Source organism: Astyanax mexicanus, chromosome 13, assembly GCF_023375975.1.
Source record: "Astyanax mexicanus isolate ESR-SI-001 chromosome 13, AstMex3_surface, whole genome shotgun sequence".
In the NCBI taxonomy this organism is placed as follows: domain Eukaryota; kingdom Metazoa; phylum Chordata; class Actinopteri; order Characiformes; family Acestrorhamphidae; genus Astyanax; species Astyanax mexicanus.
Window position 1 is genome coordinate 46,464,761 of NC_064420.1, and position 144,179 is coordinate 46,608,939.

The window sequence follows — 144,179 nt, forward strand, 5'->3', positions numbered from 1 at the left end:
AACCACTTCAGAAGGTGGTCGAAGACAAACTTTGGTCTGAGATGCATTTCTCTCCATCAAGACACTAAACTAGAGAATCTACACCCAATGCAACCCGCAATACGAATTTGTGTATTCTGTCTCACACAATCAGATTTCATTAATTCATGTGGCTAAAATCATTTTAGTAGAAATGAACCAATCGGTCATTTGCTGATAATGACTGCAGAATGAGGCCTGGATGCCTTAATGTTAATGTTTATCAAAAAACTTAGTAGTTTGGGAGGGGCACTGGGTGATGTATGGGTTTAGAGGCAGGGCAGGAGGTAAAACTGATTGGCTGAGCTGCAGCAGCAGCAGTGTTCCTCTGATAGCAGTAGTGAGACGCAAATGGTTGAACATCAGCACAGGGGAGGTATTATTGACTGACTGATCTGCATATTGTGCTGTGTCTGTGTATCAAAATGGTAAGCTGTAAAACACATCTATCTGTCACTCCTTCAAGATGCATACAAGCACTTAAAATGTACTTTCATTAAAAAACATGAAAATTAATCAAAAACAAGTGTTGCCCACAGGGAGAAAAACTAACAACCATGACTTTTTCCTGGAACTCAAGGGACTGATACACCCACCGCTCATCAAATTCTCTGTTTAAATGAAGTAAAAAATGAAAACTCCTCTCAGGACAACCAGAATAGCAGTAATCGATTCTGCACAGTGAGAAAATACGATTTTTCTGTCCCCATTACCAAATTAGATTTGATTTTAGTCAGAACTTGAGATGTATTTGACTACCAAGTATAAATGCATATGGTTAAAATCTCACCAGGATAGCTCAGCAGATTCTAGTGACATGAAGTGACCAGGTGTAAACAGGCTCTTAAGAGAGGCACACCGATAGACAATGTGAATCAACCACATATCGAAATCTGCCTTTTTCCAAACCTTCTAATGTGAAAGTGCCCATCTACTGGATTTTAAACAAACAACATTTACAGGTTTTTATAAATGTGTGCCACATAACACTCACAGCCAAATCCACACACTGGCTTTGAAACAAAAATCCCAACACCAGATGTGATTTAACTGTTCATGCCCTTCTGACGTAAATCTATTGTTCAAAAACCCATTTTTTCCTCTTTACCTTTTCTACACATTTTATCACCACTCTTATCTCCCGTAACACAATGTGACAAAAGCCTGAAGATGCCCTTTAATACAGCAGCATCGAAAACATGCTTCATTCTGTACATTACACCCATCCATCCATCCATACCCCATCATGTGACCGAGCACAACAGCAGACCAATCAATCAATCAACCACTGAATTTGTACACTTGTAGTGTTTCAGTTTTAGGCTACAAAATAGTATTTTACATAATATTGTCTCTCAAGATTAATAATAATAATAATAATAATATTGCAAAAACCTTGTATTTTGGATGTTCTGATATAATATAATATAAACCCGGCTTATTACTATACTTTTTTAATATCCTTTTTTTTTTTTACATTCTGTCCAAATTTGGAATGGAATGGACCAATAGAAATGATCCAAAATGACTTGAAATCAAACTTCCTTGCCATTGAATATACAAGGTAAAAGATATACCATAATGAGTGGGCCGGAATAATAAAAGGAAGACTTATATCATTGCATGTTTTTAAGGATGCATTGAATATCTGGCAACCAAAATTATATTAAATTTGTCCGAAAATGGGCCCAAAAAAAAAAAAAAAAAAAACTTTAGTTAAAAGAAAGTGAAAAGACTACAAACTTTACTGTGCTGTGCTTTGTTGGTTTTGTCTGCTTGGATGTTAAATATGTTGCTTGTTCAAAATATATAAACTATTGTTCTGTTAAGGCTATTTAATTTTTGCAATGTTGAAAAAAGCAACACAAAAATATATATACTATACATTTTGCTTGCTTTCGGCCAAAAATGTTCATTTTGGTACTTGCCTACTTGTTATAGTGATTCACAATAATGTTATAATTGTATCAGCAGGAAATTCCTTTAAAACAATTAAAAGTGTTGGACAGATGTTAAGATTTGGATGATGTTTAAACATCTATCTGACAATATACTGTATTTAATAAAATAACTCCTGAACAGCAGAATGTTTAGGTTATGCTGAACTCTGCACTAACAGTGTCTGCTTAGCCTATTCCTCATCATATACTGCAATAGTAAATGTCTACAAAATAAAGTTTACATTTTACCAGTTTAAATAATCCAGGTGCATTACATCCCAGTCTCTTAGGTTTTAAATACTGCCATTATTGTGTTGTTGGCAGATATGTACACACACACACAAAGTATCAGATCAGATAAGAATCAGTCCACAAATACCATTTCGGGACAGTCTATAGAGAAAGTTAAAGAGAAAAATGCAAGAGATTTGAGACAGGCAAGTTTCCTTCGCTCATTCTCCTTGCCTGGTGAACTAGTGGTGAAATATAATTAGCAAAATACAATATATATAGAAACTGTCTGCTCTGGAAACATATTTGGGCTTTAAAAAGATATTTTATGTCTTTTGCAATAATAACACTGTGCTGTTTCTCATACATGTGCATCTCAAATAAATTAAATATCGTTATGAAGTTACTTTATATTTACTTTATAAATGTGAAACTCATATATTATATAGATGAACTACACATAGAGTGATCCATTTCTTTTATTGTTGATAATTATGGTTCTCAGCCAATAAAAACCCAAAAATCAGTGTCTCGGAAAATTAGAAAGTCCTGCTGGAAAATGAAATCTGCATCTCTACAAATGTTTCAGCAGGGGGAAGCATGAAGTGCTGTAAGATTTTCTGGGAAAACTCCTGGTTGAAATTTACTGATGGTCAATGATGGTTTTCATTTTCCAGCAGGACTTAGCATCAATTATAAAAGAAATAAACGCTTAAAATAGATCACACTGTGTGTAATGCATCTATGTAATACACGAGTTTCACATTTTGAACTTAATTACTAAAATAAAGTAACTTTTTAATGAGATACTAATTTCTGAGATGCACACATAAACATGTATATAGGTAAAAACAGTGTTGTTTCTGCAACAAAAAGTGTAAAATATGCTGTACGCTACAGAAAGTGTTTCTTATAGCTGTTTCCTTAAACCCTGCCTTTAGATTTGTACTTGGAAAGGTACAGAATTATTTTTTAACTGCATAAAACAACTCTACTTCCTTGTGCTCTAATCTACAACTAATCTAATACTTTATTACATGTCATTCTTTCATTTTTCTGTACTTTCCTTTGTTCTATTTTGCTCGTTTCTGAGTGTTTTTTTTTTTTTTAACAAACCACTCAGTGCTGCATTTTACTGTAGGAAAAGTGATGAATAAATCATCACTATTAGACAAGGCTTTGATTAAAAGGATACTCCAGGATCAGGACTGAGAACCAAAGACCCGAATCTGGGGACTCATTTAGGCTTTATATTTCTCTTAACAGTCATAACAGTCTTTGTTGGCAGATCGTGTGAGCAAAGTAGAAGGGAAATGTGTTTAAAAGGTTTAAACAAATGAAAAGCCAACTACAATAGTCAAACAACGCTCAAACATTTTAGAAAAGAAAAAGAAAAGCAACAATAACAAAATAACAAAAAGTGGAAGTGTAATTTTTTGATAATGCACCAAAAAAAACAAAAAAACACCTGGACTTGCTATAAAAAAGCCTTAACACAGGAGAAACCTTCTTTGGGGATGACTTGGCCTTTATGAAGACGACTCAGGAGATCTGGAGCCGCTGCCCTTCGCCTTGATCTGCAGCCAGGTCTCGCCCAGCGCCTGAGCAAAGTGATCATCCACTGATCCCGTGATGGACACGGAGTTAGAGGCCGGCTCTGGCTCCTTGTAGATGTCGCCTAGGCTGCGGCGGAAATGCTCTTCTATCACAGGGTCACAGACAGTGTTAGCTGGAGGCACACAGGCATTCGGGAATACTTCAATTATTGTCATGCTTCATAAAAATGTGACTTAAATCATCATCAAACACACAGATGCAGTTTCCTAGACAGGGATTAAGGCCAAATCCCATTCCTCTTTTATAGCCACATCCCTTGTTTTTGAGTGTAACTCCTCCCCTTGGAAGAGAGCTAGAAAGGGAAAGGGGTAAAATCCTTCCAGTAAGAATTGGGAAAACCCTCCAAGAACCTGATAAAGATATAGTGTTATAGCAGTGGAGCTCTAAAGTTCAGCAACCTTACTGCTGCTGGTTAAACTACTTAATTTAGGGCTTTATCATATGTCTTCAGAATGACGGCAGGTGGTGCGGCAATTAATTATGGTATTATTGTTCTTTCCTTAATTCCTCTGTGATGTGGAATGAAATTAGCTCGTATTTGCTTTTTTCTATTTTATTTTTCCATTCCACCTTAAATTCTGCAGCCTCTGCTGTCTGTTGCACCATTTAAGATGGAATGCGAAAGTGTATGCGATATTTTATATATGTTATAAAGTCAATGTCCATAAAACATTAAAACTATGCGTTAAATTATGGTAATATATTGGTTTCTTTGGGCCCTTGTGATTCAGAGCCCTTAGTTTGAAGTTCAATATAGCCTAGTCTCTGCTGCCTGTTGCACCATTTAAGGTGGAAAGGTAAAGTTAGCTAGTAAGCTAGCTACTGAAATTAACAATTTTAGCAATTTTTAGGGCTGGCCCGAATAGCGTTTTTTGAGCTCCGGATATTCAGCACTGATTCGAAGCGAATATTCGAATATTCGTTTTTAAAAAAAGAGGTTAAAAAAAAAAAAAAAAAAAAAAAAAAAAATCACGGCCCCCTTAATCCACTGAAAAATTTGCTCTGACCGACGAGACATATTCACCCCGAATTTTTGGTGTTTTTATCCCGAATTTTTGTGTTTTCACCCCATATTTTTTCTGTGTTTTTAGCCCAGATTTCTTTGTGTTTTCATCCCGGAATTTCTGCTGCCCCACACGCGGCTTATCCGCTGCGTAAGCAGGCTAGGAGCGCTGCTGCTGCACGGTTTCTCCGCTGCGCAAGCCAGCCCAGTAAATTGCTGTTTGTGTTTTCACACTTAGGCTATTTGCTTAAAAAACAAACAAAAAAAAAAAACGTTTGTTCAGGAAGTATTTTATATTCTTAAACATTGTTAATTATATTAGAGGACAGTCATTGTAAACTGTATTTTTGCACTTGGGCTATAAACTCAATATTAAATATTTCGTTTGTTTAGAAATTATTTTATATTTTTAAACCATGTTAAATTATATTAGAGTAGAGGAAAGTCATTGTTAATGACGTTATTGTACTTGGTCTATTTCGGTTTAAGGATTGTTGCAGGGCATAGCCGTATTACTGATTTTGTATTTTTGCACTTGGGCTATAAGCTCAATATTAAATATTTCGTTTGCTTAGAAATTATTTTATATTTTTAAACCATTTTAAATTATATTAGATAAGAGGAAATTCGTTCAGACATCATTTTTGTAGGCCAGGCTTTTGTAACCGATTTAGCCCCTACTGTTGCCACATTACCCCTTACGTTTTATTATATAAATCAGTTTCCAAGTGCCTGCATTTTTTTTATCATGTATAATGGTCTGCGCGAGACTGATTTTTTAAACCCACTCCTCCACGCTCCCGCGTTTCTGTCTCGTCGCTCCGCAAAAAATAGCTTATTTTAATCCCGCGCCCGCCCGCCACATATACATTTCTGCCGCTCCCGCCCCACGTTCCTAATATAAATTAAATAAACTACATTTAGTGCTTCAAATTTACTTATATATTTATTAAAACAGCAGCGCTGAATAGTGCTGAATAGTGCCATCGGTGTGTGCGTGTGTGTCGGTCCATCCTGCGCGTTGAGAGTTTTCTTTAGGTTTTTTTTTTTTTTTTTTTTTACAATTATTACAGTTTTCTTAACTATTTATTAATTTGCTCCCGCATCGTCTGGATTAAACTCCCGCTCCAGCCAATAACAGTTCAGTTCTGTCCGCGCGCAAGATATTCTGACGGGACCCGCGAGAACAGAAGGTGGTTAGAGTGAGGTGGAGCTCTGGAAAGGAAAAAAAAAAACGAATATCCGAATACCAAAATTAAAAACCGAATACCTACTCAACGAACGAATATCCGAATACCCGAATATTCGGGTCCAGCCCTAGCAATTTTCTATGCTTGTCATGAAGACAATGTATTCTATGGTAACTATGGTAATATAGTGGTATCGTAATTTTTAACAAGGAAAATACTCAAATCTATGGATTGTTTGATCGCTTGTGATTCACAGCCCATAGTTTGAAGAGTAATGTAGCCTTAAATGCTGCAGTTTCTGCTGTCTGTTGCACCATTTAAGGTGGAAAGGGAAAGTTAGCTTGTAGCTAGCTACTGAAATGAACAACTAGCCATTTTCTATGCTTTTTATGAAGACAATGTCCATAAAACATAGAAACTGCCCATTAAACTATGGTAATATAGTGGTATAGTAGTAGGAAAATATTGGTTTCTTTGGTCGCTTGTGATTCTTAGCCCTTAGTTTAAAGGGGAAACTAGCCTTAAATGCTGCAGTCTGTTGCATCATTTAAGGTGTAATGGGAAAGTTAGCTAGCTGGCTAACTACTAAGACAAACTCCTAGCGATATTTTAAGCATGTTATGAAGAAAATATCCATAAAACATTAAACATACACAATAAACTATGGTAATATATTGTCATCATAACTTTTAACAAGGAAAATACATAAATCTATGGGTTTCTTTAGTCGCTTGTGATTCTTAGCTCTTAATTTACAGGGCAATATAGCCATAAGCACTTCCCCTTCAAGCCTAACAAGAATCGGGAAACTCTACCTCAAAGATGAACACGCAAAACAGAGGGGTAGGGAAAAGTGGTAGGGCCAAGAAGATAAAATGGGATTAGGCCGAAGTCCAAACTACTGTAACGAAAATAAAGTGAATGGTTTTGCTTAATCCCTGTGCAGCAAAATGCTCAATAGGGTAGCATCCACCTTATTTTGCCATGTGTACTTGTTAGAATTTCCGGTAACAAAAATTAAACAAATACAGCCCAAATCATTCAATCATGGAAAATAAGGTGGATTAAATAAAGAGTAAAATGTAAAGACAGGGTGAAAGCCTACCGTTGGGCTTGCTCTTCATGTTGGTCACCCCAGAGTTGCAGGTGTTCGGAGACATGTGGCAGTTTGAGAGGTTGCAGGTGCGGTTGCTTGCAGGGGCACAGGTGATCACAGACGGACGATTCTGAGTCACATTTAAAAAAATGGTCAGTAATTCAGTCTCTGTTTTATATAAGTTTAATAAATGCTGATGTTCATCAGTAACTCATGGACACTCACCTGCTGGCGCTCTGCAGGACCCACAGGAGAGAGAAGAGCGGATCTTGCCGTGTCCATGCTGTTTTTGGTCAAAGCAAGCGGCTGCTCCATGGCAAAGACGGGAAAGGGAGGATACAGGTGGTTTAAATGGAGGCCGCTGATGGCGGAGGAAGCGTGCTCGAAAGGGTTGTGGCAATGATTCCAAGCCTCTTGCCTGCTGTCACCATTGGAAGGAGCTCCCCTGTACGTGAGAGTAAGTAAGAAAGAATACATTTTAAATGCAAACACACAGTTACTACAACTGTATATATTTTTTAAGTCTATTACTTTATTACATGTCATTCTTTCATTTTTAGGTATTTTCCTTTGTGCTATTTTTTTTAACAAAAGTACGCAGGGGTGCATTTTAATGTATGAAAAGTAGAGGTAGGCGATATGGCCCTAAAAGAATATCACAATATTTCATGGTATTTTTGTGATAACGATACTCTTGGCGATAGTCAACGATCCAGAATGTCATAATATTAATAATAATGCACTCCAAACATCTCTATATATTCTGGATTAAGGTAAAATAAATGATACTGGACAGATATAATCTGTCTCTAGTAGATATATACTCCTGAGACCCGAACATTTGCTTGGTGTGCATTTTTAATTTATCACATCTACGTGGGATCAGTAGGACTGAACAAGTTTAAAAACTAAACTTAGTCTTTGTACAGAAAGTCTACAGTAAGTAAATAAACTAGTTTCAAACGTAAAATTGGATGAGACATTTTAAATGTGTAAATTGTCTAGCATTGCACCAAAATGAGCATTTCTGGTCAAAACCAAAACATTTGGCCGAATACTGAACTACTTTTTTCAGGTTTTAATAAAAAAAACTACATTTAACAACTTTATTTGAACACTTAACCTTTTTAAACATCCAAGCAGACATACCAATAAACCTCAACAGGACTTAAAATGTATCATCATTGCATAAAATATTATTTTCTTTCCACATTTCTCCATTTATTTTCGTGCCCTTTTATGTCTGAATAACTTTGTTTTAAGTTAATTCTGAAAATGTTTTGTGGTATATCTGTTAAGTTGCAGCATGACACCTATGATATAATTTGTCTATTGTAACATTGCACGCCCTGCAATGTGACTATTGCACTTGCACACATTTCACTGGTGATGCTGAAACAATATTTTGTGCAGCTCTAGTCCTTATATTGTGTATGTTGGAAAGCCTATGTTCTTAAAATAAAGGGAATGCATGCTGAAATAAATTAGTGTATTGCTAAAACAGTCGCATTTTCTCCCAGGCTAAATACTGCAGCCTGGTTTGACATTAAACCTTTAAGACAACACCCAAATCAGCACCAGTTATGTAAGTGATTTTATCTCACTGCACTCATGTGCTGTAAAACCAGGTGCCCCAGCAAAAAGATCTCTCTAATGTCAGTGACCACTTACAGATGAGACGTAAGAAGGCGACTCATTTTTGTCATTTGTTCGTTATCGTAGTCATGGCTGCTTCCCACTTGTTCATCATCATACTTTCTTTTAACTGGACTAACAGGTGTCCCTGTCCTGCTGCTTCCCACTGAAGAGGACAGAGCGTGCATCCTGGAGTCCCCCGAGTCGTCTGCAAACACAACAAAACACAATGTGGTCATAATTCAGGTAGCATTATTCCTGTTAATGCAACATAATGTTAACCTTATGACAGTTAATGTATTGTCTTTCTAACTTGTATCACTAAGAATACAACTTCTGACAGATTAGGCAGCAATAGAAGCAGATAAATCCGTAATTGTAATAGTTTAAAATAAGTAAAAAGTCATCGGCAAGTCATCAAATTATCAATATCTATAATCCAATTTATAGGTATTATTACAACTAGTCAAAACTACACTATACATATCTTGAATTTACACATATATAGTCCAAATTGTAAATTGTGAAACTTTTACTAGTCCAAAAAAAAAAAAAACCTGGGTGACCCTAATTTACAATATAGGCATGCAATTTACAGAAATAACTGAAGACAGTAAGTATAAAAGGTATTAAACAAAAGTATAGCAGGAGAATTAAATTAAGACCACAAGCTTCATAGTAAAATAATGCACAAAAATAATACTAGCAAACAGTAAACTCAAAATGTAAAATTTTCATATAAAACTGTCAGTACATAAAAATAATAATTAAATATTGAAAGAAATAAAATTAAAAGAATGATTTACTGTTATTTTAAAACTGAGAGTACAATTTACATAAAGTAATAAATAAAGTGATTTTTTTTATTTTGGGAACAGGTTATGAAGCTTATTAGGAAGCTATTGAAGAATTTAATAAAATGAAGGTGCACTTGATTAAACTGAAAGCAGAATTTATTACATGAAGTGAAAAATGTATTACTTGTAAAACAGTATTAGTATAAAAACACGGCACTTCAGTAGCTACTTAACTAGAAAAAAGCCACATATTTTACAAAAGGCTTGCATTGGTTAATAACAGCTAGGTTATATGTGGAGCTGTATTACACTTCTAAAAGGAAGAATATATAACCTAGTTAAGGACCAGCTTAGAGTGACTGTTGTATGTATGTATGTATAGCTCTGGAAAAAATTAAGAGACCATTCAGTTTCTGAACCAGTTTTTCTTATTTCTATATTTATTGGTATATGTTTGAGTAAAATGAACATTGTTGTTTTATTCTAGAAACTATGGACAACAAAAATAGTCATTTAGAGCATTTATTTGCAGAAAATGAGGAATAGCTGAAATAACAAAAAAGATGCAGAACTTTTCAGACTTTAAATAGTGCAAAGAAAACAAGTTCATATTCATAAAGTTTTAAGAGTTCATAAATCAATATTTGGTGGAATAACCCTGGTTTTTACACAGTTTTCATGCAGCTTGGCATCATGTTCTCCTCCACCAGTCTTACACACTGCTTTTGGATAAATTTATGCATTCACTCCTGGTGCAAAAATTCAAGCTGTTCAGTTTGGTTTGATGGCTTCTGATCATCCATCTTCCTCTTGATTATATTCCAGAGGTTTTTAATTTGTTAAATTTAAAGGAACTCCTTATTTTTCAGAGGTCTCTTATTTTTTTCCAGAGCTGTTTGTGTGTGCAGACACTGGACATATAGGTAAAAAGCTAGCGCTAGCTTGTTTATAAAGTTACAAACATAGAATTAAACAATTTAACCATCTAGTAAACCTTACAGAAAGCTGGCTATACATAATAACAATCTTAGAATGCGATAAATTCAGCAAATTTGACTTTAAATCCGTGTATCGGTATATAAATATTCCCTCTCGCCTACAGCTAAACTAGCGCTAGGAGTTCCCACAAGTTAACGTAGGCGTTTAACGCAGTACACCAATAGCTGGCGTTAACGCTAAATAACAGCAAAAATGAGGAAATAACGTTATTAAAAGAGCTGAATTACCATCGTACGAGTCGTAGTGAAGTCTTCCGATGTTGTTGTTCATTTTATCCATAAGTTGGTGGCTCAGAAGGTCCATTCTCGGGAGAAGCATTTAGCTCCAGAGCTAGCCAAGCTAGCTAGCTAGCTTACCCAAGTAGTAGCTAGCTAGCTTAGCTTAGCAGCGACCAACAAGTGCTGTTTAAAGCTCGATGAGAACTCGTTCTTTTGATTATTAAGTCGAAAAGTAAGCAACTTATTGTCCTTTAGCAGGATATATAGATTAATAAAAGGCCGAGCTGTTGAACATTAAAAATATCAGCTAACTAGTTAGCTGGTTAAAGAAACACAAACGTAAGCTAACTGTTAAAACCGCAGATCGAAGTTTATAAGCTATGCTAAGCTAACAGCGCTAGCGTCCAAACTCCCCAAAATACCAAACATTCACCCCAAAAACCTCCAATTTCCACATCTGTCCGAAATTTCCAAGGCCGGGCTGCTTTATATTCAGTCTAAAGCGGAATCGGTCACTTTTTACAGCCTGTCTCCGTCTTATTTTAAACGTTATTTGGACGAAAGGGTCCAAATAAGGTGAAAAGGCTAACTACTTTAGCATGTTAGCCGCTAGCTCTGCTCCACAGCGCCGTGGGCTGGCCCAGAGCGGTGACGTTCACTGCACTAAAGCTACAGCGTTACTACTACTATAATAACAAACAGAAAACCATTATTTTGAAATAGTGAGTCGTTATTTTGAGAGAGTAAGTCGTTCCTTTGAGATAATTCATCATTTTTGAGAGAATAGGTCATTATTAGGAGATAGTCTCTCATTATTTTGAGATAGTAAGTCGTAATTTCTAAATAGTAAGTTTTTTTTTAAATAGTAAGTAATTATTTGGGAATTGTTAGTCATTATTTTGAAATGTCATTATTTTGACATAATAAGTCGTTATTTTGAGATAGTAAGTAATTTTGAGATACTATCTTATCATTTTGAGATAGTAAGTCATTATTTTGAGATAGGAAGTCATTATTTTGAGATAATAAGTAATTATTTTAGATATAAGTTGTTATTTTAAGATAGTAATCATTATTTTGAGATTGTAAATCATTATTTTGAGATTGTAAATCATTATTTTGAGATACTATCTTATTATTTTGCGATAGTAAGTCCTTATTTTGAGATATGTAATTATTTTGAGATAGTAAGTCATTACTTTGATTATATTGGTACAATGTATTACATTAAGTTTGTTAACCAAGAAAATAGATCGATAAAGGATCGAGTTAAATCTATTAATGTGGATTGTTTAATTGAGGGAAATATTGTTGAACTGAGGGGATGCTTTATGAAATCGGTAGAACAAGTTGCAGGAAACAATTTAGTACTGAACTTGAAACAATATTTTATTAAATTAAATGTGAAAAATAATGAAGAATTTTTAGTTTGAGTTAACATTTTCTTTAATAAAGCAAAGGATATACAGTATTGAAATGAGACAATTTATTAAGTCAAGGGAATTAGTTATTAAATCAAAAGAAAGATCATCATCATCATCATCATCATCATTTATTTATTCACATACACATGTTCAGAGCAACAAGACAAACTTCAACATTTATATCATGTGAAAAGGGACACCCTAGGAAGCTCAGGAGCTTTTGAATGGGGCCCAAGCACAGAGATACATGTAACCCCCCGACCCCCCCCCCCCCCCCCAATCCCCACACCCCCCACTACTCCCCACACTCCAAAAAAAAAAAAAAAAAAAAAAAAAAAACAACCCTCCTAATAAATTCCATGGTCTTTCACTTTCCAGTCATATAGTCTAATACAAATACAGAGAAATACAGTGTTAATTCATGATCATATTTGAGCATTTTCCAAAAGTACAGTCTAGTATAGTTCAATTTCAATATTTAGAAAAATTCAATATTAATTCATGTTTAAGCATATTTCAACAGTAGCCGTCTCCTTAATCTCCTTTTAAAAACATGTATAGTTTGAGACATTTGTAAATCTATATCAATATCATTCCACACCTGCGGACCTTTACAAACTACACTAAGACTAGTACATTTAAGTTTCCGTTTTTTCCCCATGATGTAGTGCTTTTTCCTAGTCTGGTAAGCATGTGAGGGGAGGTAGATTGGAATTAGATAACAGAGTCTATCATTTAGCTTGTTTACTACGGAATACATAACACAAGCATTATGAAAAATATTAAGCTCAGTAATTTTCAGAAGACCCAGTTGACAAAAAAGTGGATCAGACGGGGCATCAGAACTAGCCCATGAAATTATACGAATAATTTTCTTCTGCAAAATGTGTAGTTTTCTCAAGTGACAAGAAAATGTATTACTCCAAATAATATTACAATAATTCAAATGAGGTTCAAATAATGTCCGGTATAATGTTAAAAGTGCTTCACCGGGTAAAAACTGCCTCAATTTGAGAAATAATCCAACATATTTAGATAATTTCTTTGTTAATTCATCAATATGACTCCTGAAATTTAGGAACTCATCCATATGGATCCCCAGGAATCGAGTAGATGACACTCTCGTAATAGGACTACCATTTATTTCTATTTTAATGTGTTCCATGTTACTCTGATTTCTTTGGGAACGAAATATAATAAAATTTGTCTTTTTTATGTTTAAAGATAATTTATTACATTTAAACCATATATCAACTTTGTTTAATTCATCATTTAAAATGTTTACTAAATAATTTATATTTTTATGAGACAGAAATAAATTTGTATCATCTGCAAATAATATTTTGTGTAAAATACTTGAAGAAAATAAAAAGTCATTTATATATAGAATAAAAAGTAGTGGTCCTAATATAGACCCCTGGGGAACACCATATTCCATTATTTGGTATTCGGACTTGTGATTGTTTATAGCGACATACTGTTTCCTTCCATATAAGTAACTTTTAAACCAGCTAGCTGCTATACCTCTAATACCATAATATTGCAGTTTTTGTAGTAGAATTCCAAAATCAATGGTATCAAATGCCTTCGAAAGATCAAGGAAAACTCCAATTCCACACTCGCCTTGTTCAATTGCTTCATTAGCTTTTTCTAGGAGATCCAAAATCGCCATGGAAGTGGTACACTTTTTCCTAAAGCCATATTGTGATGGAGTCAGGATTTCATATTTTTCCAAGAAGTTACTTAGTCTACTATATACAACCCTCTCCAACACCTTGGACAACACAGGCAATATTGATATAGGTCGATAATTATGAAGATCGTTTTTATCCCCTGACTTATATATCGGTACAATTCTAGCAATTTTAGTCATTTCAGGTACAACTCCACAATTCAAAGAGAGATTAATAGAGTAGACAAGGGGTTCCATGATTTCGTTTATAATAAATTTAAGAATTTTGCTAGAGATGTTATCTACACCAACAGTGTGGGAAATTTTCAGTTCCATAACTATTTTATATACTTCATCATTATCTGTTGGCCTCATAAAAAATGAATTTATATAATTTCCATGAAGGTAGTTTTTAAAAGTAATATTCTGTGGTTGATTGATATTTGTAGATAATTGTTTTCCAACAGAGATAAAATGATCATTAAATTTATTTGCAAGGTCCCCATTTACTATAACGTTTTCCTCATTAATGGAGTTATCCTTAATATTTATATGAGGAAGCACCATATTTTTATGTTTCCGACCAAGTATTTGATTTAGCACCTGCCAGGATTTTTTTTGATCACCCCGATGGGCTTCAAGAAGTTCAGTGTAATACCTTCGCTTACTTGTACGTATCACTTGTGTGAGCTTATTTCTGTACTTTGAGTAGATTTCTTTATTTACGTTACTGGGATTTTTTATTAGCTGTTTGTACAATTTATTCTTTTTTTTAATAGATTTTAAAATACCCTTTGTAAGCCAAGATTTTTGTTCAGGGGCACCTTGTTTTATATATGTTTCTGGTATGGTAGAGTCAATAGAATCCGTAATTTCGTAAATTAAAGCATCATATGCTGCATTCGGATCTTTGCAGTTATATACTGATTCCCATGTTTTATATTGGAGGTTTGTACATAATTTTCGTAGAGATTTTTCATTTACAACTTTAACTCTTGTTTTAATTTTAGGAACATCTATTTTTTCTGAGAGATCAGTGTATAAAACAACAGGATAATGGTCAGTTATATCTGTAAGTATAACGCCTGAAATTATAGGAGCTTTATGCAAATTTGTAAAAATGTTATCAATAATTGTCTTACTAGTCTCAGTTACTCGTGTGAATTTATTTATTGTAGGGAAAAAAAAGGAGGAATATAAAATATTGATAAGATCCTTTGCCCTTATATCATCCTTGGCTAAATCTATATTAAAATCCCCAAGTAAAAAACATATTTTATTTGTTTTATTTATGTGATACAAGAGGTTTTCTAATTTAATTTTAAAAATTTCGAAATCATTTACATTAAAACAATTTATTTACATATTTTCTTTTCTTTTTTTTTTTACATAAGGGGAAGTTCATTCACTTACTATTTGTAGAATATTAGCTAGTTTGAGGGTCATATTACATAACCTATACCATAACCTATCATTTCATAAGGAGCTGTTGCATTATATGAAAAATACCCTTTAGTTAGCATAGGTGGTGCTGTAGTCTGTGAGATTTCATTAAAACCAGCTGGGTCTGTTGTTTTTTTGTATCTTATATTCACTGGTCTGCTGTCTTCTCTTGACACATTTTGCCTTCGGCTTGTGTTGGAGTGCTATGATATATGGCTGATACAGACCTTTTATTATCATTTAAATATGATTAAAACACATGATACGTAGAAATCTTTAGAAACCTCCTTTACTCTGAATGTGTGAATGTTTGGATGCCCCATAGATAGCCTACTGTATGTATAAAAATCACCAGATACATGGTGCAGGCTGGATTCTCTTACAATATAATACAGATTATTGATGCTCCTTGTTTAAACATCTCCAGATCCAGAGAAAATTGTGGAGAAGATAAATGAATGAACATGCTGCTACAACATGGTGCTTCAAGCTGAAAACACTACAAAATACACACAATACACCCCCTACTCTCTGCTCTGTGCCATTTTGTGTGTACTATCCAGAGACATAGATAAAAAAGAGATTGCTTGAGATATATATCGGCCGTACGCCGAGCTGATGTCCACAGCTGGAAGATGCATCTATATATGAACTTGCCTCCATTTTATTCCGCACACATGCACAGGAAACCCCCCTCCATGCTTTTATTTATTTATTTGATTTTTTTTTTCCCCCTTTTCCCCACAGCGGCAGAAAAAGAGACGTGACGATGGAGAGAAGCAGAGAGGAGGAGGGGGAGGAGGAGGAGGAGGAGGGGGAGGAGGAGGAGGGGTGGGTACCAGAGCATCTCCTGCAGGCATCCAGGATGGAGAGGCTGCGTCCGATTGGCTAGAAGAGTCCTAGCGACGTCAGCATCAGCAGGCTGGGAGGAGGGTAGGTATAGGGGGAGCTGAGAAAGAGAGAGAGAAAAAGAGAGAGAGAGAGGAAACACAGCGAGGAAACACAGCGAGGCTGGGAGGAAACCCATTCCACTCCAAATGAATCGTGATCAGCTCTGAGGACGCACCACAGCTGCATCTCGAGAGCCTCTGCATCAGTTCCTCAGCGCACCATCAACCCCATTGCTGCCTCCATCCCTCTATCACCACCAGCCTTCAGGTACCAGCCCTCTGCACCATGAACTACCTGCGCCGCCGTCTCTCCGACAGCACCTTCATCTCCAACCTCCCCAATGGCTACTTGTCGGACCTCCAGAAGCCGGACCCACCCCAGCCGCCTCCACCCGAAGCGGGTCAAACGAGCCCCCAGCCGCCCGCCGTCTCCCCCACCCCGGAGAGGAAACCCCAGCCTGCCGCTCAGCCCTCAGGGACGGGCTTCTTCACCTCCATCACCAACGTGGTGAAGCAGACGGCAGCCTCGGCCGGGCTGGTGGAGCAGACACCTGTGCCCGTGTCCAAGAGGTTCAAGATCCTGCTGGTGATCGACGAGCCGCAGCAGGAGTGGTATGTGTGTGCCGTGGTCAATCATCAATCAGAGATGTTGGCATTTGGATTAGGGCTGAATGATATGGATGGAGAAGATGCTGTGATTGATATCTGTAATGCATGATACTATATTAGAGTTAAATACCAGGTTGCATTATTTTAACTGAAGCAATCAGTATTTATTGGACAGCGTGATTTTTCTTGTTATAAATCAGTTACTACATGGAAAGCAATGCAAACTAGCATATTTATAAAGAAACTGAAGCTTCAAGAATTGAAGCTCGTACTCAACTCAGCATGTACGGGGTTAAAACTCCCACACATTGGTCAGAACGCTTGCAGAAAAAACTGTTTAGCCCACATTTGATGTTGGATGGATGTGGATATGTATGTGACATAATTCGTAATAGATATTATGCAATCAATGCTTGGGAAGCAATGCAAACTAGCATAGTAACTGGTAAATTATGGTAATGAGGAATGGAAGCACATGCGACACATCAAGAGCATTTATTGGGTTAAAAACTAATACTACTACTAATTATTGCTATTATGCATCTACTTCTTTAAAACAAAGAATGATGTAATTAATTGTTGCATTGTTTTAAAGCAGTAATTACATAGAAAGCAATGGAAACTACAAGCACAGGCTCAGGTGGCCATTTGAGGGGTTAAAACTCCAACAGATTGGTCAGAACACTTGCAGGAAACAGTTTGGCCTACATTTGATATTGGATGTTGATGTGGATGCTTTGATTCATTAACCCTTTGAATTCCAAAACATAATTCATAATAGCCATTATGCAATCAATGCTTGGGAAGCAATGCAAACTAGCATAGTAATTTGTAAATTATGGTAATGAGGAATGGAAGCTCATGCGACACATCAAGAGCATTTATTGGGTTAAAAACTATTACTACTACTAATTATTGCTATAATGCATCTACTTGGGCATTTAAAGGGTTGAATAAATCCACAGAATGATGCAATCAATTGTTGCATTGTTTTAAAGCAGTAATTACATAGAAAGCAATGGAAACTAGAAGCATAGGCTCAGGTGGGCATTTGAGGGGTTAAAACTCCCACAGATTGGTCAGAACGCTTGCAGGAAACTGTTTAGCCTACATTTGATAGTGGATGTGGATGTGGATGCTCTGATTCATTAACCCTTTAAATTCTGAGACATAATTCATAATAGCTATGATGCAATCAATGCATCAACTAGCAACTAGCATAGTAACTGGTGAGTTATAAGGAATGGAATGGACGAATGGAAGCACATGTGACATATCAAGAGCATTTATTGGTTTAAAAACATAGGAATATACAGAATATATAGAAGGGTATACAAGATGAAAGCCTACATTTGATCAAGCCTGTTAATGCCTTGATTTCCTTTAACATCTTAAATTTGGAGATATTATGTAATAGATAGTCAATCAATGCTTGGGAAGCCATGCAAACTAGCATAGTAACTGGTAAATTATGGTAATGAGGAATGGAAGCACATGCGAGACATTTGAGCATTTATTGGGTTAAAAACTTACAGAATGGTACATAGGAAGGAAGTCTATATTTGATCAAGCCTGTTAATGCCTTGATTTCCTTTAACCCCTTAAATTATTATTGTTGTTGCATTGCTATAAACCAGCTATTAACTGGAAGTAATTATAAACTGAAAGCACAGAATCATTTGGGCTAGTAAAGGGTTAAAACTTGTACAGATTGGTCAGAATGCTCGCAGAAAACAGTTTAGCCTACATTTTATGTTAGATGGATGTGGATGATCTGATTGATTAACCCTTTAAATTCCAAAACATAATTCATAATAGCTATTATGCAATCAATGCTTAGGAAAAAATGCAAACCAGCATAGTAACTGGTAAATTATGGTAATGAGGAATGGAAGCACATGTGACACATCAAGAGCATTTATTGGGTTAAAAACTTACAGAATGGTACACAGGAAAGAAGCCTACATTTGGTCAAGCCTGTTATCCATTAAATTATCATTGTTGTTGCTTTGCTATAAACCAGTAATTACATGGAAATCACTGGAAACTGAAAGCACAGAATAATTTGGGCTAGTAAAGGGTTAAAACTTCCATGAATTGGTCAGAATGGATGGATGTGGATGCTCTGATTCATTAACCCTTAAAATTTTATAATCGATTTGAAATAGCATAGTAACTGGTACATTATGGTAAACTGGAATGGATGCTTTAACCCATCTGAGCATTTATTGGGTTAAAAAACAGAATTGTCTACTGAAAGGAACTCCTTAAATATCTAGGGATATTACTATTTAATACAGAGTTATTATTGCTATAATCCATCTACTTGGTCATTTAAAGGGTTAAAAACCCACCAAGTGGTATGCAGGAAGGAAGCCATTTAATTATCAGGGTTTTTGCTGTTTGCTGTTGAGTAAGATTAAAGAATGAAAGCCTCGACCTGTACGTGGACACGTAAAGGTTTTTTAAAAAAACCCACGGTTTGGTCAGGATTAACCCCCCAGTCCCCTAGGGTATTGCATAATCACTATTCACTAATTGCGTGAAGTGCAGTGTAAACAATCTGGGTATCAGGGATTAAGAATGGAGGCCTAGATACACCTGAGCATGTAAAGGGTTAAAATGCTCACAGATTGGTCAGAATGCTAACAGATGGCCAGCTGACCATCTTGTGACCAAAACTACTTGATTTATATTTGGTCAAGCTTTGGATTGTCTTGATTCTTTAACCCCTTCCATTTCCAGAGGTGTAACATAATCACCGTTCAGTAATTACTTAGAGTGCATTACAAAGTAGGCAAGTTATTTGTATTTGTGGTATTTAAGGGGTTAAATCATGCACAAACTGGTTGGTTATTAACCCCTTCATTTCTTAGTCTTATTGCATTGTTATAATTGAGTAAATACACGGAAAGCAATGCAAACCAGCTGAGTTGTTGAGTTATAGGAATGAGCAATGGAAGCTTGGTCCCATTGTATTAATTACAGAGTAAAAATAAGCCTTGAATCATTAACCCAAGTACATAGTATTTAGGTATTTAGGAATGGAAAGCTGGATCCACCTTGGGTTAAAACAAAAAAAAAAAATAGCCAAGAATGTGATTGCTTTAATTCATTAGTAGGCTGTTTGTTATTGAGCATTTTCATCAAAAAGCTAAGCAATCCAACAAGTTTAGTTATTTTCTCTTAAATTCTATAAACAAAATATAAAAATAGGGTCCCACTTAGGTATTTGAAGAGTTAAAACATCCATAGATAACAAATGTATGTATAAAAAGCATAACCAGTGTTTAATTGAGCATGCGAGTGCCTTGAGTCATTAACCTCTGAAATCCTCAGGCACAGGCTTAACAAATCCAGAAGCTGCTTATTATGGCGTAATTGCCTGGAAAATGGTTTAAACTGTCTGAGTTATTCTTATGTTAAGAAAGTAAGACAGGAGCTTAGATTCCTCTGGGTATTTAAGGGGTTAAAACACCCACACATCTGGAAAGATTTGTGCACATTATATTGAATTATATGTCAGTAATGCTACCTAGAGCATTTTGATTGCCTGGTTTAGTGTACATTAGGTCAAGCGTGTGGTTGCTCTGAATCCTTAACCCCTTATATTTCCAGCATTAATAAGGAATAATAAGCATAGATTGTGCAAATAAGTGGTTAAAACTCCAACAGGGTTGCCACAGTGGACTTGTATGAGCTTAATATAACAGCTAGCAAGCAAACAAGCAAAATATTGTGATGCCATTAGTTTGGGGCATTTAACATTAAACCAGTTAACCTTTAATTCAAGTATAGCATGGCTGTTATGCGAAAAGCTTTCAAGTCACTTTGAACCATTTCTATTGGTTCATTTATCATAAAAATTAGATAAAATGTAAAGAACCACCATATTCACATACCGTATTTTTCACACTATAAGGCACACTAATTTATAAGGCGCATTATGCTACACTAGTAAGGAACAGGGGTGTCGCCATGTTTTCCTTCTAATTCAGCAGGTCTCTAGAAAGCTAAGTTAAGTAAACGAAACTGTAATTCTTAAAAAACATTTTCTTTTAAAGTCAAACAAGCGCTGAATGTTAATCTATGCAGATTTCTCTCTTTAAAATTGTTTATTTGGGTGAATAAAGCGCTTCTGTTTATTTACAGGAGCTTAGATTTCCAGATTTCCACTAAGGCTGGGTGCAGCAGCATTAGCATTAGCAGCTAACTGCTAGTGCTACTTCCTTGACAGCGCTACACTGAGAAACCCTGAGTGTTCCAGTAAGTCAGGGCATTATTAAGTAGTGGTTTGTCCTACGTAGCTTGTTTTAATAGTCTAAAATATACTCACCTCTGAATGTCGAAAGAGCTAGCGCTTAACACAGTTAGCAGCTAATGCTAATTCTGCTCCAGCAGTGCTAGCCGGGGTTAGCAGCAGGCTACAGATAGATATACTCACCTATGAAAGGAGAAGGAGCTAGGTTAGTGGCTAATGCTAATACTGCTGGAGAACTGAACTGAAACTCCTGTATAACTCTGTACTTCAATGTTATTAAGGTATTTAACACACACAACAACATAAATAGAGATAAATAGAGATTTCTGCATCAATGCAACATCAATATTCTACAGGTTTTAGATCTGTATGAAGCACACACTCAAAGTAGGCTAGATAAACCTGTCGTTGCTGCTCTGGCTTGTGGGTAAATGCACTAATGACTGCATTCCTGCAGTGATGTTTCTTGCAGGCGTTTTATAAAGCAGGAAACCTGCGTCCTGCATCGTGCATGATGCATCAGTCATCTGTGTGCTAATTAAATCTGTGCTTGCTCATATATGCAGAATGTCCAGGAGTGCTAATTATAAACCAAGCTGTTGCTCAGAAATGAGGTAAAACTAGACATCTCTGCAGTGAGAATGTGATTGGAATGGATTTTTCTGAGTTGTGTTGTATAGAAATCCTGTTACGTATATCAGCAGATGTGCATAGATTTTGTGTCTGACATTAAATAGACGTGCATGCACTGACCTTTAACGTGTGCTGCATAGCATGCTCAATACATCACAGGCAGCATGTAGGATTTTAACAGATAAACATGTTTTATTAATGTACCTTTTTTACATTCTTGCTAAATTGCATTTAATACACCTTTCACACGTAGGAATTGAAGCCACATGCCAAAAGTCATGGGACATCAGTATTTAAACTGATCACAAATTATGTGTTACCTTAGGGGACAGCTTGGGAATGCACTCACACCTGTGTAAGTTGTGAGGTATTATCTAATGAGTCAGGTTGAAGACTGGCCAACCAACATGCACATGGCTAGGTAACATACTGCTCTGGAAAAAAAGGAAGAGAGCACTTCAGTTTCTGAATCAGTTTGTCTGATTTTGCTATTTATAGGTTTATGTTTAAGTTAAAAGAACATTGTTTACTTTATTCTATAAACTACAGACAACATTTCTCCCAAATTCCAAATAAAAATATTCTCATTTAGAGCATTAATTTGCAGAAAATGAGAAATGGCTGAAAAAAACAAAAAAGATGCAGAGCTTTCAGACCTCAAATAATGCAAAGAAAACAAGTTTATATTCATAAAGTTATAAGAGTTCAGAAATCAATATTTAGTAGAATAACCCTGGTTTTTAATCACAGTTTTCATGCATCTTGGCATCATGTTCTCCTCCACCAGTCTTACACTCTGCTTTTGGATAACTTCATGCCTTTACTCCTAATGCAAAAACTCAAGCAGTTCAGTTTGGTGGTTTGATGGCTTGTGATCATCCATCTTCCTCTTGATTATATTTCAGAGGTTTTCAATTTGGTAAAACCAAAGAAACTCATCATCTTAAGTTGTTTCTTATTTTTTTCTAGAGGTGTATATTGAGGTGGCATCTAGGCATTCTGTACCTTCTGCCTGAGGTGAGGAGTTGGTATTCATGGTAAAGAACATGAGCTAGATCAGCCACTATTTTCTGAGCTACTCTGGGTTTGATAGCACACAGTCATGCTAGGATACAAGCTGGTGGGCAGGGAGGAAAGTCAAAGAAAAGATTTAACTATAGCCCTATAAATCACTATGTGCCATCAGGGTCCAGCACCTTGTAATTACACAGATGGGTTATGTGTACAGTGTGTGTGTGTGTGTGTGTGTGTGTGTGTGTGTGTGTGTGTGTGCACTTTTCCTGATTGCAGGGCTGTAGTCAGTTCCCCCAACTGAACTTAAGTCTAATCATAGCCTGGGCTAAGAGAAAACTGCCCATGAGTTCAGGTTTACAAGCCTGTAAAATGTTATAGGCTCAACCAGGCTAACTTGTTTCAGTGTGTCTCTAAGCTGGAAAAATGCAATGTTAATCCTGTTATTGTTACCAGCAGATGTGCATAGATTTTATGTCTGATATTGAATAGACCTGCATGCACTGACCTTTAAAGGCAGCATGTAGGATTTTAACAAATAATGCTGTTTTATTAATGTATCCATTCACATTCCAGCATAATTGCATTTAATACACTTAGGAATTTAGGAATTACACCCAATTTACAACTGTACGATGTCAATGGAAAAGTGCATCGTTTTTACTGTCAGTTTATTACTGTCACGTTTTTCTACACTATGTATGGATCACTTCAGTATTTAATCACAATGTGGGATAAAAAAGAAAAACATTGAATTAAAAGGTGTGTCCAAACTTTTGACCGGTACTGTATATAATAACATAATAGTGTCATGTTGTGTAATGTGGATATATGTGAATAAATGGGGATATTAATCTATTTAAACTGCAAACTTAAACAAGTATACAAAAAATTATCTTAAAGCTTAACAGTAAATAGCAGAACATATAGCATTATTGTATATTATTTTTTTAATATAATCATTTTATTATTATTAATATTTTTATTTGCATGAAGATTAATTACCATTTTATATTGTTGCAGTGAAATGTGATTTGTTGATAAAGTGTTGGCTTGTTGCTAAAATCATTTTTTTATTATATATTGTCCCATAAACAGTTGTAATAAATTATATAATTGTCTGTATGCGACCATTTTATGCCACTTATACATTGATAATACAGTAGCATAATAATGCATTTTGAAATTAAATTAAATTTTTAATTATTAAAAATAATCAGACACTGGAATTAAAAAATTAATATGCTTAAATGTCCTAAATAAATAAAACATACATTTAAAAAAAAAGTCACTATTTTTAAGTCAACCTACTGGCTCACTCAGTAACCATTCAATAACCTCTCCAATACTGCTGTCAGTAAAGATTATTCAGATTATGTCCATGTTGTGACGCCAGGTAGAGAGGAGTGACGCGAGCCGAGTTAAAAATACAGACAGGTTTATTAGCAGGAAGGCTAACAGGTTCTGCTAACAGAATAACCAAGTAAACAATGATCTCACCGATAACCAGAGACGTAGTCAGAAATACAGTCCGAGTTCGAAACCGAGAAACAGTCCAACCGTACAACAAATCCAATAAGGGCAAAACAAAAGACATAAACCGATAATCCGAAAACAGGGTCGTAACGAGAAGGCAAAAACAGTAATCAGGAAAACGCTTAGTACGCAACATAAGTCGGCAATACCTCGCGGTGTTTGTTTACAAACGGATGCCTTAAATACAGGATCTAGATAAGAATGAACCGGAAGTAATTTAGTACACAGGTGAATCAGAGCGTCGGAGCATAACGTGATTGGGTGAAGGTGAAGGGTTATTATTGATGTCATAATCAGGGGAATTCTGGGAAATAGAGTCCGGTAGTGTGGAAGGAGAACCAGGCTGCGTAACACATGTATTGTATGATGAGTCGATAATGCAGTTATTATGACAGGCCTAGTCAACAGTGTATCGATTAATACACATGAATTTAATACAATATGAAGCCTAATACTATTTTTGCCATTATTTACCCTATATACAGCTCTGGAAAAAATGAAACCACTTAAAAATAATGAGTTTCTTTTATTTTACCAAATTGAAAACCTCTGGAATATAATCAAGAGGAAGATGGATGATCACAAGCTGATCATCAAACCAAACTGAACTACTTGAATTTCTGCACCAGGAGTAAAGGCATAAAGTTATCCAAAAGCAGTGTGTAAGACTGGTGGAGGAGAACATGATGCCAAGATGCATAAAACTGTGGTTATAAACCAGGGTTATTCCACCAAATATTGATTTCTGAACTTTATTAAAACTTTATGAATATGAACTTGTTTTCTTTGCATTATTTGAGGTCTGAAAGCTCTGCATCTTTTTTGTTATTTCAGCCGTTTCTCATTTTCTGCAAATAAATGCTCTAAATGACAATATTATTATTTGGATTTTGGGAGAAATGTTGTCTGTAGTTTATAGAATAAAACAACAATGTTCATTTTACTCAAACATAAACCTATAAATAGCAAAATCAGAGAAACTGATTCAGAAACTGAAGTGGTCTCTTTTCCAGAGCTTTATGAAAAATCACTGTTTTTAAACAAAGTCAACATACGGGCTCATTCAGTAACCATTCAATAACCTCTCCAATACTGTTGTTAAGAAAGATTATTGAGATTATCTCCATGTATTGTATGATGAGTTAATAACGTAGTTGTTATAACAGGCCTAGTCAACAGTGTATTGATTTATACACATTAATTTAATACAGTATGAAGCCTAATCATATATTTTATATATAAGTAAAATGTCTAAGGACTACACATAAATACATACAACCAAAACATAGGTAGAAGAAGTCACTTAAATAACATACTAAAATAAGTATCCCAACATAAAACAGAAATAAAATAAATAAAGAGTGCTAAAATACAAATAAACTAAAATTCACAACAATAAATATAGGATAAATTGACCTCTCAATTACCACAGTAACTCACTAATCAAAAGCAAGTTTGTATAAGTGAGTCTTTAAACCTGATTTAAAAACTGAAACAGAGGTAGCTTGGCGAATAATGGGTGGCAGACTATTTTGTGCACGTATCTACCTTATATATGTGTGTTTTAAGGTGCAGAAACTTTAACCCTTGTGCGGTGTTCGGGTCTGTGGGACCCATTTTCATTTTTCATCAAATGATACAAAAAAAATATTTTTTCTAACTCAAACGCATTGGCTCATTTTTTGTGAAAAATGTATATCAAAACACATTTTCGATAAACACACACTGTACACCCCCCCTAAACATTTATATTACATACAGTATGTTTGGCCATAGGCTAATAAACATTGCTTCATTTGTAAATTTGAAACTAAACAAATTTTCTACTCATATCTTGAGTTTAATTCATTTTCTTTTACATTTTATTAAAAAACTAATAAAAAAAGAGTAGCACTTTTTGAAAGAAATGTAACATAAGAAAGGTAAAGGGCAAATATTAACCATGTAAGCTGTTTATATTGCTTGCAATTTAGGTGAAGCAAGCATGTGTAAAGCATTTTAATGTAAAATTGCTTAATTTTGCTGAATTAAATACAAGTAACAAAGTAAACGAGTAACAAAAATATGAACACCACACAATGGTTAAATAGGCACATTTTTACCCTTCACCCATGGTTGTCCTCAGTGCTGACACGCACACACACACACACACATACACACGGCCTGTTGTTATATGTTTATTCGTATGGATTTCCCATACTGTGCTTACTGGAGGAGTCCCTGGTGACTCAGCTCACGCCTGCTCTTGGATTCCCCAGAGACGTGCGGCTATGGGGTTGGGTTTCACGTGCGTCAGTAATGTGCTGCAGAGCGTTCTCACGTTTACACGCCAGTTCAGATCTGACGAGCTTTATATTCCCAGCCTCACTGAAACCCTTTACTCTCACAGCGTGAAATTGTCTACGCTGTGTGTTCACTGTAAATGATCTGATAGAGCAGTGTGTGTATTAAACGCTGCAGAGCTCCAGAACCTTCCACATAGGATGGATAGGATTCATCTACAGTCACGAGAATAAGAAAGGATACAATAAGAATACAATAAAATATATAATTAATATAAAAATCTTATAATAAGGATGCTGGATCTTCATTTGAATAGTTTTTAGAGATGGAGTTAATATAACTAGACATATATACATTTCAATTTAGAGGAATGTAATTTTCTTGCATGGAAAAAGTTAGAACCCAATTAATTTCTAATAGGAGTGCATCGCTTTAAATTAATTTTGATATTTGATATTTCTAAAAAAAAGCTCATTTTACTTTAGTATTATGGTATTTTAACATGTTTGCATTATAAATTACATTATTTTTATGTTTTCCCCATCAAAAAAAACAACAACAAAACCTTAGCCACTGAAATGATCAATTTTTAATGCAATAAATCGTATTTTTTTTTATCTGATAAGAATATTTTCCTTACTAAACATTGTAAGTATAAAAGGGTTTTGCTTATAATTATATTAATCAATCTAATTTGAATTTCCACGTCATTTTAAGTAATCTGACCTCAAAATAAGCACAAAAAGTCACCGTCCTGATAATCAAAATTTAAGCCGATAAATCAGTGATTTTTCTTGATTTATATCTTATTTATTTTTAGATTTTGAAATTATTTTAAGAAATATTGATAAAAGATAATTTACGTACCCCATTGGCAGATTTATTTTGTTGCTTAATATAAGCATATACGTCTCAATTTACATGCATTTTGTCTAGTTTTGGCCATTCATTTTTTATTTTATTTATTTTGTCTTCTTCTTCTTCTTCTTCTTCTTCTTGTTATTAGTATTATTATTATTATTATTATTATTATTATTATTATTATTATTATTATTATTATTATTATATACAAAATCAGATTCTTGGTAAGTTACTTTTTTTGTTTCTGCTGAATATTTTAGCATATATTTATACTATGAAATATTTTGCATTTATTTGTTGTAATAATATATTCTTTAAATATTACTAATATTACTAATATAACTAAAATATTTTTCAGTATTTTTTGCATCTTGCAATGATTACTGTCACAAAAATATCCTGAAATGTTGTCCTCAGCAAGAGATAGTCTGAGTTTCATAGGAAGAGTGCAAGGAAAAAAACAATGCTTTAAAAAATACACACACATCACTTTTAAAAAAAGTTTTTTTTGTTTTTGTTTAAATTCAAGGTTTGTTCATTCAGATCCTGGGTCATATGCTGCTTCGCCATCAGCAGCCGGAGTCCGAGAGAGCACACACAATTGGCCATGCTCTCTCTGGGTGGGTACAGAATGTGGGGTTTGAGAATAAAATAACCGCAAATTAGAAAAGGATTGTAGATACTTAGATTTGAGTAGAAGCAAGTTAAGCTGCATTAGTTAAATTTGCTAATTTATCAACATACAAGCTGGCTTTCCAACAGTAAAACTGATATAGTATATAATTTAAAGAAAGTCTCTACAGTGATTGGTGATCCAGTGTCATTGAATTTAATTGATATGTCCTTGAATCCAGTATATACTGTATTTGTATTAAAAAATGACAGGTTACACTGCTTTAGGCTGCTTTAGTTTAAAGTGGCTTCAGCTTTAAATGACTGAATTATTGAACGCCCCACCTGACTATATAAAAGCTCGCAGTGTTACAGTTTGTCATTCAGTGAAAGTCAGTGTGGTGTCAGTGATTCCCTGTCTCTGACCCTGCCCTGACCTCACTCTCTGCAATTCCTACCTCCACACCGCATTGATCCACTGCCTCTGGCACAAAGCCTGGACTGTAAAAGCATCAGAATATTGCAGATGGCTGGAAGAGTACCTGTGACCTAATAGAGTGCCCACTGTCCACCAGTCACTGCTTAGATTGATAAGGTGCTTTACAGAATCGTAATGTGATAATAGACTGGATTTCATGTTGGATTTGATGAAATAGGACGTGCCCTGGGTGTGAGTGTGTGGGATGTGTGTTGGTTGGGCTTTGTTTGATTTTATTTAAAAAATAGTGGCTTTTGCAATACTGATATAAATGTGTGGTTGATGCAATAATACTAATAATGTGTGTCCGTGATTCCTTGTCCCAAAAAAGCCTCAATAAGCATGTACAATGATCCTTTACAGATTTTTTTTTGTTTCAACTTTTTTCTCATACTTACAGTTTTTAGATCATCAATCAGACTTTAACATCGAAGATAACCTGAGTAAATATTAAAAGCACCAAAATTACCCCAAAAGGGCATGGACAACTCATCTGGGAAGTCACAGAAGAACTTAAAATAACAAAATGTTCTGTGGGCTTATGAGACACAAATTTAACTTTTTGGAAGGTGTTTGCCCCGTTTCATCTGGCATAAAATTAACACATAATTTCAGAAAAAAGAACATCACCCTGAACAGTGATTATTTCACTTACCCATCCATATATTCACTCACTTGTATACCCAATCTCTCAAACCCACCCACCCATCCACCCAAAAGAAAATTCACTCACCCGAAAATCTACCTGAAACCCCCCCAACCACCTGAAAACCCACAAACCCACCCGAAAATCCACCTGAAACCCACCCAACCACCTGAAAACCCACAAACCCGCAGACTCGAAAACCCACAAACCCACCCGAAAACCCACCTGAAAACCCCCCAACCACCTGAAAGCCCTTAATCCCACCTACTCGAAAACCCCAAAACCTACCTGAAAACCCCCCAACCACCTGAAAACCCACAAACCCACTTACTCGAAAACCCACCTGAAAACTCCCCCAACCACCTGAAAGCCCTTAATCCCACCTACTGGTAAACCCAAAAAACCCACCTGGAAATCCCTGTAAGCACCTAAAAACCCACAAACCCACCTGAAAACCCCCCACCCACCCGAAAACCTACAAACTCACCCGAAAACCTACAAACCCACCAACTCGAAAATCCACAAACCCACCGACTCAAAAAACGATAAACCAACCTGAAAACCAAACATCCACCAAACTGGAAACCTACCCACCCACTCGAAACCCCACCCACCCACTTAAAAACTTGCACCACCTAACGCTCTCACTCTCCAACCACTTGATAGATAGATAGATAGATAGATAGATAGATAGATAGATAGATAGATAGATAGATAGATAGATAGATAGATAGATAGATAGATAGATAGATAGATAGATACTTTATTTATCCCGAAGGAAATTTAGGCAACCAGCAGCAACAACACAATACAATAAGAAACAGATTCAAACATAAATTAAAACAGAAGAATAGAGAAAAAGAAGAAGAAAAGAGAGAAAAAAAAAAAAATATATATATATATATATATATATATATATATATATATAAGGCTATACAAAAACGTACTATACAAGGTAAGATACATATCTGTAAACAGAGCAGTGCAGTTGTTGCTGATGTTCATTAAATAATTAACAGAGCAAAGTGCAGTGTGCAATGACATTGATTATGAAAGTGGCTGATGTGACATAGAAATATAATATAAATATGCATCTGTAACAAATATAGTTCTAAAAGGAGATTGTGAATATGTGAATACCCAATCATGAGTAAAGTGTACTTGAACGTAAGTGAGGTTGGGGAAGTGTTAATGTAAATAATTAAGTGGTGGAGTAATAAAGTCCATGTGGTGTGACTGAGTTAAACTCAGTCAGTAGCAGCATCCCGTCCCCGATGGGAGGAGTTAAAGAGTCTGATGGCTCTCGGAATGAAGGATCTTCTGAGTCTGTCTGTTGTGCAGCTCTGTGACAGCAGTCTGCCACTGAACACACTCCTCTGCTTCATGATGGTGGTGTGAAGTGGGTGACTATCATTGTTCATGATAGAAAGCAGTTTATCCAAAGTCCTTCTCTCAGCTATTGTAACCAGAGAGTCCAGCTCCATTCCAACCACTGCCCCGGCCCTCCTGACCAGCTTGTCCAGCCGTGATGCATCTCTCCTCTTCATGTTGCCTCCCCAGCACACCACAGCGTAGAAGAGAATGCTGGCCACGATTGATTGGTAGAACATCTGCAGAAGCTTCTTACAGATGTTAAAGGACCGCAGTCTCCTCAAGAAATATAGCCGGCTCTGTCCCTTCCTGTACAGGGTGTCTGTGTTTGTTGACCAGTCCAGTTTGTTGTCCAGCTGCAGACCAAGGTACTTGTAGGTCTTCACTGTCTCCACATCAACCCCCTCGATGGAGACTGGCTGCAAATGTAGTCCAGACCTACGAAAGTCAACCACCATCTCCTTGGTCTTGGATATGTTTAACTGCAGTTGGTTCAGTCGGCACCAAGCAACAAAGTCATCCACCTTTCTCCTGTACTCCTCCTCCTGACCACCCTTCACACACCCAACGATGGCAGTGTCATCCGAGAATTTCTGCAGATGGCACATCTCAGAGTTGTACTGGAAGTCTGATGTGTAGAGAGTGAAGAGGAAGGGGGAGAGCACAGTCCCCTGTGGTGCTCCAGTGCTACTGACCACAGTCTCTGATGTGCCGTCAGTGAGCCTCACATACTGTGGCCTGCAGGTGAGGTAGTCTGTGATCCAGGACACCAGGTGAGGATCCACATGCATCTTCACCAGCATGTCTCTGAGAAGTGGAGGCTGGATGGTGTTAAAAGCACTGGAGAAATCAAAAAACATGATTCTCACAGCACTACTGCCCTTGTCCAGATGAGAGTAGGTTCGGTGGAGGAGGTAGATGATGGCATCCTCAACACCAATCTTCTTGCGATATGCAAACTGGAGAGGGTCCAGTGCATGCTGTACCTGGGGTCTGAGGAGTGGGAGAAGCAGTCGTTCCATGGTCTTCATAATGTGGGAGGTCAAAGCTACTGGCCTGAAGTCATTGAGCTCACTGGGGCGAGGTTTCTTGGGAACAGGGACCAGGCATGAGGTTTTCCACAGCGTTGGAACCCTCCCCAACTGCAGGCTCATGTTGAAGATGTTCGACAGGGGTAATCCAAGTTCAAAGGCGCAAGCCTTGAGAAGTCTTGGGCTCACCTCATCAGGTCCAGCTGCTTTCCTTGAGCGGAGTCTCCTCAGCGCCCCTGTGACCTGGTCTGCAGAGAGGTGGAGGGTGGAGGTGGGGGGTGGCAGACTGGATGTGCTGACAGTCTGTGGGAGGGAGACCGGTGTAGCACTCAGAAGAGGTAGGGAGGTGTCCAGTGGGGCAGAGGCTGAGGTTGCTGAGATAGCAGGACAGACAGAAGCAGGTGAGGATGAAACAGGGCAATCAAACCGGTTATAGAAGAGATTGAGTTCGTTCGCTCTCTCCACACCACTCTTTGGCTTGCACCCTGTGATTGTCCTCATACCATCCCAGACCTCCTTCATGTTGTTAACTTGTAACTTCTGCTCAACCTTCTTCCTGTAGGTCTCCTTAGCCTCCTTTAAGCAGGACTTGAGTTCACGCTGGATGTTCTTCAACTCCTCCTGGTTCTTGTCTTTAAAGGCCCTCTTCTTTTTGTTTAAAAGGTCCTTTACGTCACTTGTAATCCAGGGCTTGTTATTAGCAAAGCAGCGAACAGTTCTTACAGGAACCACATTGTCCATGCAAAAGTTCAAATAGTCAGTTGTGCAGTCTGTTACCCCCTCAATGTCCTCACCGTGAGAGTCCTGCAGAACACTCCAATCTGTGGATGCAAAGCAGTCCTTCAGGGTCTCCTCTGCCTCCTGAGACCACTTCCTGAAGGAGCGTGTTGTGGTTGGTTGAATCCAACCGCTCAACCCAACCACACTCTCACTCATAAACCCTGTTCTCTCACTCATTCACTGCCCAAATCCTGTTTCTGTCAGCTCTCCAATAGATTTCAGTGCAGCATCCTGAGCTTTTTATATGGTTAATGGTCAGAGAGAGAATGCTGCCCCTGCATTATTAATGCATAAATAATGGATGATAATGAGCAGTGAATCTGACACTTACTCACACTTAGAGAGAGATTTCATCCTTATTTATGAATGGAATGAGAAAAAAGAAAACAAAGATTGAATATTGTAATTGAAATGATTCGGAACAATTTGTAAAACTGGGATATAAAGGACAGACTTTACTGCTGTACGAACGTGGAAATCTTTTTCTCTGCACATCTTCCTCCACTCTGGGTTATCTGTTTCAATTAGAGACACTTTAGTGGCTAAAAGCATTAATGGAAAAGAGCATAGCAGCACTCTGCATCAAATAGAAATGAATAGTGCCTTCAAACCTGAGCATCGAAGCCCGTATGGATGGTGTGTACTGAGTGTGTATCCAGTGCACACAGAATGTATACAGAACACTCTGTAGCTTTGATATCGCAGCAGCTCAGCTTTATAATTTATGAACATATGCTGAAGGAGTTATCAGGGAGCTCAGCGAGCTGTGAAATGGGTTTCAGCAGTGCGACGGGGGGTTTTCTCAGTATACAGAAGTGTAAATGACTCTCTTCATATGTTCCCTATAGACGATCTTTGAGTAGTTCTTTAATGGATGGCTTGTATCAGTGCCACTGTCTCCCAAACCCACTATTAAAGACAGTGGACTCACTGTAATTTTAGGGAAGCGTAGTCTCTCAGCTACATTGATTAGCACTTAGAGGATAGCCTGTCACTCAGGCCATATCTAATTACCATGCCACAAGCCCAAACTGAGTTGATATGCAATACTGTGACATTCCCTTAAGTCATATTAAAAAAAAAAAAAAAAAAAAAAAAAAAAAAAAGGAATTCACAATGATTATATAACTTTGTTTTTGTCTTGCAAATACCTTAAATTTAAGTCACTTTCATATGTTGTTCTATATTTAAGCAATAGAACACGAGAGGGAGTGTGTTATCACGAATAACACACTCCCTCTCGTGTTCTATTGCTGTTATACAACAGTTTTTTTTTTTTTTACAAAATGAATTAAGAAAATAATAAATCAAAGAACTTTAAGAAATTCTGAATGAATATAGTTAAATATGAACAGTGCCTTCCGCCAAAAAGTAGTTCCACAACAACTGTAACAGAACTGAAACTAAACTACAAAACGGTGTATAGTTCATACAGACTAACTCCACAAACGTTAGCTTGAAATCCAAATTGGGAATAAGTGAAGATGGTAAACGTTAGGATCGTGAAATAACGCTAATACTCTCCTCTCCTGCTTTGTAGAGTCTTCTTCAGATAAACGCTGCATATTTTTTGAGCATTTCTGCTTGTTTTGCTGGGTGGTGTTGGTTTTAGCTAGCTGGCTGGACTGTGGTTAGGTTAGCGTAGCTTGCTTTAGCTCAGCATTAACTTAGCTTAGCCTAGCCTGGCTGGTTAGCGTTCTGGCTGTCAGACTGCATTAGCCGAGCGATTTTCTTTCTATTTTTTCCACAAAAGAATGGGGGCTATAAGGGATGGATTTAAAATAGTATTTATTAGTCATACTATTAGTTATTTTCTTTAAAAAGTTTCTTAATCCTATTATCATTATTTTATGTACGTATTGTATATGAATTTGTGTACATCTAGTATACAATATGTCATACTTTTCTTTCTTTTTTTGTTTTGATTGCTTTTTGTTTATTTATTTGTTTGTATAGAACTTTTTTGTTATGTGCATTTAACTACGACGTGTGATTTAGTGTATATTTGTTATGTATGAGATGTTCGTTGGACCGCAGGAAGAATAGCTGCTATTGCAATAGCAACTAATGAGGATCCAAATAAAATAATAAAACAATAAACAATTTAGTAACATTCATTACTCTCTAGGTAAAAGTATAGATACTAGGGTTTAAAATAAATACTTCTGTAGAAGTTGAAGAAGTATCAGCTCAAGCTTTTTACTCTTTAAGTAAAAGTGTTTAAAAAAAGTACTGGTTTCAAAACGACTTAAAGTATAAAAGTAAAAGTAATGTAAAGAGAAAAAATAAAGCCATTAAGAACAAAAGCTTAGGCCACGCCCACAGAGTCCTATGGTGCTCTACCCCCCTCCCCAAAACACATTTTTCTAAAAGCCATAATAGCTATAATGTTAAAATATTAAAATGTTAATATTGATAATATAATTTGGGATGCACTAGGATGTTCCCTGTTTCAGCTGCATATAGGCTGATTGTAAATGAATGTATTTTTTGTAGAATGTAAATATATTAAAGAAGCTTAGTTGGACTGGAGTTTGTCTGGAGTTTGTCTCTTGAGTCTCTGCACGGATCATCTTCATACTAGACTACATACGTCTGCTATGTTCTTGCTGGAGTGTGGGCGGGGCGTGACATGATTCACAGGTGTGATGGATCACAGTATAAACCAATAGGGTGTCGGAATGTTGGCTATGTATCCTATATTGGCTATATATCCACAAAGATGTCAAAAGAAAAGCATTAACATTCATTACTCTGTAGGTAGAAGTATAGATACTAAGATTTAAAATACTTCTGTATGAGTTGACGTATTAACTCTTTAAGTAAAACTGTAAAAGTACTGGTTTCAAAAGTGCAGGTGTGATAGATCGTATGATCGACTGGATCGTATAAACCAATAGGGAGTCGGAATGGTATATGTTTATACTTCTCTACATCCAATCACAATTTTAATTTACAATTAATGTAAAATAAAATCATAAAAAGAAAGAAAACACATTGAATGGGTAGAGGTGTGTCCAAACTTTTGGCTGGTACTGTACATCATGTGTCTCACATCATACTCTGAGAGATTGTTGGCTGGTTGCAAAGCAAAAATATGATTATTACCTGGATCATCATGTAAACGTATAGTTCTCCCATTATCTGATTACCCAAGTTCATGTAAACACATCATCTGATCAGATTACAGGTTCACTGACAGAGTCTGATGTAATCAGATTGTAAAGTCTGCATGTAAATGCACTCAATGTTGTTTAAATGAAGATCAAGTCAAGTCAAGTAGTTTTATTGTCAATGCTGCATATGTACAGGACATACATAGAATTGAAATTACGTTACTCTCCTTCCCAATTCCCAAAAGATCAAATGTCCATATATTTAAATACAGCTCTGGAAAAATATATGTAAAATGAGACCAATTAAAATGATGAGTTTCTTTGATTTTACCAAATTGAAAACCTCTAGAATATCATTAAGAGGAAGATGGATGATCACAAGCCATCAAACCAAACTGAACTGCTTGCATAAAGCTATCCAAAAGCAGTGTGTAAGACTGGTGGAGGAGAACATGATGCCAAGATGCATGAAAACTGTGATTAGAAACCAGGGTTATTCCACCAAATATTCATTTCTGAACTCTTAAAACTTTATGAATATGAACTTGTTTTCTTTGCATTATTTGAGGTTATTTCAGACATTTCTCGTTTTCTGTAAATAAATGCTCTCAATGAAAATATTTTTATTTGGAATTTGGTAGTTTTATTTGGTAGTTTAAAGAATAAAACAACAATGTTCATTTTACTCAAAGATATACTTATAAATAGCAAAACTGAAAGTGGTCTCTTAATTTTTTCCAAAGCTGTATATTCAAATAAAGTTCAAAGCATTTCATGGAGTGTCCTAATTCTGTAGGCTATGGCATAGGGTACGTGTAGGGTACGTGTAGGCTACAGTATAGGGTATGTGTAGGCTACAGTATAGGGTATGTGTAGGCTACAGTATAGGGTATGTGTAGGCTACAGTATAGGGTACGTGTAGGCTACAGTATAGGGTATGTGTAGGCTACAGTATAGGGTATGTGTAGGCTACAGTATAGGGTAGGTGTAGGCTACAGTGTAGGGTACGTGTAGGCTACAGTGTAGGCTACAGTGTAGGGTATGTGTAGGCTACAGTATAGGGTATGTGTAGGCTACAGTATAGGGTAGGTGTAGGCTACAGTGTAGGGTACGTGTAGGCTACAGTGTAGGCTACAGTGTAGGGTATGTGTAGGCTACAGTATAGGGTAGGTGTAGGCTACAGTGTAGGCTACAGTATAGGGTACGTGTTGGCTACAGTGTAGGGTACGTGTAGGCTGCGGCATAGGGTACGTGTAGGCTATGGCATAGGGTATGTGTAGGCTACAGTATAGGGTATGTGTAGGCTACAGTGTAGGGTATGTGTAGGCTACAGTGTAGGGTATGTGTAGGCTACAGTATAGGGTAGGTGTAGGCTACAGTATAGGGTATGTGGGAGGGAGTGTCCTAATTCTCCCTGCAGGTCTGCCAGCTCTCCTTCAGCTGCTATCTTTCCTTCACAGCAGCTTCATGTTCAGAATGTAAATGTGGTAGTATTCATTTTGATGAGTCACTGTGCCGAGTTCATTAAGAGGCTTTGGTGCTCAGGCCAAAAGCCCACATGCTGATATTGTGTTAACCCTGATTGAAACACGCTTTCATGTGAAATACATGCTGTATTGTGAGTATGCAAAGTGGCTGGTATTACTCATGTTGTATAAATGCCAAGTGCTGTTTTTTCTTAGTCACTAAACAGAAGTGGCAGGGTACTCTTTAGCAACAATACTGAGCTTATTGAGTCTTTTAGATCAAATCACTGTAAATTGAACACAATACTGTAGTAGCACATTAACTAACAGCACCAATCTACGTCCTGTAAGCTTTAAATCACAACTCACATAAATCCACATTGACATTTATGGATATCCGAAGTCTACGCTAAACTGAGTCGAGTTTAATAATAGTTACCCCATTATATTATGTGTTATGATACATTTTTGTGCAAGGTTGTCAATTGTCAAACAAGACTTGAGTAGGTGTCCTTATAAATAATACATAATACGTAATATCATACAATTATAACACAATTTATAATAGTATAATAATGGCCCTGACAGTACACTGTCACGGTATGTACTTTGCTGATATGCCAAAAGTCACATGCGGACCAATCGCAGCTGCTGCAGTCTGCCTTATAGTTAAATGGCTAGGAAGGTGTGCGTCGGGCTATAGCGAATGGTAGTGTAGGCTACAGTAGAAGGTCTGTGTAGGCTACGGCATAGGGTACGTGTAGGCTAAGACGTAGGATATGTGTTGGCTACATATAGGGTATGTGTAGGCTAAGATGTAGGGAACATGTAGGCTAAGATGTAGGGAACATGTAGGCTATGGCATAGGATACGTGTTGAATATGGTGTAGGGTATGTGTAGGCTGAGATGTAGGATAAAGAGATGTAGGCTAAAGTGTAGGGTACATGTAGGCCAAGACATAGGGTACGAGTAGGCTACAGTGTAGGGTACGTGTAGGCTGCGGCATAGGGTACGTGTCGGCTATGGCATAGGGTACGTGTAGGGTACGTGTAGGCTACAGTATAGGGTATGTGTAGGCTACAGTATAGGGTACGTGTAGGCTACAGTGTAGGGTATGTGTAGGCTACAGTGTAGGCTACAGTATAGGGTACGTGTTGGCTACAGTGTAGGGTACGTGTAGGCTGCGGCATAGGGTACGTGTAGGCTATGGCATAGGGTACGTGTAGGGTACGTGTAGGCTACAGTATAGGGTATGTGTAGGCTACAGTATAGGGTACGTGTAGGCTACAGTGTAGGGTATGTGTAGGCTACAGTATAGGGTAGGTGTAGGCTACAGTGTAGGGTACGTGTAGGCTACAGTGTAGGCTACAGTATAGGGTACGTGTTGGCTACAGTGTAGGGTACGTGTAGGCTGCGGCATAGGGTACGTGTAGGCTATGGCATAGGGTACGTGTAGGCTACAGTATAGGGTATGTGTAGGCTACAGTATAGGGTACATGTAGGCTACAGTGTAGGGTATGTGTAGGCTACAGTGTAGGGTACGTGTAGGCTGCGGCATAGGGTACGTGTAGGCTATGGCAAAGGGTACGTGTAGGGTATGTGTAGGCTACAGAGTAGGGTATGTGTAGGCTACAGTGTAGGGTATGTGTAGGCTACAGTATAGGGTAGGTGTAGGCTACAGTATAGGGGATGTGTAGGCTACAGTGTAGGCTACAGTATAGGGTACGTGTTGGCTACAGTGTAGGGTAGGTTTAGGCTGCGGCATAGGGTACGTGTAGGCTATGGCATAGGGTACGTGTAGGGTATGTGTAAGCTACAGTGTAGGGTATGTGTAGGCTACAGTATAGGGTAGGTGTAGGCTACAGTATAGGGTATGTGTAGGCTACAGTGTAGGCTACAGTATAGGGTACGTGTTGGCTACAGTGTAGGGTAGGTGTAGGCTGTGGCATAGGGTACGTTTAGGCTATGGCATAGGGTACGTGTAGGGTATGTGTAGGCTACAGTATAGGGTAGGTGTAGGCTACAGTATAGGGTACGTGTAGGCTACAGTGTAGGGTATGTGTAGGCTACAGTATAGGGTATGTTTAGGCTATGGCATAGGCTATGTGTAGGCTACAGTGTAGGGTTTGTGTAGGCTAAAGTGTAGGGTCAGTGTATGCTAAGATGTAGGGTATGTGTAGGCTACAGTGTAGGGAGTGGCATAGACCTGACGCAGATGAATACATTGCCCTTTTCTCCAGTAAAGTTGCATAAAAGTAACAGAACCCTTAAACAGCTCATTCTGAAGGGGACTGAAACTGGAAAAAATAAAGCTGGTAAAATCTTTTTATGTGAGATAAATGAGATTTTGTGCAAAGAACATCATGAAAATGTTTTTTTTGAGCCCATAGACCTATTCCCGTAAAAATAGCTATAACATTGTCCAATTTAATGCCAGGTGTGAAGGAATATATATGTTTTGGCAATTACTGGTGATCTAATCACCCTTTGACATATGTTAATGCCTTTAAATGATGGCCTAAAACAAGCTCATCCTCTTTCTGCTTACTCACCATCTCAAAACCTGTCCTATCACACCTTTTTATATCTCTATTATGGGATAATATTGCCCTTAAAATGGGAAACTGAATAATAAAGCATACTATAATGACTCTATTAGGCTTTAATAGAGAAAAATGATGAGGCTATTTGGAATGAATTAAATATAAGCACTTTAGGATGGATTCATAACACCGCTATCCGATATCTGATCCCTGAGGGCAGGAGTTCAGCACAGTTTAAGATTCTCAGGCTTCAAACTTCCATTATCTTCTATGTTAAATCTGTGTCTGAGAAGAGACCGTCAGGGACTGGGTCTGGAGATTCACTGCTCCACTGAATAAACATTCAGCATCAGTCATTTCTGCTCATCTCTTTTATATCTAGAGAGTGCTATGCTGCGAGATGTCTTCTAATCCTTTCTAAATGGGTCCATAGAGATTATGAGCAGTGTAAAAGTCAGGTGAAGAAGATTAGATGCTCCCTGTGTGAGCGGCTTCTTATCTAAGAGTGATTTTCTGTGAACTAGCAAGAGGCCAGGAACTTCATATCTTTGGCAGTTGGGTGGCACAGCACTCCAGCTTTCCAAACCAAGGCTGACAGTAACTAAATCTGACAGTTTTGTACCCATAATAGATATACCACAAGAGTATAAAAAAAATAAAAATAAAAATGAGCCCAATGCAGCCAGAGTCAGAACCAGTGTTAAATGTAATTTGTGTACAGGCAGAACATGCAAAACATTAGTTTCTGATACAGTGGGCAGAGCTACAGTGCTGTGAAAAAGCTTTTTTTTTTCAACAGATTTCTTTTTTTTTCATTTTTTTGCTTTTTTATCTATTTTTTACTTACAATTTTTTAATTATCAAGCCAGGCCACTCCAAAACCTTTATTTTTTATGTTTTGTTGTTTGAGACATTTTGAGCTGAACTTGCTGGTGTGCTTTGGATCATTGTCCTGCCGCAGAGCCCAAGTATGCATGAGCATCAAGTCATGTACTGATGGCCGGACATTCTCCTTTAGGATATTCTAAGTGAGTAAGTGATTTAGTGAATAGTTGGGTGAGTGAATGGCAGTGGCGTGCAGTGAATATAGTGGCTACCCCTTCTGATAGTTAGCTAAATATTTAATTAATCCAGCATGCTCGCTCCGTTTTACGACTAATCAGTGCACGTAGTGTAACCCCTTCATCGGAGCACAGAGAAGGGATTAGACAGCCATGGTCCAGCCATGGTCCAAAATCATGAATCTGATTGGTTAGATTGTCCTATGACTTTGACAGACTCATCACTACACCCTTCTTAAAATCAGGAGAAGGGTTCACGCAGGCACGTGGTGCAGAAGCCAATTTAAAAAGCAGTTTTGATTGGTCAGTACTGCTGTCAGTCAGATAAGAGTCCTGTAGCAACTAAAAAACACAGACTAATGCTTTAAATTAGTTGCTCTTTTTTATTTCAGTTAATTTATAAAATAAATGCTTACACTTACAATAACTATAATATATATATTTCCTGATAAAAAATGATGTAATTATTTACATGCACTTTTTGTCACCCCTTCTCTGAAGGGTTAGAAGGGCTTCACTGCACACCACTGGTGAATGGTTAATGCAGTTGGTTACAGAGTTCCCAGGTGGGTAGGGTAGGTACATAGTGAGGTAAGTGGATGGGTGAGTGAATGGTTAGGTAAATGGGTTTGTAAGTTGTTTTTGAGTGGGCAAGTGAATAGGATTTTGAATGAGTGAGTTAGTGAATGGTTGAGTGGATCAGTGAGTGATTAAATGGGTTTATGAGTGAATAGGTAAATGGGTGAGTAAGTGAACGGGTGGATGGATGGGTGAGTGAGTGGGTAAGTGGATGAGTGGATGGGAGGGGAAGAATGTTGTGAGTTGGGTTGGTGATGGAGTGGATAAGTGAGTGGATGGGTAAATGGGAGAGTAAGTGAACGGGTGGATGGATGGATGGATGGATGGGTGAGTGAGTGGGTAAGTGGATGAGTGGATGGGAGGGGAAGAATGTTGTGAGTTGGGTTGGTGATGGAGTGGATAAGTGAGTGGATGGGTAAATGGGAGAGTAAGTGAACGGGTGGATGGATGGATGGATGGATGGATGGGTGAGTGAGTGGGTAAGTGGATGAGTGGATGGGAGGGGAAGAATGTTGTGAGTTGGGTTGGTGATGGAGTGGATAAGTGAGTGGATGGGTAAATGGGAGAGTAAGTGAACGGGTGGATGGATGGATGGATGGATGGATGGGTGAGTGAGTGGGTAAGTGGATGAGTGGATGGGAGGGGAAGAATGTTGTGAGTTGGGTTGGTGATGGAGTGGATAAGTGAGTGGATGGGTAAATGGGAGAGTAAGTGAACGGGTGGATGGATGGATGGATGGATGGTGAGTGAGTGGGTAAGTGGATGAGTGGATGGGAGGGGAAGAATGTTGTGAGTTGGGTTGGTGATGGAGTGGATAAGTGAGTGGATGGGTAAATGGGAGAGTAAGTGAACGGGTGGATGGATGGATGGATGGGTGAGTGAGTGGGTAAGTGGATGAGTGGATGGGAGGGGAAGAATGTTGTGAGTTGGGTTGGTGATGGAGTGGATAAGTGGTGAATGTATGAATTGTTGAGTGGATGAGAGGATGGGCAAGTGAATGGTTTATCAGTTGGGTGAGTGAGTGGTTTGTTGGGCAAGTGGGTGGATAGATGGGTTGCTGGGTAGTTATAGATGAGTTTGATTGAGTAGGAGATGGGAGAGATTCAATGTATTGGTGGAAAAGTCAGTAGATGCTTGGATAAGTAGCTGGTTGGTTGGTTGAGCGAGTGGATGGCTGGTCAGTTGGTGAGTAATTGATCGATTAGTAGTGCTGGGCGATATGGGAAAAATCACATATCACGATATGGATTTTTTTATATCACGATAATGATATATTTCATGATATACCAAATTTAAGTATGTTTTCAGTTATTCTTCGAAAAATATGACAAAATAAAATCATTGCTTACTTTTTTCCAACTATTTCAAAGTGACATTTAACCCAACTTTCACAAATGAGAATTACTACCTTTTAGTGCAGCAATAAATATGTATCAAATAAAAAACAGATGAGGTAGATGCAGTAGCTAATTTTTTAAAAAGAACAATGCGTCTCCATTGTTCAGCTCTCATGAGTTTAATAACGTAAAGCAGCATCGTGTCTCAAAACCACATTATGAAGCTTTTTTTGTGAAGATTACTTTATTATCACTTATATAAACAGAGTTTATGCAAGGTGACCACATCATAGCCTACTTTATATATCTGCATGAATAATTGATTAAATTACTGTAGAAACGATAGGGAAGATAGAAGGTAAGCAGCACGATAGACACTTTTCTATCGTCCCCACGATATTTATCGTCATATTGCACAGCACTAGTGATTAGGTGGTTGAGTTATGGGTGGGTGAGTCAATGGAGTTGTGAGTGAATGGGTGAGAGTGTGAGCAATTAACTGAGTGAATGAAAGCGAGGACGGGTGATGGAGTGGGACACAATTTAAAGTACAGCCTCCACAATACAGAGTTAGTTTTAACACAGTCCATGTGCACAGATTCATGGAAATGTGCTGAAGATAGATAGACAGATAGATAGAAGATATTAATAAAATCTAGTTCAGTTTCACAGGGCTGATATTTGCTGTTCTACTTATTTCTGGTGGGAAATAAATGTGCCAGTGTTTGACACAGCAGCCTCTTTTCACTGATCAAATTTAATTGGATGCTAATATGTATTTGTAATTAGGTGTGGAAAAACTAATTTGTTTTGGACAGTGTTGTATTTATTATATTAATTGTTTTAATTGTGTTTCCTAATGATTTAGTTTCTATGACAGTGCACATCCTAATAGCTAATAGCTATGGGGAAAGTTGTGTGTTTGCACTAAGCTCTGGAAAAAAATGAAGAGACCACTTCAGTTTCTGAATCAGTTTCTCTGATTTTGCTATTAATAGGTATAGATTTGAGTAAAATGAACATAACAAATAACAAAAAAAAAAAGATGCAGAGCTTTCAGACCTTCAAAACAAGTTTATATTCATAAAGTTTCAATATTTGGTGGAATAACCCTGATTTTAATCACAGTTTTAATCATGCATCTTGGCATGTTCTCCTCCACCAGTCTTACACACTGCTTTTGGATAACTTTATGCTAATCACTCCTGGTGCAAAAATTCAAGCAGTTCAGTTTGATGGTTTGATGACTTGTGATCATCCATCTTCCTCTTGATTATATTCCAGAGGTTTTCAATTCGGTAAAAGTCTAATTGTAACCCCTGTATCATTCAAGCCAATACACAGCCTTCACTGTGCATCGTCCTAATGTTTCCCTTTGCACTCGTCTTGTATAAAACTCTAATAAAGATTATTAGAACTGTCAAAATCAATTAAATTTAATGTATTACTATCCAGTGCATCCCATTATGTGCACGCTTGGTATCAGCCCAGGCCTCCACTCCCTCCAGCTCTTGGCATTTATCATTGTCTTATGAGCAGCATGGGGTGGAGAGTCGTGCTGTTAGTCTCACACTCCAGCAGATTTGCAGTGGTGTAATGTTTCCAGTCTGTACAGCAAAGAAAAACATCTCTATAGCAGCACGGTGTGTACAGAGCTCTCCCAAACACTGAAATCAGGCTTTCAGAGACCAAATCCACAGCGCATAAATCTCCATCCTGCTCGGATGTTGCGCCATGACGGTGGTGGCATTTCTCCAACTCCTGCAGGCCACCCATTACCTAAGTGAATTCAGGCGCAGTCACGATGATCTGTTTCTCTTCGGCTGCTCTGATCATTTGGAGTGAAAGGAAAGGCGGAGCGTTCAGGGCCCGCATGCATTTATTTTCTCCTGCTTTGATCTTCCCGTGGTGAGTCACTGTCGTCCGCCTGCACGGCTCTGGAGCGAGAGAACGGGGAGGGAGGGCTAAGATGAATAATTCATCCTTTGCTTCCTGCCAGTCTGCCATCATCTGAAGCTATCTGACGGATGGCAGGCGCTCCCATGTAAACAAACAAACATGTGCCACCTGCCGTCTAGATGGATATCGGGTACTAATGACAAGATACAAAGTTGAAATCTGGCTGAAGAGTTCACGGAGTGTCTTCATAGGCCATATACAGACACCCAGATCATCCCAACTGGGTCCCCAATTATTTTCCCAATTAAAAATGATGAGTTTCTTTGATTTTACCAAGTTGAAAACCTCTGGAATATAATCAAGAGGAAGATGGATGATCACAAACCATCAAACCAAACTGAACTGCTTGAATTTTTGCACCAGGAGTGATTAGCATAAAGTTATCCAAAAGAAAAGCAGTGTGTAAGACTGGTGGAGGAGAACATGATGCCAAGATTCATGAACAAATGTGATTAAAAACCACCAAATATTGATTTTTGAACTTTAGTAATACTTTATTGAATATGAACTTGTTTTCTTTACATTATTTGAGGTCTGAAATCTCTGCATTTTTTTCGCTATTTCAGCCAATATTTTTATTTGGAATTTGGGAGAAATGTCGTCAGTAGTTTATAGATAAAACAACAATGTTGATTTATTACTCAAACATATACAGAAACTGAAGTGCTCTCATATTTTTTTGTTTTCCCAGAGATGTATAACTATGTTAAAGACTACAGACTATTACAAACTTTTGTGACCTCTTGGATGAGTCATTGCTGCTCTCTTGGGGTAAATTTGCTCTGCCGGTCACTCCTGGGAAGGTTCGCCAACTGAGGATTTTTTGTTTTCCCTAAATAATCAGGTATCTGGTTAAAAGTATGGTGGATGTAATGGCATCCATTTCTCGCTGGTGCGTGTGGATGAGTGCTGAGTGTAAATTGTTGTGTGTGGAGTGTGATTGTAAAGCATCCTTGGTTTACATAAATATAACTTCATGCATTCATCTTAAAGGACATCAATACAGAAGCACAGATATTAGCTAGTATTTATAATGTATATAATTTATGTTACATTAATTTGCCCATAATAGGCAATCGTGCAGGTGTAATACATTTACATTTAATGTGTTTGAACTCACTGCCATTGAGCTTCATAACTAAACTGAACAAATACTTAAGCTCCACCAAAGAAGCTCCCTGATAGGTCTTACATATATTACTTACTGATAGGTAAACATATATAAACCGATCTATCAGGCAGTAAATCAATGTGTGTGAGAAGAATCATGCATGTCAATGTCTGCTTCAAAGTTAGTGATGGGATCAGGAGGGCTTTTACATGGGTTGATCATACTCTGCACCTATAGGGCCCTAGATGAGACCCTCGTGAAATTAAGGTGGGATGTAAGGATGAAGCTCATTTGGGAAGCCCAACTGGGTCCAAGTGAAGAAACATATGTACCAACCCACACGGAACCCCCTCTTAACCCACATTCCACTCATGTGAGCTGCACATGAGCATGCTGGCTGGGTCCTGCTGGATAAACAGGTATCAGGTGTGGTTTAGTTGCGCAATCAATTTCCTCTAATTACTGTGGAAGGTCTGACAACAGGTGCTTCCCAACTGGGAGAGTCAAATACGCTTTCATCTCATTTCCATTTATCTGACTTTCTCAATGATTTCTCCAAGCACATCTGTTTCCCGGCCATCCAATTATTAGCATCTGATTGTGTCATTCAAAACATGCACCTGATGCCATTATAGCATATTCTTGGTGCATCCATCCATTTACTTTAAATAGGGAGAAAGGCATCTCTGGGCATAGTGTGCACCAGCTTCTGCACTACGTAACTTCAGTGGAGCTGCATGAGATCTCTCTCCAGAACTGTAAAATGCTGCACATTTAGGGTAAAATCCTGTAATATTAATCTACCATCTCAGTCCATGTGCATCCTTGACTTTCCTTCCTTGACTTTACATTGCTTTAGTTTGTTGAAATGTGCTTGTGTACAGCTGTTGAATTTCGATACCCAGCTCTAAACCTGACTGTTAAAGGATTTGGGTAAGGTTAGGACTAAGTTTTGGTGTAGGGTTATATTAAACAAAACATTATTTACATAATTCACATTACATTTATCTTATAGTTGAGCTGCATTCATAGACATTTATATGTTTAGTGTTACTAATTATAATGTTTCTGTTCCAAAACCAGATTTGTGCACTGCCTAAAGTTTGAAAGTTCAGTTCTAATGTGTCTGTAATTCTGCCATAATTGGATAAAATGGAATAGAGAAGATTTTTTAATATATATATATATATATATATATATATATATATATATATATATATATATATATATATATATATTACATAGTGGTGTATTATTGGTACCATTGTCCAGTATGTCAGTATGTCTTATAGAAGTAATTGTTTTTTTAAATTAACTGAATTTAATTAAATTAATTGAATTTAATTAAATTGAAACAAAAAAACAATTACTTCTATAAGACATACTGACATACTGGACAATGGTACCAATAATTATAAAGATTGGCAGCTAGTAAGCACCAATTTATGCAATTAGTATCTGTTTATTTTCTCATATTGATAGCAACATTAGGCTTTTCTGACTGAACCATTTTTTAAAGGTCTCATTTCATCATTTTTAAATTAATTTTAAAAAGTCTAGTTGTGTCTCTAGTATGAATGAATGCCATGTGACACGTTTTTTGTGAAAAAAAGTGTTCAGGTGTTTCTATTTAGCCCTGCTTTTCTGAAGAAAGACAGGATTTGGCTCTTTCTCATGAATATTCATACATGCAAATATATCACCTCTGATTGGCTAACAGCACTGAAGCAGAGAACACCTACCTGCCTTCCCCCACAGTCAATTTTACAGCTCTAAAACTTAAAGGACAAAATGTTTTTTTCAGGGATACAGCCTTAGTTATAAAGGTAAAATTAACCCTTAAACTTTACTTAACGTCAGACTGGAAATGTTATAAACGCTCTATATCATAAAATCTGATGTAAACGATGCCGACTTTGACTGGTGTTCTGTCGAGTTGAGCTGCCTTGTCAAACCGTGCTTCCCTAGTGCATATTTAATGTCTTGGTAGAACGTGGAATCAACTGGAGATCCGATTTAAACCTACAGTTACTTACACAAGATAGCTGACGCTAACTAGCTGCTGTAAACAGAAGCTGTAAGAACCACCTGTGGGCGGTCCTGAGCCGAGGTGGGCGAGGCCAAGAACTCACTGGTTGATGTCGATATTTAACATCTCTCTGATCAACTCATATTTCTGAGGTTTTTATTTTTACAAGCTACTGCAGACAGTGGAGTCTAGGAAACAATGTCATATGCAGCATCATATACAACCTTTAAATACGTCTTAGATCACAGTCATCAGTATTGTTCTGTTATGTTTTATAGGGCCAAATTATTCAGAGGGAAGAAGCTGCAGGGAGATTACGACATCAAAGTGGAACAGGTAGGTTTCGCAACAAGTAAATATTATATATAATAAAACAAACCACATCATCTCTACTGCTGTACAGATTGTGCTGGCTTTATTGCTGTATTGATTTACTGATTTATTCCTTCATTTGTATTCTAGGCTGAGTTTCGTGACCTGAATGTGGTGTCTCATGCTAACGGGACCTGTAACGTGGCTATGCAGGTCCTTAGGAATGGAACCAGGGTCGTGAGGTACGTACACTAGAAACCTACACCTAGTTTGAACTCAAATAAATTAAGTCTGTTTTATGAAAAGTTTATTATATTCAAACATTACTCAACTATTATAAAATACAGGGGTTGGACAACTGGAAACTGAAACACCTGTCACCATTTTAGTGTGGGAGGTTTCATGGCTAAATTGGAGCAGCCTGGTGTTCAATCTTCATTAATTGCACATTGCACCAGTAAGAGTAGTAAGAGTGTGAAGGTTCAATTAGCAGAGTAAGAGCACAGTTCTGCTCAGAATATTGAACTAGAGATTGTGTAGCCCATCTGTTGATGTTGATCCACTCTGATCCTAGCAGGTACTCTGACAAGTGTGAAAACACCAGCAGCAACACTGTGACTGATACACTCGCACCAGCACCACACAGCTGTGCTGAGAATGTTCCACCACCCACAATAGATCTGATCAGCAGTGGCCATATGGTTAAGTCTGACCAATATTCAGAAAAGCATAAAGCCATTAATCTGTTATATTCGCAGTGTGGGCAGTGTGTCAAGTCCTGCTGAAAAATGAAATCTGCATCTCCATGCTGTAAGATTTTGTGGGAAAACAAAACTGCACTGACTTTAGACTTGATAATAAAACACAGTGGATCAACACCAGCAGATGTCATGTCTCTCCAAACCATCACTGATCATCAGTAAATTTTACATTTCATTTGTAAATCAAGGGAGCAGAGTCTGGAGGAAGAGTGGAGAGACACACAGTCCAAACTGCTTGAGGTCTAGTGTGAAGTTTCCACCAATCAGTGATGGTTTGGAGAGACATGTCTGTCATCTGCTGGTGTTATATCATGTAGGAACTTTTATGGAGATACAGATTTTTCATTTTCCAGCAGGACTTGGCACACTGCCCACACTACCAAAAGTACCAATTGGTCTTTAATATAATATTCTAATTTTCTGAGATACTGATTTTGGGGTTTTCATTGGCTGTAAGCCATAATCATCAGCATTAAAAGAAATAAAGGCTTAAAATAGATCACTCTGTGTGTTTAATATATCTATATAATATATGAGTTTCACATTTTGAACTGAATTACTGAAATAAAGTAACTTTTCAATTATATTTTATTTTTTTGTGATGCACCTCTACGTAACTGCATGTCAAATTTTGCAGCAATCCAGAAGGAAACATCCAAAAAGAATAAAACTTGGTGGGTAGTCATGACAGGCTGCATTGGAGTAAATCAGAATGATATTGTAAGCATGCCAGATGACCTTTGGCCTTCGTTACAGGCACTGTGACAGCCCACATTTACTGGGGTTGGACAATGAAACTGAAACACCTGGATTTAGAGCACAATAATGTATTGTGGTGATGGACAGTTCTGGTGGAAACAGGAGAGTTGAGGTGCACATTGAATTCTGCCGTGATTTGATCAGCCGTGGTTTTATGTTTTTTTGGATACAATCCGGGTTAGCACCCGAACATCCCTTTCAGACAGCTTCCTCTTACAGCGTCCACAGTTAATCCTGTTGGATGTGGTTGGTCCTTCTTGGTGGTAACTCGCTGACATTACCCTGGATACCTTGGCTCTTGATGCATCACAAAGACTTGATGTCTTGGTCACAGATGCTCCAGCAAGATGTGCACCAACAATTTGTTCTCTTTTGAACTCTGGTATGTCACCCATAATGTTGTGTGCATTGCAATATTTAGAGCAGAACTGTGCTCTTACCCTGCTAATTAAACCTTCACACTCTGCTCTTACTGGTGCAATATGCAATTAATTAAGATTGAACACCAGGCTGCTCCAATTTAGCCATGAAACCTCCCACACTAAAATGACAGGTGTTTCAGTTTCCTTGTCCAACCCCTGTACGTTAATAAGTGGCTCAAACTTTTCGGAGCACATACTCAGAAATAACTGTATATTCAAAAATACAAAGGTTTTCAGTATAGTGCACCTACAGAGTGAGGTATGTAGACTATAGAGTTTAAAATCAAGGTAGACGTTTTCAGTAAAGTGGATGTGAGTGCATTTGTCTGGTGCTTGTCTGACCTGGGCTATCTCCAGTATGTGATTTGTTGGTACGTCTTGCTAAGGGTTAGGCTAGATGCCAGGCCGAGCCTGTCCAATTACTGAGTCCTGCATTAGTCTGAGTCTGTAGCTCTCCTGCTAAAGCTGCCTGTCTGCTGCATTCTAATTGTGTTGGACTTAATGACTGGAAGCCTCTCAGGCTAAACCAAGCACATCCTGAAAAAGATCCCACTGTGGACAGCAGACTGCAGCTCGGCTGGTTATCTGCTCGCTCCACATTACAACAGCAGAGATAGATGTCCTGACTGATTACAGTCCTAACATACAGCTGAATAGAGCAGGCTGAGATTAGAAGCAGGAGGGCAGTATCTGTGCTGGTGCAGACAGTGTCCAGAGATCTGCAGTGGGTCTGGATGAAAATGTGTCTGAAAAGCTGTCCAAAATGCCATGTAATATGGCTGAACCATCAGTGTGCCACTATCTCACAAAAAAAGCTATTATTTTTTTTAACATAGCATCAAGAAATACTTGATACAGAATAATTCATACTGGATACTAAAAGAAAATCATAGTAAATAAAGAATATTACATGTAAAATAAGAAATAATACATATTGAATACTACATAATTCATAGTACATAAAGAACAATACATGGAAAATACGGAATAATTCCTACTGTATACTACATAATTCAAAGTAAATAAAGAATAATACATGGTGGGTAATGAATAATACATACTGAATACTAAAAAAATCATAGTAAACAAAGAATAACATATAGTAAATAATGAATAATACATACTGGAGACTAAAAAAATCATAGTAAAAAAAATAATACATTGTGAATAAAGACTAAAAAAATCCTAGTAGATAAAGAAAAATGCATGGTGAATAATGAATACTACACACTGGATGCTAAATAATTCATAGAAAATAAATAATAATAAATGGTGAATAATGAATAATACATACTGGATAATAAAAAAGGATAGTACATAAAGAATAATACATGGTGAATAATGAATAATACATACTGAATACTTAAGAATTGATAGTTAATAAAGAACAATACTTGTTGAATAAGGAATGATACATACTGGATATTAAATAATCCATAGTAGATACAAATTACGCATAGTGGATAAAGAATAATGCATAGTCGAATTTGAATAACTTTAAATGGATAATAAATATTTTATAGTAGATGTTGAATAATTCATAGTAGGTAGTGAATTATTCATACAGGACACGGAGTAATTCATAGTGGATGTTAAATATTTCATAGTGGGTAGTGAATAATTCATAGCATACATAATTCACACAGTTAAAGCTCAAAAAGAAGCTTTAAAATCCAGGGATTGAAATGAACATTTAAATTACTTTGCTGGGTTTCTATTAGTCATATGTCATTAGATGTGCAAACCTTGAAAAGGGCAAGCTGACATTCAGATTTAAATGAATACAGTTTATTTTTGTCATTGAAAAATTAAAAGCCTTTATTTTGTGTATTTTAGTAAATTTTAGGAAATTTCATGTATGTGGTGTTTCAGAAGCCATCGCTCAAACAATCACTTAAAGCACTTTATTTGTAACAGTGTAAATAACAGTGGCGTGCAGTGAATATAGTAGGTACCCCTTCTGCAAACACCCCCCCTATACCCCCCCACCCCGCAGCTGACCGACACATAGATAAATATTACAATAACTACAATAACTCTGTCTTGACTAAGTTATATTAACTTAATACACATCAACAGCCCACAAATACAACAGCTACAAACTACAAAATTATACAATAGACCCAATAATCAGTGATTTATTTGCCTACAAGTACAACCGTTTAACAGAGATCACTAATTTGTATGTCTACAGTACACCAGGGCAGCCAAAACATTAGGTACACACAAAAACTCACCAGTCTGGCCGCCTATTATTTTGAATTAGTTTCACATTGAAGAACAGCCTTTATACAGGCTATTTAATATGACGTGACACAATATCTGTCTGATTTACAGCCGCAAATCCATGATAGTTCTCTAACTATTGAATTAATCCAGCATGAGCTCCGTTTATGATTAAGCATCGCGTAACACCTTCAGCACAGCGCTGCTGAGAAGGGGTTGCACAGCCATGGCCCCTCCCCCGGAGTGAAAATCATGAATCTGATTGGTTAGACTTGCTTTCGACTTTGCTAATAGATTCATTACTACACCCTTCTCAAAATCAGGAGAAGGGTCAAGCAGTCACGTGGGGGCAGAAGCCATTTTAAAGAGCTTTGATTGGTTAAAACCGCTGTCAGACAGATAAGAGTCCTGTAGCAACTGAAAGACACAGATTAATGCTTTAAATTAGTTGCTGTTTTTTATTTTTAGTTAATTTATGAAATTAATTCTTACAATAACTATAAAATATATTTCCTGATTAAAAATAATGTAATTATTTACATGCATTTATTGTCACCCCTTCTCTGAAGGGTTAGAAGGGCCTCACTGCACACCACTGGTAAATAATCACAGAGTGGAGAGAGCATAAAATTGTCAGTGTGAGATATTAAATATCCTTTACACTCACATTCCTGCAGTCTGACGGTTTTATAAATATGCAGCCATTACCACTGAGACTTCACAAGTGCCATCACTAATTACAGACAAGATATAACAGAAGACACTTAGAGTTTAACGAGACATTTAATGAATTCACCTCTCGACCCGTTTAAGTATCTACAGTACACTCTGTGTTAATAAAGAGCTGCACCCTAAAGGAAACAACCAACAGGAACGGAACTTGGTGGGTAGTCCAGCCAGACTGTCATGGAGTCTCATCTCTTTTGATGGAGATGACCAATCAGTCTAAGGGCCCTATCGTACACCCTGCACAAGGCACATTGGAATGCTCATTGCTCCCTTACACCACGTCATCAGGGCTTCACGCCTTGCGCCAGCACTGTTAAAATAGCGTCAGAGTTTAGGAATAAATCTAAACTGATGGGTGTGGTGGTCTGGAAGTGAGGTGTGTTCAGGTAAATTTCTGTCGTGTTCTTAATTTGGTGATGGATAACACAAGTGCTCCACTGACTGATTAAAACCCTGACAACAGTCAGTCGTCAGAGTCGGTTCCTATGGGTGCACCCAGCGCTCGTACACTCGACAATAAACAGAATCAATAATAAAATAACATTGCTGTTCCCTTAAATTGAGCTGCTGGAGTATCTTCACAGCATGAACATACAGGTCAGTATCTGTCTCTGCTGAGAAGCACAAAAGCGCTGCGCTGTTAAAATGCAAATGCACAAAAGTCAGAGCTCACCTGCCTCTTAAAAGGAAGGACAACTGGCACACTGATTGGTTTATTTCACGCTACACCCAAAATTAACCACACCCATGATTCATTAATTAAAAGAATTAGTACATGCCTTTTGTGCATTTCAAACCATGCAAGGCATTTTTTTTACAGATGCCCTAAATGTTTAATCATTTATTGTTTCTGGTAACTTTTATCACCCCTCCGAATACCACTGCAATCCCACACTTATTTCTTAGTGCAACTATTTTTGCAACTATTTTTTGATTATGAATGTATATAAATTCTGTAACTAGAGTGTCCGAATGTCTCCACAGGTCGTTCAAGCCCGATTTCGTCCTCATCCGCCAGCACGCCTTCAGCATGACTGAAAACGCAGATTTCCGCAACCTGATCATCGGTCTGCAGTACGCCGGGATCCCCAGCGTCAACTCCCTGGAGTCCATCTACAACCTCTGTGATAAACCCTGGGCGGTGAGTTGATATAAAAGTAGTTTGGTAAAGCTTTTGATTTATTATTAGTATTATCTACTAGTATTATTAGATTCTGGTATTAGCTTTTGTTTGTCATTCGTTATATTTGGATTTAGTCAGGATTTGGTAGTTTAAGCCTGGCCTTATAAAAAGTTTGCCAGATTTTAACCCTGATTTGGATTTTCCTACAAATTTTCCAATCGAAAAGAATATCCTGGTTGGACTTTTGATTGGATATCTGATAATGTGAGAGTAAATATTAGTCAGTCCTAAACCTTCCAATCAAATTTCTTAACATTTTATGATTAACAGGGTTCACAAAAAGAGAAGCTGAACAGAGGAAGTTTGTTGATCATCCTCATACCCATTATCATCCATATGAGAGCTGCTTGTGAGAAGATGGATGGATGGATGGATAGATGGATAGATGGATGGATGGATGGATGGATGGATGGATAAAGTCAGATAGAGAGAGACAGAAACAGAAATAAGAGCATACAGACACAGATACACAGACAGACAGACTGACAGATTAAAATACATTTGACAAAGACAAATAGAAAAATGGATAGACAGAGAGACACATTGACAGACAGACACATTGATGAATATAGACAGACAGACAGATACATAGATAGAAAGAGAGAGAGAGAACAGAGAGAGAGAGAGAAATAAGAGGAAAGCCGACACACACAGATACACAGATGACGAACAGACAGACAGATAAAAAGTCAAAAGACTAAGACAAATGGAAAGATGGAAAGATGGATAGATGGACAGATGCATATACAGACAGACAGACAGACAGATTGATGGGTGGAAACAGAAATAAGAGGGAAACAGACAGACAGACAGAGAGACAGATAGATAAGAGTGAGGCAGAGAGAAACAGATACACAGATGACGGACAGACAGACAGATAAAAAGACACTAGACTAAGACAAATGGAAAGATGGATAGATGGACAGATGCATATACAGACAGACGCATATACAGACAGACAGATTGATGGATGGAAACAGAAATAAGAGGAACACAGACAGACAGACACAGAAAGAGAGAGAGAGACGGAGAGAGAGAGAGAGAGAGAGAAACAGAGACAGACAGATACACAGATAGACAGACAGATAGACAGGTAAAAAGACAATAGACAAAGACAAATTGAAACACGAATAGACAGACACATGGACAGACAGATTGATAGATGAAGACAAAAATAAGAAGGAGACAGACAGAAAGACAGACAATTTCCATGTAACTAGTCATATATTATTATATTTATTTATTTTTGTGGTTTTAATTCAGAGTAAGGATGAAAAGCTCTGCGTGGCGCTCCAATGAATTAAACAGTGCAGTCCTTGAGCGCTGACGTTCATTGCTGACTGCACTAGGAATTATGGAGTTGAATTTACAGAACGCTCCAGAATGTCCAGCTTAAATGTGAGACGTGCTCCGATTTTCACATCTGTTACAATAAAAAAAGTATTTTTCAAATTGTAGCCGAGGGTGAAATCAGCTAAAATCAGGGGATTAGTGACTCTTTAAAAAGTCAAACGGGAAAAGTTACAAACTGAAGTTTTTTTCTATAAGCCTATTAGAGAGATATTAAATTGTAAGATGACGTCTAAAGACTGGGTCCAAATGAGTCATTGAGTAGATTGAGCTGGAGCACAGAGCAGCCTGCCAACCAAAAATATCCTGCCAACTGTTGGCCTGTGGTCAGAAACCGGACACTAAAAAAATGTCAAAACAAGGTCAAACATACTCAAAAGGACAGTGTGAGGATAGTGTAATGCTTCAGTAAATCAGTAATATTGATATACTCTATGCGAGGGGGGGGGGGGTATATAAAGCTCCCAGCGTTGAGCTGTAGAGCAGAGGAACTGTGTTCTATCTGGAATGAGCTTTCTCCATCTAATACATAGAGAATTGGAATAAATAGATATATGATAATTTAATAACGGTTTCTGATTGATGTTTAACTTTAAACAGGCTAGAAGTGCAATAACCAATAATTAAATAATCTGCTTGATAATTCAATAACTGTTTAGGATTGATATTGATGATATTAGGCAGGTTGAAAATGCAATACCCATAATTTAATAAAATGCATGTAGAAATGTACTGCAAATGAATAGGACATCACTGAGCTCTGGAATTTCTCTGGAATGATGTTCTCCTGTTGTCACTGCAGCATTGCTGTGAGTGTTTGGTTGTATTTAAAGTCTGTCAGAAAGCCTTCCCTGTACAGTAGAGACAGTTACTACAACAAAAGCAGGATAAACTCTTTTTTATATACCTTTGATTTTAGTTAAAATATAAATATATTCATTGTTCAGTCACACAGCTGGATTTAGGGTGTGTCGGTGTGTCTTTGGTATTGTGAGAGCACAAAAAATACGCCTTGCACTGCTCTAAAACGTGTAAAAGGTATTAACTAATTATTTTAATTAATCATGGGTGTGATTTGGGCGTAAGGTAAAATAAACCTTAAACCTAAATCAGTGTGCCAGTCGTCATTCCTTTTAAGAGTCAGGTGAGCTCTGACTTTGGCACGTTTGTATCTTAACAGCTCAGCGCTTTTGTGCGTCTCAGCAAAGAAAACTGACCTGCATGTTCACACTGTGAAGATACACCAGCAGCTCATTTAAGGGAACAGTAATGTTATTTTATTCTTTATTCTGTTTATTGTTAAAAGTTAAAAGTCAGGTTTGTGCTCTGCAGTGTGTCGGTGTGTGTGTGTGTTTAATGAAGGTGGGGGTGTACGGATGTTTAGGATGCACTGTGCGCACGGCACTCCTGCAGGGCTGAGATAGGATTGGGTGGCTGACTGTTGACTGTTATCAGGGTTTTAATCAGTCAGTGGCGCACATGTATTTCAGAAATTTACCTAAACTCTGATGCCATCTTAACGGTTCTGGTGCAAGGCGTAAATATAGACTTTTGATAGGGTGTAAGATAGACTGTCTCTCTCTCTCTCTCTCTCTCTCTCTCTCTCTCTCTCTATCTCTCTCTCTCTCTCTCAATCAAATATTATTATAATACAGTACAAAAAGCTCTAGTCTGCCAGACCAAAACCACACTATAAATTCCAGCGTTATAAAAATGAATCATGATTTTAATTCATTTTTAAGGGACAGACACCACTTATATCATTTAATTTGGACAATCTAATGCTAATATTTCTTAAAAATAATTCAAACACAGAAATGCATCCAGTAATATGCTTAGGAAAAAAATATTTGTAGTTTAATCAGTTAAAGTAATGCTGTTTATAAAGTGCCACAATCAGGCTCACTGTTTGTTTGTTCCAACAAGATCTAAATGATGACAGTAGGAGATAAACCTGGTTTCAAGCATTTAATAACTGTGTTCAAGCCCTGTTACACCATTCCATCCAAAAAAACAAAACATGTTTATAATGTAGCTTCATTGACTAAAAAACATTTGAACATTGAACATTGGCTTTTTTGAATATAGTATATATATATATATATTTTTTTTACTTAGAAAATGAATTTGCTGCTCTAAATATAAAACTGTATAAAGACTGTATTTTCATGAGAGAATATTGTTGTAATAAAGATTAATAAAGACTCACAGATGCCTGCTGAAAGCTGTAGACTCATACTCTGCTTTATCTGTTGTTGTCTGTAGTTTGCTCAGCTGATCAGCACACACAAAAGACTTGGAGCAGAGAAATTCCCACTGATCGAACAGACCTTCTACCCAAACCACAGAGAGATGGTAAGATGTATTTGACAAACAACAACAAATATAAGTACTACTACAACCACACATGATAAAAGACTTAACTCAATAAACTGAAAATATATACACACACAAACACGAAAACCAGATTGGATTTTTTATTATTTTCGAGTTCCAAAAGACACCTTATTTTTTTTGTTTAACAAATGTATTTAATTTTTTTTCCCCCATTTTCTCCAATTGGCTTTAGCTAGACCAATTGTCCCACCCTTTCAGCTGTTACTCAGCTGTATATCCCTGTATATTAACACCAGGTGGCAGAAGACTAGCACATGCCTCCTCCGATAAATGTGAAGTCAGACTCCTCCTCTTTTTTAACTGCTGCTGATGCAGCATTATAGCCGAGCAGCATCACAGCGCTAACACTCGGAGGAAAGCACAGCGACTCGGTTCTGATACATCAGCTCACAGACGCAGCCTTGTGCTAAACGATCAACATCAGCCTAGGAGTGATGAGGGGAAAGAGAGAGCGCCATCTACTGTACCCACCCAGAGAGAGCAAGACCAATTGTGCTCTCTCAGGGCTCCGGCAGCAGATGGCAAGCTGCATGACCAGGATTCAAAACAACCATCTCCCGATCATAGTGGCAGAGCCTTAGACTACTGGAACACTCGGTGCCCCAAAGACGCCATATTCTGATAATGAGCCAGTTCTGTGACGTCACTCTGAAGACCCCTTTTTGATACCTTTATGAGTTTTGATCAGATTATAGATGTGCTTCATTAGCTGGAAGAGTTTTCAGTGCAGATAAAATCTTGACCTGAGCGTTGCTGCAATCACACAAAGGACAGAACAATTAGCAGAAACTATAAATAACCCATTCTTTATTCTCTCCTCAGGTAACCATGCCAACGTTCCCTGTTGTGGTGAAAATTGGACATGCTCACGCTGGAATGGGGAAGGTAAGCTTTAATTAAGCATGGTTCCTACGAAGCAGAGAAGTAAACACAAATAATTAAGAGATGTTGTAACCAAGGATATTTCGACTATGAATAACCTATAATAATGTGATGTTTTTAAATTTATTTTGATAAAAAAAAAGATTGAAAATGTTCTAACTTAAAAATATATAATATAAAATTTTGGTAACGCTTTATTTTTAGGAACTCAAATTAGGTGCTTATTAATGTCTTATTATTTGCTTAATAAAGTCTTAATTAGAAATTTATATTTATTTACTACTTATTAAGCTTTATTCTGCATTATTAAATGTTATTGGTGTTTAATTAGCGGTGTGTTATGTGGAAATGATTAATAATGGCTGTATTAGTTCTTATAGTGCACAATAAACAGTTATGTCAGCACCCTGTTAAGCAGATTATTAAGCATTAATTATTAGCTAATTCTACATGTTATAAGTGTATAATTGGCAGAATTTTGATTTATGTGAATTTGGCAAGATTATGGCTGTGCTGGAGTTTATTGAGTTAATAAGTGGTTAATAAGTCACTAATAGACGTAATAGCACCATATTCTAAAGTGAGGTTCTGTTCATCACTAATTACACACTAAAAAGAACTTAATAAATCTTTAATCAATCACAGACCCCTAATTAAGCACCAATACCACTTACACAGAATAAAGCCTAATAAGCAGTGAATAAATAATTTACAAATGGCTAATTAAGGCTTTATTGAGCAAAAAATAAGACATTAATAAGTGCCTAATTGGTGTTCCTTAAAATAAAGTGTCACCAAAACTTTATGTAATAATAGTATTTTATTGAAAAATGTTGGGATGCTGTGTACAATACAGTTAAATGTAAATTGAAACCGAATGGAATGACTTGCAAATCTCATAAATCCTATATTTTATTCACAACAGAGCGTAGAACACAAATTGTATGTTACAAATTAAAAACAAGAACTCATTTAGAACTTGATGCCAGCATTGTATGCCAAAATATTCTTAGACAAAGGCAACAAAAGGCAGAAATAATAAGTAGTACTAATTAAAAAATATTTTGGCATACAATACTGGCATGAAGTTCTAAATGAGTTCTTGTTTTTCATTTGTAACATACAATATGTTACAAACTTGACTTGACTGGGTATAAAAATTATAATTTGGAGCTTTATTAATCTCCCAAATATATCGTCTAAAAAACAGAAAATGTTCCTTGAGGTAAAATTGTAAAGACATTTGATAAACATTAGAAACATGACATAATATCATGAAAATATTTACAGAATCTTAAGAATATTCTGTGTATACAGGGGTTGGACAATGAAACTGAAACACCTGTCATTTTAGTGTGGGAGGTTTCATGTCTAAATTGGAGCAGCCTGGTGTTCAATCTTCATTAATTGCACATTGCAGTGTGAAGGTTCAGTTAGCAGGGTAAGAGCACAATTCTGCTCTAAATATTGCAATGCACACAACATTATGGGGGACATACCAGAGTTCAAAAGAGGACAAATTGTTGGTGCACGTCTTGCTGGAGCATCTCTGACCAAGACAGCAAGTCTTTGTGATGCATCAAGAGCCACGGTATCCAGGGTAATGTCAGCATACCACCAAGAAGGACCGACCACATCCAACAGGATTAACTGTGGACGCTGTAAGAGGAAGCTGTCTGAAAGGGATGTTTGGGTGCTAACCCGGATTGTATCTAAAAAACATGAAACCACGGCTGATCAAATCACGGCAGAATTCAATGTACACCTCAACTCTCCTGTTTCCACCAGAACTGTCCGTCACCACAATCAATTATTGTGCTCTAAAACCAGGTGTTTCAGTTTCAATCTCCAACCCCTGTAAGCGTGTAAGGTCAGTATTGGATGCTGCTGATCCTTAGGCTCTCAGGTTGCACTGCATTAAAAACTGTACTAGTTCTGTACTAGAAATCACTGCATGGGCTTATTCAAAACAGACTGAGACAAAATGAAAAACTTTGAGACATTGAAAACTGGATGATAATATAATAACTGAATTTAAATTATACTGCATTGATGTTATAAATACATTTTCCACCAATTATTACCAGGAATAGAAATGATTATTTTCTTTTTAATCTGTTTTGAAAGGTGAAAGTCGACAATCACACTAAATTCCAGGACATAGCGAGCGTGGTCGCCCTCACACAGACCTACTCAACCTCCGAGCCTTTCATCGATTCCAAGTACGACATCAGGATTCAGAAAATCGGCAACGATTACAAAGCTTACATGTGAGTATTACTGCAGTTACACACAAACACACAGACTGAGTATACTGACACTGATAATGATGTTTAATTATATCCTGTGAATCATCTCTATGTTTCAGGAGAACCTCTATCTCAGGCAACTGGAAGTCCAATACGGGCACCGCCATGCTGGAACAAGTGGCCATGACAGATAGGTATGAATTGATGAATACGTTGTTTGGAAAGAAATACAAATAAATAGAACCAATCAGAATCAGGAATGGGGCAATAGAATCTCAGAGGCAGAACCAATACTGGTCTACACAGATATATCTCCTGAAAAATGTTTATTTGGGTGTTTAAAGTGCTTCCATTTATTAACAGTAAGTTTAGATTCACAGATTTCCAATAAGGCTGGGTGCTTTAGCATTAGCAGCTAACCACTAGTGTTCCGGTAATCCAGGGCGATATTAGCTAACGGTTCATCCCACGTAGCTTGTTTTAACACGGTAAACACGCAGACTACAATCCAATATACTCACCTTTGAACGGCGAAAGAGCTAGCACTTAGCACAGTTAGCAGCTAATGCTAATACTGCTCCAGTCTTGGTGCTGGAGAACTAAACTGAAACTCCTGTATAGAGTCACAGAGTGTCTTTCCTGCTCTTTAATACCTGACTGGGAAAATTCATACATAAGGTGCAGTGGATTATAAGGCGCACTGGCCATTTTTTTTGCAAAATTTAAGGATTTAAGGATACAGTTTGAAAAATATAGTAGTAAACATATAATAGCATATAGTAACATAACATCTACTCAGTACATTTTAAGTAACTCTACACATCAGTGTGGAAGCCTGATAACCATTGCAATCTTTACTTGGGTTTACAGTTGTATTTTATATAATGGTTGACTGTGTGGCCACCGTGTTGTAGGCAATAAGAGCAAGTAGCCATTTTTGTTAATGCAAAGCATTCATTATCCTTGTAGTGTTTGCAGGTATAACTATACAGCAAGTTATGGGAACCTAAAGACGCCAGACATTTAAAGTACATATTGTCATTGTTCAATGAAAAACAAATATCACCAAAACAGCAACTTTACAGGATAGAGAAAAATCTTCTAAACTTTCAATGGAAGTTATTGTAAAAAGAGTTTATTTCAGGTCATTTTGAAGAGTTTCTATTGGTCAGTTCATCAAGAAATTGTGGCACAGTGTAAGGGACAGATTGTCCATTCAAATTATGCAGTAAAATAAAAATCGACAAAAATAGAGATACTTGTTTTTCATTGGACATCAACGATATGGTTATGACAGATAGGTATGAGTCAATGAAGACATTGTTTAGAAAGAAATACAAATAAATAGAACCAATCAGAATATCAGAGGTAGAACCAATCAAAATCATAACTTTAATAACAGGTTTTTCCTCCTGAAAACTGTTTATTTGGGTGAGTAAGGTGGTTCCGTAAACTTAGATTTCCAGATTTCCACTATGGCTGGGTGCAGCAGCATTAGCATTAGCGGCTAACCATTAGCACAAGCAGTTAGCAGCTAATGGCACCCAACACAGCTTCAGGGACAGTGTAAGGGACCGTTTGTCCATTTAAATTATGTAGTAAAATAAAAATCGACAAAAATAGACACGTGTTTTTCATTGGAAATCGACGATATGGTTATTTTATAATACGTATTTCTGCCAAAACTTACTATAAAAACTGCTTGTTAAACAAAACAAAAAAAATAAAACGCTCCTGTTTCTATAATTCTAAGTAGGTATCAGTATTGCTAACGACAAATACACATATTATAATAAAATATAAAAACTGTAATACATCATAATCGGTTAGAAAAAAATGGTATCTACGCATCTATTCCTAAACAGGTTCTCCAGGTTGTCAGATTCTCCATTTAAACTAGTGAATGGGGAAAAGGGAAGCCAAATTCAGCTGTATAATCAAACAAAGTACAGTACTGTGCAAAAGTTTTAGGCATCAAAGCAAATTACACTAATCCATTTATCTCAGCAGTACGAGTGTTTTTACCTGAAAAAAGCACAACATATGATTTAATCAGATGCAAATAAACATTACATTACATTTGGCAGATGCTTTTGTCCAAAGCAACTTACAATAGTCAAGTACAAAAGTAATAGAAGTTAAAGATAAAACATTTTTAGATAGGGCTTAAAGGAGGTCGAAGGGAAATAATGGGATAGAGGAGTGAAGGAGGGGAAGAAGGAAATGAGGTTAGAAGTAGTTAGTTAGGGGTGTTAGGAGAGTAAGTGCTCTTTGAAGAGCTCTGTCTTCAGGAGTTTATTAAAGATAGTGAGAGATTCTCCTGATCTGGTAGTAGAAGGTAGTTAGTGTGTTAGAGGTGTTAGGAGAGTAAGTGCTCTTTGAAGAGCTCTGTCTTTAGGAGTTTATTAAAGATAGTGAGAGATTCTCCTGATCTGGTAGTAGAAGGTAGTTAGTTAGAGGTGTTAGGAGAGTAAGAGCTCTTTGAAGAGCTCTGTCTTCAGGAGTTTATTAAAGATAGTGAGAGATTCTCCTGATCTGGTAGTGGAAGGTAGTTAGTTAGAGGTGTTAGGAGAGTAAGTGCTCTTTGAAGAGCTCTGTCTTCAGGAGTTAATTAAAGATAGTGAGAGATTCTCCTGATCTGGTAGTAGAAGGTAGTTAGTTAGAGGTGTTAGGAGAGTAAGAGCTCTTTGAAGAGCTCTGTCTTCAGGAGTTTATTAAAGATAGTGAGAGATTCTCCTGATCTGGTAGTAGAAGGTAGTTAGTGTGTTAGGGGTGTTAGGAGAGTAAGTGCTCTTTGAAGAGCTCAGTCTTCAGGAGTTTATTATTAAAGATAGTGAGAGATTCTCCTGATCTGGTAGTAGAAGGTAGTTTGTTAGAGGTGTTAGGAGAGTAAGTGCTCTTTGAAGAGCTCTGTCTTCAGGAGTTTATTAAAGATAGCGAGAGATTCTCCTGATCTGGTAGTAGAAGGTAGTTAGTTAGAGGTGTTAGGAGAGTAAGTGCTCTTTGAAGAGCTCTGTCTTCAGGAGATTCTTAAACATAAATACATTAGAACGTTACAAGGAATTCTCATTTTTAACTATAAGTATGTTATTTATATCCTGTGAGCCGAGCTGAAGCACAAAGTGTAGAGATTACAGATTTCTCCTGGAAGATTTCCCTCTGCCAGCATGTGTATATTATTATGTTCAGTTCCGTCAGCAGCTCACCTGATTTACCACATTTACCAGTAATTTATTACCAAACCAGGTGTTGATTAATATGATGAGAACTAGAAATAAATAACTCTATTAAACTCAGATGAGGAGGAGAGATTAGGAGATGTTTTAAGGAAACATAAGGCATTTTGTAAAATTGCTGTTTGTATTTATTGTAATGCTGTTATAGTGTTTTACTGAGATAATAAACACTCTGACCTCTGTATATCTTAATTTTAGCTAAAGGGCAGAATAATAGGGTGCTTCTCAGAGGCAGAAACAATCAGAGTCTCAATTCTGATTGGTATTCGAGAGACCTACCTCAACTAATTTAATACAATGTCAATTACAATGTTTTATACTTACTACAACACTTTTAAAACAACCTTTAAAAACTTTAGAAACTGTAATAACCCTCTTTAATCATTATTCTTCTCCATGCTGTGACAGTTGAGTTGTGCTCTCTGTAACCCAGTGTGTATATCCTCTCTGATCACAACAGAAATAAGTGGGATACAGAGGCTCCCTGTAATCTTCAGGGCTCTCTGTACTGAGAGAAACTTTTTAGCAGACTGAAACAGAACAGAGACGGCTCTAATTAGCACTATTTTGGGTTCAGTCTCAGTCTATCCCTGCAGGAGACACATTCAAACTGTGTTATTAAAAAACCCTTTTAAAGAAAGTGCTCTAGAATATCTAATACAGCACTGCAATATATGTCCAAATGTTTGTAGACACTGTATTATATAGTGTTTATTCAGAAGTCAAGGGTGTAAATAGTGGGTTTGTCGCATTGTTATTGCAATAACAGCCTCTTATCTTCTGGAAAAGCATTTGATTAAATATTTAAACATTTGTATTCAACATCAACAGCTCAGTCGTTTCAAAGAACACAGTTTCACTGCTCTACAGCTCAATACTGGGAGGCTTAAAGATGAACTCCGGTGTAAAATGGACTTTTGTTGTAGTAAAACATGATAAAAAGTTTTTATCTTTGATGAATAGCACACCTCCGTTCTCCCAAACACCCTTCAGACTGGGTGACACGGGGCATACTTTACCCTGATAAATCACTTTTTCCACCGTTAACCAGCTCAAAGTTCTAACCAGAGTTTTTTTAATAAGATTCTTGTGCACTTTTTAAGTTATTAATGCCTGGTTTTAAATGTCAGGGCTCTCCGGATTCTAGTAAGGAGGTGTGGAGCTACTTTGAGCTGGATAACAGTGGAAAAAGAGATTTATCAGGGTAAATTATGCCCCATGTCACCCAGTCTGAAGGGTGTTTGGACAAACTGTTAAAATTTCTGGATCTCTGAACGCTGTGGGAGAGCAGAGACGTGCTATTCATCAAAGGTAAGAACTTTTTATCGTGTTTTACTACAACAAAAGTCCATTTTACACCGGAGTTCCACTTTAATAGTCATCTAGCCCATGCCTGGCATTGGGTGGAGTGATCTTTGGCATCTTGTGCACAACTACCCCAAAGCATCCTATACTATTGGTAATGCTTTTCCATTGATATTATACGCTTATTAAATTCATACATTAAAAGGCGGGTCTAGATACTTTTGCTTATAAAAAATACACAGTAAAACGTAGTGTTTAAGGGCCCTATCTCTTACACCCTGTGTAAGGTGTATCAGAATGTTTATTGCTATCTTACACCCAACCAACAGTCTATTTTCACTATTTTCACACCTTGTGTCTGTGTCACTTAAAGCAGCACTAGGTAGGATTTCCTTGATTTTTGATCTTTTTAAAGAAGTAAAATTACAGCTTGAAACTCACTGCAGCGCTGCATTGAGGTGTAATAGGAGGAACAGCGGTGCTCTCGTGTCTGAGCCGGAGCTCCTCTGAGTTCAAACCAGACTCTGTAAGTTTTCCGAGGCGGCCGCGACCAACGCTCGCGAGAACTGCGACCTGCTTTCCGACCTTTAGTTCTAACAGTTCTACAAGGACTACTGGTTCATTCTTTACAAACTAACATACAGACACTCTGGCAGAAGCTGAAAAGAGACCGAATATGTCTGTAAAAGCCAGAAAACGAGAAACTAATCCGCCTGAAACATTTATTACACTCTGCAACTGTAGGGGGAGCCCACGAGCACAAAATCTCAATCCTACCCAGTGGAGCTTTTAATAGCAATAGTGCTTGTGAATATATCCACTCCAAAAGGCGTGGTGATCTGGAAATGAGGTGTGTTCAGGTAAATTTCTGGTGTATTGCTATATATATCTTGACAACGGAAAACACAGGAGCTCCACTGACTAAATACAACCTAGACAGACCTAGTCAGCAGTCAGATGTTCATTGCTATCTTTGCAATGTAGGCGCAACGTGTGTACAGCCCCACTTATTACACACACACATGTACACACTAGTCTACCAGTGCACAAACACAACTTTTACATCAACAATAAGCAGAATACGACATAAAAGAACATCACTGTTCCCATAAATGAGCTGCTTACTCATCTTCACAGCGTGAACTAGGGGGTATGTTTCCTCTGCTAAGAGGGGGCTCTGAGTGATCACAATGTGGCCACAATGATTGGGGGGATCACTGGTTCAAATCCCGGTTAGTCTGCCATCAGCTGCTGGAGACTTGAGAGAGCATAAATGGCCTTGAACTTAGCAATGTTGCATCAGCAGCAGTTCAAAAAGAGGCGGAGTCTGACTTCACATGTATCGGAGGAGGCATGTGCTAGTCTTCACCCTCTTTATGTTGGGGCATCACTAGTGATAGGGGGAGGCCTAATGAGTGGGTTGAGTAAATAACCTTGTAAACTGGGGAGAAAATAGGACAAAAAAAATTTCCTCTGCTGAGAAGCGCAGAAGCGCTGCGCCAATAAAATAGTAATCTGCCAAAGTCAGAGCGCTCCTGACTCATAAAGGGAATGGCAAGTGATACACTGATTGGTTTATTTCACGTTACACCCAAAACACGCCCATGATTAATAAAGAGAATTAGTACATGCCTTTTGCTCAATTTGAGCTGTACCAAGCATACTTTTCCCGTTGTTACAATAGTAAAGACACACTGACGCCTTAAATCAAGCTGCACAGTGTGCATTGACAGTAGATCACTAAAATAGATCCTTGAGTGTTGTTAAGATAGCTCCCAGAACATAAAAAATAGTTACATTGTGATATTAACACAAATAATTTAACATAATTCTTTCTGTTTATTACTTGCATGGACCCTGATTTGCAGGTATAAGCTGTGGGTGGACGCCTGCAGTGAGCTGTTTGGAGGTCTGGATCTCTGCGCTGTTAAAGCCATTCATGGCAAAGATGGGAAAGACTACATTACTGATGTAAGTTTAAAAAAGCTGTGCATTTTTATAAGGTTCTAAAAAAGTAATAAAAGACGGTTTAAAAAATGATGAGTTTCTTTGATTTTACCAAGAGGAAGATGGATGATCAGAAGCCATCAAACAAAACTGAACTGCTTAACTTTTTGCACCAGGAGTAAAGCAGCATAACGTTATCCAAAAGCAGTGTGTAAGACTGGTGGAGGAGAACATGATGCCAAGATGCATAAAAACAGTGATAAAAAAACAGGGTTGTTTCACCAAATATTGATTTCTGAACTCTTAAAACTTTATGAGTATGAACTTGTTTTTATTGCATTATTTGAGGTCTCTGCATCTTTTTTGTTATTTCAGCTATTTCTTTTCACAATTCACATTTTCTGCAAATAAATGCTCTAAATGACGATATTTTTATTTGGAATTTGGGAGAAATGTTGTCTGTAGTTTATAGAATAAAACAAAATCAGAAAAACTGGTTCAGAAACTGAAGTGGTCTCTTTATTTTTTTCAGAGCTGTATATTTAATTGTTCATTTGAATAAATTAATATATTTTTTTATTTTATTTATTTATTACTAGAACAATTGTTTTTCTTAGCATTCAAATTAAAGAATGAACAAAACATCTATTCTTTGACGATGACAGATCCTTGCATTGTGAGTTTTTCTCTTGGTGTTAAGCCCATGCTGTACTGTGCTATCTCTTGTTCTGATCAGGTGGTGGGCTCATCCATGCCCCTGGTGGGAGATCATCAGGCAGAAGACAGGCAGCTTATTGCTGAAATGGTTCTAGCCAAAATGGACCAGGCTATGGCCCAAAACCCTCAGAGACCAACTACAATTCAGCCAACACAGGTACATGCCCTTACACATAGCATATCATTATTACAGAGGGGTTAAAGTGGGCTGCTAACAGCATGGTAATTAATCACAAAAAACTGTTTATCTGTTCACATCTGCTGCTAAGAATGTGAATTTTTAAATATTGCAACTTACTTAATTCAGTTCAAGTTCATTTAAAGACTGAAAGCATTGTAAATATTCATTTCATTTATTAAATAAGTTGGTTATCAGGGTTTTACAGCTCAGTATCCTTAGTAATTTTAGAATTATTCAAAGCATCATCTTATAAATGTTTGTTTTCCTTTTTTCTCAATGACTTAATTACAGCACTTCACCCATCAGACCTCTAATTCTTCTCTTCTCTGCTGAAACTAAGACTCAGTCCAGTCATGTTCATAAGCTGAGCTAAAGACTAAAGCTGTTTTTTTCCATGTGGGTCAGCCAGACGTCTTCCTGTAGCAGTTTTCTCCAGTGTTTAAGAGTCTTTTATAGGTATAGGGAACAGTACTCACCGCTATTTGGATTAATCTGTAATTTCTTTAAAGACACACCTGTGTTCACAATTCATTGCCTATATAGCAATGCACATCTGACTGTTGGCTTGGTGTTTTCAGATAGTGGCGCACCTGTGTTTTCCGTTTACCTAAACATACTTCATTTCTAGAACATTTTAAGATATACTAGTGCATCTAAAAAAATTGAATATCATTAAAATATCAATTTATTTCAGTAATTCTGTTCAAAATGTGAACATTTATTTATTTTGTTATTGATGATTATGGCTTACAGCCAATGAAAACCCAAAAATCAGTGAAAAAATCAGTGAATATTATATAAGACCAATAGGTACTTTTGGCAGTGTGGGCAGTGTTCCAAGTCCTGCTGGAAAATGAAATCTGCATCTCCATAAAAGTTGTCAGCAGAGGGAAACAAGTGCTGTAAGATTTAGACTTGATAATATAACACAGTGGATCAACACCAGCAGATGACACGTCTCTCCAAACCATCCCTGATTGGTGGAAACTTCACACTAGACCTCGAGCAGCTTGGACCGTGTGTCTCTCCACTCTTCCTCCAGACTCTGATCCCTTTATTTACATTAAATGAAATGTAAAATGTACTGATGATCAGTGATGGTTTAGAGGAGAGACATGTCATCTGCTGGTGTTGATCCGCTGTGTTTTATTATCAAGTCTAAAGTCAGTGCAGTTTTGTTTTCCCACAAAATCTTACAGCACTTCATGCTTCTTCCCTCTGCTGCTGACAACTTTTATGGAGATGCAGATTTCATTTTCCAGCAGGACTTGGCACACTGCTCACACTGCCAAAAGTACCAATTGGTCTTAGTTATATAATATTCTAATTTTCTGAGAAACTGTTTTTTAGGTTTTCAATGGCTGTCAGACATAATTATCAATGATAAAAGAAATAAACTTTTCAATGATATTCTAATTTGTTGAGATGCGCGGATATTTTTTTTAAGCACTGTTGCTATTTAAATAACACAGGCACCAATTGTGATAATAGACGGTTGGCGGGGTGTAAGATAGCAATGATCATTAGGTCGCACCTAATATTTAATTTCAAAGAATTGCATTAAATTACAATGTTTGAATGTTTGAAAAATTTGAATGTTTAATATGGAGAGTTACAAATGTCACTAGCTAACAGTAACAATGTGCATGTGCTGTATCATTACTACTTTTGTATTGTGTGTCTCTGTGTGTGTGCGTGTTTTTTGTACAGAACACTGCTCAGAAGGAAGCCCTAACGGACCTGAAAAAGACCCCGCCGCAGAAGCCCCCTCCTCAAGGTTGTTTGCAGTACATTCTTGACTGTAATGGCGTTGCAGTAGGCCCAAAACCGGTCCAGGCAAACTGAGGGGCGAGAGAGAGGCCAGAATGATGGCGCTGTCGGCGCGCTGAGCACTAAAGGCAGACGTTCAGACAGCGAGATGAGCCGTGGGCGATGGTGGTGGTGGAGAGGGTGGTTGAGAGGGTGGAGAGGGTGAGGGTGGTGTGGGGGGGAGGAGGCGGTCTCTCTTCTCTCAGCGAATCAGAGAGAAAGGCCTGGACTGTGTTTTTCCCCTATGCAGTGTCAACCTGTACTTTAGCTGTGCGCTTGTGATGGTTGCTTGTGTTTCTCTGTAAAGCGGTTGTTTTCTTCAGGGCTGTTTTTACGTGGTGTTTTACGAGCAGAGTGTGCCTACGGAGTTCGGTGTCGCTTTTACCCCTCATGTACTGTAACTATTCTGCTTTTTTTATTTGTATTTTTACTTTCCTTTCCTCTTTCGTCTCCATTTCGGTGTGTTCCTTCCTATCAGTGGCGTTCAAACTAAAAGCAGTTTGACCTTGTGTGTGTTGACCTAGTATATATGTATGTATGTGTGTGCGTGTATGTATGTGTATGTGTGTATGTATGGCCATTGTGGAGATGATATAAATACGGTAGAAGTGTTTTAAAATACATACTGTACTTTAATTTGTACTTTACGTACTTTAATATCGTTGTTTTGCATGAGCACTTCAAAGGCAGAAGGGCGACCAGGTGCAGAAAAGGTGAGATATAGATACTATAGATAGTCGGACATGCTGTGCTTCTTTTTGGTGACATCGCTGTCGTCGTCGTCGTCATTATTAATATTATTATTAATAATAATAATAAGAATCAGACACATTAGTAGTGCTTACAGCATTGTGAATGTGTGATACAGTAAATATCGTCAGCAGTAGTTATTTATAAGCAGTTATTTGTTACAGTGTAGTCTTACAGTTTACAGTTTCAGTGTGTTAGTCAGGTTTTCAGTACTGTAGAACTTCAGGAGTATCAGTTTCTAGACTAGTTTCTAGCTTCATAGTGACCTCACGTTCTTCTCCACCGGATCTGAAACCTTTTCTATCATTTTTTGCGACAGATGTTCTTATCTGTGGACGTACTGTAGTGTAAGATATGATTAGTGAAATGCATGTGGTAGTAGATAGTAGATAGATACAGTAGATAGATGAATAGTAGAATCAGTAGGGATGTTAGTTTAGGTACACTTTTAAAAATATAAGGTGCTACAAAGGTTTCTTTGTTTCCATAAAGAATAGAAATAAAAGTATAATAGTTGTAAGAAAAGATCATTCAGTACCAAAGTCAGTACTTAATTTTCTAAATTTTCTAAAACCTGTTTGCTCAGAGATGTGCAAAAAGGAAAGGTGCTGTGGTTTTGATTGAAACCCCAAGTGTTTAAACTTAACAGATCAGAATATTCCAGATTTAGATCCTAATTTTGCTGTTTCTACCAATTTAAAGCATTAGACAGATAATTCACCTTCCCTCTGGTAATGAACAAAGACATTAGGTTCTAAGACCAGATTAATAAAATAATCAATACATGAACAAAACATTTATTAATTAAGAAATAAAATAAAGGAAATCCAATAAAATAAATCCTGGAATCGAATCTATTTAATACAGTTGGTGTGGCACAGTGGATAACACCACCCCCTGCCAGTAAGGTACACATCATATGTGGAGACTAGGGTTCAATTCCCGGTCTGGGGGACTGAATGCTGCACTACACCAATAAGAGTCCCTGGGCAAGACTCCTAACACTACATTAGTTCGCCTCTGTAATAGGAATAACCTTGTTTGTAATTCTGGACAATAGTTTCAGCTAAAATGCTGTAAATGTAATGTAATTGTAATGTCATGTAATTAATACAATTAGTACATTATTGTAATATAATTTCATCGTCTGCTCAAAAACCCTGTAGATTACCAACTTCTAACAGGATTTCTAAAAGAGATTAACCCTTTTTATCATTTTTAACACAGGAAACAAAACTAAAGAAAATGCAGAGGTGAAAACAATTTTTGATTAAGTCAAGCTAGCTAATGTACTAAAGTATACTAACATTAGTGGTGACTTAGTTAATATACTAACTCTAGCAGCAAGCTAGCTAACGTTACAGAGGAGAGAATTAAGGTTAACAGAGAGCTAACCAACATTACTGGGGAGAAAATTTTAGCGAAAGGTTAGCAAAAAGCTAGCTAACATTATCGGTGAGCTATCTTACCTACTAATGTTAGTAGCGAGCTAGTTAATGTTACCAGTCAATGTTACAACTAAGTTTAATAGAGCGCCAGCTAACATTAGCAACAGGTTAACTAATGTACTATCGTTAGTGCCGAGCTAGCTAACATATTAACTTTAGCAAAAGTTAGCTAATATACTAACATTAGCAGCGACTTAATTAACATACTAATTTTAGTGGCGAGTTATAATAAACTTTAGCGGAAAGTAAGCTAACATACTAACTTTACAGACAAGTTAGCTAACGTAATTACATTAGTGGTGAGTTAGTTAATATACTAACTTTAGCATCAAGCTAGCTAACCTTACAGAGGAGAGAACTAACATTAACGGAGAGCTAGCTAACATTAGCAGCGAGCTAGCTAACATACTAACATTAGCGGCTAGCTAGCTAACATTACATTAATGTTAGTAGCGTGCTAGCTAATGTTACCAGGGTGACAACTAAGTTTAACAAAGAGCTAGCTGACACTAGCAATGAGTTTGCTAACATACTAATGTTAGCAATGAGTTAGCTAACATACTAACTTTAGCAGTGAGTTGGCTAACATATTAACTTTGGCAAAAGTTAGCTAATATACTAACATTAGCAGTGACATAATTAACATACTAATTTTAGCAGCAAGTTAATATACTAACTTTAGCGACAAGTAAGCTAACATACTAACTTTAACGACGAGTTAGCTAACATACTATTGTTAGCAGCGAATTAGCTAACATACTAACTTTATCAACAAGTTAGCTAACATACTATTGTTAGCAGCGAATTAGCTAACATACTAACTTTATTGATAAGTTAGCTAACATACTAACATTAGCAGTGAGTTAGATACCATACTAACATTATTGATAAGTTAGCTAACACACTAACGTTAGTGACGAGTTAGCTAGCATACTAACTTTAGCCACAAGTTAGCTAATACAAGAACTATGGTTAGCAAAGAGCTAACCTTGATAATTTCCTCTTTTTTTCCATATGTGCAGGAAGCTAGAAAAGAGCTTGTGCAAATTACATATGTTTTGTTGGCTCTGTTCTGCATCACAATGGAACAAAATTAAAGAAAATGCAGACGTAAAAGTTTTTGATTCAATCAATTTTTGATTCAATCAAGGTTGTCTTCAATACAACCAATTCATACAATAAAAATGTGTAAAATCTCAACAAACGTTGTCCTAAAAACTGACTGGCATGTATGTCTACTTTACTTCAAATACTTTTAAGTTATTTTTAGGTAAATTTTAATGCTAAGCTAAAAAAAAACATCCAGCAAAATTGTACTAGGATTCTAAGAGTCAAATAAAAAATATTTCTCGTTTATTAATTGGAGAGAAGATGCATTTTGTGATACTTTAGTAACTAAAGACTCCTCACGATCTCGTTTTAGTTTTATGAGGTTATTTTCCAAACCAAAAATTAGTTCACAAAAACATATATTATTTTGATAATGTTTTTTGTGTTAAGAATCAAAGAATATTAGCGGTACAGACTACTACAAAAATATAAAAATATATTAAATTCTGTATAAATAGGTACCAGTAGGGTTTTTTTTAAACAATAATCACCCAAAGAACCCTTTGTAGCATCTTTATTTTAATGTGTGTAGGTTGTTGGGTAGTTAGTAGATAATAGTAGTTTTGTTTTCCTTCCCTGTAGATTAGAATTAGACAGTATATCATTTATTTATTATTTCTTTAAGCCAAAGGATTTACAGTATTTTTTTTTTTGGTTTGTCTTTCTGTTTATTTATACTTTGTTACTCACTTTCATTTATGGCAGCTAGGAGGTTCTGCAGTGATTGTACCAGAATAGGTTCTGAAGACTGGAATTTGGGGAAACTAAGTCTATTTAAGGGTAAATGCTGGAAGGACAAAGATGAAGATGAGTTTTTAAATGAATAATAGACAGTCTATATTTAATAAATTGTTAGATGTTAGATGTTTTAAGCCATATTAGCACGAGACAATGGTGGAGATTTGAGAGGCGGCACTGTAAGTGTGTGTTTATGCTCACGTTTGGCCCCGCTGTGGTCCGTTTGTTGAAGTTCGTCACTGTGAGGATGGTGGAATGGGTGCAGACTCTCACACTGCTGAAGGACGTCTTTGTGTTTTTACTGCCATTCTTTCGATTGTTTGCCTTATTTACGTCAGTCCAAGTGCAATATGTATACACCGACCAAGCAGAACATTATGACCACCTCATTGTTAATCTGTTTTTCTGTATACTTTCTTATTATCATCCTTCTTTCACCCTGTTCTATAATACTCAGAACCCCACAGGAGAGAAAACCACCACAGAACAGATATTACTATTATTATTTGGGTGTTGGGTCATTTACTCTCAGTACTGCAGTGATTAGCACTGATTGGCATGGTGAAAGTGGTGTACGAGGTGTTAGTGAGTGTTGAGCTGGTGGTACAGTGAGTGGATCAGATACAGCAGTGATTAGCAGTGATTAGCATGGTGGTGGTGTATGAGGTGTTAGTGTGTGTTGAGCTGGTGGTACAGTGAGTGGATCAGATACAGCAGTGATTAGCAGTGATTAGCATGGTGGTGGTGTATGAGGTGTTAGTGTGTGTTGAGCTGGTGGTACAGTGAGGGGATCAGATACAGCAGTGATTAGCAGTGATTAGCATGGTGGTGGTGTATGAGGTGTTAGTGTGTGTTGAGCTGGTGGTACAGTGAGTGAATTAGATACAGCAGTGCTGCTGGAGTTTTTAAACACCTCAGTGTCACGGTTGCACTGAGAATAGTCCACCAAGAGTGTCTGTAGGCAGCGTCCTGTGGACAGCATTCTGTGGGCATTGTCCTGTAGTGTCCTGTGGAAACAGCATCCTCTCAGCAGCATCCTGTTGGTATCATCCTTTTAGCGACATCCTGTGTGCAGCATCCTGTGGACAGGGTCCTATTAGCACTGTCCTGTAGGCAGCATACTGTAGGCATTCTGTGAGCAGCATCTTACGAGCGTCATCTTGTGGGCAGGGTCCTGTGGATAGTGTCCTGTGGACAGTGTCCTTTGGACAGAGTCCTGTGGGCAACATCCTGAGGGCAGCATCCTGTAGGTAGCATCCTGTTAGCACCGTCCTGTAGGCAGCATCTTGTAGATAGCATCCTCTGGGCAGCATCCTGTTGGTATCATCCTTTTTGTACCATCCTGTAGGCAGCATCCTGTGGGAAGGGTCCTGTAAGCAGCATCCTGTAGGCAGCGTCCTGTGGGCAGCATTCTGTGGGCATTGTCCTGTAGTGTCCTGTGGAAACAGCATCCCCACCGCAGCATCCTGTAGGTAACATCCTGTGGACAGCATCTTGTAAGTAGCATCCTGTTAGCATCGCCCCGTAGACAGCATCCTTTAGGCAGTGTTCTTTAGGCAACAATTTGTGAGCAGCATCCTATGGGCAGCAACCTATGGACAGCATCCTGTAGGTATCATCCTGTTAGCACTATCCTGTGGACAGCATCCTGTAGGCAGCATCCTGAGGGCAGCGTCCTGATGGCAGCCTCCTAAAGGGCAACGTCCTGTGGACAGTGTCCTGTAGGCAGCTAAGAGGTAGGTAGGAGTGTGTAAAAGAGTGGAGGACAGTGAGAGATTAAACACCAGCAGCACTGCTGTAACACACACTAACACCTCATAAACCACCACCATGCTAATGAGTGCGAATCACTGCAGTGCTGAGATTAAAGGATCCACCACCCAAATAATAATATTAATAATAATAATAATAATAATAATAATAATAATAAGCTGCTCTGTGGAGGTTTTCTCTCCTGTGGGGTTCTGAGTATTATAGAACAGGGTGAAAGAAGGATAATAATAAAGTATACAGAGAAACAGTAGAACTCAGTGGGTATAGAAACATGGAGGTGGTCATAATCTTACGCTTGGTCGGTGTATGTACTTAATATTTTTGCCACAGAGCCACTCAGGCAGGGATATCATTCATGATTGTAGTGGTGAAAACTTGTATTTCTGACTTTTCCCTGACTAGAGGTTTGGTTTCCCCTGTGTCTCTGTGTTTTAGTCACGAGGGTAAGCATTCCAGTGCATGTTGGGTGGGGAAAAACCAGTATATTTGCTGTAAAATGTATGTTGATGTTGAGAATAATTCTGTGTGTCTGTGTCTTTTAATGATCTCTGATGATGCCACTGATGACGATGGCTTCAGCAGTCGCTTTAGCGGGATATTAACATTTGTGTCCTTGGTTTATACTAACGCAGTCGTCCCCGAGTGTAGTACTCTTCTGTCAAAAGAAGCATGACACTATTTGGTTGAAATTGTTGTACATTTTTATTCTAAACACAGATGTTTGATATAATTGTAAATGTACTGTATTTGTGTAAATCACAATATGTCCAAAACGCTGTGCGCGCCTATCTAAAGCTATAGATATATCATACACGATACAAACATGACTGTAGAAAATAAGAGTATATAATAGAGTATAATAGAGAGTTTTAACGAGTCTGAATGGTTTCTACCTGAACGAGTTGAACTGAAATCATGCGCCTGATCTTTAGATTTTGAGATTTCAGATCAAGCAAGTTAACGTCAGACTCAAAGAGTAAGCAAAGGCCAATAGAACATCGGAAAACTACCCAGACAAATGCTGAAAACGTGAAAACGCTGTCAGTGCATTTGTGAAATCTTCCTTTCTCACAGGCAATAAAGCTTACATCGCAATATACACCTGTTCTGTGTTGGCAAGTCAATTATTTCAATCCAATGCATGGAAGCTCCTGTGAAAATGATATACAGGACTATATTTGATATGGATGTGCTCTTTTATTTGTGCAAATTTAGCGTAATTCTTGGTTTTCAATCGCTTAAACTTCATCATAAGGCTTACTATTCCATATTCACATGGGAAACAATGTCTATAGACCAGTAACTGTAGAAAACCGTTAGAAATTAAAGGAGAAAAATGGTGTAAAATGTGTAAAATGAACTTTTGCTGTAGTAAAACATGAGAAAAACCTCCGTTCTCCCTCAGCGTTCTTAGATCCAGAAATTTTAACAGTTTGTCCAAACAGGGCATAAATTTCCCCGATAAATCTCTTTTTCCACCGTTATCCAGCTTAAAGTAGCTCCACACCTCCTTGCTAGAATCTGGAGAGCCCTGACATTTAAAACAAGGCATTAATAACTTAAAAGTGCACAAGAAGCTTATTTAAAAACACTGTATACATCCTATAACGCTAGCTTCAGCTCCCTGTGCCGCCATCACTGTACTGATAATAACAGACATATATATACATATATACATAGACTGCGCATAGCCTGCCTCCTGGCACCATATATATATATATATATATATATATATATATATATATATATATATATATATATATATATATATATATACATATACTCTTTTTTACACAGGAGTTCTCCTTTAAGCCAAAAGTTGTTGGACATGTTGTCAAATTGCAACCATATTGGAGCCAGATGCACCAGTTCCTTTGGTAAGCCAATATCGTTCTCTCTGACCAAGTGTCTCAGACTGCCTTCATTGAGTTTTCAGTGCAGCATAAAGTACCAGAAGTGTCAATATTTTGAGCATAAAAGTACATTTTATTACCAAACCATTTTCATTTTAATCAGATTACAGCCCCAGAGCTCTGTTTACTCTGTTTGCACTGTTTTCCGCTAAGACAAACCGAAATTACGGTCCAGTTTACTCCCCGAGCTGCTTCACAAGAGTCATCAGGCACCAGTGACCATTTAAAGAAGATAAAATATTGTTTAAAATTCAATTTGGATTTAATCCAGACCAGAAAACAAAATTACAAGAGTGCTCACCAAAAATGCATACAAATACAAGTCCAGCACCACTAACTACACTATAGTGTTAGCTGGCTAGCATTCTATGCTAACATTAGACTAACCAGTGATGGAAAAAACTTCATATAGAGTGTCACGACTGTTAATGTGACCAACAACACAGTAACACCACCTGATTTATAATGGTATAATTGATTAACTAGCTTGTATTTGGCTGACCACTCGACTACAACTCTACAATCTGTATTATTCTATATAAGGCAGATGGCCTGTTCCAGCCAAAACTGTCAATCACTTAATTTTTTTCCTAAGTGTAGCTCCGCCTTCTTTTGATAATATAGCAGAATACGCTTTAAAAACTGATTTATGGGGGAAATAAATATGTGGTAATATTATCACAGGGAAAACTAATTGTTGGAATTGTTTGACTCATTTACAGCTTCAGACCACTTCAGTTTCTGAATCAGTTTCTCTGATTTTGCTATTTATAGGTTTATGTTTGAGTAAAATGAACATTGTTGTTTTATTCTATAAACTACAGACAACATTTCTCCCAAATTACAAATAATAATATTGTCATTTAGAGCATTTATTTGCAGAAAATGAGAAATGGCTGAAATAACAAAAAAGATGCAGAGCTTTCAGACCTCAAATAAACTAAAGAAAACAAGTTCATATTTATAAAGTTTTAAGAGTTCAGAAATTAATATTTGGTGGAATAACCCTGGTTGGTTTTTAATCACAGTTTTTATGCATCTTGGCATCATGTTCTCCTCCACCAGTCTTACACACTGCTTTTGGATAACTTTATGCCTGCACTCCTGGTGCAAAAATTCAAGTAGTTCAGTTTGGTGGTTTGATGGCTTGTGATCATCCATCTTCCTCTTGATTATTTTCCAGTGGTTTTCAATTTGGTAAAATAAAAAAAACTTAATCATTTTAAAAATCATTTTAAGTGGTCTCTTATTTTTTTCCTGAGCTGTATTATATATATGTATTACATACTTTCCATCTAATATTGTAATTCTTTGAGATGCACTAGTAACATTTGAATTATTGAAAACCAGAACCCTTTCCATTAAAGAAGCTAAAGCTGTTTTTACGGGACAGTTTGTTATCTATCAAACTTCCATCTGTTTGTAATGACTCTTTCAGGGAGGTATAATGCATTAACAGACTGTACCTGGCCGTGCATAAAAAGGCTGTCTGGAGAAAACTCATCAGAGCTGAATTTTGAAGCATTTGAAGTTTATTCTGATGGGTCTGTGTACCTCTCAGTAGAAAGTGGTTTGAGGAGCACGGTGTGTACCTGCTGTCAGTGAACGTCTGGAGCTGAGCAGTCCATCTCTAAAGACAGGCTGTTTTTATTGCCTGAACATTTTATTGTTTCCTGCTCTGAATGAGAACAGCGACCGCCAGCGAGTCGTTATTTAAAAGCCTTCAGGTTCTGAGGTGAATCCAAAGAGGAGACCTGGGTGGCCCTGACCAGGCTGAAGTGACTCAAATCTGATTTTTAGCTTTAAAGTGGCACAGATTTATCACACTTTAAATCAGATTTGAGTCACTTTCTTAAGTAGTCTTATATTCAATATGTATTTTATTTAACATGACTGTAAATAGTCAGATTGGATTTTATGCATCTTTTTGCTGAATTTTGACTCCGTGCCAAAACCTGACTCTTCTTTATGAGTACAAAATGCAGTACCAGTCAAAAGTTTGGACACACCTTAAACACCTTCAGTGTTTTTTCATTATTTAAAAATGTTCTGCATTGTAGATTAATACTGAAGTCATCCAAACTATAAATAAAAACATATAGAATTATTTCTTTGACAGTTTTGAACATTTCTGCTGGATTTTCTCAGTTATTTACTATTAATTTCTTGCCTCTTAATGTGTTTGAGAGCATCAGTTGTAAAGTTGGGAAGAGGTTGGTCATGGCAAGAGCTACTAAAATGAACTTTGAGTTCATTCACAATGAGTGCAGTCACTGCAAACACCATCAAAAATGTTGATGATGATGAAACTGGCTCTCATCAGGACCACCCCAGGATGAGTTCATCAGAGTTAAAAAGTTTATCCCACCAATCTCAATATTGGTGGGTGTTGCAATGAGGGAACTGCCACTGAATTGAATAAACATCGATTCAACTATTAAAACATATACTATAATGATAGTTACATTGAAATAACATTAAATATAAATAAACCTATAATAAACTTTGTTTATATAGCACCTTGCATAGAGCTCATTAAAACATTAAAAATGTCAGTTAAAATTAATACTAATAAAATATAGTACACAAAAACAAATGAATAAAAATTATAATAAAATAAAAATACAATCAAAATTTAAAATTGAAAGCTAGAAAAATAAGAATAAGGTCTGTGTAAAAAGAGTAGTAAAAAATAGTAACAGAAGTTGTTTGATGAGTTTTTATCGGTAGTCTGTTTCAGATTTTTGGAGCATAAAAACAGAAAACTGCTTCTCCACTCTTTTTGAGTTTCATACAGGGCATCTGGAGGAGTCTTTCTGTTCATGATCTTAAGCCACGATTTGGAACATGTTCAATCAAAGTTTCAGAGATGTGTGAAGGTGCTAAACTTATCTTAAACTTGATTCTAAAAGAAACATTTGGCCAATGGAGGAGCTAAAATTGGTTTAATATAGTTGTGTTCTTTACTACAAACTACTGAAACACAACATTAGCTATAAGTAATCAGACCTGTTGTTCAGAAAGCTGTACAATACTGTACAAGAGACCCATAGCATACTCATCTACTGTATGTCCAGTATAAAGGAAGCTAATTCTTACTAAATAATAATAATTTACCTACAGATTCACTCAAACTGTCATATCTGATCCCTGTGAGGAAACCTGAAAAGCATGCCACCTTCTTCACGTTGCCCTGCTTCTTTTGCATGAAAAGTGTCGTTCTGCACTACTGTAAAAAAGTATTCACTTTTTTATTGCTCCTCTTGCATCTCTTATATCCTCCTCTCGCTCTGGCTTTCAGTGTCTGAAGTGTCCTGCAGTAGAGAAGATGCTCTGAGAGGTAGTATCCAATGCTAGAATAGTGAGAGAGTTTGGGATTTCCCACTGAAACCCCCGGCCATGTGCATGAGTGCATGTATTAACCCCGCAGTGTTTCTCACACACAATCTAGGGGGCCGATTGGAACCCCAAGGATCAGTTTCTCCAAATCACCGGCCTTCTCCCGGGACGGCTAGCCCCAATCCCCCGGTCAGAAGCCCGTCTGCCCTCAGCGCAGAGCCTCCTCGCCCTGCAGAAGACGACGACAGCAGTGTCTTGATGGAGCCGCCGCCGCAGATTCAACCCGCCAAGCCTCTGCCTCCAAAGCGTCGAAATTCAAAAACCAAAACGCAGGCCAGGTCTCCAGATCCCGCAGTGACGAGCCAGCCTCTGAGCCAGAACCCAGCGGAGATCCCAGCTCCTGCAGCGGCATCGGGCCAAAAACATGCTACCAGCCAACCTGCCTCTGACCAACCACAGACAACAGTGGAGAAACCAGAGCATCAGGCCAACCCACCACTAAAGTAAGTGTGTTTTCTTTCAGTTTTACTTCAATTAATTCATTTCTAAAAAAAATTGCACCAAAAAAACTATAAGGCACACTTAAAATCCTTTCATTTTCCCAAAAATCGCCAGAGCACCTTAAAATCCAGTGCATCTTATGTGTGAATTCTACCAGTCAGGTATTAAGGAACAGTAAAGTCACTCTGCTGAAGTACAGCGTTATAAGGATGATTTTTTTTTTAGTAAAGTTTCTTTAGCACACTAAGGCTGGGTGCAGCAGCATTAGCATTAGCTGCTAACCACGCTTAGCATTATATATCTTTCACCCTTCAGAGGTAAGTATTATTGGCCTTTAGCCTGCTATTAACCCTGGCTTGCACTGCTGGAGCAGCATTAGCATTACCCAGTAACCACACTGAGCGCCAGCTCTTTCAGCATACAGAGGTGAGTGTTATTAGCCTTTTGCCTGCTGCTATAAGCCTAACCCTAGCAATACTCGCTAACCACGCTAAGTGCTAGTTCTTTCGCCATACAGGGGGAAGATAATTGGACTACAGCCTTTGTGTTAACTGTGATAAAACAAGCTACATGGGACAAACCGCTAGCTAATATCACACTAGCTAACCCGAAGCACTCAGGGTTCCTCAACATAGTGCTGCCAGACAGCATTAGCCACAAACTGTGGCTAGCTCTAGCAGTTAACTGCTAATGTTAATGCTGCTGCACCCAGCCTTATTGGAAATCTGAAAATCTAAGCTTACTGTAAATAAACAGAAGCACTTTACTCATCCAAATAAACAGTTTTCAGGAGAGAAATCTGTGTAAATTAACATCCAGAGCACGTTTGACTTTTTTTTAAAGAATTGCAGTTTTGTTTACTTAATTTAACCTAGCTTTACAGGTCTTGCCGCCCAGCTGCAAGAATTAGAAGTAAAAAAGCACAGGTGCTCCACAGACTGAAAGCAACCTAGACCCAACGGGGGCACATTAACAGAAAACACGATACAAAATAAAAATACCATCACTATTCCCGTAAATTAGCTGCTAATGCGCCTTCACAGTTTGAACGAGCAGATCAGTTTCCTCTGCTAAGAAGTGCAGAAGCGCTGCACCTTTAAAATAGCAATCCGCCAAAGTCAGAAAGTCAGAGCACACCTTGTTTTTTTTTCACCTTACACCCAAAACCCACCCATGATTAATTAAGAGAATTAGAACATGCCTTTTCGTATATAAATCGCTAAAATAGGGCCTCAGGTTTCTCATTCGCCCCACTGCAAATGTAGCCGATAGTGGCAGGTTCATAGATGGCTTAGATGGTCGGAAATATGTCCCCTTGTTTAACAAAGTCTTTCAACTGGGAAAAATGTCTTTGAGTGCTTCACGGATTCACAGATATCTAGCAGTCAAAAGTCTCTCACCAAGAGGTGCACTACCCAAACAAAGCCTCTGGAAGCCTTTTAGTAGGAAGGTGAGGGAAGAGAGTTATTTTACCTCTATAGAACTTTCCATTAACACAAGCTTCTTTCTTTCCTCCAGTAAGTCCCCGTCTCTGTCCAGAACATTCAGCCTGAGGGACAAGTCCTTCTTCCGCTCGGCTGGTGAGGAGGGGGTCAGAGCCGAGGCCATCCGGAGCCTGCGGGAGTCCTTCTCCAGTCTCTTCTCTGATTAAACAGAAAACCCTGGAAGAGTTCAGCACAAAACCTTACACTGCCTTTCATCTCACACTGTCTCTGCTGTGTTCCACATTTCTGTACACTATAGGGGTTAAAAAGAAGAAAACGACAGGCTTGAATAATTTAAATCTGGTCTTTAACCAAGTGAAGATGCTAGGTAACCTTTAAATGGATTTGCTGGTGGTTAAAATTAAAAGATCATACAAAGTCCAAAATGAAACTACTACATCCACAAATCAGAAAAAGTTGGGACGGTATAGAAGATACAAAATTAAGCATTGCTTTGTCATTGTCACATTTTACTGAACACTCAGGACTGCAGACAGGCAAGTCCACTGCCCATACTCTCTTCTTCCACACCACTGCCGTTGTAATGTGTGCAGCTTGTGGTTTTGCATTGTCTTACTGAAAAATTAATAGAAATTCCTGGAAAAGTTCTCATCTTGATGGGAGCTCTAAGATCCTGATGTACTTATTCTGCATTTATTTATTTATTTGCATTTTCTATACTGGACCAACTTTCTTGATGTGAGACCTTCTTTTGTTTGCCTGATTTAGGTGTCATTTAGTCTACAATGCTGTGAAAAACGATTTGCCCCTGACAGGTTCCTTTAGTTTTTGCTTTTTTATCAGTTACTTTTTCAGATCAACAAACACATTTTAAAATCAGACAAACATAACATAAGTAAATACAAAAATATTTTTTAACTATTCAAACCAACCTGGCAGCAACAACTGCAGTCAAGCTTTACTGATAACTGACAATGAGTCTTTCACATCTCTGTGGAGGAATTTATTTCAACTCTTCTTTACAGAATTGTTTTAATTCAGACACATTGGAGGGTTTTCCAGCATCTTTTTAAGACCATCCACAGCATCTCAATAAGACTTTGACCACTGGACATTCTCCTTTAGAATTGTCTGGTAAAAAGCATAATTCCTGGTCTTTTTACCTTCAAACTCTCCCATGAAGACCATTTTCACCCGGTCTCTTTCTGATTATTGAATCATTAACACTGATATTAACTGAGGTAAGACCTGCAGTTCTTTAAATGTTGTTATGGGTCTTTTTTGACCTCCTGGATGAGTTGTTCATGCCCTTTTGGAGTAATTCCGGTTGGCAGTCACTCCTGGGAAGGTTCACCAGTGTTCCATGTTTTGTCCATTAGTGAATAACAGCTCTAGTAGTGATTTCTTGATTCCACAGGTCTGGGGGCGGGGTTTCAGAAAGTTTGTTTGACAATCTGAAAATTTTAAATCTGTAAGGGGCAAATATTTTTTTCACTGCTAATCAGTGTATCAGTGTATACAATGCCATTGATCATTTGTTCGCTATGTAAGCCTTGTAGCTCTAGTGAAAAAAAGTGTTAAAGTGTCGTTAAAAGTGATTGTTGCTTAGTTTAACATGTAAATGACTTTATGTTCCTCTATTTTATGCTGTTGCTGTGTATTGTGTAAAAACACATGAACAACCTTGTGTGATTAGGCCATCTGAGTGTGACGACTACAAAGCTATGTAGTCATAATACAGACCAGGGCTATAATTTCATCCAGTGTTTTTTTTTTTTAATCTGTTATTGACTGATTGTATAATATTATAGTAGCATAGAATTTCAGGGATCAGAGAGGAAAATCTGTGTTTACTGTAAATTAAATTAATTAATCAGTGCTGTGATCTTTTAAAGTATATATATATACGATTCTTTAATGGTAAGCATTAATGTGGTATGTGTAAGGAATCTGTTGCTTTTGTAACGTTACAAAAACTCCTGCACTGGAACTCCTGGTCAAAGGGTCCTATCGTACACCTACCGTACACACGATGCTATTTGCTATCTTACACCCCATCAGCAGTCTATTTTTACCTGCGCTGTTAAAATAGCATCAGAGTTTAGGAATACATCTGATAAACTGATAGGTGTGGTGGTCTGGAAGTGAGGGCAGTGTGTGCAGGTAAATGTCTGCAGAGCACAAACCCGACATTTAACTCAACAATATACAGAATAAAGGATAAAATAACATTACTGTTCCCTTAAGTCCTTAAATGAGCTGCTGGTTTATCTTCACAGTGTGAACCCACAAGTCAGTATCTGTCTCTGCGGAGACACACAAAAGCACTGCGCTGTTAGGATATGAACGCGCCAAAGTCAGAGCTCACCTGGTTCTTAAAGGGAATGACAGCTAGCACACTGATTGGTTTATTTCACGTTACGCCCAAAATTAACCACATGTATGGTTAATTAAGAGAAATAGTACATGTCTTTAGACTATATAACATATAAAACATTGTCATAGACTTTAATTTCCATCAGTGGAAAATCTCCATTCAAAATGTCGTATAGTGATAGGGTTAGAGGCCCAGTTATAGACTAGGCTTAAGGCTTAATCCCTATATGGAGAAACTACATGATAAGATTTTAAAACCTTCTTTTAAGCATTTTAATACAGAAAAGTATTCTATTATAAGCAATGGCTAAAAGTTCTACTTAACTATTACTGGAAAACTCAAAGCTCAAAAAATTTAAGCTGTAATGCATTTTTCATTATTCTAAAATGTACAGTATTGTAGATTAATACTAAAGTCAGCCCAAAAAAGATTAAGAAATAAGTTTTATTTTTAAGATTCTTCAAAGTAGCTCCTCTTGCTTAGATTTGACAGTTTTGCACATCTCTGCTGGATTTTCTCAGTCAGTTTTATGAGGTAGAGTCACCTGGAATTCAGGCTTTCAGTTAACAGCTGTGCTGAACTCATCAAGAGTTAATTAAACTTGAATTTCTTGCCTCTTAATAAAGTGTTTGAGAGCATCAGTTAAAGTAAAGTAGTGAAGAGGTAGAGTTACAGGTATACAGTGATTAGTGAATATTTGAGTAATGTTCTAAACCAGATTATGAGAAGCAGGAACTTTTCAACTAAGTAAAGAAAAGTAAAAAATGACTTTAAGAAATGAAGGTCAGTCAAGCTGAAAGTATCCTCAAGTGCAGTCACAAAAAAAGACCATCAAAAATGTTATGATGATGAAACTGGCACTCATCAGGACTGCTCAGAAAGGGAAGAGCAAGAGATAATTTAATTATATTACATAAGAGCCCCAGAAACCCACCAGTACGACTAGAAGACCAAGAGCAGGTAAGCCGACCCATTTACACACATCGCATCATAGACATTCACTATACGTCCAAACGTCTGTGAACACACCTTTAAATGAATGCAACAGTTGATCCAATGATTGCAGGGTATTTTTTTCTTTTTTTTTTTATAGAAACTTCCTCATAAATCCTCTTAAAGACAGTTAAATATCTTAAATTTCTACTTTTCTGTTGTTTTCAGAATTCTTTTATATATTTTTTATGAATATTTGTCTCATTTCAATCTTATTTTTCCCTGTTTTAAGTAATTTTACCTAATGTAAATGTCTTTTTCCATTGGTAGACATTTTTGCTTATTTGAAGTGTTATTTCCTGAATCATGCAAAATGTTCTGTCAATACGATATAAGACACTTGTAGAATATTAAATCAGTTTAATTAATTACTACATTTTATATTTTAGCAAGTGAAATCATCTTAAATGTAGCCTATATATATAATATTTCTCATTCTGGAATTATCGTATTATTACACCACAGTTTGTTCCGACCCTGCAATGTGATTGGCTGTGAGGCATTTTATGAGAGCCATTATCAGCTGGTAATGCACTGTAACTAACCAAAGCTCTCCATGTACAGTATTACTCTGCCACATACAGGTAACCTAGCAACGATGCAGCGCTTAGAAGCCAAACAGCACAGCTACAAACAGAGAAGCAATGGAACTATTTTAACTGGCGGAGGGTTTATAACCAAACAGATCCCATTTTCTCCTCCTCTTTAACTCAAAATCTTTCAATAAACAGTGATAATGCCTACGACCGCAGCACAGCAGTGCCAATATTACACATTAAAACACTAACCTCGAATGTATTATTGCTTAATTATAAGAGTCAATCCCTTATTTCTAACTTCCTTATACATATTCTAATTTAATTTAAATTTAAATTTAAATCTAATTTAATCTTCTAAAATCTTGTGTACACCTTCGCTCATTAAACACACAGAAGCGCTGCAGAGAGCAAACTCGACTTTTAACTTAACAATAAACAGAATAAAGGATGGTGTACCTTCAGGTCAGTATTCTCTGCACTGCGCTGTTAAGATATGAACGCGCCAAAGTCAGAGATCAACTGCCTCTTAGAATAATAATGTGATAATGTCTTATTTAGAATTTTCACCTAGTTGTAAGTAACTTAAACTCATAATAAGCACAAAAAGTCACGAGCCAAGTTATTCCGATTTTTCTGTAAAAAATGTAACCCAGAAAATAAGGAATTTGGCTTTATTTTAGTCTTACTTCACTCATTTTGAGACTTTGTGATTGGTTATTTTAAGAAATCTTCCTAAGAAAAATCTGCTCACCCCATTGGCAGATTTTTTGCTTCATTTAGGCATTTGTGTCTTAATTTACAAATATTTTGTCTGGTTTTGCCAACAGATTTTTTGCCAGTGCACTGTTTGGTTTATTTCATGTTAAGAAAAATATACATGCCTTTTGTGCATTTTGAGCCACGCAAGGCGTATTTTTTGTGCCCTCACGATACCAAAGACACACCGACACGCCCGAAATCCAGCTTCGTGATATGCAATTGACTGATGTACTATAGATGGATGAAATTGGGACCTTAGTCTTAATGTATTGGCAGATACTTTTTTTTTATCAAAAAATAATGCTTAAAACATGCAAACAATCTCTGCCAATGGAAAAAGAAACTGTCTGTAGATACCAGTTATTAAAACAAGCACAAGGAAGTTAAAAGTAAGGTATTAATTGGCATAATAGTAATATATATATATATTAAACATTTGAAAGGAATTTTACTTGCTAAAATATATTTTTTGCACTTTTGATTAAAGAAGAAGCAATGAATGAGCAGTGTTCACATAGCGTGTTTGCATTCACAGTGGAAAATCAGTAAAAAATCAGCTGCTATTCGGAGTGTAGGGTTAGCTACTTTAGCAAAGTGTTTGCTAAAGCAAAAACACAAGTAATCCGTTGTGACCTGAGTAAGTGTAAAAAATGCTTAACCTAAAGAAAACTGCAGCAGCAGCACAGCCTACAGACTCGAAAGCTCCAGCACAGCCGTTCTGGATCCGGTGTTCCAGTGCGCTCAGGACATAATTAAACAGTTTATACAATACAATATTGGAAAAATGCTCCCTAATTATATATTTTTTGCCTTTACTGCTTTAAATCATGTATATGCTGAATGTGTGCACAAGCAATTTACCACATTAACCATCTGATGACCCACTGGTGAGTCCAAATGTCTAACATACACATCTGTACCTTAGTAATAGGTCAGCTAGTTCTCACTGTATTCACAGAATTACAGGCTGTAGTTCTGTATCTGTTTCTGTGTATATTTTATTATTATTCTCCTCATTTAACCCTGTTCTTTAATACTCAGAAAACTTTTTTTATATTATTATATTATTATTATTATTACTATTATTATTATTATTATTATTATTATTATTATTATTATTATTATTATTTGGGTGGTGGTTTATTTATTCTCAGTACAGCAGTGATTAGCAGTGATTAGCATGGTGGTGGTGTATGAGGTGTTAGTGAGTGTTGAGCTGGTGGTACAGTGAGTGGATCAGATACAGCAGTGATTAGCATGGTGGTGGTGTATGAGGTGTTAGTGAGTGTTGAGCTGGTGGTTCAGTGAGTGGATCAGATACAGCAGTGATTAGCAGTGATTAGCATGGTGGTGGTGTATGAGGTGTTAGTGAGTGTTGAGCTGGTGGTACAGTGAGTGGATCAGATACAGCAGTGATTAGCAGTGATTAGCATGGTGGTGGTGTATGAGGTGTTAGTGTGTGTTGAGAACAATATTTACAAGAAGAATAATAAAATAAAATTATAAAAAGTAAGTGCAGGTAAGGAATGAGTTGAGTGGGGAGTACAGGGTGCAGAATGCTGTATAATATGGGAAAGTCTGATAGATGCAGTGTAAAGTAAAGTGCCGGGTGCAGAGTTTGTATGGGTGTCAGTGGGGTGGGGTGGGAAGAACACTGTTCTACTGGCTGTTCCACAGCCTGGCCCCCTGGGGGAAGAAGCTGTCTCGGAACCGGCTGGTTCTGGTCTTCAAGCTTCTGAGCCTCCTTCCACTCGGCTAAATAAAATAGCATTGCTCTTCTCATAAATGACCTGGTCACGCACTTTCACAGGTCAGTTTTCTCTGCTGAGAAGTGCAGAAGCGCTGCGCTATTAAAATAGCAATCTGCCAAAGTCAGAGCGCCAAAGTCAGAGCGCACATGACACGCTGGCAGCTGACACGCTGATTGGTTTATTTCACTTTAAACACCTTCATGATTAATTAAGAGAATTAGTACATGCCTTTTAAGTGTTTCGAGCCATGCAAGGTGTACTTTTCCCGTCGTTACGATAGCAAAGACACACTGACACTCCCTAAATCAAGCTGCATGGTCGCCTATAGATTGCTAAAATAGGGCTCTCTGTGTCACTGTTGGACTGAGAATAGTCTACCAACTATTGATGAAGAACTAGAGGAGGATGAACACTGTAAACTACGCAGCAGCAGATTAAGATCTTCTGTTTCTGACTTTACTTTACCTACAAGGTGTTTCAGCTGTAGGTAGGAGTGTGTAATAGAGTGGAGGACAGTGAGTGATGATTAAACACAGTGTTTAAAAACTCCAGCAGCACTGCTGCATCTGATCCACTCACTGTACCACCAGCTCAACACACACTAACACCTCATACACCACCACCATGCTAATCACTGCTGTATCTGATCCACTCACTGTACCACCAGCTCAACACTCACTAACACCTCATACACCACCACCATGCTAATCACTGCTAATCACTGCTGTATCTGATCCACTCACTGTACTACCAGCTCAACACACACACTAACACCTCATACACCACCACCATGCTAATCACTGCTAATCACTGCACTGCTAATTTCTGCATATAAAGTGTATAGGATGCAGAGTATTGTATTTTTTGTACACATTTTTTGTGTTTGTTGTGTCAGTTGTATTTGTTTGTGTACATTAATAAATCATGTATATTAATAAAGGTTAATATTACTGACTAATAGTGTTGAGTTTTACTGTAAGGAAATAAAAGGAGAGTCTGCAGATGGATCACAGTGATGAAGATTATAATAAGCTCACAGTCAGAATTGACACAGCTGATAAACAGCAGATACAGTTGTAAGCTTATGGATGAACTGAAGAATAGTGTAGGTAGATGGACAGATACAGTAGATAATATGAAGATAGATAAATAGAGAAGGATGGCTGGATGGATGTACGTATAGTACAGATAGATATGGGTGGATGGATTAATGGACGCATAAGATGGATGGATGGGATAAATAGGTTGAGTGAATGGATGGATGGATGGATGGATGGATGGATGGATGGATGGATGGATGGATGGATGGATGGATGGATGGATGAATGGACAGACGTATGTATAGTGCAGATAAAAAGAGAATATTCTAAAGAAGAGAAGAGATTCTAGAATAGATTCTAAACAAATTTATTTACCACTGAATGTGATTGATGCAATTTTAGAAAAACCCTTCATTCCTACCATTTAGTGCAAAAAGAGATATTGTTGGATGGATGGATGGATGGATGGATGGATGGATGGAAAGTGCAGAAAGATAGATATTGTTGGATGGATGGCCGGATGGATGGATGTATGGATGGATAGATGTACGTATAGTGTAGATAGGTAGATATGGATGTATCGATGGATGTACGTATAGTGCAGATAGATACTGTATGGATGGATGGATGGATGGATGGATGGAAAGATGTATGTATAGTGCAGATAAATAGAGAAGGATGGATGGATGGATGGAATAAATAGGATGGTTGGATGAGTGGGATGGGTGGATGGATAGATGGACATATGTACATATAGTGCAGATAGATATGGATGGATGAATGGATAGATGGATGGATAAATGGATGGTTGGATGAATGGATGGATAGATGGACAGATGTACAGTACATATAGTGCAGATAGAGATGGATGGACAGATGTATAGTGCAAAAAGATAGATATTGTTGGATGGATGGATAGATGGATGAATGGACTGTTGTATAGTGCAAAAAAAAGATATTGTTGGATGGATGGATGGATGGACAGATGTATAGTGCAAAAAGATAGATATTGATGAATGGATGGATGGATTGACTATTAACATGGATGGATGGATAGATCGACAAATGTACGTATAGTGCAGATAGATATGGATGGATGGATGGATGGATGAATGGATGGCTAGATGGACAGATGTACAGTACATATAGTGCAGATAGAGATGTATGGACAGATGTATAGTGCAAAAAGATAGATATTGTTTGATAAGTGGGTTGGATGGATGGATGGACTGTTGTATAGTGGCAAAAAAATATTGTTGGATGGATGGATGGATGGATGGACAGATGTATAGTGCAAAAAGATAGATATTGATGAATGGATGGATGGATTGACTATTAAGATGGATGGATGGACGGACGGACGGATGAACGGACGGACGGACAGACGGACGGATAGATAGATAGATAGATAGATAGATAGATAGATAGATAGATAGATAGATAGATAGATAGATAGATAGATTCATTTTATAAAAATACAAAATATTAAGCAATGTTTGATAATGATCCAATAGTATTACTACTTTTAAATGATTTTATAATTCCGGTAACCCAGTGAGAAAAATGTACACAGAATAAAGCATGAAGGGTTCTAAACTAATTTATTTACCAAATGAATGTGATCAAGGCAAATTTTGAAAAATCAATTTATTACTGCCATTGAAAATTGATCTTATAGTGACTATAAATATGGGCGTGAACAACTTTTTAGTTCTAATAAACCAAATAATAATAGAATTTTTAGACCATACAGATTTATTATTCCACACATGGGGATTTGGCTTGTTGAGTTTGGCTTTTGCTCTGCGTTAAGTATGACTAGATTATCAGACTTGATTAGTTTAATATCATCGTTTGCCTCCTGTGTGCCACTGAATGGGTGTCCCTCCAGGCCCTGGATATCAGCTGACCTTTATGACCACTGACACACTCAATCAAATTAAGATTCATGTGTTGACGGCGGGTAATGTGAGGCAGGTTAATGTTTAAAAAGCAGACCTTTGAGATCATCCAGTGAGGAGGAGTCATTAAAACCCAGCGAGCGACGTCAATCATTGACCTGTTCTTCACCAGGCTGAGGATCCGTGTGTGTGTGTGTGAAAGTGTGTAAGCACAGCAGGGTGTTGTGCTCAGGTTCTCGGGCTGGTGGACGATGTTTTCGGACGCTGGTCACGCCGAGGCGTGGAGCATGAGTCTGGGGCTGAGTCAGCTGGACCTGGACGAGGCCATCGCCTGCGAGTTTGATGAGACGTCTTTTCCAGCGCTGGACGTTTCGAGGACGTCTAGTGAAGACTCCTCTGATGGACCTGGAACCAGCAGTGAAGCTACACCTAACCGTGATCAACATCTCAGGAAAAACGCTAAGAGTACGTAAACTCTGTATCATCTTTATCTATCAGATAATTGTGATGATTGGATTGAGTTTAATGGGTCTGATTTGATCAGGGAGCTCAGATCAGGCACGTTTCATTATAAGGGTTACTTAAAATATGATAAAAGCTAAGCATTAAATAAATTAGAGAAAAGTGTATACATTGTGAGGTGTTATCTTGTGAGTGTGGTTAAACACTGCTGAACAGCAAACTAATAAAACAAGGCAATGTGAATTATAGGAGTTGAGCCAGGTCTGAAATACAGTACATCATAGGAGGTTAAATTAGGTTAAATCAATTTGCAGGTAAATTAAAAATATTAAATTAAGTGTAAAACTTAAAATGTTATAGTTGCTTTTTTATGTGGTGTACTAAAAAAGAAATGGTCCCAATTGCTTGTTTTCTATAGTAAATAAAAAAAAACTGTCTGAATTTAAATTTTATGGATTTTTACATCTTGTAAAATTAAAAAAATCTAAAAATAAAAAAGAACATCTTGTAGCAGAAAAAAGGTTTTTAATTTTAGGCTAATGTACTAATTTGCTAATTTACTAATATACTTTTTCCCATTTGATGTATTAAGAATGAAAGGTCTCAATCGCTTGTTTTCTATAGTAAAAACTGGTTGCTGTCCCATGACATGTGGCATATCAACGTACTCTATATGTCCAAATGTTTGTGGACACGCCTCTAAATGAATGAATTGATTCCGATGCCCATTTCTAGCACAATTAATTTTTTAGATTTTTATTTAATCTGAATTTCAAAAAAACTTTTTTCTATTTGTTTCCTATTTTTATCTTGTAGCAAAAAAATGTTTTCAATTTAAGGCTAAATTGAAAATACAAAATTAGGTGTAAAACTTTTTTTTTTTTTCTATGATGTACTAAAAAGTCCCAATTGTTTGTTTTCTATAGAAATAGTCCCAGTGGTTTTCTTTAGCTAATGAAAACATTTGGTGGAAACATGTTCAAATTAATGCATTATTTTATAGTAAATAAAATGTCTGAATGTTTCTAGACATACATTCAAATTAATGCACAGATGCCCATTTCTAAGTTATTTTTTCTAGTTTTTCATTTATGCCCCTTATAATATAAATTTTAGGGAAAAATTCCAAATTTTATTTGTATTTTTTATATCTTGTAGAAAACAAAAATTTCAATTTGAGGCTAAATTGAAAATAAAAAATTAGGTGTACTAATAAAGAAATAGTCCCAGTGGGTTGTTTTTTATAGCTAATGAAAAAAAATCCAATTGAGTGAGTTATTTCCATTTCTGCCCCTCACAATCTAAATTTCATGAAAAAAAAAATATATATATATATATATCACTCAATTGGATTTTTTTTTTTTTTTTTTTTTTTTTGCTTTTTCTGTTTTACGTATTGTAGCAAAAAATAGGTTTTCAATTTGAGGCTAATTTAAAAATGGAAAATTAAGTGTTTTGTTTGTGTACTAATAAAGAAACTGTCCCATTTAGGTGTAAAACATTATTATTTTTTTTCATTTGATGTACTAATAACAAAAGGTCCAAATTGCTTGTTTTCTATAGCAAATGAAAAAAAATCAAATTTTTTGTGGACGCACATTTGAAGGTAATCTGGTAAAAAAAAATACTGCCAATATGTCTAATATTAGCCAGGGATGAGCTATAGAGGGGTGTAAAGCCCCCAGCACTGAGCTGTGGAGCAGAGGTAGAACTGTGTTCTCTGGAATGATGGAGCCCCATCCAGTACTTTTGGAATGAGAGGATGAGCGCTCCTGTCACTGAATGCAATCATATTCCTACAGCAGACACAATAGAGACAGTTATTCCAACAAAAGCAGGTGTAACTGTAAAGAATCTTAAAAATAATTAAGAAACTTTATCATCACTCTATCAGTCAGTGTTTTAAAAGTGATTGCATCACTGATGCCCCCTGCTCTCAGAGACCTGGGGTCAGTAGTAGGTTGGTCAGTAAAACCACTGAGTCATTCTGAAACAGCACTGACCTCCTATATCCAGCAGGTTAATGGTCAGTGAAATATTTATCAGTTCAGTTTTCAGACCATTTTAAGCTCAATTTGGGAATACGAAATTAAATGTAAAACTTCATCATTTGAAGGCTAAATTAAAAATAAAAAAATCCTTTTTTTGTTTCAAGTTTTTTTTATTTATTTCTCCACAAAGTTTTGCTCCTAAAACTTAAAAAAAAAAAATTAGTCTCAAACAGAGAAAATTCAATTGCTAAATGTTTCGCCGATAATGCTTACCTAGGCCTGTCACGATAAGCATTTAATTGACAATATATATTGTACAATATATGGACACACCCTGGATATTTTTTGCTAACTTTTATATTGCCTATTGGTTTTATTAGGGATACACCAAAAATGCCTATTAATATTACTAAGTTTTGGCCCCTCACAATATAAATTCCAGGAAAGATTATTTTTTGGGGAGGAATTTTTCTATCATTACATCTTGTAGCCATAAATGTTCAATTTGAGGGTAAATTCTACTTTGAAAATAGAAAATTAGATGTAAAACTGAATTATTCTTTTTTTTCCATTTGGTGTCGTAATATAGAAAGATTCCCAATTGCTTATTGTCTATATATTGTAAATCATCCTTTTTCTTAAATAATAATTATATCAATCAGGTTCTGTCATTAATGAGCAAAAATGGCAGCTTCATATAAAATCAGTGGTTTTATTTTATTTTTTGTTATGCTTTAAAGGGCGTAGCTGCAAAAATAAAGGTCACACACTCTAATATTTGGTTGGAGTGCCTTTAGCATTGATTGCTGCACACATTCTCTGTGGCATTGTTTCGATAAGCTTCTGCAATGTCACAAGCTCTTCTCCATCCAGCACATCCCAAAGATTCTCAAAGAGGTTAAGGTCTGGACTCTGTGGTGAACTCTCTTAATCCATGTGTGAAAATGATGATCTCATGCTCCCTGAACCCTGAACTCTTTCACAATTCCAGCCCCATGAATCCTGGCATTGTGATCTTGGAATATTACCGTGTTCATCAGGAAAGAAAAAATAAATCCATTGATGGAATAACCTGGTCTATATTCAGTATATTCAGGTAGTCAGCTGACCTCATTCTTTCAGCACATACTGTTGCTGAACCTAAACCTGCAGACCAACTGCAGCATCATTAACCCCACACCATTTACTTACTTACATCCAGATGGCAGCTTTTTTTCTGGCCAGGCAGTGTATTTCATTATTAGATCAGTGGCATAAAACAGTCTTAAAACTATAATATTATTTTAAAAACAGTTTCAGGCCTATGATCAGCTGTTGTGAGCTAGCTCTGAACCTCAGCTCTCCTTCTGCTACTCTGCTGAATATCCTGGAGACTCACATCCCAACATAAACACTTTTATCTTTTTATTAGAAATGAACATCACGCTTTTATGAGAAAGGCTCGCTTATCTGAATCTGGCAGGCTGCCAGCTGTCACTGAAAGCATGCCAAGCATGCCTGGAGTTCAAGGATGTACAAAAGTGTTCTGGTTAATTATGAGATAAAAACACGTATTTATAAACTATCCCTGATAAGAGTCTCGGGAGGAGTGGAAGATAGCGTTGTGTAAGAGCATTTACTCACAGCTTTCTATTCATCTCATTCTAATACATATCAAAATATTTCATTTTGTTTTAATTACTTTAATTTAATTACTAAGATGAAATCAGTACACACAGTTTTTATCCTTACACATATTCACTAAGCACCTGTCGTTTTATACAGTGTTATAATAAACATGATCAAAGATGATAAACGTATCTCTATCTATCTATCTATCTATCTATCTGTCTGTCTGTCTGTCTGTCTGTCTGTGTCTATCTATCTATCTATCTATCTATCTGACTGTCTGTCTTTCTATCTGTCTGTGTCTAACTGGCCTATCTGTGTGCCAGTCAGTATCTATCTATCTATCTATCTATCTATCTATCTATCTATCTATCTATCTATCTATCTATCTATCTGTCTGTCTGTCTGTCTGTCTGTCTGTCTGTCTGTCTGTCTGTTTGTCTGTCTGTCTGTTTGTCTGACTGTCTGTCTGTTTGTCTGTCTGTGTGTCTATCTATCTATCTATCTATCTATCTATCTATCTATCTGTCTGTCTGTCTGTCTGTCTGTCTATCTATGTATCTATCTGTCTGTCTGTCTGTCTGTCTGTTTGTCTGACTGTCTGTCTGTTTGTCTGTCTGTGTGTCTATCTGTCTGTCTGTATCTATCTATCTATCTATCTATCTATCTATCTATCTGTCTGTCTGTCTGTCTGTCTGTCTGTCTATCTATCTGTCTGTCTGTCTGTTTGTCTGTCTGTATGTATGTCTGTCTGTCTGTTTTCTGTGTGATGTATTGGTTCAGCTCTGTCTCTGCTCTAAAATAGTGTTTTTAGTGTCGACTTATTTTAGACCAAATGGTCTATTAAAAAGAAGAACAGAGGCTGAAAGTCTTTACTCCCTGTGCTGATCCCTGTGCGGATCCCTGTGCTGATCCCTGTGCTGATGGATGCATTGCTGGATGTACTAAATGTTCCAGTGCAGTTCAGGAAGTTACTCTGTATTTTTTGTCCTTGTGCAGATTCTGGAAAAATGTGCCGAAAGCCTCCAGCGAGCCTTTTCTCGTACGCGAAGCTCCACAAAGACGTGACCAGTGCTTTACAAAACATCGAGTGCAGAGTCTGCGGTGATAAAGCCTCTGGGTACCACTATGGAGTCCACGTATGTGAAGGATGTAAGGTACTGTAATGCTGGTTCTATGTAATATGACCTATAGTAGCTGTATTCATATGTATTGGTAGATATTGTAAATGGTTTGTTATAGAAAGACCTGAAAGGTACTCTATGAGGCTGAGCTTTTATTTGAAATGATTTTCTGGGCTTTCATCCCAGAATATTTTATCTGCTGCACACCAATCAAGCATAACTTTATGACCTTGTCTCTCTGCCCATTATCTGTAGGACATTTTGTAGTTCTGTATCTGTTTCTCTGTATATTTTATTATTTTCCTCCTTTCACCCTGTTCTTCAATTCTCAGAACCCCACAGGAGAGAAAATATTATTATTATATTATTTGGGTGGTGGATCCTTTATTCTCAGTACTGCAGTGATTAGCAGTGATTAGCATGGTGGTGGTGTATGAGGTGTTAGTGTGTGTTGAGCTGGTACAGTGAGTGGATTAGATACAGCAGTGATTAGCAGTGATTAGCATGATGGTGGTGTATGAGGTGTTAGTGTGTGTTGAGCTGGTGGTACAGTGATTAGCAGTGATTAGCATGGTGGTGGTGTATGAGGTGTTAGTGTGTGTTGAGCTGGTGGTACAGTGAGTGGATCAGATGCAGCAGTGATTAGCAGTGATTAGCATGGTGGTGGTGTATGAGGTGTTAGTGTGTGTTGAGCTGGTGGTACAGTGAGTGGATCAGATACAGCAGTGATTAGCAGTGATTAGCATGGTGGTGGTGTATGAGGTGTTAGTGTGTGTTGAGCTGGTGGTACAGTGAGTGGATCAGAGACAGCAGTGATTAGCAGTGATTAGCATGGTGGTGGTGTATGAGGTGTTAGTGTGTGTTAAGCTGGTGGTACAGTGAGTGGATCAGATGCAGCAGTGCTGCTGGAGTTTTTAAACACCTCATGGGTCAGCGTCCTGAAAAAAAACTGATAATGTGTGTAGAAGCGAGGATGTGTACATTTTAACATTATTGCATATCTTCCTTTTTTATTCCAGGGCTTTTTCCGGAGAACCGTTCAGTTAAAGCTGTCGTATAAATACTGCTCTCTGAACTGTCGCATCCACAAAAGGAGCCGCAACAAGTGTCAGTTCTGTCGCTTCAGGAAGTGTGTTGTAGTAGGAATGTCACACACGGGTACGTAAGATTACAATATTCTATAATTAGGGTTCGCTTTATGAACTCTCATTCTTTTCTACACTGTAGATACTCTAAATAAATAGAGTTTTATTTGATACAAATGTGCATCAACTCAATTATGCTCCTTTTGCATTTTTTCTCAATTGGTTTGGTACATTTTTCAGATCAGAATTGAAATTCTCAAAACAGTTCATTCAATCTCCACATCTCTGTGTCACTTGTGTACATCACAATTGCATTTCTTATTGTTTTTGACCTTTTGCAAATGTGTTTGTCAGTCATGCTAATGTTCATGTACAATTTTCAGCTGTTTTTTGCATTATCCATTGCTTATGTCGTGCTCATCAAAATGTGTTGTACTGTATATCCATGCAATTGTCCTCCCTCCAAAACATTTAGGTCATTGCCTCGGTCATTACATGCAAAAGTACTGAACAGGTTGTCATAATCTCTCAGGCATAATTTAAACATTTCTATAAAACTTTGTTGGTAAAGTTGGTAAAATCCTGGTCTTAAAATGGCTGAAGCTGCTCGCCGGGTGCAGCCAAATATTGGAAGAACAACTTTGTCTTCGATTGTTCAAAAGCATCGCAGGGGAATGCATAAAAAATAAAGCACTAACCTAACCCTAACCCTAACTCCTTAAGTTGTTTTCTCAGGTTGTTTTGAATGTTTCCAGTAAGTTTCTAATTTTGTAGTTTTTTCTTTGTGTTTTGTATAAAGTGCTGCCAAACAGTTATCTGTCTTTCCTGAATTTCTAAATTTTTGTAAACAAATTGCAGTGCAAACAATACAGTAAAAGAATATTACTTGAAAAATGTTGAGTACAGTCTAACTTCTTGCTGTCAGTCTCCCACATACAGTCATGATTAACTATGTTTTGTGTAAGTTTTTTTGTGTGTAACACATACAATTTTAATTTATTTGATTCGAATCAAAAGTTTGTTTCCATCAGAATATACTCACACTGTTGCACTGTACACTGTTGATAACATGACTAAGTATTTTGACTGACTTGTTCATAGGCAATGACACACAGACTAGACATTCTGATGGCACTGACAAACTGATTGAAATAAAAATTTGCTTTTGAAGCAAAAACAAAGAATTCTAAGTGAGTTACGAGCTTTTGCAGGTATTTCAGTGAGTTTTGCTTTTTTGAGTTTGAGAAATGCACATGTTGTGATGCCAATGTAAATCCTGATGTGAGAAATGCACCAAATCAACTGAGAAAAATGTAACCCCTTAAAATGCCTTGTCCTGTATACGGGCTACACATGTAGATGATACAAAACCATTTTAATGCAGTAAGATAAGTTATTTAAATTCTGAAAAATTGTGGGATTGATTCAATGTTGAAATGCCAGCTGGGAAGGCAGTTGCTATCATATCCTAAGTGGTTTCAGTGGTAATCCAGGTGGTTGTGATGTGTGTTATGTGGTTGCTAGGCAGTTGTTGCTATGTTATCCCAGGTGTCTTTCTGAAAAACAGCCCACAGAAGCAGAACCTCTCCCACTCGTACAGTACACTCATCCCACCAGGTGTGTCTATGAGCAGATGGTGAGCAAAGCTCTCATAACCTCTCTCTCTCTCTCTCTCTCTCTCTCTCTCTCTCTCTTTCCCTGCAGCTATTCGTTTTGGTCGGACGCCCCTCGCTGAGCGGGACCGGCTGATCGCAGAGTTCCGCTCGGACGCGGGCCAGCTGGACCCGGAGTTGGCAAAACTGCAGGCTCTCGCCAAACACTTATACCAGTCCTACCTCAAACTCTTCCCCATGACCAAAAACAAGGCCAGGGACATCCTATCAGGGAAGGATGAGGAATATTCAGTAAGATTAATGCTGATTTTATCTATTAGCTCTGAAAGTTGAAACTGTGAATAATTGGGAATGATTGTTTTCCAGTATTATATCGTCGCTGTCCAATGAAAAACACTTATCTCTAAAACAGCAACTTTACAGGAGAGAGAAAAAACCTTGTAAACTTTCAATGGAAGTCAATGTAAGAAGAGTTTATTTCAGGTCATTCTGGATAGTTTCTATTGGTCCATTCATCAAGAATTTTTGGCACAGTGTAAGGAACAGTTTGTCTGTTTAAATTATGTAGTAAACTAAAAATCAACAAAAATGGAGATAAGTGTTTTTTCATTGGACAGCGACTATATACGGTAACATTGCCAAAAACAGTTAGCTCAAGACTTTGCAGCTTCCCAAAACTTCTTATTGCTGCCTTCAATCCTCCTTAGAAATTTCTACTTACGACTTTGGAGGTCGTAATTATGACTTGACATGCGTTTGAGTGTTTTTTGAGTATCCTTTTGTTTATCCTTTTGGTCGATTATCATAATAAAAAGGAGGTTTATTTTGCCCTACTTCAATAGGATGAAGCGTATAAGAAAGCATTAGTTGAGTGATGTTTTTATCCCATTAGAAACTTGAATCATACTAGACTTTTAAGTTTTTTTTCACGTATTGCTAGTGATTTTATTAGTTAGCTAATAACAACCTGCAAGTGTTTAAGCGTTCCTCCCTAGGGGAAGGGTGTCCTGATTTTTGTGAGGCTTGTGGGGTAGGGTGAAGGGCTACATGGCCCTTCAAGCTGAGAGACACACTCCAAAGGGAGTAACAGTAACCACTATATTACCATAGTTTAATGTGTAGTTTCATGTGTAGTTTTATGGCTTATTTAAAAAAATTGCTTGTAGTGAATCTCAGTAGATATCTACTACCAAATTTCTAGTTCCACCTTAAATGATGCAACAAACAGCAGAGGCTTTATCATTTAAGATGGAAGAGAAAAATGTAATAATATAGCTAAATCCAGCGATCAAAGAGAAATTAATATCACTGACAGTTGGCTGTGGAATATTTACTAGTGAGCAGTAAAATTTCACGACTGGATTTGTTGCACAGGTGCTGCATCCTATCACGATACCACAGTGCTGGAGTTCACTAAGCTCCTGAGCTCCTGCCACTATGAACGAGAGATCGCTTGTTCAAATCCCGGTCATGCAGCTTGCCATCAGCTGCCGGAGCCCTGAGAGAGCACAATTGGGCTTGCTCTCTCTGGGTGGGTACAGTAGATGGCGCTCTTTCCCCTCATCACTCCTAGGGTGATGTGGGTCAGCACAAGGCTGCGTCTGTGAGCTGATGTATCAGAACCGAGTCGCGGCGCTTTCCTCCCAGTGTTAGCGCTGTGATGCTACTCGGCAATGATGCATCTGCAGCAGTTTAAAAAGAGGTGAAGTCTGACTAAGGTGGACCAAAGAGCCATTTGGAACACCTTTATTTTAAGGGCTGTAGTACTAATGTAGTACTCATTTTCTTCCTCCAGCCCTTTATCGTCCACAACATGGCATCGCTAAAAGCTGCGCAGGAGCTTCTAAACAGCATACGGGCCCCCGTGGCCCCATTCCCGACCCCAGAGCCCACCGGCGAGATGGAGCTGTCCTTCTTCCGCCAAGTCCAGTTCCGTCAGGTGGAAGGAGTCCAGCAGGTGACGGAGTTCGCCAAGAGCATCCCGGGCTTCGTGGACTTGGACATTAACGACCAGGTGACCATGCTGAAGTACAGCGCCATTGAAGCCCTGATCATCCGCATGGTGAACTTCACCAACAAGGACGGAATACTGATGGGCTGCGGCAAGATCTTCATAACCCGAGAGTTTCTGAAGAGCATCAGGATGCCCTTCTGTGAGATGATGGAGCCCAAATTTGAGTTCTCAACCAAGTTCAACACCCTGGATTTGGAGGACTGTGACCTGGCACTCTTCATCGCTGCCCTCATCCTCTGTGGAGGTACAGTATATAATTTCTTAAGCACATTTATTTTCAGATAAATTTAAGTAACTTCAACTTGGTTTCAAGACTTAAATGTTACATAGACTGAACTTCAGTCAATCCTTTCTTTTAGTAAACTGTACTTTATTTATTTTTGCTGAATCAATCCTTTCTTTTAGTAAACTTTACTTAATTTCTGCATACAATATTACCTAAATACAATTACTTAATTTATACAATATTACTGAAATGTAAATATTTTTAGTTAAAACACACATTCAAATATTTACATAATCTCAAAGATTTATTTTGTAAACAGACCAAGTCTCACTGTCTCAACACATGGATGGCATGTAATACATTCTTTTTAGTATAAACATGTTTATTAAAAATAAGGTGAAATATAGTCTTGTCTCTTCCTGTAGCTCTTCTCCTATTGGTTGTTGACATTATTCACGTCAGTGAATAGACTTGCGATAATATTAAATGCGGTTGATTTTATAGGAGCGCGAAGACGCGAACCCGAGTGACTGAAACTTTCAATCATAACCATCTTACACCAGACATCCCAGGTTGCAAAAGTTGATTTCAGGGAGATTACCCACTCCCCCACCCCCCCCCCCCGGCCAAAAAAACTAAACAAAAAAAAACTTGCACACACACCAAAGGATAACGAAACTTTACTTTTATATTAATTATTTTACTTTTTTTTAATTACATTTAGAGTATTCAGAGGTTAAATGAGTTTTATCTTTGTTCTTTTTGGAAGGCCCTGCCTCTGTTTTCCCTGCCTCCGCCATGATCTGCTTTCTCTCACTCACTGAACAAATCCCGTCCGGGAGGTGGAAAAACACTGCCCGCCCACACTAAAAACTGATTGGCTGTCTCACAGACTCTTTGCAGAGAATAGGCCAATCAGAACCCTTTCTGTTTTCTCTCTCTCCTTCCCACATGCGATTAGTGAAAAAAAGCCTGTCGCCTGTGTGGCGTTTGGGGCACTCGTTCTGAATTCCGGGAGATTATATGTGACTTGAGGGCATCAGGGAGCCACTACCGAAATTCGAAAGACTCCCGCAGCTTCAGGGAGACTTGGTTTGTCTGTTACACTGAACCATTGAGGTGACACGACCGCGACTTGATTGCAGCTCGACTCTAACCAGACTCTCGTGATTTTATCCCGACTCTGGAAATTTGTCTGCGACAGAAAAATCGCTTGAAAATCGTTAGGTGTAAGGTCGACATTATGCACTGATCAGTGACATGGTCACAAATTACACCTCTCACCAGGAGGACAGATCTGTCTGCTCTCTAAAAGCACATTTTATCACAAAACATGAGTTCCCACATGTGCTTCCATAACAAAAACTGCTTCTGGAGTGTTGGCAAACTCACTGTGGGTTCCTCCTGGAGACAGATCGTTTTACTTGTAACCTATGAAGGACCATGTAAGTCATATTGCATTGTGTAAAGTTAAAAACCACAACCACAAGCTCTGTTGTGTGAAGAATCTAACCATCTGACCAGTCTGAAAGTCGAAATGTAGTGTAAACTTGTGGCGTTCCATGTCAGTCGTCAGTGTTTCTAAAGCTCTGCTGTGTTTCCTCACCTGCAGATAGACCCGGTTTGCTGAACGCTAAAGCTATTGAAGCACTTCAGGACGAGGTTCTACAGGCTCTGGATCTCCAGCTGAAGGCTCTTCACCCAGATTCTCCTTATCTCTTTCCTAAACTGCTGCAGAAGATGACAGACCTCCGGCCCCTGGTGGCCGACCACGTCCGTATTATCCACCTGATGAAGAAAACTGAACTGGACGTGTGCCTCCATCCTTTGCTTAAGGAGATTATGAACGATCTCTACTAGAACCTGGTCAGAATGGACTAGATCCAGACAGGGAAGGAGGAGGGCGTGGCCAAACGATAACCAAGATAACCTTAGGCTCAATCCCATTTCACCCCTTGGCCCTACCACTTACCCCTACCACTTACCCCTACCCCTTCTTTCGAGTGTAAGGGGTGAAATCCTCCCACTAAGAATTGGGACAACCCTTCAATCACCAGCTACGTCATCAGGAGCACTAAGTTCAGTAACCTAGCTGCTGCTGTTGGTTTACTAGTTAACTTTAGAGCATATTTTATTGCATGTTATCAGAAAGTGGGGGCAGAAATTAATTATTACTGTTCATTTCTTAATTCCTTTTTTCCATTCCACCTTAAATGATGCAGCGCCTGCCGTCTGTTGCACCATTTAAGGTGGAACAAGAAAGTTAGCTAGCTAGCTAACTACTGAGACAAACTACTAGTGACTTTTTATATGCTTGTTATGAAGAATTTGGCCATAAAACATTGAAACTACACATTAAAGTATGGTAATAAATTACTATTCGTCACTTTTAACAAGGAAAATTCTTAAATTTGTTATGTTTTTTTTACCAGTGATTCTCATAACCCTCGATTTGAAGTCTGCATCTGAAAAATCTCTGTATGAAGGGCCTATCCCTCCCTATGAAGCCCTATCCCTTGCCCTAACCTACCCCTCCAGCCTAACAAGAATCGGGACACCCCTACAGAGGGGTGGGGGTAAGTGGTAGGGTCAAGGGGTAAAATGGGATTGGGCCCTACATATTCAATATACACATCACAAGGCAATTCTTTAGCATATGTGTTACTGAGAAGTATAAGTATTCCTAAATAAGTAAATATCAGAAATTATACATTTATTGGTGTCAGTTTCATAGAGTTTAATAACCAATATTCTTCACCACAGGTTTATTATAGCACCGCTATGTGGAGTAATGAAGCAGTACCTTTAGTAAGTCAGATTGGGGGGCAAGTTGTAAGGAGTGCCTATGTTTCATTAAAAATATCAATATTTTATCGATAATCGGAATCATGTAGTTACTTAAAAGTATTAAACAAACCAAAATACTCTGTGAAGAAGCTTTTAGGTGCTCTTATCTGGGGAGCTGTTAACTTGTGGTTTTTTATTCGGTGCAACAGAGGGAACTCTTGTTCTTCCTTTCCTGGGGTGGTCCTGATGAGAGCCAGTTTCATCATAATGTTTTTGAAATGTTTCAGATTAACTGACCTTCATTTCTTAAAGTATTTTTTCTTTATTTAGTTGAGTAGTTCTTGCTTCTCATAATCTGGATTAGAACGTTACTCAAATAGAGCTTTTCACTGTATACCTGTAACTCTACCTCTTCACTACTTTACTTTAACTGATGCTCTCAAACACTTTATTAAGAGGCAAGAAATTCAAGTAATTAACCCCTGATGAGTTCAGCACAGCTGTTAACTGAAAGCCTGAATTCCATGTGACTCTACCTCATAAAACTGACTGAGAAAATCCAAGCAATAGGTAATACTTTGAAGAATGTAAAATATTAAACATATCTAGTTTGTTAAACACTTATTTGTTTACTAAGAACTTCAAAAGGATCCTCAGTTGCAGTTGCAAAGACCATCAGAAATTGCAGGATGAAACTGGCAGTGATCAGGTCCGCCCCCCAAAAAAAGGAAGAGCAAGAGTTTCTTCTGTTGTACAGGATAAGTTAATCAGCAACTCCCCAGATAAGAGCATCTAAATGCTTTTTACAGAGTATTTAGGTTTGTTTAACACTTTTAAGTTACAACATGATTCCTTATGTGTTCCTTTCTATGAATTAAGAAAAAAAAAATATATTGTTAGATAATAAGAAGGTGTGTCCAAACTTTTGACATATGTAAGTATATATACTGTACATAGACATATACATATAAATATACACACACACACACACACACACACTTAATGGCATATTGTGTTGTTTTTATTTTGTAATAATAATGAATAATGAAGCCATATGACTGAATGTGGACTGTTTTAGTAACTTTGTAAATATGTATGATACAAATTGCACAAGAATAAATATTGGACACAAGAAAAACTGAGATTTTGTTTCCTCAACTTTTTTTTACTGGTTTATTTTGGGTATGGCAGTAGCTCAGTAATTCAGAAATGTCAAATACATCCACAAGGGGATGCTCTTTATTACATAATCCTGGTTCTTACTGTCTAATCATGTAGTAATGCCAGTTTTACACAATTATTTGAATATTTGTGAAATTTAAGGATTTGCTTCTGGCAATTTATAAACCCCAGATTTCACCTCCATATAAATAATAACAAATAATGGCTCAGTATTATGCAAACAGCATTATTATGATTTCGTTGCTCTTAAGCCAGTACATACTCTCACACATCATTTATTTTTTGTCTTTTACTACTAGCACTAGCAAAGTAAAAAAGATTACAGCACAGGAAAAATAATGACACATCATTAACATTTATAAGCTGATTTTTTTTTATCCAACATTGGTTTGGTACCAAATTATATTTCAAGGCAAGGCAAGGCAAGGCAAGTTTATTTATATAGCACCTTTCATACACAACGGTCATTCAAAGTGCTTTACAAGTTAGAAAATACACAGAGAAATCAAATAAAAAAAAACATGTAAAAGATTAACAGTAAAAATGGAAATAAAAACTAAAATAAGAATAAAGCATGATTGATTAAAACATGATTAAAACAAAGAGGATTAAATTAAAAACATGTAAAAGAACAACAAGGAATTAATAAGAATAAAGCATGAATAAAACATAATATAAAAGTGCCGTTACAGAATAAAAGTGTGTGGAGCTGCAGTGTTTTAAACTGAGCTGAAAGCCTGATCAAACATGTAGGTTTTCAGTCTAGATTTAAACATGTTTAGTGTTGGAGCTCTTCTAATGCTCTCTGTTAACTGGTTCCATTTAAGAGCAGCGTAGTAGCTAAACGCTGCCTCTCCGTGTTTAGTTTTTACTTTAGGCGGCTAAAAACTTATCAACTTTCAAGAGAAACTTATGATTAAAGAGAAACTTATGATTAAAAAGAGAAAGAGAAAGAGAAACTTATGATTAAAAAAACCAGCAAAGATCATAAAACCACATAAACCAATGTGGTTTATGTGGTTTTATGATCTTTGCTGGGTTTGATCCTGACCCTCTACAGCAGCACAGTGCAGTTCACTAGTGCACACCAGAGAGTTGCACCACACTGCCACTGTAGACATCACACACATGCTCCAACTGTTACACATCAGTGAGATGTTGGGAAAGTGAAGCTGCCAAACTGTATCATCTGGATTTTAAGTAAAGTTATGTTTTTAGGTCTGTGTGGAAAAGCCAAATCCGATCTTTTTCTTTCTTTCCTGGTCAGATTGAATTCACTTTCATCACTTGCTGTTTCTTAAAGGTGTGAAAAGTATCTCCATTCATTACTCTGTATGTAGACGTATAGGTAATAGGGTTTAATAAAATACTTCTGTAGAAGTTGAAGAAGTATCAACTCAAGCAACAGCAACACTCTTTAAGTGTTGCTGGTTTTAAAGTATAAAAGTAAATGTAATGTAAGGAGAAAAAATAAAGCCATTAAGAACAAAAGCTTAGGCCACGCCCACAGAGTCCTATAGTGCACTCCCCCCCCCCCACTCCCCCCCCCCCTCTTCAAAACAAATGTTACTAAAAGCCGTAATGACTATATCAGGGGTGTCCAAACTTTTTTTGTTGGGGGCCAGAAGGAGAAATATATTTGAAGTCACGGGCCACAGACTCTGTAATAAAACAAATAATGAAATATACCACTTTAAATACATTTTCCTGATTACTTTCATTTACTCACCATTTTACTTGACTTACTCTCTTTATCTATCTTTGACAGTGTTGTGTAAACTAAGATTTTTCAAATGAATGTTTAATTTCATGATGTCTCTTAATATTAAACTCCTTAATTACAGCACTTTTAGACTCTTTTGCCCCGTTTTTCTGTGCTAGAAATGCGCACCCTCTCCGCTTTTAGACTCTTTGGCCCGTTTTTCTGCGCTAGAAATGCGCACTCTCTCCGCTTTTAGACTCTTTGGCCCATTTTTCTGCGCTAGAAATGCGCACCCTCTCCGCTTTTACACTCTTTGGCCCGTTTTTCTGCGCTAGAAATGCGCACCCTCTCCGCTTTTAGACTCTTTGGCACGTTTTTCTGCGCTAGAAATGCGCACTCTCTCTGCTTTTAGACTCTGTGGTCCGTTTCTGACACCTAGCTTTCAAACTTTGAATCTCACATTATAAAAACCTGCTTAACAGGGCCGTAGTTTGGACACCCCTGGACTATATGTTATATTATTAAAATGTTAATGTTGATAATGTAATTTGTGATTTTGCAGTAGGCTGTTCTCTAGTGTTTCAGCTGAATATATGCCCCATTGTAAATGAATGTATTTTAGTAGAATGTAAATATATTAAAGGTATTAAAGCTTAGTTGGGCTGGAGTTTGTCTGGAGTTCTCTTAAGTCTCTGCTCAGATCATCTTCATACTAGGCTACATACCTCTGCTATGTTCTTGCTGGAGTGTGTGTGTGTGGGGGTGTGTGTGATGGATCACAGTATAAACCAATAGGGAGTCAGAATGGTATACGTTTATACTTCTCTACATCCAATCACAATCAGTTTCACTCTATCTGGATGGAGAGATTTATCTGGATAGGGGTTTTATTGAACGATGAGAAGCCAGGATGAAAGCGAACTGAAATGGAATAGGAGTAACGAGGCTATTTTTAAAATGGTAAAATGGTAATTGTGTGAAAATATAATAATAATTAATACAGTAAAGTATAGATAATCATAATTTCTACTTAAGTAAGATAACCAAGTATTTGTACTTCATTAATTGTTGTTGATGGAGCCTACAATCCCCTCTGTGGTTGTTTAGTTAATGTGCTTTTTGTACTATTTTATCAACTATATGGAGTATATATATATATATATATATATATATATATATATATATATATATATATATATAAACTGTAGTATATGTTATGTTTATGTAATTATATGTAATTACATGAAAGGTAAGAAATTACTTTCTCTCTCTCTCTCTCTGGTTTCAGTATGCAAATCTGGAGATCCACTTTTTCCTTGTTACTCTTCTTTTTCTGTCTTGCTTTTTTCTGTCTTACCTCTCTCTCTCTCTCACTCTTTTTATCTTTTTGCTATCTCTCTTTCTCTGTTTCTCTTTTATCTATTTATTCTCTCTTACACACCTTTACTATTCTCTTTCTCTTTAATTTCTATCTCATTACTCTCTTCCCTTTTTCTGTCTCTCTCTCTTGTTCTTCCACACTGTTTTCTCCCATCCTTTCTAATTCCTTTTTCTCTCATTACTCTCTCTCTCTCTTTCTGTCTCTCTCTTGTTCTCCTACACTATTTTCTACCTTTTGCTCTAATTCCTCTCTCTCTGTCTCATTACTCTCTCTCTCTTTCTCTCTCTCTTGCTCTCTTTTTATCTTTTTACTGTTTCATACACTCACTATTATCTCTCTCTAATTTCTCGCTCATTACTCTCTCCACTTTCTGTCTCTCTTTCGTTCTCCCACAATATTTTCTCTCGTTCTCTCTAATTTCTCTTTCTTTCTTTCTTTCTTTCTTTCTTTCTTTCTTTCTTTCTTTCTTTCTTTCTTTCTTTCTTTCTTTCTCTCTCTCTCTCTCTCTCACACACACACACACACACACACATACACACACACTTTATTTCCTCTCTCTTATTACTCTCTCTTCCTTCTGTCTCCCTCTTGTTTGCCTACATTATTCTTTCTCTCTAATTTTTCCCTCCCTCATACTCTCTTTTTCTCTCTTTTTTATCTCGTTACTCTCTCTCCCCTTCTTTCTCTCTCTTTTTATCTATTTAATCTCTCTCACACACTCACTATTCTCTCTCTCTCTCTCTTTCTCTCTCTCTAATTTCTCTTTCAATTCTCTCACCCTCTTTCTGTCTCTCTCATGTTCTCCTACACTATTCTCTCTCTCTCTCTCTCTCTCTCTCTCTCTCTCTCTCTCATTACTCTCTCTATTCACTCTCTTTTCACACTCACTTATTGTTCTCTCTCTCTCTTTCTGTCCCTCTTTCTTACACACAATTTTTGCTCTGTCTTTATCTCTCTTAATTCTATTTAGCTGTAATTCAGTAAGCTTCATTAGCACAGCACAAATTAACTTTCTGGACATTAAGCAACAACAAAATAAATAAATAAAATAAAATTAAATATATTTGATCATACTAAAAGCAACAATATTATTAAATCATATTATATACGAGAACTGTAGCATATGTAATTTATTTGTAATGTGTATTTAATTACATGTAATTATGTGAAAAGTATGAAATGACTGTCTCGCGCTCGGGTTTGAGTATGCAGGCGCGGTGACGTCACCGCAGCTCCGCTTTTTCCTCAGTGATCTGCTCTCGCCATGGCGGAGCTGAAACTTTCAGACTTTCCCTAAAGGTGAGTTTATCTCCGCGCTCCGCGGTTCTCCGGCTCTCTCACGCTCCTCCGCGGCTTCCCGGGCGAGTCTCCGCTGAACAGCAGTGTTTATTATCTGTAAACTGGTTTTAATAAAGTGATTAGAGCGGGTTTATGAATAATTACAGCGCCGAGAGTTCTGAGAGAGTTGTGTCCGTTAGTTAGTTAGTTGGGCTAGGCTAGTTAGCTTAGCTTAGCTTTAGAGTTTTGTGAAGGGAAACCGGGCTGTAAAAGAGCGAATTTACTGCTTTAACTTGTAAATGTTGCGTGTACGAAGGAGTTGGGAAGCAGTAGAGATTAGTTAGGGTGTTAGAAGCTGTTTTAACGCTGGAAAGTGTGAGAAATATGCAGAGTTTTGAGTTTTTAACAGCGCTGAAGAGTTTGGCTGTTAGCTTAGCTTAGCCTAGCCTGTCCGGCTGCACAATGTAAACAGTGCAGACAGTGTAACACAGTGTAACATAGTATATCACAGTGTAACAGTATAACACAGTGTAACATACTCTAACACAATAAAACAAAGTGTAACATAGTCTAACACAGTGAAACACAGTGTAGCATAGTCTAACACAGTAAAACACAGTGTAACATAGTTTAACACAGTGTAACAGTCTAACACAGTGAAACAGTGTAACAGTCTAACACAGTGAAACACAGTGTAACATAGTCTAACACAGTAAAACAGTGTAACATAGTCTAACACAGTAAAACACAGTGTAACAGTCTAACAGTGAAACAAGTCTAACACTATCTAACAGTGAAACACAGTGTAACATAGTCTAACACAGTAAAACAGTGTAACATAGTCTAACACAGTAAAACACAGTGTAACAGTCTAACAGTGAAACAAGTCTAACACTATCTAACATTGTGTAACATTCTCGAACACAGTGTAACATAGTCAAACACATTGTAAAATAGTCTTACAAAGTGTAACACAGTCTAATACAGTGTAACATTCTCAACACAGTGAAACACAGTATAACAGTGTCCAACACAGTGTAACAGAGTCTAACACAGTGTAAACAGTGCAGACAGTGTAACACAGTATAACAGTACAACACAGTGCAGGCGGTCTAACACAGTGTAAACAGTGAAACACAATTTAACACAGTGAAACACAGTCTAACAGTTTACAGAATGGTATTTTTTCTCAGTTTTTTCAGTCTAAAAAAAGTTACCTAAAGAGTGTTAGGATTTATTTTAGACCTGTAAAAAAGTCAGGGTTAAGTTTTAACCCGGGTTAATGGTAGAATTTCTAGCTCTGGTTCAATAATATTTAAACTTTCTGTGAACTGTCTGCTAGCTTGAAGTTAATGTTGGGTTACTGGAAAAGAGTTAAGTTTACTTATTTTACTAACCACTGAATTTAACTTATTAATTTATTGTCAGACGATTTGTAACTAAATTGGAAAGTAGTAAATTAGGTAAGAATCTTCAATACTTAATATTCCCCCTTTAGTATAATAAAGAAGAAGAAATGGGATTTTCTTTTTCATTTTCTGTCCCTCACAGTTTCAGGCAAAATAATTTCACACAAAGAATTTCAGGCAAAAATAAAAATTCTTACTTATTTTCAAAGTGAATCAGAGAAATCCTGTTCTTGTTTTTAAGCAGTAAAACATGTTGAATGATGAGGCACGTTTGACCTTTTATTTTAAATACTGTGTATTTCCGCTGTATATTTTCATGTTTTGCTGACTGATGAAATGGGCACTAATGTTGTTTTCCCTCATAACTTTACTAAAGTAATTGATGCATTTCTCAAAACTATGTATACTGTATCTCCAAATGTTATTTTGAATATCTATATTCAAGTACGGCTCTGGGTTCTTATGGGTTAAGACTTAATTCGAAAATAAAAAACGTATTACTAAGCTTAGTAAGCTATATATATTTTTTTTTTCTATTTAAAAAAGATGAAATTGGTTTTCATTCATTTTTTCCAGTTCCAGCAGAGTTTTTTCCAGCAGAGTTTCAGAGAAAAACATGATTTGGTAATTTGATGTTTTGCTAATGAATTTGTTCTGTGAATCCCAAACTAAACAAAATAAAACATTTGGCTAAAGGCCAAAATACCAAATACTGAACATGTCTTTTGCTGGTTTTCATTAATTATGCCAGTTTTTCATATATGATTAATTTAAACATTTAAAGAAACAGCAATAACGTAACTGCATTTTAAATATATATATTTCATATTCCAGCGGACATACCAAAAAGCAAAGTATGACTTAAACATCAAGAACATTATTGTTTGATTGAATCAGTTAAATTAAATGAAAATTGTTTTTGTAGATTAAAAACTATATATATTTGCGATATTTAAAATTAAGCTAGCATAATTACCCCTTTTCTTATTATTAGGTAAATTATGTAATACAATAAATGTATTTAAAAATATTGTCATTTAAAAACTTAATTTAAAAATATTTTAATTACTAAACATATAAACCCATTTTATATCCCAGCTTGTTGTTATTTGTTCATCAAAAAACATAATTTTGCATTATACATTATATTTTGGGATGGGGCATCCTAACAACGGGCTTCCTACTGTAATTTCAGTCATTATTTCTTAGACAAAACATTATGTATGTATTACTTAAGTATAATTTTTGTGTGTGGTTGACTTTGAGGGGAGTTTTTTTGGTGTTGACTATTTTGGTTGTTTTTTTTTTCATAGCTGTGCTGAAATACAGACAGCAGATGAAGGTGTTAATGAGAGTGTTGTGTGTTGTTGCAGCATTGTCAGCTAATATACACATGCTTTACAGCACATAAGAAGCCTGTTATATTCTGTTAACCAGAACATAACAGCAAGAGCTGCAATCATAAAAAAAAAACGAAAATATGTGTGTTCATGTTGTCTCTACAAACATAATTGTGCTTAAATAATAAACTGCCTGTCAATTTGAATGTGAAAAAGAAGAGTTTTTTTTTTACCATAAAAATTAAGATTGGAGCATCTCTAGTGTCAGATTAAGATCAGCGTCTGTTTTTGTGGCACCATTTTGGCACGCATTTCCACATTTTTTGTATTTATAATATAATCAATATTGATATTGGCAGAATTTTGCATGTTCTTGTTTTTAAGTAATAAACATGTTGAATGTTGAGGCACCTTTGGCCTTTTCTTTTAAATATTGTGTATTTCTGCTGTATATTTTTTATTATATTGCTGGCTGGTGAAATGGGCACTAATGTTGTGTTCTGCATAACTTTTCTATCATAATTGATTGATTAATTGATTCCTCAAAACGGCCATTTATACTGTATATCCAAATGTTGGTGGACACCTTTCTAATAAATGCATTCTGCTGCTTTTAGTTGTGCCCATTGTTGACACAAATGTGCAAATGCACACACACAGCTTGTCCAGTCCATATAGAGAAGTATTGCCAATAGAATAGTACTCTCTTGAGCAGATTTAAAGCCTCCAGTGTTGAGCTGTGGAGTAGTGGAACTGTGTTTTGTGTAATGATGGTGCTCCATCCAATGCATTTTTAGGGGATAAGTTGGGGTGGTGCTCCTCTGACATCCTGGGCTCAGTAATGCTCTTGTTGCTGAATGCCATCAAATCCTTATAGCAGTGCTTTGAAATCGAGTAGAAAGTCTTTCCTGGGCAGAAGAGACAGTTACTCCAACAAAAGCAGGATAAACTCTTTTAATATCCTTTATTTGAGAAGAAACAAAGATTAAGGAGATGTATTGTACTGTATTGTGTATAGTATTGTTTATTGGCATATGTATCGGATATCTGTAATAATACATTTTATTAGTATTAGTTTAGAAAGGTGCTTCAGAGTTTGGAAGCCAGCTGGTTTATCATTTAAAGGTTTTCAGTTCTAGTTGTGGTTCCTCATTCTGTACCTTGTTCAGCGCCGGTATTCGCTGCAGCAGTAGCTCATTCCAAAGGGCAGTAGATGATGTAATCAGTGTTTTGTGGTGTTTGGCATGAGAAGCCCTGTAGGTTAGCAGGCTGTGTAGTAGTCTGAGTGCTGAGGAGGAAGCAGACTCATGCAAAGAGAGCAGAACACTCAGCTAAAGCAGATAATGCTCTGTCATTCACTGCTCACCTTGGTCATTATGATCTTTTACATTCAGATTAGAGATGCATCTAATTATAAGAAAATCTGCTGTTTACCAGGCCATCCTGAAGGACAATATCCATGACATTTAAAAGTGCTTTTTGGTTGCACATTGTCGGTGCTGCATGGCCCAAGCAAGCTGCTTTTTATTTTTTTATTTTATCTTAATGACTTTATTACTACAGTTCTTCACCTGTCATATTAACTCTAATTCTTCTCTTCTCTGCTAAAACTGAGACTTAGTCCAATCATGTTAATCTGAGCTGAAGGCTAAAGATGTTGCCATGTGAGTCAGCCAGACATCTTCCTGTAGCAGTTTTCCCCAGTTCTGAAGGTGTAGGAAACAGTACTCATCATTCACAGGTTTATCTGTGATTTTGTGTCTTTTTCTAGTTATCATGATAAAAGTGTGTAAATGCGTAAATGCCGCAATAGTGCGGTAACACCATCTGTTCCAGCTCTGCTTTAATACACAGACTGTAAATTGGCATATTTAAAAAATATATATTTTTACCAATACACTTTTACACTATATCAATAGTTCTTGTTTTTTCCCAATACCAAAATTACTTTTTTTTTGTTTTAACTTTATTTGTTTTTCTTAAAGGCTCTGCCAGCACTTAAGACCTTTATGCAACATGTATTATTTGTGTTGAATATTTTAATTGCTGTTTCAAATAGGTTTGGGATTTGTTTTTATTTAGTGTTTTAATAACAGTTTTGATTAGCCCTATCTAGACTGGATTTGTTTTTTTCAGGGGGTCCTGAGGTAATTTTCTCTTTTTGGCGACCATGTACGTGTTTTTCGTCAGACAGACTGAGAAAATTTACAGGCTGAATTATCTACTGTTTTTCTCTGAACTCTGTGGTCCTCCGGTAATTTTAGTCCCGTCCGGATGCACATCTCAGAGTTTCGAAACCTCACGTTTAATAAAATAGCTATTTGTCCACTGCCGTGCACCGTAATTACACTTTGGGAGCGTGTTTCCACTGAGATTCACGTAACCACAACAGCGAGTGGAAATGGAGGAGCTACTGAACGCGATGTCACGTGATCGAGAAAGTCAAAAAAAACCCTACTGTTTTTTTCAATTGCAGTCCGGATACAAGAGTTTTTTTTACTGAGTAGAAATGTAAAATGCTTTTCACAGACATAGGCCACAATTTATGGTGTAGCTTAAGACTGTTTTAATCTATTTTGGAACATCTCCTGGGTTTCTTTTCCTAAAATTGTAAATGCTCTTTCCCGTAGACCTAAACGCCTTATCCAATGGAGCACCTCCAAGGAGCCTGGAAGACCTTAAGCAATGGGCTGGGAATGAAGGATGCAGTGTTTGAAAGCCCTTGCTCCCCAACCATGGTTCAGGGGTTCCCCTACCAGCGCCGCTCTTCGGACGACAGCAAAATCCCTGACTCTAAAACCAGCAGCACCATCCGAGTGTACCTGCCCAACCAGCAGCGCACTGTTGTGAGTGATTTTACATTAGTCAGGGGACATTATTAATATCAATATTTGGTTAAATGTCCTGTATTTTTAAGTTTTCTTAATTTCGTTCAACCCTAATCTGTTAATTTGTCTTAAATTTCCATTAAACTATTACTGTATTACTGTAATTAACACCAATGTTAAAAATTATTTTATTTTCTTTGTGTGTGGTGTTGTGCAGGTGAACGTGCGGTCAGGTATGACTCTCCACAGCTGCCTTATCAAAGCTCTGAAGGTGCGAGGGCTCCAGCCTGAGTGTTGTGCCGTCTACAAGCTCCATGCAGGACACCGGAGGTAAGACCATTGCTTGTTGTGTTGTGGGGTGGAAAATACTTTCCCCTTATCACTCCTAGGGTGATGAGGATCAGCACAAGGCTGCGTCTGTGAGCTGATGTATTAGAACCGAGTCGCTGCGCTTTCCTCCGTGCGTTAGCTTCACATGTATCGGAGGAGGCGTGTGCTAGTCTTCATCCTCCTTTTGTTTTGGGGCTAATCACTAGTGATTAGGGCAAGTCCTAATAAGTGGGTTAGGTAATTGGCCTTGTAAATGGGGGACAAAATGGGAAATAAATTGGAAATAAAATTATAAAAAAATATCAATGCTGCGTTTTAAAAGTTAATGTGTTGCAATGCAAAATAATGTATTAAGATACAATAGCAATATTTTCCTTCAAACCTTTTTTTTTTACTGCTAAAAAAAAGCGTCAATATTGGTACAGAGTGAGTTATTTTCTTGAAATGTTGGATGACCAATCTCAGATGAAATCTGGTGAAAATCCATATACAGTGTCAGTCAAAAGTTTGGACACATTCTCATTCAGTGTTTTTCTTTACTTCTTCATTTAATGTATTTTCTACATTGTAAATTAATATTAAAGACATTAAAACAATTAAGGGACACATATGGAATTACATTGTAAACAGTAAAAAACAATCCAGTTTTCATTTTCACAATTCCCTGACCTAAACCTGATCAACTGAGATGGAGATTTGGGATGAGCTGGATTACCTAAAGTATAAAACATATTTTGGCTGGGTTCACACTTTTTCTGTACAAAATAATTCTGCATGTGTTCCTCTATAGCTTTAATGTCTTCAGCATTAAATTTACATTGTAAAAAAAAAGAACACTTTTATTATAAATATTGCAATATGTTTTGTCGAACAAAAACATTGCAATATCAGTTTTTATCCAATATCTTCAGCTTTAATAACTATGATATACTTAGGAAAGTGTATTGAGCATCACAATAAAAAAATTAATAAAAAAAAAATGCACATCCTTAGATTGTTGGTTTTTATTGCTTATGTCTTTCCTGATAATAAAGATCTATTTGCGCATTTAACTCTGTGAGAAAACAGTAGAACTTAAAATATGGTTTGCATTAATGCGCAAATCGTCACTTCAGTACTGGAAAATAAATTTAAATGAATTCTTATTGGTTCAAACCTTGTGTTTCGTTGGTCTTTGTCATGATAATTAGACTTCCTTACTGTAGCTCTTCTGTGCCGTGATGTCACTTAGATACTGTATTTATTATCTATAGCAACAAATGTTTGTTTCACATTGAGGAACTGCTGATTTTCGCTTGTTCTAACGTGGACAAGCTCACATTTGTAAACAAAGATCAGAATCGTGAGTTTTTTTTTTGGTCTAAACCACTGAACTGAGATCAGTGAAGGTGATGCAACTGGGCGGGTGCAAGTATTGGTTTGCAGAAGTGACAGAAAGCAAACGAGACAAAGTTGTTAATGTTAAAAATGGCCTGCAGGCTTTAAAAGCAGGCTAATAATAAATGAAATATTAACTTAAATATCTTTTTAATTGTGTGTTTTACCTCAGTGTTTATGATCTGTGTCATAACAGAATGCACTTCCTAGAAATACACTTGTTGCACTTCTTGTTTTGTGTTGTTGTACACTCATTGTTTTCTTCTTCTTCTTCTTCTTCTCTTTTTTTTTTTAAACTCCTGCAGTAAAAAGTCTCGTATGGACTGGAACACAGACTCTACCTCGCTCATCGGGGAGGAGCTGCTGGTGGAGGTCTTGGACCATGTACCTTTGACCACACACAATTTTGTGAGTGGCTCTGAAACTCTAAACAAGTGCTCAGTGTTTAAACCTGATTTTTTTTTATGGCCCTAAATATGCTGCTCAATTTTTTCTGTTCTCAGGTTCGAAAAACGTTTCTGAAGTTGGCTTTCTGTGACATATGCCAGAAGTTCCTTTTGAATGGCTTTCGCTGCCAGACATGTGGATATAAATTCCACGAGCACTGCAGCACTAAAGTTCCTACAATGTGTGTGGACTGGAGTAACATCAGGCAACTCCTGTAAGGCTTCTGTTTTAATCTACTTCTGTCATGTTTTCATTTAAAAATACCTTTTAATTATGCACTGAAAAGGTTAAAATGTGAAATGAATGTATGGTTTAACAGAGAGTGGTTAGGGATGTATTTTTCACACTGTAAGGTGCACTAGATTATAAGGAGCACTATCAATAAATGTTTATTTTCTGGTCTATTCTGGGCGCAATGGATCATAAGGATCATATGTGACACTAGAAAGGAACAGAGGTCTCGCCATGTTTTTCTTCTAATACAGCAGGTGTAAAGCTAAACTAAGTTAAGTAAACAAAACTGTAATTTACATTTAAAAAAATGAGCGCTGGATGTGAATCTACACAGATTTCTGTCCTAAAAACTGTTTATTTGGGTGAGGAAAGCCCAACATCGCCACACTGAGGGACCCTGAGTGTTCCAGTAAGCCAGGGTGCTATTAGCTAGCGGTTCGTCCCGCATAGCTTGTTTTAACACGGTAAACGCGCAAGCTATAGTCCAATAATTTGGGCTCTTTCCCTGAACGCCGAAAGAGCTAGTGCTTAGCGCAGTTATCAGGTAATGCTAATGCTGCTCCAGCAATGCTAGCCAGGGTTAGCTGCAGGCTACTAATACTCACCACTGAACAGCGAAAGAGCTAGCGCTTAGCGTGGTTATCGGGTAATGCTAATGCTACTCCAGTAGTGCTAGCTGGGGTTAGAAACAGGCTACAATCTGAAAAACTCACCTCTGAATGGCAAAAGAACTATGCTTAGCGCATCTAGCAGCTAATGCTAATATAACTGCAGAACTAAACTGAAACTTATGTATAATGCTGTACTTCAGCGAAGTGGCTTTACTGCTTTTTACTACCTGACTGGTAGAATTCATACATAAGATTTTAAGTGCGTCGTAGTGCAAAAATACAGATATTGATTTTGCTATATATTGTATAGTTTTCATTTGCTTTACATTATTGATACATTACATCAGATATGCCTATTTTTATTGAAATATAGGCACTCTAAAATCCATCGCCTCCCCAGCTAGACTTACTAAAGTTACGAGAAAAAAAGAATTAAAAAAAGGATAGAAACTAATAATTTGAGTTAAGTTTTAGATTTCATGACTAGAGAAAGAGATGATATATTCCCATTAACGGGACTTATAGGTTTAAATGTGGGGGGAATTATTTTAATGATGGTAAATCACTTAAAATAAACCAATTATTTCATGTTGTCTTTTTCAGTTTAGATGCAGACAGGTGTTTTTAAGTTGTCTTTGGTTTAAAGTTTGTTCTTGTACAATATTTCTTATTTAAAGAGATTTTGATGATTGCTGTAAAAATGCACTATACATTTATCACATTTAAAGTTAATGAAGAAAGGGGAATGTTCATTAGCTTGCAATGCAGATTTGCTTAGGAAAAGGCTTGTAGTAAATATAAGTGACTAATATAGTAAATTAAAATGCATATAACTTCTGCACAGAAATAACTTTTACATATTTTGCTATTAAACTGCATAGAGTTTTTTGAAGTTACTGAGGCAGACTTAATTCTTCCTCATATCAATGTCTTTATTTGCTTAAAATAGTTTAATGCTGGTAAAATAGACTGTTTAACTGGACTGTATTTGTTTTGACAGGTTATTTCCAACCCCTGGTGAAAGTGGGGCTCCATCTCTGCCTCACATTACCTCAAGGAGGATGAGGGAATCCCTCTCCAGAATCCCCAGCAGGTAAAAGCTCTTTAATTTGTATGAGCTTCACAGCTGCAGTAGCTGTTTAAGCTCAGTTCTTACCCATAATCACACCCCAGAGCACATGTTCTTACCCTTTATAAACACACAGTAAGAAGGGCTGTTTCTAGTTTTGCTGGGGGGTTCTTTAACATGCTTTAAGATACATTATAATAGGCTTTTTAAAATACAAATGTGGGCACCTTTTAAAAGATTAAACTTAATCAGAGTTGAAAATGTATTTAGTTCGTAGATTAGTTTTTGATTTAATTGTAATACAGGATTGGTGGGTACATTTAGGGTACATCAGTTAACACTAGTTAAGACATTATGAATCATCAAATATGACTAGTGTCCTTTAATAATAAATTGAGACATTACTTAACCATATTCCAACGTTAATTAATGGTTAATGGTTTTGGTTAATGGTTTTACCGTCATTGTAAAGTAATATGCGAATTAACACATACTGACAAAGTGGGGAAAATATATATTTATTTAAAAAAAAAAAGTCTAAGTTAACTTCATCTGAAAAAGACTAAAACTTGGTAGGTATATTCAGGACTAGAGTCAGAGTCTGTAAATTTACTCTAATGTATTTTCATAGTGTGCGCTATAAATGCGACGTAAACTTTGCTGCAGATTTTTAAATTTGATATGTAGAGTCTATTTGACAAACTACAAGTGCTAAAAAAGGGCACCTAATTAAATAAAATTTTCTGGATGCTATCAGCCAATCAGATTTCAACTAGTTTAAAACAGATTAAAGTACCTAGAGGCACTATATTCTTGTTAAGTTTTAAAATGATTGGCCTCTAGGGGGCACTGTACCAGAAAATTAAGTAATTAAATATATTTAATGCACTTCTATAGCCTTTACAACTTTGCTGTTACATGTCTTCACCAAAAAATGCAGTGTTTTGCATCAGTGAGCCAGTTGTGTAAAAAAATTCACTTTTCAAACTAGTCCTAGGGTTTTCAGATCATGTTAAAACTGGTCTTTTGTAATCGGAACATTGCTGTGCATTTGGCCTTCTTGGTCCACATTGTGAGGACCCCGTAAATTGTGGCTTGTGGCTATGTTTATTATTATACTCAATTTTAAAAACTGCACCAAAATTTTGTCTGTGATGCAACTTTTTAAATTTATCGGAGCTCTAGTAGATCAGTGAGTAATGTTTAGTATAATGGTTTGCAGACTGAGGAGGTAAAAGGAGTCTCGGCTGTAGCTTGGAACTGAATTAATCCTCGTGTAATCCTCAATTACAGTTTTACAAAATACACATGGACCCAAGAGCTGCTCGGGACACATTAGGCATGAAAAGAGAGTATTGTTCCAGGGTGCTTTTCCCTGCTGATCAGACGTGCACATTGTGCTGCCAGTGGTGGGAAGCATGATGAACGTTCCAAAGTGTGAACATGGTGCCAGATCTAATTACACAACATTATTCCCCCAAATAGAATACACAGCCATCCAGCCATCGGCACTAAACGCTGCCATTTGAGTTCACCTTACAGAAATGTAATTTATTACAATTACTGTCAGTGCTGATTAAAATAAGAACCTAATGTGACTGAACATTTCTTAATGATCTTAACCCTTGAAATCCTGAACTATCACACAGTGTCTAAAAAGCATTTAGTATATTAATGTTATTTATTTAAAAATGAACTAACACTTTGCCGGTGCAGCTTATAGGTGTTTAACCAGTTGTTTAATAAAATTGCCAGTCCTAAAATTACAGTTCTGAACTACTTTACTACTGTTCCTAAGTACGGTACTAAAATGCCATATCTGTATCTACTGAAGTATTATTTTTACTTCACTACTGTACTTAAGTACTAAAATGCTGTATCTGTATCTACTGGAGTATTATTTGTACTTCACTACTGTACTTAAGTACTAAAATGCTGTATCTGTATCTACTGGAGTATTATTTGTACTTCACTACTGTACTTGAGTACGAAAATACCGTATCTGCATCTACTGGAGTATTATTTTTACTTCAATACTGTACTTAAGTACTAAAATACTGCATCTGTATCTACGGCATTATTATTTTTACTTCACTACTGTACTAAAATACCAAATTTGTATTAACTGGAATATAATTTTTACATCACTACTGTACGGAAGTACTAAAATGCTTTATCTGTATCTACAGGACTATTATTTTTACTTCACTACTTTTTTTAAGTACTAAAATGCTGTATCTGTATCTACTGGAGTATTATTTTTACTTCAATACTGTACGGAAGTACTAAAATGCTGTATCTGTATCTACAGGACTATTATTTTTACTTCACTACTGTACTTAAGTACTAAATGCTGTATCTACAGGACTATTATTTTTACTTCACTACTGTACTTAAGTACTAAATGCTGTATCTACTGGAGTATTATTTTTACTTCTCTATTGTACTTGAGTACTAAAATACTGTTTCTGTATCTACTGGAGTATTATTATTTTTTTTTACTTCACTTCTGTACTAAAATGCTGTTCTGTTTGATGAAGCTCCTCATCACTGAGTCAGTTAAGATATCAAGCTGATCTTATAAAAAGACCTCGCTACTCCCATTCTGCCTTTAGCACTTTCCACTACTTTCTGTAATAACTAGATAACACAGTACTGTTCTTTTACTTTCAGTACTTCAGTACTGTACTTTCATTACTTCAGTACTGTACTTTCAGTACTTCAGTACTACCATTACTTGTATAAAATCTTTACTTTAGTGTGGAGCTTAAAGAACACTAACTTTTACTCAAGTGACCTTTCTGATGGAGCACTTGTACTTTTAGTCAAGTGTGGCTCTCTAGTATTTTGTACATGTTTGCTTATAAATCACATGCTTTGCAATAGCTTATTTGCAGCTATAGTGTTCCAGCCAAACTTGCATATTAGTGGTGGGACAATATATTGTATCGTATCGATATGTGGCCTCAAATAAGGATAATTTTATTGAAACATAAGCGCTCTTAACTTGCTAAGACTCGCCCCCTTAATTAGACTTTCTAAAGTTACTGCTTTATTACAAATATTAGTTGTTAAACTCTGTAAAACTGACACCAATAAATCCAGAATTCCTGCTGTTGACTTATTTAGGGGTGTTTTATCCTCTTCAGTTGCACAGATGCCTTAGAGAACTGTCTTGTGATATATTAAGTATCGCGGAATCAACAATTTGTAAGATGCCCTGTGATTCACACCCTTAGCGCATATGTTCTACTTTGTGTTTTACACATTTTGGCGCAGCATTTACTGATGTTTCTTTTGTCCACTCTCCAGCTCACTGCACAGACATTCAACCCCTCACGCCTTCAATTACTCCACCGCCTACCCCCCCTCCGGAGGCGCTCTCTCGCAGAGGCAGCGCTCCACCTCCACGCCCAACGTGCACATGGTCAGCACTGCCCTGCCTGTTGACAGCAGCATGATGGAGGTAACAACAGGACCTCTCTCCTCTTCTCGAGTTTACTTAAAGTCTCGCTCAAAATAGCAAGGAGCACCCAAGCCATCCCGAGCATGCTTCTTCTGCCCTGACTTCCCCCTTCTTCTCCTTCTGTCAGTCGGTTCATTTTCTGTACTCCTGCTGCTAAATACTGTACACTTTCTTCTCTCTCTCTCTCTCTCTCTTTCTCATTCTTAGTGTTTGATGCTGTATGTGATCTCTTTTTACTGATTTCTTATGTTCATCACTAGCTGGTGTCAGACCTTCTGACCAGTCCTGGAGGGCAGGGCTTTATAATGAGGATGAGGAGAAAACCCTTATATAATACTGCTGTATAGGGATGCACCAATCTGTTGTGTTATTTTATTTTTATAACAAATACCAATGCTTTAACTTTGCATATCAGTCAATGCCAGTCCGATAGCACTGTTCAATTAATAACCCATATGCCTCACCATGTGGGAGAGGCTTAAAGCATATTGTTTGACTTGCACATTACTTTACTAACTTGAAACAAAATGTAACAAGTGATCATATAGATATTCGGTGTGTAATGGTACGTGTATACTTTATGAACCGTCACGGTTTGTGTAAATGCACGCAGAATACACGGTACAGCCTGTCCATAGCAGACTTGTGGAACCAATGAACGTAATGCAGAACTAATGTTCACAGGAGTGTCGCTACACAGAAATCGGGCCCTGCCGTAGGAAATGAATGGTCGCCTGTCGCTTCCCAGTGTAAACGCAGGGTTAGGCGCTTGTACTCTCTCTTGTAATCTCTTTCCCACGCCCCCTTTCTTCTCTTTCTCTCTCTCTCTCTCTCTCTATATATATATATATATATATATATATCTAAATCTTTCTCTATATCGATCTCTCTCTCTCTCTTTTGTATGCCTGCTCCCTCTCTCTTTCTCTTTCTCTCTCTCTCTCTCTCTCTCTAGTAATAGGCTTAAGAAAAAGAAAATTGTAGTTTAAGCAGTTAAAGCAATGCTGTTGTTTTTCCTCTTAATAAAGCGACACAATCACGCTTTTAACCAACAACCATTGCTAAACGTATGCATGGTGTCTCCCAGCATGGTGGGTTAGCCACAGTGCTAATATCCATTCTCTGCAGGATTTGAGCTTAACGAATTTATTGATGCTAAAAGAAACAGCAGCTTAATATCGGGAAAGTCTCCGAGCCTGATAACAGATTGGTGGATCCCTACTGCTTTATATATTCACTCTATTTGTTGTTATTATAGTTTGTATTGCAGTGCAATTACAAACACACTACTTGAATTTAGTAATGCCGCATTGGTCAAAATTAATGTACTTTATTAAAAACAACCAAATAATCATGTGTAGGACACTTTAATGATCAGAATCAGGTTCAACACCAGTTAGTGTTCTGTTCACTTCTCTTTTCACCCTCACTCTCTCTCTATTTCCCTTTTTTATTCTCTTTACTCTGTCTTTGTGCCCTGCTGGGGAGTAGCTAGATTGCCTGAATACTTCTCCTAGCTCCGGGTGCCGACGATTTTGTCTGAAGAGAAGAGTAGGTATTGTGCACCTCTTCGACACCTCTAGTTTAAAGTGTGCAACAGTTATTAATCTAGTCAGAGATCAGCAGCTTCCTGTAGCTGCTCTATAATATGAGCAACAGCATGTCTTGATGCAAGCTCCTTCAGTGTGTTATAGAAATAAAATGAAAAAAAAAAACAGTCTTCCTTGGCTGGAGATTTATACATTTATGCTTTTTCCCTGCTTTCATTTTGTTTAAATCTCTATACAGGACGCAATACGACATGGTCATGGTTACGGTTCAGGTAAGAGGGACAATAGATCTATTGAATGTGTTTTGTTTATTCCTCCTGCTGTGGTAAAAACATAATGCTGTTTGCTGTTCTGATTGTGGTTTTTCTCTTTTCAACAGCTAGTAGTTCCCCAAGCCAGAGTCCGACTGGCTGGAACCAGTCCAAAACTCCAGCACCAGCTCCGAAAGAGAGAGCATCGTCCTTCAATTCTCAGGAGAAAAACAAAATCGTAAGCACTCTAAAGCTCCACTTCCTTTCTACCTAGAACCAGATTAGATTGTAGCATTGAGAACGCTTCCCCTTTTTGAAGTACGCCCTGTGAACACATAGAAGTAAAGAAACGTGTGTGTAATACCTCTGATATACCTTGATAATAGACCTTAATGAATGTCTAATGCCTTTGCACACAGTGGATCAACATCAGCAGATGACCTGTCTCTCCAAACCATCCCTGATTGGTGGAAACTTTACACTAGACCAGTGATGGTTTGGAGAGACATGTCTGTCATCTGCTGGTGTTGATCCACTGTGTTTTATTATTACTTCATGCTCCCCTCTTTAATGGAGATGTGCATTTCATTTTCCAGCAGGACTTGGCACAATGTCCACACTGCCAAAACTCCCAATTGCTCTTATATAATATTCTAATTTTCTGAGACACTGATTTTTGGGTTTTCATTGACTGTAAGCCATAATCATCAATTATAAAAGAAATAAATGCTTAAAATAGATCTGTCCAAGAAATAAGAAAACTTTGTTAAAAGAAACTGAGCAGATTATCAGCAATACATTTATTTCAGTACTTCATTACTTCACTTAATTGAAATTGCTACACCCTCAGATTGGCATAATCCACTGCTTTCCAGGAATCTTGATTTTGATAACATTTCACTCTGACAAAAATAATCTATTGTTGGTCTGTTGTCTTTTTTCAGCGGCCAAGGGATAAGAGAGACTCCAACTACTACTGGGAGATTGAAGCCAGCGAGGTGGTGCTTCACTCCAGAATCGGATCGGGTTCCTTTGGAACGGTATACAAAGGGAAATGGCACGGTAAGCTCTTCTGTAGCTCCAGCCACTGCAACACTCGGCTCTTCTCCTTTCTTTGTAAACTTCATCTGGTCTCTTCTGCAACAAGTACTTAGAAACACTTGAGTTATCTTCTCATTTCTCTCTTCGGTGACTTGCAGGTGATGTGGCAGTGAAGATTTTGAAAGTTACAGACCCAACGCCAGAGCAGTTCCAGGCCTTCCGCAATGAGGTGGCAGTTCTTCGGTGAGCTGTGCTATTAAAGCCGCATTTACATGGTTTTAGCTTGAAGCTATGTTGTTTTCTTGGGTAATGCCTGGATACACTGGCATTTAAAACAATAGGGCTGCCCCCAAAAAGTCAGTGAGTTCCCATCAGTCAACTGAGATTCTTTTTTTTTAAATGTAAAACAGAAAAAATCACACAAGGAAGACATTTTAATGTAGAATTATAACTAATAATAATGGAAATATTATTTAAAAAAAAAAGTGTTGTGGTAGGTGTATATAGAGGCCAAATTTGCTCTTTTCCCTTAATCACAGACAGGCGATGTTTATCAGGGAAGTGCTAAAAAGGCTTAAAGCACTGCTCTGTCCAGTTACACGACTCATCACACAGGGCTAACTGCCACCTGCTTAGCAAACATACAAAAGACAAAAATCACCATGATCTTATTTGTTTTTAATTCAAATTAAATATATGATATATGAGGACATATGAGCTTTTTTAAAACATAAACATACTTGCTGTCCGGCTCATTATTCCACAAACCCATATGAATGCCAGCCATATGTCTGTGATTGCATTACTCTGCATTTCAGATCCATTTGTGATACTGCTTCGCTTTTGACAATTTTTTTTGTAATGTGCAAAAATATGTTTTTGCTGACTTTTTCCATGGGCCATATCACCCACCCCTGATTATCACATCAGGGTACTACTTTTTTACTGTTTTCAGCAAAAGAAAAATTCATACTGTTCTCATTTCCCATTATATATCTACTAGAGACAGATTATATCTGTCTAGTATCATTTATTTTACTTTAATCCTGGATATATGGAGATATTAGGAGTGCATTATTATTAGTATCATGATATTCTGGATCATTGACTTCTGTTACAATTCTGATAAATCAAATCAAATTTATTTGTATAGCGTTTTTTACAACTGGTGTTGGCACAAAGCAGCTTTACAGAAACGTGATCACAGGACAAAGAGTCAGGCAAAAGATTAAACATAGAAAATACAGAATACAGAACCCCCAGTGAGCGCGGAGGCAAGGAAAAACTCCCTCAGAGCAGCAGGAGGAGGAAGAAACCTTGGGAGGACCAAGACTCACATTTAAGGGGGGACCATAAATTATTGTGATAAAATTATTGTATTTTTTAAATCTGCCATATCATATTGTATGCTGTAAAAAAAAAATAATTTTCATTTTTTGCGGTAGTGTATTGTTAAAGTTTTTTAATTCAAGTGTTTTGTCATATCGCCAAGAGTATCAGTATTGTGAAAATACTATTAAATATTGTGATTTTATTTTAGAGCCATATCGCACAGCACTAGTGTCAGCAATAATCTCTCTCTGATAATTTTCCCATGTGTTCTTTAATTTTCATTACCTGAAAAACATGCTTCTTGCTTGTACTTGACTTCTCTGTCCTGCTCTCTTGTGTTCACAGGAAAACTAGACATGTCAACATCCTGTTGTTCATGGGCTACATGACGAAAGATAACCTCGCCATTGTGACGCAGTGGTGCGAGGGCAGCAGTCTGTACAAACACCTCCACGTGCTGGAGACCAACTTCCAGATGTTCCAGCTGATCGAAATCGCCAGGCAGACTGCTCAGGGCATGGAGTGAGTTTTAACAGGAGTTTAAAGAGGAAATCCAGTTTGTGTTAAATCATTATTTTTTGTGAATTGATAATTCATCATTGATTGTTCTCTTTATTTCAGCTACCTGCATGCAAAGAACATCATCCACCGGGACATGAAGTCAAACAGTATCCTTCTTATTACAAAATATATTTTATCACTAGTTAAATCTCTGTTCTCAGGGCATACATTATAAATAAAAAAGTACCTTGTATCGTAAGTTTAATTAGTGTCTGCTGTATTTCACCAGCATTGCTCTCCTCTCAGTGTAGAATAGACAGTCCTAAAAATAGGTCAAACCTGGGAAGTTAAAGCTAAACCTGGAGAGAGTAAAAGCTATACCTGGAGAGTCCAAGCTAAACCTGGAAAGCTAAAGCTGAAAAACTATAGCAAAAGCTGGAAAGATATAGCTAAACCTGGATAGTCAAAGCTAAACCTGGAAAGTTAAAGCTAAACCTGGAGAGATAAAGCTAAACCTGGAGAGCCAAAGCTAAAGCTAAACTTGGAGAGTCAATGCTAAACCTGGAGAGTCAGAGCTAAACCTGAAAAGCTATAGCTAAAGCTGGAAAGATATAGCTAAACCTGGAGAGCCAGAGCTGAAGCTGGAGTGCTAAAGCTAAACCTGGAGTGCTAAAGCTAAACCTGGAGAGTTAAAGCTAAACTCGGGAATTAAAGCTAAATCTGTAGAGTTAAAGCTAAATCTGTAGAGTTAAAGCTAAACCTGGAGAGCTAGAGCTAAACTCGGGAATTAAAGCTAAATCTGTAAAGCTGTTTCCATGTGGGTCAGCCAGACGTCTTCCTGTAGCAGTTTTCTCCAGTTTCCAAGAGTCGTGTAGGAAACAGTAATCAATAATCACCTCTTTCTGGCTTATCTGTAATTTCTCTAAAGAAAAGACACACAGAAACACAGAGAACTCTGTATTAATAGTTACAGAGTTCTCTGTGTTTCTGTGTATTTTTTTAGTTATTATGATGATGAAAGAGTGAATGTGCTGTGTGTGTGTAAGTGTGTTAATGCTGCAGTAGAGAGTAACAGCAGTAACACCATCAGTTCCAGCTCTGCATTAATACAGTTTAAGACCACACCCAAACCATTCTCAGAGAGGTGTGATCAATGCATTTTGATGATTTTTTGACGAAGAGTGTTTAATCATATTTCTGCTTTGCAAATTCTACTCGAACATTGTTAAATACTTGTACAAAAAAAATCAGCAAATTAACTTGTGTTCTCAGTGGCTTAGAACACAAGGTGCTGAGAATATGATCAAATTATAGCTTTGATATGAATTATTACACAAGACAATTAGATATATTGCTGTTTAGCTCGTCTCCAAAGCAGACCTTTTTTTGGTATGGTTGTAATGTGGCTCTGGTATTGCATGGTACACTTTGACTTTAAGGAAGCAGAATAAATAGACTGTTATGGATGGTTATAATCAAATACGTGCCTCACAGTCTGACCTTTCCAGCACGGTACACCCTTAACTCAAACACAGACATCTTCTTGCACGAGGGCTTGACTGTGAAGATTGGAGATTTTGGTTTGGCTACAGTGAAGGCCAGGTGGAGTGGCTCCCATCAAGTGGAACAGCCTTCAGGATCTATTTTATGGATGGTTAGTTATTAATTACAGACACTCAGGGCCCTATTTCAGAGATCTATATGTGAGCTGTCAACCGTGCACCGCACTGCTTGATTTGGGACGTATCACTGTGACTTTGCTATCATAATGACAGGAAAAGTACACCTTGCGCAGCTTTAAACGTGCAAAAGGCATGTACTAATTCTTTTATTGATCATGGGTGTGTTTTGGGTGTAGCATGAAATAAACCAACCAGTGTGTCACTTGCCTTTTACTATAAGAGCCTGGTGAGCTCTGACTTTGGTGGATTGCTATTATAAAGGTGCAACGCTTCTCAGCGGAGGGAACTGAGCTGCTCGTTCACACATTTACGGGAACAGCAATCTTATTTTATTTAGTATTATGGTTATTGTTGATGTAAATATTGGGTGCTGCGTGTCCTAGCATCTGCGTAGCTCAGATAGTTATGAATGTCTAATGATTGACTGTTGTCAGGGTTTTATTCGGTCAGTGATGCACGTGTGACTTCCGCTGCCAACATAGCAAAAAATGCCAGAAATTTACCTAAACACACCTCACTTCTAGACCACCAAACCCATCAGCTTAGATATACAGCTCTGGAAATGAATAAGGGACCACCTAAAAATGATGAGTTTCTTTGATTTTACCAAATTGAAAACCCCTGGAATATAATCAAGAGGAAGATGGATGATCACAAGCCATCAAACCAAGCTGAACTGCTTGAATTTTTGCACCAGGAGTGCAGGCATAAAGTTATCCAAAAGCATTGTGAAAGACTAGTGGAGGAGAACATGATGCCAAGATGTAGAAAAACTGATTAAAAAACAGGGTTATTCCACCAAATATTGATTTCTGAACTCTATTATATATTATATTTAGAGCATTTATTTGCTTTTATTTTACTTTTGTTGGTGGAATCGTGGCAAACTGTTCAATATTAGGTTCGCAAAACAGAACTGTGCCGATTCCATATATAGTAAGCATTCAATTGCATTTCTTTCCAGGGAGTTTATTAATTATATTTTTATAATGTGATAACCTCTGATCCTCTGCTCTTCCCACTTAGGCCCCTGAGGTGATCCGAATGCAAGACAACAACCCATACAGTTTCCAATCAGACGTCTACTCCTATGGCATCGTTCTGTATGAGCTGATGACGGGAGAGCTTCCATATTCACATATAGCTAACAGAGATCAAGTATGTTCTTTCACTACATTCACTATTTATAAAAAACATGACGTGTACTATGGTCTTACGCTTGCCTTAACCCTTGATTGTACTCACCAAGAAAAAGCAATGGATTTTCAAAAAAATATTGTCACTGCCAAAGCCAACTGGAGGCTAAAGGATTCCTTTCAAATTAACATGTACATCATTGGTGAATCATACTGGAGCACGGTTCTGACCCCTCACCTCATCTCAATAAGTAGGCCAGGGCACGGTTTAGTGTCCAGGGACGATTAGAGTTTATGGAGTGATCACACTAGTCAATTGAGCCATTCTTTGGGAGGTAACTGTGCCCGGGCACGTCATGGATTGCCCAGTGTGAGTACACCCTAAAATAGCAGCTTCAAAATGTTGTATGGGCACTGGTGGTAGGGAGAATGGCATCTCTGGTTATGGCACGATGAGAACTGTGGAGATTTCATGACAGAACTGTGTAACCTGCTTAAAATCTCTGTTTTATTACACATGCATTTGTTGACAAGCTCAGAGATTACATTACATTACATTACATTACATTTAGCAGATGCTTTTGTCCAAAGCGACTTACAATAGTCAAGTACAAAAATAATAGAAGTTTAAAGGTAAAACATTTTTAGATAGGGCTTAAAGGAGGTCGAAGGGAAATAATGGGATAGAGAAATGAAGGAGGGGAAGAAGGAAATGAGGTTAGAAGTAGTCAGAGGTGTTAGAGGTGTTAGGAGAGCAAGTGCTCCTTGAAGAGCTCTGTCATCAGGAGTTTATTAAAGATAGCGAGAGATTCTCCTGATCTGGTAGTAGAAGGTAGTTAGTTAGAGGTGTTAGGAGAGTAAGTGCTCTTGAAGAGCTCTGTCTTCAGGAGTTTATTAAAGATAACGAGAGATTCTCCTGATCTGGTAGTAGAAGGTAGTTAGTTAGAGGTGTTAGGAGAGTAAGTGCTCTTGAAGAGCTCTGTCTTCAGGAGTTTATTGAAGATAGTGAGAGATTCTCCTGATCTGGTAGTAGAAGGTAGTTAGTTAGAGGTGTTAGGAGAGTAAGTGCTCTTGAAGAGCTCTGTCTTCAGGAGTTTATTGAAGATAGTGAGAGATTCTCCTGATCTGGTAGTAGAAGGTAGTTTGTTCCACCATCATTTGGAGTGGTTTTACTACGGTTTTATAATTTTTTCTTGTAATACATATAGAACAGTTCTGTGTGTTCCACCCCATGCACTTTTTGGCACTGCATTGTTTATATATATATATCAGTAGAAAGACACAATTATATTATCCCATTAAAATAACCTTATTAGTTTAGTTCTAATTAGAAACACTGAGATTTAAAGCAGTCGTAATTGCATTAACTTGGCTAAATTCAATTTTGTTTTTGTACTTGAATAATAGATATGTCACTAAGAATGGCAGTAGAAAATGAAGCGAGTGCTGTATTTATTAGGGTGTGTGTGAGAGTGAGAAGGGGATGGATGGATGGATGGATGGATGGAGGGAGTGAGGGTGGGATGGGTAGACAGAGAGAGAGACCTCTCTCTCCTGGCATGGCCCCAGGTCTGCACTCTGGCTGCCCCAGTCAGTTTGGAGCCTCAAGACTAAATTTAGCCTGAAATCTAACCTGAGCTCAGAGTCTCGCACCACGAGGCAGACTAGCCACCCAGCTCCAGCCCTGCTTGTTTGTTTGTTGTGTCGGCATTCGGCCCCAGCCCTGGCCTGGAGCCCACAACTGCCTTCTTAACAAGTGTCTTAAAAAACAATTATATAATCTGCATTTATTGAATATTTGGCAACAAAAATATTCAGCCAAATATGTCCCAAAAATGCAGTGAAAGTAAGGGAATAGACAATAATTTAGCTATGTACTTTACTGGATTCCACGACAAAAAACTTAGGCAAAAAGATGTTAAAGCTAAAAACAGAAGACCATAGGTAGGTAGAATATACATACTAGGGTTTAAAACTGGTTTCAAAACTACTTAAAGTATAAAAGTAAAAATAATGTAAGGAGAAAAAAATAAAGCCAATAAAAACCAAAGCTTAGGCCACGCCCACTTATAGTCCTATAGTGCCCAACCCCCCCCTCCTCAAAACACATTTTTCTAAAAGCCATAATGACTATAATGTCCTTTTATTAAAATGTTAATGTTGATAATGTAATTTGGGATGCAGTAGGCTGTTTCCTGTTTCAGCTGCATATCTGCTCATTGTAAATGAATGTATTTTTTTATTTCATTTTATTGTACGCCACTACTACAAAAAGTTTTGTATTTGAAACACTGTATTGCGCTTTGTTAATAGTATTTTTGTAATTGCCTTTTCTTTAAAAAAAAAAGAAAAAGAAAAGTATGTTTAGATGATTTAAATTATGCAATGGTGAATTTCAAAAGTTCTTATATTGTTGTCACTCACCACAGTTGCCACAACACTAATTCTACGTACTAATACTGCTTTTTTTTTAAGCACAAAAAATATTTTGATATTCTTATTTTATAATATAACATTACTTATTTTAAATTGTGATTTTAATTCAATTTGTTGTACAGTGTTTTTTGAAATATTTCTGAAATATTATAAGTAGAGATTAATAGAATCACGACAATATTTTGTGATTAACTGTGATTAATAACACTTTTTCTACTTAAGACGCAAGTTTTCTCCCTCTGTTTGGTTTGGTCTAACACAGGCACAAACCTAAATACACCAAAATGCGCACCAATAAACCATGTGAGCAAGAAAGTAAATATAGTGAGAAGATTCTTTGTTCCAGTGTGTATATTTGCTGCTGTGCTTTTAAACCAACATTGTTTTTAATGTGACATGCAGCACAGATGTAACAGTGAACACTGCACATTACTGCATGTGTAAACAGCATGGAGCAGCAGAATCAACGTTTGTTCATAGCAGTAAATTATCTGTCTAATATATCAGATCAAACTGCGCCTTATCAGTAGTTTAGCTAAATTAAAAATGAGTTTTTCTGATAGCTGGGTGACGTTGGTCAAACTTGGTGACCTAATTAATCAGCACTAAAAATAACACGTTATTCATTCTAAATTAATCGCTTATAATAATGATTTAACATTGACAGCCCTGATTATACGTTTAACTGGAGTGCAACATAGACATTAACCACGTGTTTTATAAATATAAACTGCATATTATTTTTATAATGGTTTGATTAATTATGACTGGGCGATATAGTAAAAACGTTAAACCTGTGTAACTTAAGTAACTTTGAAGCACTGTTGTAAGTCGCTCTGGATAAGGGCGTCTGCTAAATACCGAAAATGTAAATGTAAATGTAATTCAATTGATTTTAGTAATTTTAAAGAATAGTACTTCACTGATTTGCAAGAAAACTAAATTATGAGTTTAAACTTTTTTGATTAAAGTGAGGAAAACAACACATTGATTTCAAGTCCTCCAGTGACTTATATTTTTGCTCACTATCTTCCTCCTCTTTTTTCTTCTCTCCCTTTGTTGTAGATCATCTTTATGGTTGGCAGAGGTCATCTCTCCCCAGATCTCAGTAAGCTTTATAAGAGTTGCCCCAAAGCTATGAAGCGGCTCGTCGCCGACTGCATTAAAAAGTCCAAGGAGGAGAGGCCTCTGTTTCCACAGGTACGCTGTAAATAGTGTTGCCTATTGCTTGTGAGTGAGTAAGAGAGTTTATGGATTGCTGAAATAGAATTATACACAAATGTCTTCTATAAGTATCCTGATACTCGTCAGGCTTGATATAAGTAGAACAAGATTTGTCCTTTAATTAGTGTGTGCTGGTAATTGCATAGTTTACTAACAGTCTGCAGCCGTTGATCTAAATATTAAGCTTATTGATGCCTACAAAGCGGAGGAAAGCTACAATTGGATATTAAAGTGCTAAAAGCTCTCAGTTTTCTTGAAGTTTAAGACAGCTTAGGATTACATGCTCACATTTTGTTAATAAAGGCAAAGCACACCCCTTCATATAATAGCAAAGGTGTGAAGATGTGGATTTCATTTTCCAGCAGGACTTGGCACACTGCCCACACTGCCAAAAGTACCAATTGGTCTTATATAATATTTACATTTTCTGAGACTTCTGAGACCATTTTTTTGGTTTTCATTGGCTGTAAGACATAATCATCAATTATAAAAGAAATAAACGCCTAAAATAGGTCACTCTGTGTTTAATACATCTAAATAATATATGAGTTTCACATTTTGAACTGAATTACTGACATAACATAACTTTTCAATAATATTCTAATTTGTTTGAGATGCAGCTGTATTTGTGGAGGCCCCTTTAAACGAATGCATTCAGCTACTTTAAGTTGTACTCCTTGCTGACACATACATGGTGCAACTGTGCACATACAGCTTGTCCAGTCCCTGTAGAGTAGTACTGCCAATAGAATAGAAATCTCTGAAGCAGGTACATAAACAGAATAACTCCAGCATGCTTCTAATGCTACAAATCCTTAAAATAATACTATACAAAATCTAGTAGAAAGTTTTCCTGGACAGAGTAGGGACAGGTATTCCAAAAAAGCAGCATAAACTATTTCAGGGTTCCCACGGGTCTTTTTTAAAAAAGTCTTAAAATGTCTTAAATTATAATCCAGTTAATTAAGGTCTTAAATTGTCTTAATCTTAATGTACATTTGCTGTAGGTATTAATTTTTTTAAACAGAGCATTTAATGCAGGGGGCACATTCTAACGTTAGCGGCAAGCTAGCTAACCTACTAACATTAGCAGTGAGCTAGCTCACATTATCAGCCAACTAGTTAACATTAGCAGTGAGCTAGCTATTATTAGCGGTGAGCTAGCTAGCATATTATCATTAGTGGCAAGCTAGTTAACGTTAGCAGTTAACTAGCTAACATTCTAACAGCTGTTAGGTAACGTTACTGACAAGCTAGCTAACAAGCTAACGTTAGCGGCGAGTGTTCTTTCCTTATTCTTTATGGTTTCTATGGTTTAACGTAATGCAACTTGCACATCTTATGTTGGCTCTTAAAAAGCAATAAATTTAACTTTTAAAATGGTGCAAGAACCCTGTATTTGAAATGCCCTTGATTTCTCAGTATTTTTGATAAATCACTTTATCTATCTGCCTCTGTAGATCCTGTCCTCCATCGAGCTGCTGCAGCACGCTCTGCCAAAAATCAACCGCAGCGCGTCGGAGCCGTCCCTGCACAGAGCCGCGCACACCGAGGACATCAACTCCTGCACTTTGACCTCCATGAAGCTGCCTGTCTTCTAACGCAGCCGCCCATGCCAAATGCTCACCGTCACCTGCAGCAGGACATGGGGGTTCCTCTCGCGGGACTGTGAGCTCCTGCAGCAGAGCGGCTCTGAACTGAGGGAACCTGCTTTGGGCTTTGGTTGGTTTGCCGGAAGTTTTGCTGAACTTTTGCTGAACTTTTGCTTCTCTGCTCTGATGGTGAGGTCTGCCTGACTGAAGTATCTGAAGTCTAGAAGGATGGATTAAATACGTTTTTATTAGCTGGGTAATGGACTAATGCACTTGCCTCAAAAAAAAGAAAAGAGTGGTTTTGGTCCCAAAGGAACCTAAATCAAGCTTGTATATGTACTTCATTATGATATTCACGTTTCTAAAACAGGTCTGATCGTTGTTAACAGCTAAGATGAGATCTAATTCATGCACAAAACAAATTATCTCAGATTTTTTTTCACTTCATTGCAACAGTTCCAAGCATGTAAAGATTCAGGCTGATGCTGATGCTGATGGTGATGCTGTAGCCGATAGTAATTCACACGTTTGGCTGCAAAACGGCCAAAAAAACGTCCTTTCAAAGCTCAGTAGACAGATTTAGTTTCTATAGCTTGCTGACACACTCTTTATTTTAAGTCATCACATATGAAAAAGGTGCCTGAGGATGTGTTACTGCATTCTGCAGAAGAATGCTTGCGAATGCTGCGTGTCTCTCTGTAAGAGTTGGCGAGATTGCGGTCTTGCCTTTCGCAAGCTCTGGTCAGCCGAGCGCAGAAGTGGAAGCTGTTGTGAGGATCGCTGCAGCACAAAACAATTTGCAGACCTTCTTCTCAATCGAAGTGCCTCAGTTTTGCGTGTGGAGTTTTATAAGCATTCAATCAGTTTTCACAGATGTTTATGATGCCTTGTTGTTTTTGGAGAAATGTAAATGTATGGACGGTTAATGTTCACGTCATCAGTGTTCAGCTGCCGTTTAATGGTGTTGATTAGAACTGTAGGGCTCATCGTTCAAACGTAAAACGATTCGAGTCTTTAGTGATTGTCAGCTATTTGTTTTGAAGGTTTTATCGCGGACTTTATGGAGTACGTACTTCAATAATGGTTATTTTAATAAAATTTAAGTTAAATACCAAATTCCTGTGTTCCTGTGCAATTTGTTCATTTATTATTCATTGACAAAACACAGTGGATCAACACCAGCAGATGACCTGTCTCTCCAAACCATCACTGATCATCAGTAAATTTTACATTTCATTTGTAAATCAAGGGAGCAGAGTCTGGAGGAAGAGTGGAGAGACACAAAGTCCAAACTGCTCGAGGTCTAGTGTGAAGTTTCCACCAATCAGTGATGGTTTGGAGAGACATGTCATCTGCTGGTGTTGATCCACTGTGTTTTATTATCAAGTCTAAAGTCAGTGCAGTTTTGTTTTCCCACAAAATCTTACAGCACTTCATGCTTCCCTCTGCTGACAACTTTTATGGAGATGCAGATTTCATTTTCCAGCAGGACTTGGCACACTGCCCACACTGATACCAACAGTACCAATTGGTCTTATATAATATTCAAATTTTCTGAGATACTGACTTTTTTTTTATATATATATATATATATATATAAAATGTGTAATACCAGGGTTTGTACGGTCATGAAAAACCTGGAAAAGTCATGGGACTTTAAAAAAAAAAAAAAAAAAAAAAAAAAAAGCTATTTCCAGGCCTGGATAAGTTTTAGGAAAGTCATGAAAATTTGGTCTACAAATCTGTGTGTTTATCCCTACATAATAAACCACTCAGAATCTGACACACATATTATTATTATTATTATTATTATTATTATTATTATTAAAGATTGTGTGTTAGATTCATTTTACACCTACTATAATTCATTTTTATTGTAGTTTAATTGATTTTGTGTTTTATTGTCCATGTCTGCACTGATGTTTAAAAAAATCATGAAAATTTATATCCCTTGAAGGCATGGAAAAGTCATGAAAAATTAATGGAAATGTATTGGTTAAAAAGTGTATGAACTCTGTGATATAATCTATGTAAGTTTCACATTTTAAACTGAATTACTGAAATAAAGTAACTTTCGAATGATATTAAACAATTTTGAGGTGCACCTGTATATATTCCATTTTTTTACAGCAAACGTGTTTGACAATGAAATCGCTGCATTACTGCTGCTGTGAGCTGATTGATAAAAAAAGCTTATTATTATTATTAAAAGCTTTATAACTGGAGTTTAAAAAAAGCTTTAAAAATATATGTCTGCAGTGCTGAAACATTTGATAATTTTGTGTGTTGAGGAAATTAGTAAATATTTCGGTATAAAAATAAAAAAACAAACCCAGATATGATAGTGAAGTGTCTCTTTTGCTCTCTATTGAAGATTCTCTGGTTTTTAGAACTTATTGCAATAAATTAGTTAAATTGGTAATATTTATTAGACCAAAGATGCTGGTTTAAATAAAACAGACTAGTAACTCTGAACTGAAAAAGTGCTAAATGATATTATGTATAATATGAAAGATTAGTTTGAGTTGAATGTTGGGTGTAAGTTAAATATGTAAATAAATAAAAAAATAATAAATGAAATTACATTTACATAGCATCTTTCTAGACACCCAAGGATGCTTTACAGGTTTTACGCACAACCATTTGCACTTTGCACTCATCCACACTCACCAGTGAGAAGCAGCAGCCAATAACATACAGCATACTCTCAACCGGAAACCACCGTCCACCTGATGAGTAAAGAGAGAGAAAATAAATGATTGCCAAAAGCGACAGAAAGAACGTGATCACGTTTTACTTGCTCGTATAATTTATTAGAATATTATGGTCCTTGCAGTACCAGTTTGGATTAACTATGAGCTCATAAAACATATTATTAAATATAAAGTGTTTTTATTGTAATTATTTATTTCAATTTTTCCATCATGCCATGCTTCAAATCATGTAATATGCTATCATAAATGACCAAGCATTTTAATATTAAATGCATTTTTATTAATTTCTGTGTAGAAAAAAATAAGAACAGAACCTTTATATCAGAAGATGACGCTAGAGGGAGCCCGCGAGTGAGACCAAAATTAATGGGGGTGAATGGAGCTAAACGGCTAAAAACAAAATTTTAAAATAGTAACTAACCAGTTGTCCGTAATATTTGATTAGTGTAATGTATTAGAATAAAGTACTTTGGTAAACAAACAAATAAAACTCGCCTATATTGTTCTGTTTTTCTACAGTAAAGGGGTTTTAAGCAGTGGAGATGCTAGCATTGATGCTAATTACTGTGAGCTGATTGACTGCTGGAGTTACAGCAAGAGCTCTGACTTTAAACTTTGGAGTTTAAAAGCTTTAAAATGTTTATATCGTTGGTCCTGAAATATTTGCATTGTTTGTGCTAAATTAATATTTTTCAGTATAAAAAATGATTAAGCATTTAAAAACCATTAATTTTGCACTCACTGGGGAGCGCCCTCTGGTGGTCAATAAGGTCAAATGAATACAGTTTTAAAAAATGTTTTTTTAATTTACACCGATTTTACTATTACAGTGTATTTATAAACACATGTATTAAATATATATTTGCAAAAAAAACATGTATTATTATTATTATTATTATTATTATTATTATTAGTAGTAGTAGTAGTAGTAGTAGTAGTAGTAGTGTTTTAAATATGTATTTTTTCTCAGTCTTTAAAAAGCTAATGTATTAAACGTAAGCCCTAGAATCAGGCTCTGAATAATAATAATAATAATAATAATAATAATAATAATAATAATAATAATAATAATAATAATTTCAGGTATCATTTATTTTACTTTAATCATGCATAAATGGAGTTCATTATTTGTATACATTTATTAAGTCTGTATTATTAAGTCAGTATTATTATTATTATTATTATTATTATTATTATTATTATTATTATTATTATTAGTAGTAGTAGTAGTAGTAGTAGTAGTAGTAGTAGTAGCAGTAGTGTTTTAAATATGTATTTTTTCTCAGTCTTTAAAAAGCTAATGTATTAAACGTAAGCCCTAGAATCAGGCTCTGAATAATAATAATAATAATAATAATAATAATAATAATAATAATAATAATAATAATAATAATAATAATAATACATGTTTTTATTCTTACTTATTATTTATTTTTATGTGATATCTATATGCCGTTCTTGAACACAAAACGTGTTATCCTATTGGGAACATAAACAAATAATTAAATGCAGTGTATCACATACAGCCTATTTTATCTTTGTAATATTTACATGCTTTTGCATTTTTTTTTACTTTGTTTCTAAGTTTTATCTGCAGATATTTCTTATGATTTTTTTTTGTTTGTTTTCATTTACTTATTTTATTTGTTTAAACAAACAAACAAATAAATAAATGAACAAATAAATCATTTCTAGTGATTTTACTTCCGAATGCAGGGGCGGTTACTGCTCACCTCATCCTCCATCTCTGATTGGACCGTTCATGGGGGCGGTGGACGGCGTCCCGCACCAACCATTGGCTCGGGCGCTCGGCTTTGCCGACCCGCGATTGGATCCTGCGCCCGTCGATCTGCACGGACATGCGCAAACCGCGTGTGGCGCAGCGGAGAGGGGGCGGAGTCACACACAGCAGTGAGTCACGTAGCTAGCTAGCCTGTAGCGAAGCGAGCAGGTAAGTCCAGCGCGGTTTAAATCGGTTTTTTACTGATTTGTCCGCTTTATATTAAACATGTCGGGTTTAGTGTTTAATCCTGGGTCATTTTAATGCGGTTTGGAGCGGCAAAACGCGGTGCGGGGCGAGATTTATCCGCGCGCGGGCTAGCGAGCGCTCCGCGGTCAGGGCTCGTGGCCTAGCTGCAGCGTGGCTGCGCGGGAAAGAAAAGCCTGATCCGGTTTATTTACCACTTTAAACCCGAAACAGAGCGTTCGAACTTAAATCGAATCGATTAAATATTTATATCTGAGCGGAGAAGGTTCGTTTTAACGGTTTTTAATCGACGCATTCGGCCCCGTGCTCGGTGCACGCGCCACACTGCGGCCCTGTGGAGCTGCTGGAAACGCTGAGCTGCGCATTCCGTCCCCCCATTCACTCACATTATAACTACACAGCTCCTGTATTCGCCTCATTTAACCAGAATTATGGGATTAATTATTTAATTTCAGTCTATTTATGATGATAAATCTGTGTAGACTTGTTTAACACGTTATTATGGCCTTACCTGAGCTCTAAGTTTGCCAGTTTTACTAACTTTAATATTGGAAAAACAGCAAAACATAAGAAATCCAGCTCAGAACAGTGTTTAAAATAGCTATATTTATATTATTCATTAGTTTGGCGTGTCTGTTAAGAGCTTTAGTGAATAGGTAGGATAGTTAGGTGGTTCAGTGGGTGGGTGAAGGGTTCCTAACCCCCTTCCATGTGGGCTGATTCACAGGCATGTGGCTGAAGTCAGATAAGCTAGCTAGTTTAGCTAAGTTGCAGTGCACACACGTGTAGGGCTGGGCAATAAAAGGCAAAAATATTACTATATTAGTCAGTATTGGCAGATAAATAAAAATGTTCATATATTTTCCATACTCTATCTTTATATATATATATATATATATATATAATTTGTCACTATCTAATGAAAAACAAGTATCTCCAAATAATTAATTTTACAGGAGACATAAAAAACCTTTTCAACTTTTATTATAGGTAATTCAAGAGAATTTCTATTTGTGCATTCATCATGAGAGTTTATCACATAGTAAAGGACATTTTTTTCTGTTCAAATTATGTAGTAAACTATAAAAATCAGGGTACGATTGTTTTTATGTTTGTAGCAAAAAGGTAAATTCACACTTCTCATTTCCCATTAGAAATTCGTCCACTAGAAACTGATTGTCCACAATTTATATGTATATTTATATATGTATATAATAAATTAATTAATTATTCGGGTGTAATCATAAGCAATAATCTGTCCAGTATCATTTATTTGACCTTAATCCTGCATATATGGAGTGCATTATTAGTATAAATTCATTAGGTCAGGGTGAACTGTATAAGCTTTTCTCAATTACAATTTAGAATGTTTTTGTTATTTTATAGCAACTTCAGTATTATTTTATTTATCTTTATTATTTGTTTACTAATATAAATAGTTATGTAAGAACTGAAAATTGTAATTGAGAATTTCTCAATGACCGTATCACCCAAGGTGGTGGCTTTTATATGGTTCTTATCTATCGGATTTCAGATATATATTGTAAAATAGACTTTGGTCATATTGTCCAGCACCATCACCGATAATACACATTGTCTGTGTGTGCATTGTATTAATGAAATTTCATAAATTAAATATCTTAAATGCGAAAACACAACGTAAAAATATTTTTATAGCCACTACATAAAAATCAGTTTTTTTTAATCAGAATAAATTGGGTATATGTAGTATTTGTATTTAAATATATTAATGTGTGTAGTAATTAATGTGTGTGGTTCTGATATTTGAATGAATCACTGTGTATGTATATATGTGTTTTTTTAACATTGTGTTTAATCCTGTGTATCAGATCATGGATATGAGCAGCAGTGAGTGTTTTGGATGCGGCCGCTCTGGGCATTGGGTGAAGAACTGTCCTAATGCTGGACGTGGACGCGGGAGAGGCAGAGGCCGAGGCAAGGGTAATATCTCGTTCCCTGGCCGTAATGACCAGGTTTTAGCAGTACAGTTCGGCTGCTGGATGCTGACAGTGTTTTTTTTTTTGTGTTTTGTTTTCTTTGTGTTTCCGCAGATCTCTTCTGTTACCGCTGTGGTGAACAGGGGCACATTGCCAGGGACTGTGAACAGACGGAGGACGGTGAGGCACTGTCACCTTTCTCTCAAAGTATTTTACACTTGTAATATTTTGTTCGAGATATTATCTGCTCGGAGTGAAGTTCTTGGAAAGCCAACCAGGTGGGGTTTTGTTTCCTCTCTTTCCCAGCCTGCTACAACTGCCACAGGAGTGGCCACATCTCCAGGGACTGTAAGGAGCCCAAGAAGGAGCGGGAGCAGTGCTGCTACAACTGTGGCAAGGCCGGACATGTGGCCCGAGACTGCGACCACGCCAACGAGCAGAAGTGCTACTCCTGCGGAGGGTTTGGACACATCCAGAAACTGTGTGACAAAGTGAAATGCTACCGGTAGGTCCTCACACTGCTGAGTGATGTGCTTTATATTAGCCTTTTACATTTTGTTAAATCGGCATTTTTTCTAAAAGTGTGTTTAATTTTTAAATATTTAGTAACAGTTTATCACAACATGATAGTTTTTGTTCTGTTGTCTGTGAGCATTATATTTTAAATAGGGTTAAAGAAATCTGCAGAATAGTCAAAAAAATTAAGGCCACGAAAACCTGAAAAAAAGTAATGGAATTGAAAAAATAGCCATTTTCAGTTTGGAAAAATAAAAAATTCGCCTTGAAGGCCTGGAAAAGTCATGATAAAAATCAATCATGGAAATGTATCGGTCAAAACATGTATGAACCTTAATGGATTTACTTCAGTTTGGTCAAAACTGT

At 37.1% G+C, this 144,179-nt stretch overlaps 5 protein-coding genes across 15 annotated transcripts in view; 4 read left to right on the forward strand and 1 right to left on the reverse strand.

The window, feature by feature from the left end:
* Positions 1-3,364: 3,364 nt before the first annotated feature.
* On the reverse strand, positions 3,365-11,401 carry vgll4a (vestigial-like family member 4a). Of its 3 annotated transcripts, none has more exons than XM_015602175.3 (5): positions 10,754-11,401; positions 8,767-8,938; positions 7,321-7,540; positions 7,105-7,225; positions 3,365-3,888 (listed from the first exon to the last, which is right to left on the reverse strand). In XM_015602175.3, exons 1-5 carry the CDS (start codon positions 10,842-10,844, stop codon positions 3,719-3,721), a joined length of 774 nt encoding a protein of 257 aa, XP_015457661.1. In that variant the 5' UTR covers positions 10,845-11,401; the 3' UTR covers positions 3,365-3,718. The 3 variants fall into 3 exon arrangements, with proteins under 3 accessions (XP_015457661.1, XP_007236372.1, XP_007236371.1); XM_007236310.4 differs by having other exon boundaries at positions 3,365-3,891; XM_007236309.4 differs by having other exon boundaries at positions 3,365-3,918; positions 10,754-11,400.
* A 4,794-nt stretch (positions 11,402-16,195) lies between these two features.
* On the forward strand, positions 16,196-85,200 carry syn2a (synapsin IIa). 4 transcript variants are annotated; one of them, XM_049463133.1, is made up of 13 exons: positions 16,196-16,785; positions 47,766-47,823; positions 47,950-48,041; positions 53,681-53,837; positions 57,495-57,584; positions 58,449-58,511; positions 60,636-60,778; positions 60,877-60,951; positions 67,167-67,269; positions 67,982-68,119; positions 69,854-69,920; positions 81,136-81,526; positions 83,043-85,200. In XM_049463133.1, the coding sequence occupies exons 1-13, from the start codon at positions 16,460-16,462 to the stop codon at positions 83,173-83,175; spliced, it is 1,836 nt and encodes a 611-aa protein (XP_049319090.1). In that variant the 5' UTR covers positions 16,196-16,459; the 3' UTR covers positions 83,176-85,200. The 4 variants fall into 4 exon arrangements, 1 of the variants encoding a protein (XP_049319090.1); XR_007423897.1 differs by lacking the exons at positions 81,136-81,526; positions 83,043-85,200 and adding an exon at positions 74,665-76,870 and having other exon boundaries at positions 16,220-16,785; positions 69,854-74,577; XR_007423898.1 differs by lacking the exons at positions 81,136-81,526; positions 83,043-85,200 and adding an exon at positions 74,752-76,870 and having other exon boundaries at positions 16,220-16,785; positions 69,854-74,577.
* Positions 85,201-92,130: 6,930 nt separating this feature from the next.
* LOC103026166 (peroxisome proliferator-activated receptor gamma) lies at positions 92,131-106,381 on the forward strand. Of its 2 annotated transcripts, XM_049463146.1 has the most exons (6): positions 92,131-92,794; positions 97,390-97,547; positions 98,534-98,672; positions 100,304-100,503; positions 102,008-102,470; positions 104,065-106,381. In XM_049463146.1, the coding sequence occupies exons 1-6, from the start codon at positions 92,581-92,583 to the stop codon at positions 104,310-104,312; spliced, it is 1,422 nt and encodes a 473-aa protein (XP_049319103.1). In that variant the 5' UTR covers positions 92,131-92,580; the 3' UTR covers positions 104,313-106,381. The 2 variants fall into 2 exon arrangements, with proteins under 2 accessions (XP_049319103.1, XP_049319104.1); XM_049463147.1 differs by lacking the exon at positions 92,131-92,794 and having other exon boundaries at positions 97,408-97,542.
* A 4,322-nt stretch (positions 106,382-110,703) lies between these two features.
* On the forward strand, positions 110,704-137,252 carry raf1a (Raf-1 proto-oncogene, serine/threonine kinase a). 2 transcript variants are annotated; one of them, XM_007238441.3, is made up of 18 exons: positions 110,704-110,803; positions 116,162-116,377; positions 116,577-116,689; positions 118,372-118,474; positions 118,570-118,727; positions 120,359-120,451; positions 123,740-123,893; positions 125,385-125,444; positions 125,682-125,715; positions 125,823-125,932; positions 126,639-126,756; positions 126,894-126,978; positions 128,413-128,589; positions 128,689-128,735; positions 130,104-130,222; positions 131,277-131,408; positions 134,888-135,022; positions 136,507-137,252. In XM_007238441.3, the coding sequence occupies exons 2-18, from the start codon at positions 116,180-116,182 to the stop codon at positions 136,645-136,647; spliced, it is 1,977 nt and encodes a 658-aa protein (XP_007238503.3). In that variant the 5' UTR covers positions 110,704-110,803; positions 116,162-116,179; the 3' UTR covers positions 136,648-137,252. The 2 variants fall into 2 exon arrangements, with proteins under 2 accessions (XP_007238503.3, XP_007238504.3); XM_007238442.3 differs by lacking the exon at positions 125,385-125,444 and having other exon boundaries at positions 110,705-110,803.
* Positions 137,253-141,195: 3,943 nt separating this feature from the next.
* cnbpa (CCHC-type zinc finger, nucleic acid binding protein a) overlaps positions 141,196-144,179 on the forward strand; it is a 5,043-nt gene continuing 2,059 nt past the window's right edge. The window contains exons 1-4 of one of the 4 annotated variants that reach the window (XM_007238436.4): positions 141,196-141,303; positions 143,190-143,301; positions 143,412-143,504; positions 143,604-143,802. In XM_007238436.4, the coding sequence (XP_007238498.1) occupies positions 143,193-143,301; positions 143,412-143,504; positions 143,604-143,802 (401 nt within the window). In that variant the 5' untranslated portion in view covers positions 141,196-141,303; positions 143,190-143,192. The remainder of the gene's footprint in view (positions 141,304-143,189; positions 143,302-143,411; positions 143,505-143,603; positions 143,803-144,179) is intronic. The other 3 variants (XM_007238438.4, XM_007238437.4, XM_007238439.4) reach the window with 3 other exon arrangements.

Bases quoted from the DNA above. Each gene is read 5' to 3' on its own strand.
- raf1a (XM_007238441.3), top strand. From the start codon at position 116,180: ATGGAGCACCTCCAAGGAGCCTGGAAGACCTTAAGCAATGGGCTGGGA. The intron at 123,894-125,384 runs GTAACAACAGGA...GCTGGGGAGTAG, and splicing joins TTGACAGCAGCATGATGGAG to CTAGATTGCCTGAATACTTC. The intron at 125,445-125,681 runs GTAGGTATTGTG...ATCTCTATACAG, and splicing joins GATTTTGTCTGAAGAGAAGA to GACGCAATACGACATGGTCA.
- LOC103026166 (XM_049463146.1), top strand. From the start codon at position 92,581: ATGTTTTCGGACGCTGGTCACGCCGAGGCGTGGAGCATGAGTCTGGGG. The intron at 98,673-100,303 runs GTACGTAAGATT...CTTTCCCTGCAG, and splicing joins AGTAGGAATGTCACACACGG to CTATTCGTTTTGGTCGGACG. The intron at 102,471-104,064 runs GTACAGTATATA...CCTCACCTGCAG, and splicing joins TGCCCTCATCCTCTGTGGAG to ATAGACCCGGTTTGCTGAAC.
- vgll4a (XM_007236309.4), bottom strand. From the start codon at position 10,844: ATGCTTCTCCCGAGAATGGACCTTCTGAGCCACCAACTTATGGATAAA. The intron at 7,541-8,766 runs GTAAGTGGTCAC...TCTCACGTACAG, and splicing joins CGCCTTCTTACGTCTCATCT to GGGAGCTCCTTCCAATGGTG. The intron at 3,919-7,104 runs GTAGGCTTTCAC...GTGTGCCTCCAG, and splicing joins CATGAAGAGCAAGCCCAACG to CTAACACTGTCTGTGACCCT.
- syn2a (XM_049463133.1), top strand. From the start codon at position 16,460: ATGAACTACCTGCGCCGCCGTCTCTCCGACAGCACCTTCATCTCCAAC. The intron at 16,786-47,765 runs GTATGTGTGTGC...TATGTTTTATAG, and splicing joins GACGAGCCGCAGCAGGAGTG to GGCCAAATTATTCAGAGGGA. The intron at 67,270-67,981 runs GTAAGTTTAAAA...TGTTCTGATCAG, and splicing joins GGAAAGACTACATTACTGAT to GTGGTGGGCTCATCCATGCC.